Source organism: Macaca fascicularis, chromosome 18 (assembly GCF_037993035.2).
Source record: "Macaca fascicularis isolate 582-1 chromosome 18, T2T-MFA8v1.1".
In the NCBI taxonomy this organism is placed as follows: domain Eukaryota; kingdom Metazoa; phylum Chordata; class Mammalia; order Primates; family Cercopithecidae; genus Macaca; species Macaca fascicularis.
Window position 1 is genome coordinate 49,943,735 of NC_088392.1, and position 144,179 is coordinate 50,087,913.

Genomic DNA, 144,179 nt, shown 5'->3' on the forward strand with positions numbered 1-144,179 from the left:
CAGTTCTCTGAATCTTATGAAGGCCTTCTTACAAGCTGTAAGGTATATGATATTTTATCCTATTTGCAAGCTAAAAGTATTAGCCTATAACAGTTTTGTGAATGCTGAATGAATAAAGACAAAAAACTGCTCTATCAGAGATGAAGAATTGTTTTACTCACAACACAACCTGCAGCATGAGCATCATGATGCATCAGTTCTCCTTGACCAGCAAGCCTGATTAGAGTGATGGAGAAGGACTCAGGTACATGCTGTACACATAATGGGTTTGCATTACAGCCAGTCAACCCTGAGCTTAAGAAACCCAAATCTTGAGGAGGTTCCAAGATGGTCAAATAGGAACAGCTCCAGTCTACAGCTCCCAGCGTGAACCACGCAGAAGACGAGTGATTTCAAAAAAATATTTTTGAAATTAATACCTCAGATGGAAATGCAGAAATCACTCATTCATCTCACTAGGGCTTGTCAGACAGTGGGTGCAAGACCGTGTGACCCGAAGCAGGGCGAGGCATCGCCTCACCGGGGAAGTGCAAGGGGTCAGGGAATTCCCTTTCCTAGCCAAGGGAAGCTGTGAGAGACAGCACCTGGAAAATCAGGTCACTCCCACCCTAATACTGTGCTTTTCCAACAGTCTTAGCAAATGGCACACCAGGAGATTATATCCTGCACCTGGCTCAGAGGATCCCACGCCCACGGAGGCTTGCTCATTACTAGCACAGCAGTCTGAGATCCAACTGCAAGATGGCAGCGAGACTGGGGGAGGGGCGCTTGCCATTGCCGAGACTTGAGTAGGTAAACAAAGCAGCTGGGAAGCTCGAAATGGGTGGCACCCACTGCAGCTCAAGAAGGCCTGCCTGCCTCTGTAGACTCCACCTCTGGGGGCAGGGCATAGCTGAACAAAAGGTAGCAGAAACTTCTGTAGACTTAAATGTCCCTGTGTGACAGCTTTGAAGAGAGTAGTGGTTCTCCCAGTACAGAGTTTGAGATCTGAGAACAGACAGACTGCCTCCTCAAGTGGGTCCCTGGCCCCCAAGTAGCCTAACTTGGAGGCACCTCCCAGTAGGGGCCGACTGACACCTGTCACAGCCGAGTGCCCTCTGAGACAAAGCTTCCAGAGGAACGATCAGGCAGCAACATTGGCTGTTCTGCAATATTCTCTGTTCTGCAGCCTCTGTTGGTGATACCGAGGCAAACAGGGTCTGGAGTGGACCTCCAGCAAACTCCAACAGACCTGCAGCTGAGGGTCCTGACTGTTAGAAGGAAAACTAACAAACAGAAAGGACACCCACACCAAAACCCCATCTGTATGTCACCATCATCGGAGACCAAAGGTAGATAAAACCACAAAGATGGGGAGAAACCAGAGCAGAAAAGCTGAAAATTATAAAAATCAGAGCACCTCTTCTCCTCCAAAGAATGCAGCTCCTCGCCAGAAAGGGAACAAAGCTGGATGGAGAATGGCTTTGATGAGTTGAGAGAAGAAGGCTTCAGATGATCAAACTTCTCCAAGCTAAAGGAGGATGTTCGAACCCATTGCAAAGAATCTAAAAACCTTGAAAAAAGATTAGACGAATGACTAACTAGAATAACCAGTGTGGAGAAATCCTTAAATGAACTGATAGAGCTAATAACCATGGTACAAGAACTACATGATGCATGCACAAGCTTCAGTAGCCTATTCGATCTACTGAAAGAAAGGATATCAGTGATGGAAAAACAAATGAACAAAATGAAATGAGAAGCTTAGGGAAAAAAGAGTGAAAGGAAATGAACAAAGTCTCTAAGAAATGTGGGACTATGTGAAAAGATCAAATTTACGTCACTTGGTGTATCTGAAAGTGATGAGGAGAATGGAACCAAGTTGGAAAACACTCTTAAGGATATTATCCAGGAGAACTTCCCCAACATAGCAAGGCAGGCCAACATTCAAATTCAGGAAATACAGAGAATGCCACAAAGATGCTCCTCAAGGAGAGCAACTCCAAGGCACATAATTGTCAAATTCACCAAAGTTGAAATGAAGGAAAAAATGTTAAGGGCAGCCAGAGAGAAAGGTCAGGTTAAGGGAAGCCCATAAGACTAACAGCAGATCTCTTGGCAGAAACTCTACAAGCCAGAAAAGAGTGAGGGCCAATATTCAACATTCTTAAATAAAAGAATTTTCAACCCAGAATTTCATATCCAGCCAAACTAAGCTTTATAAGTGAAGGAGAAATAAAATCCTTTACAGACCAGCAAATGCTGAGAGATTTTTGTCACCACCAGGCCTGTATTACAAGAGCTCCTGAAGGACGCACTAAACATGGAAAGGAACAACCGGTACCAGCCTACCAGCCACTGCAAAAACATGACAAATTGTAAAGACCTTTGATACTAGGAAGAAACTGCATTAACTAACGAGCCAAATAACCAGCTAACATTACAATGACAGGATCAAATTCACACATAATAATATTAACCTTAAATGTAAATGGGTTAATGCTCCAATTAAAAGACATAGACTAGCAAATTGGATAAAGAGTCAGCACCCAACAATGTGTTGTATTCAGGAGACCCATCTCACATGCAGAGACACATAGGTTCAAAACAAAGGGTTGGAGGAAGATCTACCAAGCAAATGGAAAACAAACAAACAAACAAACAAAAAAAGCAGGGATTGCAAAACTAGTCTCTGATAAAACAGACTTTAAACCAACAAAGATCAAAAGAGACAAAGAAGGCCATTACATAATGGTAAAGGGATCAATCCAACAAGAAGAGTTAACTATCCTAAATATATATGCAACCAATAAAGGAGCACCCAGATTCATAAAGCAAGTCCTTAGAGACCTACAAAGAGACTTAGACTCCCACAAAATAAAAATGGGAGACTTTAACACCCCACTGTCAACATTAGACAGATCGAGACAGAAAGTTAACAAGGATATCCAGAAATTGAACTCAGCTCTGCACCAAGCAGACCTAATAGACATCTATAGAACTCTCCACCCCAAATCAACAGAATATACATTCTTCTCAGTACTGCATCACACTTATTCCAAAATTGACCATATATTTGGAAGTAAAGCACTCCTCAGCAAATATAAAAGAACAAAAATTAAAACAAACTCTCTCTCAGACCACAGTGCAATCAAACTAGAATTCAGGATTAAGAAACTCACTCAAAACCACTCAACTACTAGGCAACTGAACAACCTGCTGCTGGATGACTACCGGGCACGTAACAAAATGAAGGCAAAAATAAAGATGTTCTTTGAAACCAATGAGAACAAAGACACAACATACCAGAATCTCTGGGACACATTTAAAGCAGTGTGTAGAGGGAAATTTATAGCACTAAATGCCCATAAGATAAAGCAGGAAAGATCTAAAACTAAACCCCTAACATCACAATTAAAAGAACTAGATAATCAAGAGCAACACATTCAAAAACTAGCAGATGGCAAGAAATGACTAAGATCAGAGCTGAACTGAAAGAGATAGAGACACAAAAAACCCTCAAACAATCAATGAATCCAAGAGCTGTTTTTTTGAAAAGATCGACAAAATTGATAGACCACTAGCAAGACTAGTAAAGAAGAAAAGAGAGAAGAATCAAATAGATGCAAGAAAAAATGATAAGGGGGATATCACCACCAAGCCCACAGAAATATAAAGTACCATCAGAGAATACTATACACATCTCTACACAAATAAACTAGAAAATCTAGAAGAAATGGATAAATTCCTGGACACACACACCCTTCCAAGACAAAACCAGGAAGAAGTTGAATCCCTGAATAGACCAATAGCAGGCTCTGAAATTGAGGCAATAATTAATAGCCTACCAACCAAAAAAAGTCCAGGACTGGACAGATTCACAGCTGAATTCTACCAGAGGTACAATGAGGAGCTTGTATCATTCCTTCTGAAACTATTCCAATGAATAGAAAAAGAGGGAATCCTCCCTAACTCATTTTATGAGGCCAGCATCATCCTGATACCAAAGCCTGGCAGAGACACAACAAAAAAAGAGAATTTTTGACCAATATCCCTGATGAATATCGATGCAAAAGTCCTCAATAAAACACTGGCGAACCGAATCTAGCAGCACATCAAAAAGCTTATCCACCATGATCAAGTGGGCTTCATTCCTGGGATGCAAGGCTGGTTCAACATATGCAAATCAATAAACATAATCCAGCATATAAACAGAACCACAGACAAAAACCACATGATTATCTCAATAGATGCAGAAAAGGCCTTTGACAAAATTCAACAGCCCTTCATGCTAAAAACTCTCAAAAAATTCGGTATTGATGGAATATATCTCAAAATAATAAGAGCTATTTATGACAAACCCACAGTCAATATCATACTGAATGGACAAAAACTGGAGGCATTCCCTTTGAAAACTGGCACAAGACAAGGATGCCCTCTCTCATCACTCCTATTCAACATAGTGTTGGACGTTCTGTCCAGGTCAATCAGGCAAGAGAAAGAAATAAAGGGTATTCAATTAGGAAAAGAGGAAGTCAAATTGTCCCTGTTTGCAGATGACATGATTGTATATTTAGAGAAACCCATCATCTCAATCCAAAATCCCCTTAAGCTGATAAGCAACTTCAGCAAAGTCTCAGGACACAAAATCAATGTGCGAAAATCACGAGCATTCCTATACACCAATAACAGACAAACAGAGAGCCAAATCATGAGTGAACTCCCATTCACAATTGCTTCAAAGAGAATAAAATACCTAGGAATCCAACTTACAAGGGTTGTGAAGGGACTCTTCAAGGAGAACTACAAACCACTCCTTAACGAAATAAAAGAGGACACAAACAAATGAAAGAACATTCCACGCTCATGGATAGGACGAATCAATATTGTGAAAATGGCCATACTGCCCAAGGAAATTCATAGATTCAATTCCATCCCCATCAAGCTACCAATGACTTTCTTCACAGAATTGGAAAAAAACTACTTTAAAGTTCACATGGAACCAAAAAAGAGCCCACATTGCCAAGATAATCCTAAGCCAAAAGAACAAAGCTGGAGGCATCACGCTACCTGACTTCAAACTATACTACAAGGCTACAGTAACCAAAACAGCATGGTACTGGTACCTAAACAGAGACATAGATCAATGGATCAGAACAGAGCCCTCAGAAATAATACCACACTTCTACAACCATCTGATCTTTGACAAACCTGGCAAAAACAAGAAATCGGGAAATGATTTATTTAATAAATCATTTATTATTAATAAATTATTTATTTATTTATTTAATAAATAGTGCTGGAAAAACTGGCTAGCCATATGCAGAAAGCTGAAACTGGATTCATTCCTTACACCTTATACAAAAATTAATTTAAGATGAATTAAAGACTTAAATGTTAGACTTAAAACCATAAAAACACTAGAGGAAAACCTAGGCAATACCATTCAGGACATAGGCATGGGCAAGGACTTCATGTCCAAAACACCAAAAGCAATGGCAGCAAAAGCCAAAACTGGCAAACAGAATCTAATTAAACTAAAGAGCTTCTGCACAGCAAAAGAAACTACCATCAGAGTGAACAAGGCAACCTACAGAATGGGAGAAATTTTTTTGCAATCTACCCGTCTGACAAAGGGCTAATATCCAGAATTTACAAAGAACTTAAACAAATTTACAAGAAAAAATCAAACAACCACAACAAAAAATGGGCGAAGGATATGAACAGACACTTCTCAAAAGAAGACATTTATGCAGCCAACAGACACATGAAAAAATGCTCATTATCACTGGCCATCAGAAAAATGCAAATCAAAACCACAATAAGATACCATCTCACACCACTTAGAATGGCGATCATTAAAAAGTCAGGAAATAACAGGTGCTGGAGAGGATGTGCAGAAATAGGAACACTTTTACACTGTTGGTGGGACTGTAAACTAGTTCAACCATTGTGGAAGACAGTGTGGCAATTCCTCAAGGACCTAGAACCAGAAATACCATTTGATCCAGCCATCCCATTACTGAGTATATACTCAAAGGATTATAAATCATGCTGCTATAAAGACACATGCACACGTATGTTTATTGTGGCACTATTCACAATAGCAAAGACTTGGAACCAACCCAAATGTCCATCACTGATAGATTGGATTACGAAAATGTGGCACATGCACACCATGGAATACTATGCAGCCATAAAAACAAATGAGTTCATGTCTTTGTAGAGACATGGATGAAGCTGGAAAGCATCATTCTCAGCAAACTATTGCAAGGACAGAAAACCAAACATGTCATATTCTCACTCATGGGTGAGAATTGAACAATGAGAACAGTTGGACACAGGAAGGGGAACATCACACACCAGGGCCTATCGTGGGATCAGGGGAGGGTGCAGGATAGCATTGGGAGAAGAGTTGGTGGGTGCAGCACACCAACATGGCACATTGATACCTATGTGACAAACCTGCATGTTCTGCACACGTACCCTAGAACTTAAAAGTATAAAAAAGAAAGTTATCATAAGACTCTACACAAAGAAGCCAGAAAGAAAAGAATTAAAAAGGAATTTTTAACTTAAAAAAAAAAAAAAGAAACTTGAATCTTCAAAAATGGGTAGTAAATCTGCCTGATATATATCCCAAGGGAAGACCTGGGCATTATCAACATGGACAGAAACAAAAAAAACCTACCATCTGCTCTGGAGAGAGACACTAACTATATGTTTAAATACTCTTTGCTATACATTTTAGAAAAGATAGTCCAGAATAAATGCAGCCAGTGCCTGTGCTTCCAAGGCTGTGGAAACACTGGAGACCCATAGAGAATTGTCTCCCAAAAGGCGTTCAACATACTTGCCACTTCTACTTCATTTGGTCCTATGTCTTTGGGGAAAGACTGAAGGCATCATTACCATATATATTGCCCAGGCTGTTGTAGGGTTATTCCCCACAGAGATCCAGTATCTCCTTCAGTTAATGGAATGCTGTAGAAAAAAAATGGATGTTGTCTGGAGTCTTGGTAAGGGAATTATGACTTTTACTGAGACAGTAGGTGTTGCCTTCTTGATTCCCGTACTTGTATTTTTATTTCTGTATACTTCAAGCAATATTCTCAGGAGCCTATCTATCTAGCCCTTAGGATGGCTTGCAGTATGAACCATCTCTATAGCTCTCAACAATTATGAACAACTGGCTGTCACTGTGACTTTGCTGCATATAATGACAACTGTACCCACGCATTTTCTGAATGTTGAATGCTGACACCTGACATTTACCGAATGGGGCTACTATCAATTCCATTGTTTTTAGTGAGTTCAGTTATATAACAGTATCTCCTACAGTTAGCCCTGTTTCTCAGAGGACCACCCGCACTTAGCTTCTTAGTGATGCTTGTGTCACTGTCATAAGTGAATTCATTGTTTTGATAAGCCAAGTGTTCCTCTCTGTGTCCTCCAACAAAGCATGGACACTTTCAGGTCTTTCTAGCTTTAGGTAGCATATTCAGTTTCTGAGCCTCTTGATCCCCTTTTTACCCATCTCCCACAGTAGCTTTGCCATTCCTAGGTCATTTGAAATGGGCATTTCTGTTTCCATCTTTCTGAAATTTATCCTACCAATATGTTAGCACTATAACCCAGGGTCCTTTCTAGAGCGTTAAATTCTTTTTTTTTTTTTCTTGGAGACAGAGTCTCGTTCTGTCTCCCAGGCTGGAGTGTAGTGGCGCGATCTTGGCTCACTGCAAGCTCTGCCTCCAGGGTTCACGCCATTCTCCTGCCTCAGCCTCCCGAGTAGATGGGACTACAGGCGCGTGCCACCACGCCTGGCTAATTTTTTGTATTTTTTAGTAGAGACGGAGTTTCACCTTGTTAGTCAGGATGGTCTCTATCTCCTGACCTTGTGATCCACCTGCCTCAGCCTCCCAAAAGTGCTGGGATTACAGGCATGAGCCACCACGACCAGCCTCTTTTTTTGTTGTTTGTTTGTTTGTTTGTTTGTTTTTGAGGTAGAGTCTCACTCTGTCATCAGGTTGGAGGGCTGGAGTGCAGTGGTGTGATTTCAGCTCACTGCAACCTCCACCTCCTGGGTTCAAGCAATTCTCCTGCCTCAGCATTCCAAATATCTGGGACTACAGGCACCCGCCACCATACCCGGCTAATTTTTGTACTTTCAGTAGAGACAGGGTTTCTCCATGTTGGCCAGGCTGGTCTAGAACTCCTGACCTCAGGCAATCTGTCCCCCTTCACCTCCCAAAGTGCTGGGATTACAGGTGTGTGAGCCACCATGCCCAGGCTGGAGTGTTAAATCTTGTATTATCAAATAGTGCTACTATTTCAATAAAGTCTCATTTATCCAACTTTATGTTCTATCCCCTGTAATCAACACTATCACCATCTGTCTTGTACATACTCTCCTGGCTCCTGCCTCTATGAAGGCTAGGGTTTTTAGCTCTGTCAAGGTAAAGTCCCTTTCCTCTCCTGATAGTCCCAACAGTTCCCTTAATGTTGTGACTTAATTATTTCTGCCTATTGGTCAGAAAAAGAAATTAAGTAAGATCATGTTGTCTTTCAAGGCAGAAGCTCCTGCATTATCTTCAGGCATGGAAAGTGTTAACCTTTAGCACAGAGTGGACTAGATCTGCAGGCAAAAAGATTCAGAAGAATGAGAGGATTCACATTTGAGTGCCTCAACTCAGATGTCTCCATCCTCTTCTTATTGGCACACTACTTCCATTTATCTCTACTAAAATTGAGAATGTAACTTTGCTATGCTTATAATTCAGTAAGACACCTGATCCTCAGCCTTTCCTGCTGTTGTGACAAGAGTGCTGTCTGGAAATTAAACTTAGCCTTTGATTGGTGTTGAGTCACTTTCAGCCTTTTGTTGTTTTTCTCAAGATATAAATTGCCCTAAGCACCAACCATCAAATTTCATAGCCCTTATAATGATCATTTCCCCCATATTGTTAGGGCACTGTTTGCTCACTCCTTTCTGTCAGTTTCAGTTCATCTCAGTTCAACACCTATGAAAGTTTTAATAGTTGCCCTAATGACCATACCAGAAGTCACCAGTTTTTCTACTACCACAGGTGGTGGCCTTATTGTCAGATGACCCAGTGCTTCAGAATCTCAATTTTACAATGACCTTTTGTTAAAGTCATTCCTGGTATCAACTGTCATAGGTTGGCTTTTAAGCAAACAGACTCCGAGATGGAGAACACCCTTGAGACCAATACTTATGAGTAAGTGAAAGAAGCAGGATTTGGCAAAATTTGGCCTGCAATGAAATTATTAAAAGGCATTCAATTGACCTTTGTAGAATTCTGGAGGTGGGTTTGCTGTGTATGGTTATCCAGATTTGAGGCAAATCAAGTAGTCTTTTGACCAATCATTGGATGTAGGCTGCCAACAAAAAGGGGCAAGACCTTGAGTTTGGGTGGTCTCTTTGGACCAAGACAACCTCTAAAGTGTCTCAGCTGAAAACTGCCAGTCATTGCCTGTGTCAATCCCATCTCTGGGAGTGAGTGCTTCTCTTGTTAAGGAGAAGATCTAGGTAACACAATACAGCATATATGATAGCAATAAAATAATCGAATCATATTATATGGCATAAAAGTATACCAAGTATTACAGAATCAAACTAATTAATAAATTTCCAAGTTCCTATAAGACTCTATCCCTTCACTTTATGTTCTAGATTCTACACCCTGTTGTCAAAAGAACGTTGTGCCTGTAATTATTCTTCCCAGCCCAGCATCACCACTGTCACTATTTTATCCCTAATGACTGTGTGAGTTCAGTGAGCATGCAAACATACTCTGGTATCTTCTATCAATTAGGGAAGAAAGAAGAACAAAGCAAAGCAAAAGTTGTGGGGGAAAAGAGAGAAAAAATTAAAATTTAAAAATCTTCTGAATATACATATACTTCTTCCAGCATTTTTGTCTTTCTCTGCTTCCTTATATAGCAACATTCTTGAGACAGTTATCTAAAATCTGTCTCCTCTTCCTCCGCCTCTCTCTTACTACCTTCTTCCTTCAGCCTATTCTAAAGAACTGATGCCACTCCATGACAGTAAAACTGTTCTTATGAAACTCCCTAACAACTAACCTATTGTCTATATTAATAATTGTTTCTCTTTATTTATTTTGGGGGTTACTCTTGACACTTTTCTACCTGATATTTACATTCATTCTTTAGGAAATATCATCCAATCATCTGGCTTTAAACACCTTCTACATATTCTAAACACCCAAAGCTCTATATCTAGGTCTGACCTCTCCTGTAAGTTATAGAACTCTTTGTTCTTTCATCCGCATGGTATCTCCATTTAGATGTCTACTGAATACCACAAAGTTAACGTGACTAAAATAGAACTATTGCTATCCTCATACAAATGTTCCTTTTTTTTTTTTTTTTTTGAGACGGAGTTTTGCCCTTGTCACCCAGACTGGAGAGCAATGGCACAATCTCAGCTCACTACAACTTCCGCCTCCCAGATTCAAGAAAGTCTCCCGCCTCAGCCTCCCGAGTAGCTGGGATTACAGGCACGCACCACCACACCGGGCTGATTTTTGTATTTTCAGTAGAGACGGAGTTTTATTATGTTAGCCAGGCTGGTCTCGAACTCCTGACCTCAGATGATCCACCATCTTTGGCCTCCCAGATTGTTGGGATTACAGGTGTGAGCCACCGCAACTGGTCAACTAATTCCTGCCAACTGTTTCTTTTTTTCTTTTTTTCTTTTTTTAAAAGCAATGGCATCACCATTAAACAAGTTGCTTAAGCAAAAAATCCATGTGTCATCCTTTATTCTAGTTTTTCCTTTTTTCCCATACCAAGTCCAGTTGACATTCTCCTCCAAATCACAATGCAGTATCTTCCAAGTTTTATGTCTTCTTTGTGACCATCTTAGTTCAAGCCATCCTCATATCTTAGAATATTTTAATAACCTTACTGTCAGACCATGTTCCTCAGCTTTTGCTCCCTCCTATAAATTACTCCATGCACAAGATGATTCAAGATTATTTTGGAATTTTAAATCAGATCATAGACTTTCCTGACTTAAAATATCATACCTTGGAACACACGGATCCAGATAATCAGGTGATACCTATCTTAGCTATGCCTCACTTCTTGCTGGCTTCTCTCCAGTTGGAACCATACAGGCCTGCAGTCAGTTCTTAGATGACCCGATACATGTTCTTTCCCAGAGTCACTGCACTAGCTGTGCCATCTGCTTTAGATTACTTCTCAGTTTGGGCCACTGCAAGTTCTATCTTATTATTAAATGTTTTTCAGTCTCTTGCTAAAAAAGCGCTCTCATGATCACCAATACAATCAAGTTATCTCACTACACTCTATCATATTACACTGTTTATTTTCTGCATTTCACTCATTAATATCTGATTTTATTTTATGTATTCTGTTTCTCTCTAATACAACATAAGCTCAGTTAATTGATACCGTCCCTGAAATATTTACTGTCTCATCTTCACTGCTTTAGAATGTGCCATACACATAATAAATACCCAATATTCCTTGTGGGAAAGAATGGAGACAGGAAGGCAGAGAGGCTTACAAGAAAAAAAAAAAAAAAAAAAGAAGAATACAGATTATTCACCAAGTTTTATTTGCTGAAGTTAGTTGAAGTAAAAGGCTAAAGTAAGGTACACATCATTGCGGATCTTGAAATACGCTTTATTTTACCGCCTTAAAATTTTCCTGTAGAATTACATTAAAGATTTTCAAAAAGGGACTATTTCTGGCAATTATCACATTACTATATTGTGCATGTAAATGTTGCTATGTTCATTGAAAATAATGGATATAGCATTGCATTTAAAGTACTTATCAAGTTAAAGCACCTATGTTTTGAATGTGATTTCTTAAGTGTTGGGTTTCTGCGATCAGGGATGACATTACATTTTTTTCTTCTGTTCAACTAACTGACAAGTAAGCATGTTCAAGAAATATTTGCTTAAAACTAAAGGATTATAAATGTAAACAACTTTTCCAAAGTTTTCTTTTTGAGAAATATCCTATACAGTTTGGATTATTTTTCTGCAAAATTGAACTTTTTCTTCTTGTAGGGTAGAATGAATTCTTGCTAGACTGACAGTCATGCAGGTAACAACTATAAAGTCTGAACATGTACAATCATACACACACAATTCCTGAGATGAAGCAGTTTTGGGAAGAGATTTGACATTTAGAAGGAACCATCACAAGGTATTAGAAAGACAACTTAAGGTACAGGGTAATTAGAATAACTGAAACTCCTTTAAAAACCTTCGTATTTTGTGTTGGTAAGAACCACAGGACAGGAGCCAGTGCAAGCACAGCACCCCACTATCCACCCACTCCAAAAATGAAGAGGAAATCCTGGGAAGAAGGCAGTTAAAAGTGTGTATATGAACTCTGGCCAAGTCTCTGTCTGAACCTTCAACCATATTTGTTGGGGGGAAAGGAGAACAGAAACAAATTGTCTCAGAGCTGAAGCTAAAATAACAACATTTGAGCAGTTACCTACTGCAAACAAGGCAGAGCTTGCAGTTTGATATTAATCAGGTTAATTGCCTTCTAAAACAAGAAATGAAAGCATCCACATTCATCAGAGGAATGTAACTGAATCTACGGTCTCAATAGCATAATATTTACAATGCATCTGTGTCAATGTGTCACATTCATTTGGCTATTAATATTTCTCCATATTGTACATCAAACACACAAAATAACTAGCCAATAAAGCTGTTTTTCTTATGATCATTGACTTGCTGAGGACATATTGTTCTATTTTTTTTCACATAGTGTAGTTCTCATTTAAGGGATATATTTTATCCAGTTTAACTGTCCATTTTCTTTTCCTTGAGGTTTTCTCTACACACAGTACTATGGGGCTGAAGAGTTATTGGGGACTTATTGGCCAAGCAGACATATATTCCAGCGTCTTTCAAAGACTAGAACATAAAAACAACCAAATAGTTCAGAACAGACTGACATTAATCATCTACATTTGCTCTCTTTCTCCCTAAGTCTTCCCTTTTATTTAAAAGTCCCTCTTTGCTGTGTGGAAACCATAACAGAGGAACAACTACAAAACATGTTAGCCAAGAGGACAGCAATTTTTTTTTATGAGAAGGCAACAGGGAAGTTAGTGAAGTGTGTTCATAATCTTAATTTGAGCATTTGCTACAAAGAACATTGTAACATGACTGATGAGGAAAGCTTTAAGCCCGGTGGCAACCAGCTTTTCTACCAATTTCAGAATTCCACTAAGCAAGACATTAATAGGTATGTTGAAAATGTGCAGGGTTAACTGTGCCTATTTTCTTTTAAATTAGCTCCATAGCTCCATAGATAACAGCTAGCTGCTTATGTCTGATCAAGACACATTAAATACGTTCATCATACTTAATGAGTTGATGTTTCCTCTGTGATAAAGGCGTCAGCCAATTACTCAAGTAGTTTTTTTTTTTTAACTGAAGATAGATGATGATAGATAGATAGATGATAGGTTGATAGATAGATAGATAGATAGATAGATAGATAGATAGATAGATAGATATTTTAACAAAAAGACAAGTAATTAACACATATAATGATAGGCTTGATCTATTCTCAATTCCATATCACAACAGCTTTTTCCAAGCATTTACCCAGTGGGATATTAAAGAGCATCTCCTGGGTTTGATTGCTTAAGGTATATGTAATTATGTGATTGTCTGTATAATTAAGGCGGTGAACAAGTAGGTTAAAATATACCCTGATTTTGATTGCATACTTTTCAAAGAGGGGCTTTTAAGCAATATCCAAAGAGAGGCCTAATATAAAAGCTCAAAAGAAGGTGTTCTGCATGATGTCTATGGGAGACATGACGCAAACTCAGACAGCAAGCCTCATACTTGTGTGGTCTCTCATGTTGCTGTGCTACAATGTACCAACGATCATTTGCTCCCTTAAAAATCACCCTAAAACTTAGCAACTTCGAACAACAGTCATTTTATTTTATCACAGTTCTGTGGGCCAGCAATTTGGTCTGGGTTCAGCAGGGTGTTTCTTCTGTTGTTCTATTCTGAGATCATTTATGTGACTGCACTCCACTGTGAGTTAACTTGGAGATGACAGACTTAAAAAATATACTCTTACAAAGCTTTATTCTCTAGAAGACTAATTCAAGCCTCTTCACATTATAGCACCAGGTTTTAAGAGGAAGAAATAGAGGCCTGAAGGTTTTTGAGGCCTAAACTTAGAAATTGTAACCAATTACATTCACCTAATTTTATTTGTCTAAGCAAGTCACAAAGCCATTCCAGAGGGAGTGAGAAAACACACCTCATATCAAAACCACATTGCAGAGGCCATGTGTACAGGAATAGGAGAAATGTTAAAAGTCATACTTAAAGTTTACAACAAACAGAAATTCTAATTTTCTGCCACCTTGTCCTTCCCATAATCTTCAAGACAAATTCCTCTTAAGTTCTCACAGAACCCAATAGGAGAGAAAAATTCTACAGGAGAAACAGAAACAAATAAGGGTTCAAAATAAAAACAATAAAGTCAAAGTATTTCTTCATATATCCTCTGAACTATTCAAATTTAGCACTTATAAGACCTGTTTTTAAATTAATTTCTATTTATTTGAATAAACATACTCCAAAGTGTTGTAGGTTTAAGTTCCCTTCCTCAACCAAAGAATTCACATGTCCCGGAGTCAAACTCTGGACCTGTAGTATATTTGTTCTATAAGAAAACATATTCCCAACAAAGATTTTCCAAGTTGATTTAAACACTTTTCTTCTTGGTTCTGCCTGGATGTTCTCCTTTCACTGAATCATTTTCTCTTGTCCGTTGGGTTCCTTCCAAACCCCACATCTACCTCTACCTCCTAATAATTAACGAGACAACTTGTTTAAAGGCTGATATATTTATTTCAATAAATTCTCAAGTACTCCATCAGCATGTTTTTGAATTTCATTCTTTAAAGCACAGATAATCCACTGATCATGTTTATATAGCACAACTATGTATTTTTATTACCTGGTAGTGGATATTGTCAGTGCTCTATTTGGATCTCCTTGAATCCTTTTTAACGTTTGCTTTATTTTGCTTGTAATGGCCTCTTTTCAGAGGAATATCCTTGAAAAAAGGGGGTGATTTCCTGTCCTCGGAGAGAATGGGAAGTACCTAGGAGTTTGGATTCCTGGGGCAGCCCTTGGCAAATAATGCAATGGTATGAAAGTTCAGCTCCCTTGCCTGTAGAAGTGGCCAATCTGAGGTGTACTTCATACACTCTAATCCCCCTATAAATCAGGCTGAAGTCACCTTCTGCAGTTCTTTGCCTAAAACTGTACTGTTGCTTGGAGTCCTTCCCTTTTCCACTTAGCATCCCTCAAGCTCATCTATTTCTCCCAGGAACACATTCCCTAATAGATCACACTGCACACAAATGCTTCTCTCAGGTTTCTGAGTAATCTTACCTCAGAGAATGAGCCAAAAATCTGCATACTATTCTGAACTTTAAAAAGTTATCTGTTCTCAACCCTGTTTCTGTCATTTTATTAGCTGTATTAGACTGATTATACCTGATGCTCCATCTTTTGTCTATGACTGTTTAGAGTTGAATTTTATGATCTGTGCAAGCTTGCACCCTAATACATATGCTTTCTTTTTAAATATGATGTTAGATAACCTCTGCTTAATACTCATAAATAATCTAGAGTTACTCCCAATGTAGCAGAGAAATTTTGCTGTATCATGTTAAATAACCACTAAATCATGTGTTACATCAATACATGAAAAGTAACTGATTGAGCTAAACATTAAGATTATTTCAGATACATGAAATAATCCTCCAGCCTAAAATATTTAATTCAAACTCAGAATTTCTGTAAATCTATCCTTCCTAGGGTCTTCACAGAAATATTCAACAAAGGTTCATGAGATTTCTTTTTTTGCAAATTCATTCCATAAATATTGGTGCTTATTGTTTGCAAGGCATAGATACAAGTTGGCTATAATGGGCTTTATCGGTGCTTACGCAGTTCAGTAATAGCAACCTAGAGTATTTCTAAACCAGTGCTATGGGCTGTCAAACATGATCAGACCAGTCAGTAATAGATGTTCCTAGTTCACTATTAATCTCATCAGTTTGTTGGTCAATCAGTAATGTAAAAGCATAAATTGAGTGCCTAGTCAGTGCTAATTATTAAGGCATTGCAAGCTTCTAGGAAAAAAGTAATCACAGTATTTGTGCTAAAATAAGAATTTTACTTAACTTTGAAATAAATATCAAACAATAATAATCTAAATAATGATTATGTGAAGTCTTTAAATTCTTTTATATTGATGATAAGTGTTGGAGTTTAGAAGAAAAGTAATGAGGACAGAATTATGGACATCTTCACTGAGAAGTAGACAAAAATAGTGTGTTGGGGGTTCCCAAGACCACCCACAGGCTTGACAATTTTCTGAAAGGACTCCTAGAACTCAAAAACACTCTTATATTTGTCTACTGTGGTTTATTGCAGTGAAAGACTACAGATGAAAATCAATTAAGGGGAAGGCCCATGGGCAAAGTCCAGGGAACACCAAGTACATGTTTCCACATGTCTTCTGGAGGTGTGCTTAGTCACCCAGAGACAATGTGTGACCATATTTGTGCAGCCTTGCCAACCAGGGAAGCTACCCATGCCTTAGTGTCAAGGGATTTTATCGGGGTTCAGTCTCATGGCCATGTAGCTCCTACATGTCTGACATTTAGTCTGCTTAGACTCTGGCCTACTTTTCCCTCCAGAAAAAAACACAAGCATTTACCAAAAACTACATTATCAGAATGAACTTACATGGTCAGATTGGTCTGCTTGACTGAAGACCTCAGGCATACCAAATCAATCTCATCAGGTAGAATATTTTCCAGGCTCACAGATTATCTCCCAGGAGCTGGTCACTGAGGATTGCCCTCCCTTTGGAAAGTCCAAGATTTGAGTAACCCAGGCTTGCTGAGTGAATGCTTTCCTGCCCAAATAGCTTGGCAAGGAAAGCTTGTAAAAAAAGTGATCAAAGTGCAATTTCAGCTTGAAACATTTAGTTTGACACGTCAATTACTACATATTCCACCATCAAGAGCATATCCACTGGTATTCTCCATTTCTGGAAAAATAAAAGTATGTATTAATGTTGCAGAAATAAGTTATAGGACTAGGTGGATCTGTGAATGGAGTGGGTAGGAAACTTGAGAACCCAGTTGTGTTTCTCTTATTTGAATGTAATAAACCTTCATGAATTTCAGTTGTTTCATTATATCACTTCTATCTTATTTATCTATTTCATCAAATCTAGTTTTTAATATTTTGTTCTTTTTAGAGGATGGAACATTTGTGTCTAGCAAGTTGACATCTTGTAACTGATGAAAATCCAAAGTGTGGGGTACATGAAACAAGCTCTTTTGGCTTCAAAATGTGCCACTCTCAGCTAAATCCTAAGCTTTGTCTTTATTTCCTGGTCTTCAAAAATATACTAGAAATGCTATTTGACAAAGGAAAGATAGTCTAATTCTGTAGGAAGAAATAAAATAAGAGGATCCTAGTGCCATTAGGGGCTTTACATATTTAATATGTACATATCTTATAACTTTTCAAATAAGAAGTAGATTCTGAATTAATAAGACTTTAAGAAAAAAATTAAATTCAGCAATTTTAATGGTCATATTTAGGTTAGCATAACTAAGTAATCCAATAACAAACAATACAAATGAAAATATCTTGAGCATTTAGTCTGTACATTTTATATTTGATAATTAAAAAACAAATGTCAATGTAAGTTGGCAGCATAGTTTTGTTTGTTTTTTGTATTTTAGAGATGGGATCTTCCTTTGTTGCCCAGATTGGTCTCAAACTTCTGGCCTCAAACATTCCTCTGACCTCAACCTCCAAATAGCTGTAACTACATGTGCATTTCACTATGCCTGGATAGGAGCTTTTTTTTTTTTTTTTTTTTGAGATGGAGTCTTGCTCTGTCTCCTGGGCTGGAGTACAGTGGCGAACTCTCGGCTCACTGCAACCTTCGCCTCCTGGGTTCAAGCAACTCTCCTACTTCAGCCTCCTGAGTAGCTGAGATTACAGGTGCACACCACCACACTCCACTAATTTTTGTAATCTTTAGTAGAGATGGGATTTTGCCATGTTGGCCAGGCTGGTCTTGAACTTTTTTTTTTTTTTTTTTTTTTTTGAGATGGAGTCTCGCTCTGTCGCCCGGGTTGGAGTGCAGTGGCCGGATCTCAGCTCACTGCAAGCTCCGCCTCCCGGGTTTACGCCATTCTCCTGCCTCAGCCTCCCGAGTAGCTGGGACTACAGGCGCCCGCCACCTCGCCCGGCTAGTTTTTTGTATTTTTTTTAGTAGAGACTGGGTTTCACCGTATTAGCCAGGATGGTCTTGATCTCCTGACCTCGTGATCCGCCCGTCTCGGCCTCCCAGAGTGCTGGGATTACAGGTTTGAGCCACCGCGCCCGGCCAGTCTTGAACTTTTGACCTCAGGTAATCTGCCTGATTCTGCCTAACAAAGTGCTGGGATTATAGGCATGACCCATTGCACCCAGCCCTGACAGCACTTTAATTAAAATAATGTACAGATACTTCCCAAGGCCTAAGGAAAGAAGGGAAGGGATGGAAAGGGGAAGGGGAAGGGAAAGGGGGAGGGGAAGGGGAAGGGGAAGGGGAAGGGAAAAGTGAGGGAGGAGAGGGGAGAGAAGAAGGAAAGGGAAAAGGGAAAAGGAAAGAAGAGGAGGGGAGGCCAGGTACGGTGGCTCGTGCCTGTGATTCCAACACTTTCGGAGGCCTAGGTGGGCAGATCACAAGGTCAGGGGTTAGAGATCAGCCTTGCCAATGTGGTGAAACTCGTCTCTACTAAAAATACAAAAATAAGGTTGGGCATGGTGGCTCATGCCTGTAATCCTAACACTTTGGGAGGCTGAGGCGTGTAGACCACCTGAAGTCAGGAGTTTGGGACCAGCCTGGCCAACATGGTGAAACCCTATCTCTACTAAAAAATACAAAAATTAGCCAGATGTGGTGGTGTGCCTGTAATCTCAGCTACTAGGGAGGCTGAGGTGGGAGAATTGCTTGGACCTGGGAGGTGGAGGTTGCAGTGAGCTGAGATCACACCACTGCACTCCAGCTTAGGCAAAGAAGGGAAGGGGTAGGGAAGGGGAAGGGAAGGGAAAGGGAAAGAGAAGGGAAGGGGAAGGGGAAGGGGAAGGGGAAGGGGAAGGGGAAAGGAAGGGGAAGGGAAGGAGAAGGGAAGGGGAAAGGAAGGGGAAAGGGAAGGGGAAGGGAAGGGAAAGGAAAGGGGAGGGGAGAGGAGGGGAGAAAAGAAGGGAAAAGGGAAAGGAGAGGAGAGGGGAGGGGAGGGGAGGGGAAGGGAGGGGAGGGGAAGGGAGGGGAGGGGAGGGGAGGGGAGGGGAGGGGAGGAGACAGGTAGGCATCTCCCAGTATAAGATAATAATCACATCTGTTGATTGAAAAAATATAGAATGGCCTATTACAATATTTATTAAATTTATTTTTATTGTGGTAGTCATATTTATAAGCATTTGGGGTTTTTTTTTTTGTAGAAACAGGGTTTCACCATGTTGCTCAGACTGCTCTCAAACTCCTCAGTTCAAGTGATTCACCAGCTTCAGCCTCCCAAAGTGTTGGGATTACAGGTGCGAGCCACCATGCCTGGCCTATTTATACATATTTAAAGGAAACATATTGAAAGTATATTCATTGTTTAGTAGATACATGTTTCAGTGTGTATATAGAGCTACATGCAACTTTATTTCCACAGCCTTCCTAGCATCTGAAAACCAAAGAATGGAACCACTACCCTTGATTAATCTACCTAACATAACACTTTTTATCACTTAACTCAATAAAGTTTAATAAATCATTATTCCCTATGGCATGATGTCTGTAACTGAATTAAATTCTTCACTGTCTCACAAACATGCGATACTGGGTACTGACTTCATGGCTTATTTTGTGCTTTACTTCCATGTGGTATTTATTCTCTCTACAAATTCAAATATTATGCAAGTTAAGACCTATCACCATTTGTGATACCCTACTAGATTGTTCCAGTTTTTATTGACTGTTTAAAAGGTAAATTATCATAAAGTTTAGATTTTATGATATATGCTTTAGCAATTAGACATATGATAGCAATTAGACATTTGATAACAGATATCATGTTAAAATAATTATTCACTATAGTTTTACATGGTAGTCTTCTCTAAAAATGTAGAATAGGAGCCCCCAACCCCTGGGCCACAGACCAGTACCAGTTCATGGCCTGTCAGTGACCAAGCTACACAGCAGGAGGTGAGCAGCGGGTTAGTGAGCAGTGTCATCTGTATTTCCAGCCACATTACCACCTAAGCTCCGCCTCCTGTCAGACCAGTAGTGGCATTAGATTCCCACAGGAGCGCAAAACCTACTGTGAACCACACATGCGATGGATCTAGATTGCAAGGATCTAAATTCCTTGCTTCTTATGAGCATCTAATGCTTGATGCTCATCTGTCAGTTTCCCATCATCCCCATATGGGACCATCTAGTTGCAGGAAAACAAGCTCAGGGCTCCCAGTGATTCTATTTTATAGTAAGTTGTATAATTATTTCATTATATATTACGACGTAATAATAATAGAAAGAAAGTGCACAATAAATGGAATGTGCTTGAATCTCCTACCTCGGTCCATGGAAAAACTGTCTTCCACAAAACCGGTCCCTAGTGCCAAAAAGGGTGGAGACCACTGATCTGGAACATGAGTTTCAAGGTCTGTAATTATAACTTCTACTTGTTAGGTCTTCCTTCCTTTAATACCTAATTTCATTCCTGATGCAGAGCACTATTGCTTTTCATATTGCTACCTATGAGGAGATCCTCAGAGGATGTTTGTTTTTTCTAACAAGAGTTGAGGGTTTAAAATATACTACTTCTTCCACATAGCTTCTTGTTTAGAATTCTCTTCTTTTTGAGTCTACTAGTCATAGAAAAACTGCACCTGGTCTACCCTCTCCAATGGTAATCTTGTTCTCAGGTATTGATGTCTCATCATATTTCTTGTCTGTATTTTCCATTTGGAATTAGATTTTATTACATTCCATAATTCTTCATCTTTTTACACATATTCTGTTTCTCTAACTGGATTAAGTTAAAGCACAGAGTCACAGACTATGTTTTATGCTTTTAAATATTATCTGTAGCAACTAGTACAGTTATGTAAGAGGAAAGTATACTCTTGAAGTCAGTCAATGGTGATGCTAATGAATAGACACAATGAATATAGAAGATTATACATCATAGTATATGACATGGAATTTCACAATTTAATGAATAATAACATTTATCTATTATAGTCTATTAAATGAAGCTACACACAAGAAAATATCTAATTTCTTGGTAGGCACAGGTGCATTATATAGTGGTGAAAATAATCAGTAAGTTGTTTGTTTTAAAGAATGATTCATTTTCAATATTTTCTTAGGATTACTAACATAAGGAGAAAGAAGCAATTAATTCTCATAGATAACAATATTTTCTTTCTATATAATAACATAAGAGCCTCTCAGACATGGAAGTTGGTCTGTAATCTTACAAATAATGACTTCTCCAGCCAAGAGACTCTGCCTTAGGCCCAACTGTGACCTGAAGTCTCTGGTGAAGAGGAACTACGCTTGCTGGTAGTGTCACATTGCTTGGATTTTTCCGTATCTTTTTCACACACCAAGATGGTTTGTCAGTGCATTGTGATTGTGTGTCAGGAGACACCTCATTACTGGTCTGCATGGAGACAAGAAGGAAGTGAAGGAGGCTGACATGGTCTGCATTAATTACATAGCTATCTGTTGTTCTTGCAGCCATCCAAGCATATAATCACTTAAGTAGAGTTTCACTCAGTTAGAAGTTGCAGACTCTTGTTATGTTTTAGCAAGCTGATTCTCTATCATAGCACAGTCAGTACTTTTATGTAAAGCCTGACAAAGAGCAACAGTGGCCACAGACCTTTGTTTTCTCCCGGCACTCAGTGCCACTAGGATATTTTCAGTGTGCAAATACAAGAGAGGAGGTCATGGATTGTGCCTTTAGAGCCAGAGTTAACTCTTCTAATCGTACGAGTCAATTCTGTTTCCAACCAGAAATTTGATCCAACCGGAAATTTTATCCAACTAGAAATACGTTACACTAGATATAAAAAAGAGGCTCATCTATTGTTACATTATTTTTTATTAATTAAAGACATTAGAGGTAATTAAAGCTTCTTTCAAGAATATATAGTTGCTCAAAAATCACTGGTGGAAATATGAGATACAGTGGCACCCCGTGAAGAATGGCAGTCTTTTTCATTCACAAAGTGGTCTTGGCATTCACAGACTTTAGCAACAATGAAAGCCAAAAGGGTTTCTTTCACAGAAGAAATAGTGTATTAGTCAAAACGAAAACAAATCATGAAAACACATCTCTTAACATTTTGGAAATTCACATTTACTTTTTTCAGTTGAGTATACCCTAAGTTATTATTGGGAGCCAGTTACACCTGGAAGAAGCAAAAGTCAGCTTGAGAATAAAACTGTTAAATGGGGAGGCCTAAGGAAGTGGGGCCCCAGAGCTATTCTACCTAAACATAGTAACAACAATGTATGACATTTGTATAGTCTCATTGAATCAGAGCTTAAAGTGCTTACCAAAGGAGAGTTAACACTCATCAATTAACCCATCTGGCTGCCCCTGTCTATGGCTCTAAAAATTAAGCAGCAGTTTCTTCATTACAGACATTTCTATTTGCATTTATTACACTAATTAAGCATCCCTTGTGCTTTAATTAAGTGCACAAATGTTGGGGCATAGGACCCATCTCCCCAAGAATGGGAGACGATCACCTCCAAACTGAAAGGATAAACTTCAGATACTTAATAGCACTTTAAATAACAAAGATTTGATAAAGTTTGAAAGGGAGAAAGAAGAATTCGATCTGAGAACCCTGATATTTCAGACACACACAAGTAATAAAAATGTTCAAGTGTATGTATCAATCAAGAAATATTTACTAAGGTTTATTATATGCAAAGCACTGTGATGAAGAAAGTAAGGATGACAGATAAGCATAACCCATTCTGAAGCTCAACTTTTGGAGGAGGAAATGCTAATTTCATTATTGTATTTATGTCCCCAAACACACTCCAAAAATATATGAGGCAGCTTAGAAGCTAATGTGATCAAATAAAACAAATGAAGAAATGAAGACCTCTGGGGGAAGAATGAGCTAATTTAAAAATATTTAAACCCTCTAGAGCCAGAAGGGAGAATATATGAAAAGTGTGAAAGAGTTGGAATCAACAGTACCAAATCTCGATGTTTTATGAGTATTTAATTCAATTATCCTCTTATGGTTATGTTGGGGCACATTTATCAAGATTTCAGCAATTACTGATTTTTGTGACATTAGCCAGTTATAATGTGCAAAAAGTAACTGCTTCTGGTCCTGCACTCTGCAGCAAACCAGAGAAGCAGAGCACATAATTCAATCAAGATGTTGTAGTTAGAGTCAAAGGCATTGCTTGAATATGGGAAGACGTGCCACAGTAACCATCCTGGACTCTCTATCTCCTAACTACTTCATGGACCAGAGGCTTAGAAACTTCCAGGTAGCTTGTTAGAAATGCAAAATCTAAGATCCCAGCCAAGACCTATTGTATCAGTCTCTTCACTTTAACAAGATACCTATGTGATTGACACACTTGTGGTTATGCTCCATGACCATTGCTTACTCTTCTCTATGAGAGGTGAAAGGGTTGTCTGCTTTGAGAATGTAGGAGAAGAACCTGAGCGTGTTTGGTCCAATACCTCTAGATTGTTCTTTGGCTCCCCTATGTGTAGAGAGGGTACCTTTTGCTCTGTGTTTCATCATGATATCAACTTCTTGAGACAGATTCCTGTTGAAGAGTTCTATGGTAAATCTGCTTTGTCCGGGATAGGCAGTGTCAGTAAAGTACTAAAGTGCTAGAATAGCAAATTAGGAAACCAATACAGAAACAATTTTAGGTCAAGTGTTCCAGTCAGCTTTACTAAATAAATTGATTGTTTTATTCTCTATGTCTGATCCCTATGAATGATTTTTAGACTATAACGGTTAATGGATGATCCCAATACTTTTTGTTTAAAAAACTACCATATTTTTGGCCAGGCACAGTGAATCACATCTGTAGTTTCAGTACTTTGGGAGGCTGAGACAGGAGGATCACTTAAGGCCAGCAGTTCGAGAGCAGCCTGGTCAACAAAGGGAAACTTCATCTCTACAAAACATTTTAAAAATTAGACAGGAGGCCTGCACCTGCGGTCCCTGCTACTTGAGAGGCTGAGGCTGGAGAATTGCTTGAGTCCAGGAGTTTGAGGATGCAAAAATATACTACATGTATTTTTTGGCAGCTCTTAACTATTGCATTTTTTTCCTACTACTGAGTTATTTGTGACTTCCACTCTTTTGTCTAACTGGCTATGTCCTCCAAGAGATGTCTATTTCCTATTTCATTTGATAGGACTCAGATTTTTTAAAGATGACCATCTTTTCACCAGATCACCAGGAATTATAAAGCTTTCAAATCTCTTTAACCATTCCTTGTATAACTTATTTTTTATTTGTGCAACCACAATTTAAGTAATTTCCATAAATATTTCTAAGTATTTATTCCATATCTACCCAAAAGTGATAAGGTACACTAGAGATAGACGTGAGAACATGTATTCACTCAGCTATCTTATATAAGAATGTTTCCATTTTCCTCTTACCTACTGATGTTACTTCAGTAATAGGAGAATGTAAATATAGCTCCCTTTTTTGGGAATAGTATTAGTAAATTCAAATTAGTATAATTTAGTAACAACAAGGGAACATCTTGATTGGGTTTAGTCAGTTCTGAGTGTTGGATCTTTAGCTGTGAGTTCATAATATTTAAATATAAAGGAAGACTCAGCTTTGCCTAACCCTATGCAAGACAGTATACCCATCAGGCTTTGCAGGTCCGCCTCATAGTCAGTGTGGACTTTCTACAATCAGAACAATTCCTTTGGCTAACTTAGCAAGAGCAGCACAATTTCCTCCACAACAAAATGGTCACATTTCAAAGAGGGGGTCAGAGTATCTGGAGATATCCTCTTACATATTCTATTCACAGGGTAGCACCAACTCCAATACCTGCTAATAACTAACTAAAGAAATTGTAAAAACGCAAAAGGATTCAATGCGTTTTGTTTGAGGGTACATTGCAGAGAACACATCATAACGCTGGTCAGTTTGGGTGGGACCGAATATGCAGTGTGAATCCACGTTACAAGAGCAGATGCCCAGTGGAAAAAATGCTTAGGAGCTAAAAGATCCTGAACTATAAAATATTCAGTAATGGACTCCAGAGGTGTGTGAAGAATCATACATTAATAAGGATTAAAGTCACTTTGAGGTGATTGCATAGAGGGTGCCTGTTTTTATATGGATGTAAGTTTTCAAGTAAGTTGAGAAAATACCTAAGAGAACAATTGCAGGAATGTATGCTAAGACTAGGTTTAGCTTTGTAAGAAATTGCCAAACTGGACAGGGTGTGGTGGCTTATGTCTGTAATCCCAGCACTTTGGGAGGCCGAGGCAGGTGGTTTGCTTGAGCCCGGGAGTTTGAGACCAACCAGAGCAAAATGGCAAAACCTTGTCTCTAGAAAAAAAAAAAAAAAAATACAAAACATTAGCCAGGTGTGGTCGTCATGCACCTGTAGTCCCACCTACTCCGGAGGCTGAGGTGGGAAGACAGATTGAGCCTGGGAGGTTGAGGCTGCAGTTAAGTTGAGAAGGAGCCACTGCACTCCAGTCTGGGCAACAGAGTGACACTCCTCCTCAAACAAAACAAAACAAAGAAAACAAGCAAAAAGAAATTGCCAAACTCTTTACCATTGTAGCTGTACTATTAGTGTTGTCAACAACCATAAATGAAAGTTCCTGTTCCTCCTAATTTTCTCTAGCATTTGGTATTGTTAGTATTTTAGATGTGACATTGTAAAAAGTATGTATTCATATCTTTTTTTAAAATTTTCAATTCCCTAATGACATATGATAGTAAGCATCATTTTATAGGCTTATTTGCAATCTTATATGTTTATTATTAAACTGTCTGATCCTACCTTTTGCCCACTCTTAAATGATTGTTTGTATTTTTATTCAGTTTTCAGAGTTCTTTGAAAAACATAGTGACAATAGTTAATAACAATATCGCTTGAAAATTGCTGAGTAGACTTTAAGCGTTTATACCACATATAAGTATAGAAAGTAATACATGTTAATTAACTTGATTTAGCCATTCACCAATGTATACATATTTCAAAGCATCATGTTGTACACTACATATGTGCACAATTTTTGTCAATTAAATAATACTTTTTAAAAAAAAGAATTATTTGCATGTGTTGGACACAATTCCTTTATCAGATATGTGTCTGGTAAATATTTTGTTTGAGTCTATGGCTTGTCTTGTCATTCTTTTAACAATGACTCTCACAGAAAGGAAGATTTTGATTTCAATAAAGTCCAACTTATCAATATTTTCTTTCATGGATCATGCTTGTGATGTTATATATAAAAAGTCATAACCAAACCCAAAGTCACTTATATTTTCTCCTGTATTCTAGAAATTTTTTTGTCATGTGTTTTACATTTTGGTCTCTGATCCATTTTGAGTTAATGTTTGTGAAAGATGTAAAGTCTGTGTTTAAATTATCTTATTTATTTTTTGCACATGGATATCCAATTAATTCAGCACCATTTATTGAAAAGATATCCTTTCCCCATTGAATTGCCTTTGCTCCTTTGTCAAAGATCAGTTGACTATACCTCTATGGAGCCATTTCCAAGCTCTCTATTCTGTTCTATTGATCTATGTGTCTATTCTTTCACCAATATAATGTTGTCTTGATTACTGAAGCTTTTTGATAAGCCTCGAGGTTAGTCAGTGAATGTCTACAACATGAAATAATGGGCTAATCAACTCTCCTTGGTATATTCCTATGAGGATGTTCATAAGTATCAGGGTTTGGAGGTCTTTTGTGGACACTGTAAGAATAAATAATTGTCTAAAAATAAATACTCAAGATAGTACATCTTAGGAAATAAACTCCTCTTTCAACCCATGTAAGCGAGTTTGTAGAAACACTACATTTTGCTAGCCTCCTTTTGAAAATTCCAAAATGGAGGAAATGTAGTGTTCATATTTATGACAAGGAACTCAGAACTGAGTCTTCAAGATAATTCGATAAAATATATGAAACACAAATAAGACTTGGCAGCTGAAACCTTTTTCTGCTTTTTTCTGGGTTAAAGTCTCCCTCCTGATGTAGTAGATACCAATTGTCCTGCAAAGCCCACTTGAACACTTAAGAGATGAAGGTGATTAAATTAAACTTACCCCAATGGAGGGTTTGGCGTCAGAGAACAATAGCAAGTTCTGGTACAGCTGGTTGTGGAGCATCGCTTTTTTTCTCTGAAATGTCTCTTATCTCGTCCCATCCTCCATAATTCCATTCTGACTACCTTGGCCCTCAGATCCTCACGTTATGGGGTATGTCAGTCACTCCCTAACCAGTTTCTGTCTTGTCCAATTTTTCATTATAAATAACAACACATTTTCCTTCTATAATAGAAAACTTTGATTTCGCTTACCTTTTCTTCTTCTTCCTTTTGGCACTTTGGTTTTAATTACCTTTTTTATGGTAGAAGCCTTTATTTTAAGATGGATTTCAAGTCCTTTAAGTTATTTGATCCGGCTTATCTTTCTCATCTCTTCTCCCATCACGGTGCTAAAGGTGTTTTATTCTCTAGTTACATAGGACTTTCTTATGTCCACTCAAAACAGTAGGAATAACACTCAAATCCTCAAGCATTTGCTCTTTTTCTAACAATCTACACCCCCATTCTTCACTATTAAGATTTATCTCAAAACTCACATCAAGCTCCCTGGTTGGACCTGTGTTTCTTTAGTGCATTTAGATTAAACGCAATGTGATGTAAAAAAACACATATGATGGTGCTTGCTCTTTAACATTTGGGAAAGTTTAATTTTCTTGTTTTATCATATGTGTACTTGTCTGTCTTCCTAGGATGAGACCTATAATGAAGAGCATTTTTTTTTCAATTTTTTATTACAAAGATCTAGCATATGAATGCATGAGGAATGAATGAATGAATTTATCAATGAACAAATGCAGTAGTATTGGTAGATCTATTTTTTTCTCTTTAATTGAAGGAACGCACCATTAGTGTTTCTCTGCTTAGGCAAATACAAAAAAAATAAACCCGTATTTCGCAAGTTGATCATCTGTGCATTGTTTAGGCCACAGACAACTGCAGGGTTTCAAGTCTGCCTCTTCCTACGAATAGCAGAAGCAGGAGGAGTTCACATTTCTGCGGTTCGCCTTCATTGAGCAGATGCTTCAAATGAGAGAATATTTAAAACTTGTTAGTTATAATTTACATTGTATTAGTCCAAATAAAAACATGCATTATCAAAAGAAAAATTAAATGATCATTAAGTTAAATAGCTACTTTGTCATCATTGTGTTGTTTCAATTTTATCAGTGCAAACTAGCAAAAAAATTAATTTGTACAGAAATCGACATATTCATTTTGACCATTATATGTGCATATCTTCATATTGAAATCATTTAAATAAAAACAACACTATGGGGTTAAGGTTTGCTTTAGATTTAAAAACCACAGAGGACTACAACCTTCTTTTACAGGATGCAGTGACTGAAGTTCAAATAATAGCTTGTTCAAGGTCATTCTTGAGCTCTGACCTGCCTGGCTTCAAGAGGGTAAGGCTTTGTGATTCATTCATATATACATGGGCAAGTAGGAAAAGATGTTTATGTGATACTCATCAATGAACACCAGAAACATGTAAGTGAGGAATTATGTGAAGAGAGAGAAATGTGTATGTTTTTGGATAAAATACTAATGAATGGGATTAGACAACTGGGTTTTGGGCTCTGGAATTTTGGCTTAACCCCTGACCAATTATTTAATTTATGGAGGCATTATTTTACTCATCCCTTTTCATTTTTCTCCCATTTGTTCTTCTCTTCCTTCTTATTGCCCCTATCTTTTACTATCAAATGCATAGTTCAGGCTCCATCTCCTTTTAGCTCTTTCTTGCCCTTTACCCTTGTTAAATTTCTTCTCCCCTCTAATTTTATAGTACATAGAATCTAGAAAACACAAACAACTCTTATTTAATTTATTTTATTTATTATCAATCACTTTGAGCAAGGGTGTTTTAGAGGGGTTATAGAAACCAGTATTCTGTACTGTGAAACAGTATTTTCTAATTGATTCATGTGCTACCTTGGTCTTCTAACTTCCCTTAAGGAAGCATGTATTTTCTGTTGCTACAACACTTAACAGAAGGATAAGTTCAGTTGGAAATCTGATTGATTGCTTCTGTCTTCCTTGTCTAAAGCCTTTTAAATACTGGAGGTACTTCCATGCATCTCACCATGGAGGCCAATTAAATGTCAGTGATAAATTACACTCTTCTTGATTTTTTGCCCCAAAATAACCTGTCCCCTAATCTCTTGGCCCCTGTTCCCTACTCTGGATTTCATTGTCCCTGAGACTTGACTTCATACCGAGCTTTTGACATCTGCTTCTTTTTTTTCTGTTTGATTTTTAAAAAGGGTTCTTCCATTTCTGGCTTTATTGACTACATTTTCTCCCCTTGGGTTCTTTATGCTTCCCAGGCCTTCTTACAGATTTATTTCTAAATATTCCATTGTGAGGTCCAATCTATAGAATTCCCATTTGGTTAGTTAACCCCTACTGGAAATAGGATTCCACCAATGTCTGCACTTACAACAAAAGCAGAGAAATCCAGGTATAATAACGGAGAAAGACCGAGGAATAGAAGTATATGTAAATTCATACTTATTTTTTTTTAATCTGGATTTGTCAAGGGGTGATATGATCATCAGAAAGAACCAGAAAAAGATTTATGGGGGGATTCTAGGAAAAGCAGTCTAAGTAGACAGTGTATTTGTATAAAGGATTTAGTAGTTAATGTTGAAAATGTGGACCGGAACAAAATTACGAAAGCTTGGTCATTCTTTTCACAGCCTCTAAAAGTATGGGAAATTTTTTGTTCCTTAAGGGCCATTTCCATTCCTGTGAGTTCACCAATTATCTTAACATTTCAAGCTGGCCCTTTGGACCTTGAATAAGAAATTCTAAAGTTTGTGAATAATTTGGAATGTGGTTTGCTGACCTTTTTTTTTTCTTTTTTATCTTGTAGGAGGGTGAATGTACTTCTTGCCGTGATTCACTGTCTTATACTCCTTCCTTGTTTCCAGAACAGTAGTTAATAGCTACAACGCAATCAATATTACTTTACCCTCTATAGCATCTCCCATACAGGCAATATTGCAAACTGCTTTTTTCTTTAAATAATACAGTAACCAAGTTAAATAATAAATAATAGCCCAGAGAGAGGGGGAAAAATGAATGTTGTGTACAAAGGAGGAAAAATCGGCCTTCCTATAGGATTTGAAAGGAAGTTAGGAGTTTATGAGGTAGAGGCCCAGGAAGATCATATATCATGGGAATAACTGTTCTCTGTTTCAAGCTTTCTGGAATCTTCCTAATTTTATGAAGGCAGTTTTGAAATGTCACCTCAAAATGATGAGCTTTTCAAGGAATATGAGAATTTGCCACTAAAGTAACGTAGTATTACATCATGGAAAAGAAATGGGCCTCAATTTTAACTCTGGATTTTGAGTATAGAATATAGTTTTGTAAGAGATATCAACTAGTATTTAATGTCTCCTAAATTGTGTGGAAGGCTCTTGTTTGACAAAATGCAATTAACACCAAACAATGGATCTGATGAATATACTAAAGAATGGTACAGAGAATCAATATTAATATTCTTCCAAACAATGCATAATGATAGAAAGCCATGGCCCAGGCTCTTACCTGCTCAGGTTGTTCTGCCAGCTTGTTATATCTATGCAATTTTTGTAGTGCAAAACTCTGTTCATCCTTTGGAGTTCAGTTCAAGTGAAGTCTCCTCTGGAATGAAACTCCCAGAGGAATTGCCCTCTCACCCCTAGTTCCCTATCCCCATTCATATTACTTCCATTGAGGACTCTCTCAATAGAGTCTGGTATGATTGCTGTTATTTTTTGCTACTTCCCCTATTAAAGGCTCACCACTAAATTTCCCAGTTATTTATGCATAATGATTGCTCAATGACCCTTCACCCTAATGAAAAATCAGCTGAAGACAATAGAGTTTAAGTCCAATAAGTGATGAAGAGATATAGCTCTGAGAATGTGAGCAGAAATTTTGACTGCAGGATCTTGCATTTTAAAAGGTAGTATGTTTGTCAAAGGCCATTGAGTGGCTATTGAATACACTTACAAAGGACACATTTCCACCTGTGCCATCGCTGATTAGGAAAAAGTCTATTGTATATTTCTAAGTTCTGACTCCTGGATTTATCAAAGGAATTAGTTAAAGAGCTGAGCTATTCAAAATTATTTCATATCATCTGTGAAACACCTTGGATAAAAGTGGAAAGAATGGTTTTTTCTCTTCTTACCCAAGGCGGACCGTCTAGGGTCTTTCATCACCCTCATATTGTCTTTTCCATTCAGGTTAAAATCTAAAAGAAAAAAGAAGTACAACATTCAGAATCCCCAAGATGCATATGTAAATCCTAGTAGAAAATGCTCAGTCTAAGGTAAATATAATTTAGCCATTAATATCGGATTCTCAATTTGAGGGTATTTTTAGGAGGGATTTATACTATATTTGGCTTAGTCAGAGAGAGTATGCGTTTACTCGTGATGCGATGTAGGTAAATAAATGAAACAATTTATTTTTCTCATGCATATTGGCACTTGTTTGTTTTCATTTCAAAGAAAAAATGAAAGTTTCCACAATCAATTTTAAGCTAATAGAGGTAAAGAATATGCCATATTTAACTTGTATTTTCAGGGTCTAGGACAGAGAATATCACATAGTAGGTAGGGACTATGTTAAGAAAATAATGAATAAATGGAGTACATAACTCTAGACCTCAATTGACTATGTTACCTACCTCAAAGATTTCTGGAAGGAAAAAAAAAAAAAAAGAAGAAGAGTGCCCACAATACCTAACTCATTCTTTCCTATTGGTCCCAATTCTCTTCTCATTGTGCACATTGTCCCATCTTTGAGTAAGCACAGGAGAAGGACAAGCACCAACAAAGCTGCATGCAAAATGTGAAGGCTCAGTCTATTTTACTTTTATTTATTTATTTACTTATTTTAGAGATGGAGTCTCACTCTGTTGCCCAGGCTGGAGTGCAGAGGCACGATCTTGGCTCACTGCAACCTCTGCCTCCTGGGTTCAAACAACTCTCCTGCTTCAGCCTCCCAAGTAGCTGGGACTACAGGTGCATGCCACCATGCCTGGCTAATTTTTGTATTTTTAGTAGAGATGGTGTTTCACCGTGTTGGCCTGGCTGGTCTCGAACGCCTGACCTCATGATCCATCCTCCTCAGCCTCCCAAAGTGGTGGGTCACCAGTGAGTTAGCTGCACACCAGAAGCAATCAGGAAGTTAGTACCTCTTAATGATCACACGAGATGTGAGAGACTCCATGAGCTCCAAGCATTCAGAAAATGGAAATCTGCAGGCTGTAGGGGCAGGTAAAGCATTTAAGCTGGGATCTACTCCACTGTCACTCCTTTTTTAGCTCTGTAACCTTGTTTGCTAATCGAGACACTCCAAGTCTCCTTTTTCTCATCCATGAAAGCAACAGCACAATACTTGCCGGGCTAAATGTCTAAGGTTGTGTGGAGATCACTGAGTTAGCTTATCTAAAAGTAATTTGAAAATCATAAGCACTAGTAAGGATGTAAATGATTATTACCAGTTGAGGAGGTTTCAAGGGGAATCTGTAGGGTTTGAATATGAAGGGAAAAAAGGGTGGGCCTGCATTGAAAGCACAGAAGAAACATCTGAGCAAACCTCTGGGATACAAATAAATCTCCGCATGTGCAGAATTTAAGAGTAAGGTGTTCTAGTAGGTGCTGGGGCAGAAGATGTGGGGAGCGTGAAATTTATGGGGGATCTTGATTTTGCTTTGGTTTTTTTTTTTTTTTTTTTTTTTAACTCATCTGCTCTCCCAACCCCTCCATTGTAAATCTGTCAATGAAAGGCAACTGTGTCAGAGATACAGAGGGCCAGTTTCTGTCCCATTGATTAGAACATGGGTTCACTATTACTTAGTAAAGCTATTGCTCTGAATCCTTTATCTGGCCTGTTATTCAATCTAGCTGTATTCAGAAAAAGAAATGCAGAAGAGAAATAGTGGGTTTTTCATCCTTGAATGGGTGTTTTGTCAAAGGCGCAAACCTATAGCTGAACTGTTATAATGATTTTCCAAATCCACTCTAGGATTTTCCATTAGTATTCGTTTTCTCTTCATACAAATGGCTACCATCTCAAATAGAAAGAGTTGAAAAAGTTCCCTTCAGATGAAAAATTCTGCCTGAAGCCTGAACACACAAACTTTCATAATTTATTTTAGAAAAGAGGGAGGAAAGCTACAAAGTTTATATAAAAACATGTATGATTATATACATATATATACATATATTAACTTGCATGAAAGAGAGATTTCTCTCTGGACAATGACAGCTAGCATATTCTAAAGAACTTTAGTTTGCCATTGATGAGAGACTAGGAAGAAGAATATGTGTGTTTATGAGTGTCCATGCATGTCTCTAAATATGTATGAGTTTTGGGGGCAGGGAGGCAAATAATGAAACAAAAGAAGTAGTATCAGTTTCTGAATTCTAGTGATTTTTAGAAAGTAGAGTAAATGCCTTTAACAAAAAAAATTATACATTTGTGATTTGCTGCAAACCCCATGACCAGCACATAAACAGATAGTCATTTTAAAAATATACAAGGCAGCCTACGCTAGCAGAATAAGTGCCGTGAGAATGCTAGGAGGATATCTAGTTTAAATCTTAGGTTAATCATTAAGTCTCTCTGATCTTCAGTTTCCTTATCTATGAAATCACTGGAGTAGTTTCTACTCTTGTTGCCTGTCTTAAAAGGTTATTTTGAAGCTCAAGTGAGATATCACATAAAAGCATTTGTAAATTGATAACAGATATTCAACTTTTAAGTGAAATCTTATTTTGGGGTATATCTTCATTCACTGAAATTCTGCTCACAACAGTCACAAAATCCTGGTCCTTGAAAGTTAAGGTGTTAGAGAGGGTAGTTTCATAAAGGATTTGGCTGCCATTAGGCAGTTGTGGCAGCCAGCCTCTGAGATGGCCCCAAGTGATGCCTGCTTCTTACCCTATGTACAGGGTCATCCCACATTGGACTTAGGTTGGTCCATGTGCCAATAGGTTATGATGGAAGCAATGGTATGTCACTTTCTACATTAGGTTAGGAAAGGCATTGAGCCATTGAATGTCATATATAAGGTTTCATTATGAAGCCTCAGGGCTTAGGAGGAAGATGTAAAAATTCTTTAGAAAACATAATAACAGTCAGCATTTGCTGAGGGCTTACTATGTGCCTGGTCCCCTACGAGGTGTATTACAGAAATTGCCTCATTAGATCCTCACATCAACTTGTACAAAAAACATGAAAGTGACATTAAGTTTCCTTGTGCTTCTCTGTGCCCTTTCTATTAGATCTTAGCATTGGGTCTGTTTTAGGACAGGAGCCTCTATTCAGAATTACGGCCCCCTTTTTTGTAGTTGCCAAAGAATTAGTTCCAGGATATAGTATATTGTCTCTTTCTTTTCTACAGACAATTTTTCTTTTAATGTTGTATTGAAAGCAAAAGTGAAAATTACAATCATATAACATGAATGCAATAACTGTATTGCTTTTAGTGAAAGGGCTATTTGTTCCAGTGGGGATATTTGTGTCAGAGAAAGGTTTGAGATGCAGTTTGAGCTTCCCAGAGAATGCCTTTGTTAGGATAATTCCAAAACGGAAAAATAAAACAACAACGTTGTGCATTTTGGAATAGATGCACAGAAACGCACACATACACACACACATACACACACACACACACAAACTTTCTTTCCTCCTTCTTTGGGATAGGAAGGATGTGTATAAGTTTGTGAGAGCAGAGGAAGATTTATCATATAGACAGTGGATGGGTCATATTTCAAAGTGGAGTGTTCCAGGAGGTGCCTCTTCAAACTTCATTTCTCAATTAAATGGGGATAGGAGAATTACGGGCATTAATCCTCTTTGAGCTGAGACAGGGATTAAAACAAAAACATGTTTCACCTAGTCAGTAACCCTAGGAATCCATGAGACCTGAGCTGCTCAGATCAAATTTATTTTGAGAGTTCATTGAAGTATTTAAGCTCCCCTTGATTAGATGTTATAATGATCAGACAGAGAAGTACAATGATCTAAACTTTGCTAAGAGCTTGACAGCATTACCAACCTAGTTTATTCTCAGACATGTGACAATTTCAATAATTTATTCATTTTAATTTGGAAAATTATTTGCTCTAGAAAAAAGACTTACATGAGGACTGATGTTCAATTTGTTTTTCATGTTCTTTAAATGCTAATGATATGTATTAGTTTAAAGGGCCTGCCCTCTCACTGAATCCCCATCCTGTGATATATGATATAATTACAGTGGCAATTGATCTTTGACCGAAATGTTGGTAAAATGGAATGGAAGTCGCTTTTCATGTGCCAAGGTTACAGTTAAGGACAAAGGAGCTTACTCAGGCTTAGAGATTGGCTTACAGAGCTCTGCCTAACTCCAGATATTAATTGCTTGCCTTTTATAGTCATCATGTTCACCTACCTGAACATCAAGAAGGGAATGAGAGAGAGCAAAAATGACTCGTCATGAGAAGATGGTTAGGCACTATCTGAAAGAAGTCAGAGGCAAGAGCAAAGCTTGTCAACATGGTTTGGTTTTGGAAGTTTATGGAGAAACTGGTACAAGCCTCACAATAGATAAGAATGACTGAAAGTTTTCTGCATCCAGAATGTGGAACCCACAAATCAGAAGACTGCACTCTGCTCTGCTGCTAAACCTTTCTGAGCCTCTGCTTCCTTTATTCTAAAATGGTGTTAATAATAAATGAGCTGCACTCCTTATGAGATTCGTAAAGAATCCATGATTGCTGGAGAGAGAAAAACCTAAGAGGTCATAGAGGAAACTTCTTACTTTGTAGGTCAGCTCAAAGGAAACTTGAATTACATACATCATTATGGCTTCAGTAGTTCAGCAGAAACCTTCAAGCATAGCCAACTGAAAAGTCTTTCAGTTTTAGCAAGGTTGAGACTTGCCAATCATTTATACCTAAGGGTTGATGCTTTATGTCAATTCTTTTTCTTACACCTGCTTCAGCTAGAGAAGCCTTTGGAAATACTCAGCACCTAACGGGAAGGGGACTCAGGATATAGGCGGGGGTGAGGATAGCTATATCCTACTAGTACGAGTCCAATTAGTGGCTCAGTGCGTATGATGCCTCAATCTTCCATTGTCCTTACATGAACTTCATTGAGCCATTTTATCAGGGTAATCTATACATTTCACTGAATATTGATATGTCTAACTAGATCACCCATCATGAAAAGGAGCAACCCAGTGTTGAGTAAATGCAGGGTTAGACCTATGTCTAGAATAGTTAATAAAACACACCTCATAACCGTAACAAAATATGAAGGGAGAAGTTAAGAAAAGTAATGGAAGTAGAATTTTTAATTGTATAATTTTTCACACTATTGGTTATTCAAAAGACTACCACTGTGCCAATAAGATAAGTGCACAAAAACTGGTCCAAATGAAGTCTATGAAGAATTTGAGACTGTCTAAGTAAAAAATAGTTTACTAGAACAGCTGAGGAGCCAAGGCCAGTGTTTGCCTCTGAACTATAAGAAAAAGGCTGTTTTTGGAGCCACACTAAAAATACAAAGAATGTCACTTCTGAATACAGAACATAATTTTTCCCCTACACACACTTACACACATAGCTGAGTGGCCTCCAATCTTCTACCTGCCACAAATATCTGTAGAAAAACTACCTCTTTCCAATATTTTGCTGATTTCGCCTCTCTTTTCTGTTGAGGAAGAGCTGGAGAACTAGCTGAAGGTCACTTCAGATTTTCCGAATCAATGATTCATTTAGCAATGTAGTCATGGCTTAGAAAGGCAGTTGCATACCCGAAAATGAAAGGAAATAGGAGATTTCTGCGGCCCCAATGGGATCAGAGTGAGCAGCCCATATTAGTCAAGAGCCTGAGCCAGGATTTGAAAAGACATGCTACCGAACATTGAGTAAGCCAGTTTCGTTTGATTAGACAATGAATGCTTACTTAAGAATATTTGCGCTAATGCTCTCTCTGATTTAAGTAGGTTAGACCTGAGTTCCCAACTCCCACTCATCTGTTTCCTAACAAAAAGCATCACATAAAAGAAATTAGCCATGATTTATTTTTAAAAGTAAAGACTATAGTTTGCAGGAAAACATTTATAAAACTTGGTGAAATTTTGCAATTAAACAGGCAGTAGGAGAAAAGAAAAATAATAATAATAAATAAAAATAAATAAAACTTGCTGAAATATATAAGACCTTCTCCAATGGTTCTATTGTTATAATAAATATTTTAATAATTTCCAAAACAGTGTCTGACCCTTTAGAAAGCATATGTTTATCACCATCTCTGCAGAAGTCATATTAAAAAGTATTCCTGGGGAAGAGAGTAAAAATTAAATTTTTAAATTAGCATGCTAGAAGCAGGTAAATAAATCAGAAGTGCATCTTTCTTTAAATACTAAATACATAGCCGTAGATAACTCACAAAAACAGACATGGAATACTTTATAGAAGACAATATTTTATAAAGTAGCTGGTATCAGCTTAGTATTCAAAGATTTCCTAGGAAAATGATACTGAAATGATTGTAATCAGCAATAACACTGACTCTAATACTAATAGCAAAATTAATAACTTCTATATTTCTCTCTGCCAGAGAAATGTATTCGCTAAAAGTAATAAGTAGAAATGTCTATAAGTGATTCTGAGAAAAACAAAGTATTCTGACTGATGAAGAAAAGTCTTAATGAAATATTGTTTTGCATCCATTTCTACAACATTTTAACAAAAAGTGTGCATACATTTTAACAACTATATTAATCACATATGTATATATTGAGGTAGTATTTTATAAAATATTATAACATAATATTTTGTTTACAAAATTTTGGTCCGAATAATTCTACATTAAATAAATATATTGGTCAAAATTTCTGAAAAATCTATCTGGATTGCAAATAAGTATTTAAAAAATCTGATGGTGGTATTTTATGAGGAGTGTTAGTCTACCTTATCTTTACTAGTAATTTCCCTTGAGGTTCTGGAGTATCATATCCTTTGGCTAACCACATCACTCAGTTTCTTCCTGCTGTCAGTCTCTTCCCTGCAGCCATGTAAAACCCCTGCACTCTCTCCCTCTTTTTGTATACATATAGATGGTTCAGTGAAAAGATAAATATATAATTGAAAGAGTTAGAACCTTCTTCAACGTGAATGATTGGTTCTATCGATCTGAATAAACTGACCTATCTGTAAGTTCAAAAACTAGATGCAGAAAATAAACTCACTTAAGCCATTTTTTATTTGAAATAAAACACATACTTATTGTAATTTATGCAAAACAGTCAACTGAATTTAAAGAATTATTATTCAAATGGCTACTACATAGGTAGGATCACACTAGCACCATCATGGCATTCTGAATCATGCAACCGAAACAGGATGCGGTTCTGGTCAAATATTTGTACTTGGTTTAGAAACAGGGAATGCATCTGTGTAATAAAGAGCAATATAAGGCAATGCACAATTAAGTACCAATATGTCTGGGTTAGAGAAATAAAAACAATGAGATATCAAAAGAGAGAACTATTTTTAGACAAAGAAATCAGAAATGTGTCTCACAGGGACTTTGTGGTAACATGTATATCCTTTCCTCCTAAAATTATCCCTTTGCTGTATCCATCTATGTAGCTTCACCAGAAGTTGCCATGTGCTTATGTAACTCAGCTTTCTGGAAACAGTATACTTGACTGTTGGATGACCTGTTATCAGCGCTGGACCAATACATCCCATTACCTGCCAAAAATATTTGAACTTTAGCTCAAGAAAGTTTCTGGAAGTTAGTAAAAAGAGGTAAAGGCTCCACTTTATACTTTGGGAATTGTTGGTGGATTTATTTCTCTTCCTTAGATTAAAGAAATGTAAGTGATCATGCTGCAGAAAAGACTGAGGAAGGATTGAGAATCTATTTGGAATCTGAGTCCCTTTGGTTAGCTATTCTTAATGCTAAGTCAAATTCTTATCCTTGAGTTCTATGTGACTTCCCATATCTTTATGAAATGTCCCTTTCTTTTGAATTTAGATTGAGTCAAGAGTCTTTAATTTGCCACAAAAGCCTTAATACAGAAATGAATTGGATTTTGTTTTTCAGTTCTAGTGCTTTATTCTTATTAGGAGTATCATGATCTATGAAAACTGTTTGGCTGACATGCATTATTATAGTTAAGTGACATATCCCAGGCCATTTTGGAGTCTCCTCTGTACAACAGACACATGATATATTTTAGCAATTCTGACAACACCAAAAATTCTCTAAGAATGTTGAGAATGAAGATGCATAGCCTGGCATCATCTTGGTACTGATGTTTGAGTGATAACTTCCTATATTTGTTTCATTACTGAAAAGTAGAAAGTTATACCATATTCAAGAAAGTCACAAAAAAGAGCGATAAAATGCCAGTGATTGATTTTTTTTTTTTAATCACCCAGGAAGACATATTTGTTTATTTTGGTTTTCTATAGGTCTATAAGATAACATGTCTTAAAATTACTAATAAAATGTTTTTAAATTATTACAGTGTATAATTTTTAGTAAAGGGGAGAAAGTCTAAGAATGACTTATCCAATGAGGGCACATTATTTATCAATCTATTCATCTACATTTAATAAAAATCTCAATTTAGCTTTACAATAACCCCATTTGATAAATGGAAATATGTACACACATAGAATAAAAGTGTGCTCCAAGCTTATAAACAAAGTGGCAGATGTATCACTAGAATTTAGATTTATTGATAAAATTCATCATTTCCACCAAGCCATATTCAATTCTTCTTTAAAGTCTTAGAAAATTTTTAAATAATAATAAAATAAGAGTAAGTATGAAGTTTGTAATCTACTAATATGTAGTCTTAGAAACAAATCCTATTTCTTATAGTTGATAACTAATACTTGATTTTGGGTTTCTAGAATGAAAGAATGGTCCAGTTAGGAAGAGCTTCAAGGGGATAAACTACATCTGTTCTTTTAGAAATGAGAAGCTGGAGTCTAGAGCTCCTCCTCTGTTTGTTACTTTGCTAAAATAATCAGTGACTGGATAATCATGTGGATAAGTTCAGCATTTCCCAGAGCAGCACAGCCAAGCTTTTATCTCCCTCTCGGCTTTAAACCTCAAAGGGGTTTTCTTCCTCAGGTTTGTGACAGTGAATCAGTCTCATACACATAGTATATGTTAACTATGTAATTCATGGATTGCCGTTCTAAGGGTGGAAAATAAAATGATTTAAGGTTAAATGTCTTATGTCAAAAATCACAGATTTAATAGATTCCTAAGAGAGTATTAAAGCAGTAGGAATGCAATTACCTTTATTTTTTATTTATTTATTTTTTTTGAGACGGAGTCTCGCTCTGTCGCCCAGGCTGGAGTGCAGTGGCCGGATCTCAGCTCACTGCAAGCTCCACCTCCCGGGTTTACGCCATTCTCCTGCCTCAGCCTCCCGAGTAGAAAAAAAATGCCTGCCAAACAATAAAATCTGTGCATTTTCAACCTGTACACCTTGTCAAAGTTGATTCATCTGAAACATGTATGTGTGTGTACGTGTGTTTTGTGTGGGGACATTGCTCATATTTTGTGTAGGGCAGCATATAAGAGCTCCCGGCAAAGAGGGACCCAAACTATCAAAGGTGTAAAAGCAAAATAATGTAAGAAGTATTTAAATAGTGGGAAAGAACCAACTATTTTTAGAAAATAAGTTTTATGTAGAGGAAAAAGAAAAAGTCACATAGGAAATGGAAATGGCACCAGGTTTTTTGCCCTTTGAGTATTGGACAAAATTTTGTACTTAATTTGGTAGCAATAGTAAGTAATCTGTGGCTTATAAACAGAGAAATGATAAAGATAAATCTGGAATGAATACATTATTAGATAGATTGATGAGGAGGTTGACTACAGTGGGAAGGTCAGTTCACAGACTACTACAGTTATCTAGGTAATAGCAATGGGAACAGAAAATAGAAGAATACATAGGACTTCTAGTTAAAGGACTTCATAGGATTCGCCAAGTTCCTTCTTCCCAGAATCTTAGACATTTTGCATAACATTCTGAAGGGAAAACAAAATGAGGCATCCTTATCACCATCAACAACAAAATCCATTGATTCCCTTAAGTTGCTTATGTAAGTCTACACTACTACTTAGAGGCACACAGGCCTAGAACTCAAGATTCTAAATTGTTTTTCCCACAAACTTTTTCGTACTGCTTCTCCAAGACAGCCTTAAGTTTGCTAAGGTAGTTTTTCATTGTTAACCTATCAAACTTTTTGATATCCAGACATTTAATTTAAAAAAAAAAAAAAAAAACACACATAATTGAACACTTTCCTGAGAGGACTGAGTATATTTTTTCAGAGCAGCTCTCTGAGAAAGTGAGGCAAGCTATTCCCCCCTTGAATGTTAGCAAATAGAAAGCTACCTTTAATTCATCCTTGTGTCCTTTGAATAACTGTTTTGTTATTTCAATAAAGGTCAGAAGGCTTAATGCACAGAGAAAGGTTTGCTCAGGATTTTTTTTCTTTTCTTAAATGAACACAAATGCAAACTTTGCTCATTGGTGGCTTTGAAAAACATGATTTCCTCAACCAAGAAACAGTTGTGATCTTTAATCAGAGAATGAAATCCAGAATATTCTCGAGAAGAGACATAGCCTTATTTTAGTGCTGCCTTTTGAGGACTTGAGCCATCCCTGGGATGATAGATGAAGAAAAAAAAAAACGATGTTGTTCCTGCAGAAAAAAAAATGTGTTATTTAATATCTAATTTTGGGTTGAATTACAAGTACCATTTTATCACTATGGTTATGTGGCTTAATTTTGTGTGATTTTATTGTTTGTTTTATTTTTTTAAATGAGGTCATTAGTCTGAATTTTAGGCTAGATAATATGATTTTCTCTCTACATAAGGATACAACTTTCTCTCTACATAAGGATACAACATTCTATCTCAGGGAGGATATGCTCTCTCTATTCATGTTGATCTTTATAAATTAAAGCAAATGTCCTTTTGCTCCCTTTCTATATCTTGCTAGACATTTTTTCATGCATGTATCCAACTTACTTTTTTTTTTTTTTTTTTGACTTGGCATGTATCTCCCTCTTCCAGATAGCTATTATCTCTACTAGTTGGTATCTATTGTTTCAGGACTAGTTGAGAGCTTACATTCTTCCAGTTATTTTAAAAGTAGAAACTTAACTACTGGGAGACATTGCTGTGTAAAATCAACGATAATAAATATAAATAATTGTAGCAATACATGTTTGTTGATCATTTATGAAACACTAGACTGTATTAAAAATGCTTGGCAAATATTGTTTCATTTAGTCATTAAAAAACACACTAAAGCATGCACTGTTTTTACCTCTATTTTGCAATGAAGTCAATGTAGAGAAAGACAGGTGAGTTTAGGCAATCCCCTCAAGGCCATGTAGCTTGCAGATGTATTGCTGTATGTATTTTCACCCCTAGTCTCCTGTCAGCATATTTGGAATCCACTCTAAGAGCCTGCTGAGATGCTAGAAGCAGCCCTACATACCTGCACGTTTTGAAGCAAGGCAGAGTTTATCGATGAACACAAACCCATCAAGGAAATATCTTCCTGAATGATGAAAAACTCTTTTTATTTTATGAGCAGTTTCTGGAGTTTACGTATGTGGAAATATTACACAGTCAAATTTAATTTCTCAATTTAAATGGAAAATCAGTAAAAGAAAAAGACACTTTAACAGTCTTTAACTTAGGTGTACATTTGAGGGTTTTTTTCAAACTTCACTTCTTTCCTCTTTTCATCAATTACAAAGAGAGCTAATGTCAATGAATTAGTTTTTGTTTTTATGCAACTGATTTAATGTTGTAATTTTGGAGACTCAAGTAGCTTAATGTAAACCCTGTCATGATATGAAGGAAACTGATTTCTGATCTTAAAAGAGCTGAATTGAATGAAAGGGAAGATAAAGTGCAGCTTTGAATTAAGATTTTGGTCACAAACCTTCGGACTACGGAATTCCAGTTCCATTTTTGGTTTTGGTTGTCTAGTGTTCCAAGCAGGATCAAAGACCTCTTCCCAATTTCATTTTTAATGAGCTATTTCTTAAAAAGTAAAGCCTGCTGCACTCCTGGGTCTTCCATGTTGGGACTCCCCTATGAGCTGACTCCAACTTCTCCAACACCACAAAGAGATCTGTGTGTGATCTGTGTGTAGGCCAGCTCACAACCAACATTACCCCAAGTACCATGGACACACGTCCAGAGTGGCCTCCATCTGCATTTAAATTCCAATGTTCAGAACTTGGAAATCCACCAGAATAGACACCAGTCTGCCCTGGCATTGAATTTGGAGTTCTTAGGTGATTTCCATCCAAGATCCTCTCTGGCAAAGCACCACACGCCCTCTCTCCTGCCAAAGGGAAAGGGGAAAAAAATTTTCACCATGAACAAAGAGAGGCAAAACATTGTCAAAATAAACCAAAACCCTGGGACAATAGGGTTCTATTAAAAATGTATTCATATGTGAGCATTCATTAATCCTTGGTAATTTGTGGCTATTTGAAACTTGTCACGTTATTTAGTTGTGCACTCATACATAAGACTAACTGTAGAAACTCATGAGTAGATTAGGATGCTTTTTTTTAAACCCACACTTATGCTTTTCAGTCCATTTTATGTTTTTCCATTTTTCTTTGAAATAACATTTTAAAATATTGTTAATTGGATCACAGCACTCTATAAAATGAATAATTAGATAATCCCAACATGATTTGAATTGTGACCAAAAGGAAATCTCATTTTGCTGGATTCATTTTTTCATATGGTAAAATTGGAGAATGACAAAGAATGAATTGTGAAGAACAAAAATAGATGAGTGTGTGTGTGTGTGTGTGTGTGTGTGTGTGTGTGTGTGTGTGGGAGGATAGGAAAGGTTGGTTTCATTCTTCCAAAATTTGGTAACAGATGCCAAAATCTGAGGCAACAGGAAGAAGAAAATAATGAAAGCATGACAACATTCTACATAGAGGGTTCTCTTAGATTCACAAATCCTGTTACTGTTCCAGCTCAAAGTGGCTTGCAATTCAGCAAACAAGAGAAACCATTTTAAGGACTAGATTACAATTCATATCTACAAACCATTAACTGAGCACTGTACACCAAGAACTATGATCAACCTACCTGTCTCTGAATTGCAACAAACCCTTGCTGTCAGACTTTTTCAAATGCTATTTCTTTTCTTTCTGATTAGAACTCACTTCCTTAAGCTTGCCCTCTTTTTTCCCAGCTGCTGCCTGCACTCTTCATTTAGGTAACTTCCTCTCAGATGCCAGTATTCAGCTTAGTGACCACATTTTCTGAAGACATTTCCTTGATCCCTTCCCACTCGCCAAATATCTTTCCTCTGTGCTTCCAATGTATCCTATAGTTTCCTATTTGTGTCATTTATGACATTGTATTATGACTACCTATTATCGTATTTGTCTTCACCAACAAAACAAAAATTCTGTAAGTCAGAAGCTATAGGCTATCTTGTTTACAACTAGTACCTCAGTGCCTAGCCTAATATTTGATATATTGTGAGGTAGGCCAATATTTTTAGTCTAAGTGGAAAAAATTTTAAAAAGAATGCATCACCCAGTTTATCTTGGAGCTGATGATCTACTCAAGCCATATAACATGACCCTATATTCACAGGGAAACTGAGCACAGACTACACGCACTAGAACTGCTCTACTTATATTTATTCTATCCACCACAGGTCAACAAAAGCCAGAACTTCTTCATTTTTCTCAGGCTTCACCAAGGGAAAGTTGGCTTTAAATCATTGCTCCCAAGGCCCTTACGTGATTCCTGATTCTTGTGTATACTGCTGGTCCATCTGCCAGTGGGTTTGCCCAGCCATGTGGATGAGTCATACTGTTTGAATCTTTACTTCAGTGCCTCCTTAGAGCATTTCTCCTTCCTTTCCATTGTGCAGTCTTCCCACTTTCTGTTACCTCTCTGAAAAGCTGCTGCGGGAGCTGCCTCTGCTCTCATTTGAGGGCATTCCAAGTCTGGCCCCATAGTACTGGTATGCAGAAACACAGTTTCCTTCATGCCAATATTGCCCAAGATGCTTTTGAAACATTTTTGGGGACCACTTCAGTGCTTCTTAGGGAGGCTATCTTTTTATTTCAGAAAGATTTCAATAACATCCAATTCTTCCCTTACAGAAGTTCCATTGAGGTGAAGCAATGATGCAAGGCTTTTGGCAACCATTCCCCAGCTCCCAGCCACACATCACTCCACTTACTTTGAGTGACAGCCTCCAAATAAAAGGTAGGATTGGCTGATCCCCCAAAAGGAAAGCTGGCAAATGCCATCCTGGGGCCTGATTTTTTTTTAAAGTAGCTCCAATGACATTTTAAAAACAATTATGAAGAGAAACAACCAAAATATATTCCCTATAGATTTATTTCCAAGTGAGTGAATGCCAATAATTCTCTTTTGTTTCATGTAAAAGTTTTAGAAAAGTAAAGTTGGCATTTCCTGCACATAGAAAATTTACAAGTACATGTATGTGATATATGTGCACGCGCACACACACACACACACACCCCCCTCATGAAATGTAAACATCTTAGAAAGAAAAATATACTTTCACACATTAATCCTCAAGGAAGGTACTCCTACTTGATGGAAATACAGCCTAATAAAAGACTTCACTCAGATACTACTATAGTTTAGAGATTATGAGACCACATTAATGGAAAGGTTAGAGAAATTAGAAATAAGTGGTTATTTTACCTCTTAATGTCATGTTTCTTAAGGTAGCTCTTTAAATAGTTCCATGAGCTTTTCCTTAAATGAACAAAGATCACTGATATAGAGACATTTATGCTGGGAAATGTTGACAAAGGAAGCAAAATAACGCAAATAGGTTCCTCAAGAACCTCCTTTGTGTACTATGAAGAATGAAGCCTCTTATAGAGTTCTTGTTTCCTCCCTAACCTTGTTTATCGCTCTCTTAGCTTTTTGATCTGTGTTTTAGCTCTACTGTTTCAAATGCCTCCCAAACTACTTCTTGAAGAACCTTCCTCACCCTGTCATCCCAGGTCAGGTGAAACCATTTTGATCTATACCCTTAAATAACACTGTATTTCTCCACAGCACTCAACACAATTGTGAGTTAAATAATCATTTGTTTGCTGTTTTCTATGTGCTAGACAATAAAGCTTAATGAGAACTGGGGTGGCAGATATCTGGCTTGCCACTATAATTCCCAACATAGTTATATGTAGGTTTTCAGCAAATACGTCGAATGAATGAGTGACAAGCCAATATCCAGGTGTGTTTTGATCTCCGCATACTCCCTCTAACATGTTCATGGTTCCATCAAGGCAACAATAGGCTTTCCCATGTCTCCTGCCTTCAGAATTATTAAGATTCATCTTTAGTCTCAATGATTGTATGAGTTTCATATGGTTCTTTCTCCAGAATGATTTTGCTCTTCTCAAGTTGTTTGCATTGGATATTTTGCACTGTTACTTAATTGTGCACTCACTATTCATTTTTTTCTCCCATTAGTCTGTCATGGTATATGTTAGTCCATTCTCATGCGTGTAATAAAGACTTACCTGAGACTGGGTAATTTATAAAGAAAAGAGATTTAGGGGACTTACAGTTCCACATGGCTGGGGAGGCCTCCCAATCATGGTGGAAAGTGAAGGAAGAGTAAAGGCACATCTTACATGACGGCAGGCAAGAGAGAGCATGTGCAGGAGAACTCCCCTTTATCAAAACATCAGATCTCATGAGACTTATTCACTATCACGAGAGCAGCACAGGAAAAACCCACTCCCATAATTCAATTACCTTCCACCAGGTCCCTCCTGTGACATATGGGGATTATTACAATTCAAGGTGAGATTTGGGGGGGACAGAGCCAAAGCGTATCATAGTACTTCTTTTTTTCTATCTTTTTTTGGTGGTTCTAAGACAAAGAATATATGATGTAGGAGAAATACAAAGACACATACACACACACGTACATGCACATACACAAACAGAAACCTGATAGACAGATAAGTGTTATCTTGGTGATTTTGTCTCATACTGATGCCCTGAAGTTCCCACTGGCCATTTATTAAACTTAAAGATGGTTTTAACATCCCGGGAACACCTCACTTTCTCCTCAGAATGGCATTTTGGCCAATTTAGCTATGCTAAATGACCTTGACTATATTCAATAAGTACTCCTATCATCCAATTATTTTCCTTCTTTCAAAAAAAGAATCACTTTCACAATAAAAGATAAAACAGGGATGTGTTCAATCAATTTATATTGAACAAATGAATTATGGCCTATATATCTCCAGCTGTCATTTAAATACATATTAGATATAAAACAAATAGAGGGAAGTACTCGGTTTTAAGTGCTATAATCCTATTGACAAGGTGGCCTATGATACCAAGGTTTTTGAGAATATATCAGCCAGCTTGGACTTGCTTATGTAAAGGTAAAAAGCAACTCCCAAATCTCAGAAACAAACAAACAAACAAAAAACCAGTAATGCTTATTCCTTACTCATGTTATTTGTCAACCATGAGTTAGGTGGCTGTTTTTAACATACTCAATCAAGAGATTGTCTGAACAAGGCTTCTATGCTGTGCTTCTGATTCCAGAAGTGGGAGAGACGAGCCAGGCAAATGCACACCTTGGCCAAAGAAAAGTCAAGACAAACCTCAGAAGGGATGGGAAAATGTTATCTTGTGATGTGCCTGGAGGAAAGAAAACAGGCATCGTTTAGAGCATAGCACTAATGTCTAGCACAGAAGGAAATTGCTGAATTTTGCAATGTAAATCGTAGATTTTAAAAGAATAAAAGAACTAAGGGAAAGAAGGAAGATAGACTTTACAAAACAAAAAAGACATAGATCTTTGTTGTCAAGAGAGAATACATTGTAGGGCTTATTTTTAAAGGATTAAACTAGTAATGAAATGTAAATTATCTAATTCTCAAAAATTTAAGGAGGAATAAACAGTTGCAACTTGAGAGACTTCAGTCCTGAGGGGTCCTGAGATTTCAGTACTTTAAACCAGTGAGGAAGGTACATGATTTCAGGATTTAATGCCTGGAAAACAGACTGGAAAGGCAGTCAGAGAATCGTTGCTAACACTGTCTGAGAAGAGTGGTGTCAAATCATGGGATGCAGGCACGGAATCTGGAATTTAACTGAGAGGCACTAACTGAAGTCAAGCACAGTGGAGGGCGCTGGCAAGCATGGTGCTTCTGCTAACTCTATTTAGAGTATCTGCTCACTTTGGTGGACTGGTAAATGAGATGGACCTTCCAGGAGGAGCGCTTGCTGGCCAGAGTGAGGGGATGTGTTCCACCCCAGGCTGACTGATAGGATTCCCAAATTGGAGGGCAATTTGAGATGCTTACCAGAAAACTCAGGCAGAAGACAAGCTGGGTGGAGAAGAAAAACCTGGTGGTGTGTGTGTGTGCATGCACGTGTGCGTGTGTGTGTGTGTGTGTGTTTACATTAAAGACATTTGCAAAGTTTTTATAGGAACTAGTTGTGTGCTAGGTTGATATTTACAAATCAGGGGTTCATGGTAAAGAAAATATTTCTGTAATTCATAAACCACACATGGAGTACAAGGAGGATAATTAGGTAAAGATATTTAAGAATGTGTTTGCCTAGGGAAACCAAGCATGCTGAATTAAGTGCAGGATAGTAGAGAGAAGAAAAGATGAAGACAAATCAGATGTCTTTAAAGCAGAGGATGAAGCTGATAAACTCTGAAATTTCCCAACAATACCGGTTGGGACAAGCATTATCTATACCCAGGGTGTCCAATCTTTTGGCTTCCCTGGACCACACTGGAAGAAGAAGAACTGTCTTGGGCCACACGTAAAATACACTAATACTAACGATAGCTGATGAAAGAAAAAAATTGCAAAAAATGTTTTAATGTTTTAAGAAAGTTTACAAATCTCTTTTGGGCCACATTCAAAGCCATCCTGAGCCATATGTGGGGCACAGACTGCAGGCTGGACAAGCTTGATCAACACCAAAGACAGAAAGCAAAGTGCTCACATAGAATCTTCTGCAAGACCAAGAGGACTCTGGCCTCTAACTCTGCTTTCTCCAGTTATTTTCCTCATGGTTTACATGAAGCCGTACCACTCTTGTTGAGTACCAGATATTACTCTGTGCACATTTTTCCTTCAAAGGTTGCTATGGAGTCTGACTTAAGTTTCCCATTGAGTTACCCTGGTAATTTTCCCAAGGTCAGGTAGATGTCAGATATAGTCTTTGAGAAAGTTACACACCATGATTATAACCCTTTTTGTGCTTTACTTGCCATTGTATCTCTGCCTAGATGATGCCAACACCCTCAAATTTGCCTTCCCATGTGTGTAGTATGAGGTTTCCAGAAGCATCCTTCCTTATTTCTATTTAGAATTGAACTCTTAGTTGCTCAGTCATCCCAAATTCCAATGTCATCAAGTTAGTTTGAATGCCTCAGATGGTGAGGGGAAATTTTTGACTTCATTTTTTTACATATATCATTTATAAACCTCTACCAAACTTTTAACATTTGCATAAAATATTCTGGCACAAATGTGGCGGTTATTTGTTTAATAATCAGTGATTGAGGAATGACTATGTTCCTTGATTTGTGCTTATTGGTTGAATAGATGTGAGGAATCCCATCTTTCCTGTTGAAGGGTTCACAGGCCAGCGTGGAAATCAAATAAATGGACAAATTGCTGCAGTTCAGCAAGTTCTGTGAAAGAAGATGGTGATGATGAAAATGGTAAAATCTCCTGTAGCCCACAGCTACAAGACCCCAACAACGGTGCTCTCTGGGGTTCCACAGTGTAACTGAGTGGACATACTAGTGATCTGATACTTTTTACATTACTCAGGCTACTGTGAAGAAAGACTCATTTTGTTGTTGTTGTTGTTTTTTTTTAGAGATAGGGTCTAGCCATGTTGTACAGGCTGGTCTTGAACCCCTTGGCTTCTACAGTCTTCCTGCCTCAGCTTCCCAAGTATCTAGGACTACACACAGGTGTGAAGAATGACTGGTTTCTAACTTCCCTCTGAACTCTGCTCCCTGTGATTAATTTTAAATCTCACCGGGCCTCAGTTGCCATTTGCATTCACACAAGGGCATTGTTCTTCCTCCAAGTTCTGTTGGAAGGAATAATTAGGGGAGGCATTGAGCTTCATAAGAGAGCCTCTACATCTGGATGCCATACATTCTTCTGGGGTCAGCCTTGCCTCTGCAGTGAGCCAGGGCCCTACATGGTTTCCTGCTTTGCTATTCAATGGGTTAAGATGAAACAAAACAAAATAAAACAGAAGAACAATAACAACAAAGAAACCCACAGGCATCTGTGTAGACAGAACGACAGTGAGATTCTTGACTGCAGAGGTTTCTGAAAACCAAGAGGCCAGGAAAAGTGTGACTTATACACCATTGGTTACATAGTTTGGCACAAGATGGGAGATGAAAGAACACAATCAACAGTCTGTGTAATTATTGATTACCAGTGCTGCTCATGGCAATTATATTCCTGAGATGGTCAGGAAAATTGTATTTCTCTAGAGAAAGCTGCTTGGGAGTTATTTCATCTAGTACCCATATTGATACTATAAAATAAGAACTATGGGATACAAAAATTAGAAAATCATTGTTTAATCTCAGGGGTTTGTTATTTCTTCTCTTTCTTTTTTTTTTTTTAATTTAGCATCAATGTAAAGGATGAAAAGATTATGACTGACAGAGTTGTCTGCACTCTTATTTGCCAATATATTGGGAAGCAACAGTAAGGAATTCATCTTCTATTAACTAGACATAAAGACTGTTGGCATCTAAAGTGTTATGCCCAGGAAAGTAACACTGATGAAAAGGTTTGTGAGAGTGGCTTTCATTAGAACTTATCCAGAGGGTGCTGACATAATAAAGGCTAGAGCCTCAAGTTTCTCTGTTGGATTCCAAATCTGGAAAGAAATCAATCCTCTCTTCCTTTTTTTTTTTTTTTTTTTTTTTGTTCTCTCTCTCTCTTCTCTCCCCTCTCTCTTCCTCTCTCTTTGTCTGTTTTGTCCTGCAGAAACCGTGGTCTGTATGCATCACATCTTACCCAGTGACTGGAGAGATCTGAGCCCTAGAAATTCTGCTGAGTAACCATGGTGATTTTCTTTTCTGACATCCTCCCCCTCGACTTTCACTGACCACACCACTAGTTGCTGATAGGTAGAGCCACTCCTCCTGATGAACTTCATAAACCCTGACTTCCAACATCTCCCACTACTAATACCAGGATTTGCATAGTGCATGTTTCAGGGCAGGGCCATCATGCAGGATCTCCCAGTGGAATCACTAGGCTTTCCATCTAAGTTACCTAAATTTCAGAACATTTTAATTTGACGAACATTCATTAGATGCTTACCATAAGCTGAATATTGCATTTAAATGTATATTAACAGTCATTTACATATTTTATATTAACATGTAGGATAATGTGTAATACAGTGTAATTAATATATAATATTGATAAGATAGATTACACTAGAGATTGCAAATCCAATGCTTAAGAATAATAGTCTTAGCAACTGTTTGATTATTATATGGCTGCTGTTGTATAAAGCACTCTATATATTAGTGCATTTCGTCTCCACAACATACCAATGGGACAGTTCATATTACTATGTTCTTGTTTCTCATGAGGAAATTGAGGTTTAAAGGGATTATATTTGCAGTCATATAGGTAATTAATTGTAAAGAAGACTCAGATCCAGAGCTACTGCAAAGACCGTACTGTCGACCACAGTACTCTCTATCTTTGCTTCAACATGGGTAACATGCCTCTTCTCTGTTTAGTTATTATGTGCTCCAACTTCCTGATGTGATTATGTCATTATTCTGTGAGTGGGGCCACAGATGCTGCTGCATTCATGTACTTCCAAATTATTGTAGAGATTCTTAGGTACAATCCCATAGCTGGGCTCACCTGAGGCAGAGGCTGAGGCAGGAGGCTGAGGCAGGAGAATGGCGTGAACCTGGGAGGTGGAGCTTGCAGTGGGCCTGAGATCGGGCCACTGCACTCCAGCCTTGGCGACAGAGCAAGACTGCATCTCAAAAAAAAATTTGCTTGCAAAGCGTCACTGTCCTGTTCCTAGCTCTGAGCCATTCTAGGGCATGGTGACAGTAGTTGTCGCTTCAGGAGTCTGCATGCCATCTCTGTTCTTTACATGCTCATAAAGATGGCACAAATCCCCTATCCAGTTCAACTAGCTTCTGCTTTTGAGAAGTCGTCAGCTGCCAAAGCCTCCTGTTCCAGCTTAGTCAAAACCCAAGGACCAAAGAAGTCATCTGAACCCCAGATTACTACTCCCTTGGGATCTTTGTTCTTTATATTCCAACCTTAATCTGGTGGCCAGGCCAAGAATTAAAACAAAATTCTAAGACACTACTATGCTTCACTGATGTCTACATTATCTTGCTCTCCACAGCAGAACTTTGCTAAAGTATTTAATTTATATTCAAAGTAAAAACCACTCTGTATAGCAAATACGGAAACCTATTTAGTAAACCTACATACAAATTGAAACCTGCTCCATCCTAGAAGTTTCCACTGTACATATCTGTCACTCAAACCCTAAATAGCCTCCAGATCATGCCTTATGGTTGAAGTCCTTAAGAGGTACCGTCTGTGACAAGGCCAGGGTAGGCTCCTCCTAGAAAAACAGGCTGTATAGTAGCCCCGGGGCATCTCTGCTGTTCTGTCATCACTAAATCCTGCCTTCTTGCCTATGGCTCTGATTTTCCTTTTTCATGCAGGGTTTGCCTATAGGGTCATAATGTCTAAGAATATCCCCTATGTTCACCTTCTTCACTCACAATAGCTGACAGTGAACTTGTATATAACCAATAACTGATGCTATGATTTTAGTATGTGGTCTCTAGCAAACAGATATATTTGGGCCCATTATGATAATTTTACTGCACAGGTTCTCAATTTTCTGTCTTCCCCAGCATAATAGGGACAGGACTGGGTTTTGTGGGATCCTGAGAACTAGCCAACTGAATATCTCTTTAAGGAAATCAATACAATACTATGAACAAAAAAATCACAAACAATATTTTTTAATTAGTGTTTATTTAGTATGATGAAATAAATAAAAATAAACTATAATTTTTAAAAGTGAAAAATTCCACAGATATTACTATATGATGGTATAAATAATACTGATTTCCTGAAACAAGTACATAATATTTTAATTTTGAAAATATTTTTGCAATCTTCAAATGAATGTATTATGTGATTAATTTTGGTGTACAGCTTATATAACATTTGTAGATACATGTAACTACTAACAAAATTGAGATTCAGAACAGTTAATAATACCCCAAAATTTCCTCATATTATTTCTTTATAGTTAAAACCATCTCTCAACCCTAGTCCCTAAACAAAAAAAATGGTTTGTTCTCCTTCCATATAATTTACCTTTGCATAATGTAATTCAAAGAAAATCATATACTATTAAAAACTTGTCAGATTGACTTTTACCACTTAAAAATAAATCTTTCTGGCTGGGCACGGTGGTTCACGCCTGTAATCCCACCCAGCACTTTGGGAGGCCGAGACGGGCGGATCACGAGGTCAGGAAATCGAGACCATCCTGGCTAACACGGTGAAACTTCGTCTCTACTAAAAATATAAAAAATTAGCCAGGTGTGGTGGCCGACTCCTGTAGTCCCAGCTACTTTGGAGGCTGAGGCAGGAGAATGGCGTGAACCTGGGAGGTGGAGCTTGCAGTGGGCCTGAGATCGGGCCACTGCACTCCAGCCTTGGCGACAGAGCAAGACTGCATCTCAAAAAAAAAAAAGAAAGAAATCTGATTCATCCAAGCTGTTGTACCTATTTACTGTTCAGTTGTTTTTACTGTTGAGTAGTATTCCATTGCAGGGATGTACCCATAGTTTATCTCTTCATGTTTTCTCCACACTTGTGCTTGTACACTATGCATAAGATTTTATAATATTCTCTCTAAGATAACAGAACATCAGACTTCCTTCTAACAAGACTGAACTTTGATTTTTATTGCTGTAGTTTTGAAAAATGTATTTCAGGGCCGGGTGCGGTGGCTCACACCTGTAATCCCAGCACTTTGGGAGGTCGAGGCGGGTGGATCACCTAAGGTCAGGAGTCCTAGACCAATCTGGCCAACATGGTGAAACCCCATCTCCACTAAAAATACAAAAACTTGCTGGGTATGGTGGTGTGTGTCTGTAATCCCAGCTACACAGGAGGCTGAGGCAGGGGAATTGCTTGAACTCGGGAGGCAGAGGTTGCAGTGAGCCGAGATCGGGCCACTGCACTCCAGCCTGGACAACAAGAGCAAAACTCTGTCTTAAAAAAAAAAAAAAGTAAAAAAGAAAAAAAGTCTTTCAGTTTTATCACGTTGTTTCTGGTGAATTTGAAAAATATTTTCAGATTGCTATCAAAGTTGGGGAAATCTCCATCAACTTTCCTTCATACTTGAGCAGTACAGTTTGGAAGAATTTTCTGCTGATTAGCTCTCGCTGCACACATTTCACTCGTTGATTTTCCTTCAGTTGCCCAATCCTTTGGGTGGCAGGAACTGAACGGCACATTCATAGGACAGTCAGCCCCTGACCCTATGCTTTCATCTTCACAAGTCCCTCGAGTCAGCACAGTGGGAAACTGGAATAGTCCTGGATAGCCATGCATCCTCTGAGCTGGTAAGAACTTAATCATCCATAAAAGGATTGCAAATCACTAACCGTGTCCCGCTATATCAATCCAAATGTATCCTCAACTCAACTTTCCCTTAGCTCAATGCAGATTTGCCTGCAGCCATTTTAATGCCATCTTGAGAAAGAGCAAGTGTGATAGGGAGAAAAACTCAAAGTAGAAATAGATAATGGTCTTAATGGAAGTTCAAATATCTTACTCTGCAAATTTGTGAAGCTCAGAGGCTTTATTCTTAACCATTCTACTATAGCTGCCCTCCATAGAGACTGGGCCACAACATTAAATTCTGAGATCTGGTTGGTTTTGGAAAACTCATTCTAATCCCGCATCTCTCTCAGAGTTCCTGTTCTGAGGATGGGAAATGTCAGGAACTGCGGAGAATAGTATACTTCTAATTTCTCTCTTGGGTTTTAGAGAGTGGTTCTCAAGATAAAATTCTTATATGCATTCTCTGTTTTCCCAAGTCTCCCTTAGGGTTTCAGCTGGTTCCAATCCTATAATGCTTGCTCCCCACTCAGTCCATTTCACAGGAGAATATCTCATTTTTTTCTCCCCTGAGAGTATTAGGAATATTCTCCCATGTGCTCCTGAATGAATTATATTGGTTTCCCAAGTTAATCCACAAAATATTCATTGTTGATTATCTCTGTCAGGTATGTAGCATGCCAATGTTCTCAGTGGACACCACACAACACTCTTCTAGAAAACCAGCACCTCCAGGGGACTTCTGTGGGCTGCAGCCACCTCTCCTAGCTCTAGAAATGTTTCTAAAGGGGTCTACAGTGAAGCTATCTAAAACTTAGTGGTGCTGCTATACTGACGTAAAATAGAGAAATGTCTTGTTTCTTGTCGATGGACAATGTGATTAATTGTTTTGAAAAATCAAACCATCAAACAACTGCACAAACATGCTAAGGTGCTAACAACCTGACGGACCCTTGTAAGTATAATATTTCCGTTTCCAGCTGAGAGGGGTAGTTTTTAGAGGCAATTATCTGATCCTTATTTCCCCAAGAGGGATCCTCTAATTCTAGGAAGCAGCTTCTATACATTATTAAGATGGATGGAATGTGGTCTGAAAGACAGTAAGCCTTCTGCGCGGTGATGAAGCACCATGCAATCTGTGGGTGCATGACTGTTCATTGGAAGGGAACCTTATAATTATGAACTTTAGGACACAATTTGGTCTTATACTTGGTCTTATTATGTACAACATGGAGATAAATAATCAAATGCATTACATTCGTGAAAAAAAGAAAGTTGAAAATAATAATATACTCTATGATAGAATTAATAATACAAATTATTAATAAATTTTGGAACCAATAATTTCACCTCCAGCACTGATTCTAGGAAAAATAATCAGTGATGTGTATGTACCAGGATGTACAAATGCTATTTATTAAATAAACATTGTGAGTAGTAGTTGCTGTATTAATTTGCTGGGACTGCCATACCAAAGTAACACAGACTGATGACTTAAACTGAAGGCATCTATTTTCTCACAGGGCTAGAAGTCCTAAATAAAGGTGTCAGCAAGATTGGTTTCTTTTGAGCCCTCTCGCATTGCCTTATATTTGGCCGTCTTCTCTTTGTGTCTTTATATGATCTTTCCTCTATTTGTTTCTGTGTCCTGATCTCTTCTTATGAGGACACCAGTCATATTAAATTAAAGCCCACCGTAATGTCCTCTTTTTTAAGGTAATTTCCCCCTTAAAGACCTATTTCCAAGTACAGTCATATTCTGATATATTGAGGTTAGGATTTCAACATATAAACTGCAGTAGGGGACATATTGAACACATAACAGTCATATAATGGGAGACTCATTAAATTCATTTTGGTACATTGTACTTGATACTCTGTAGCCACTAACAATTATGATGTTTTGTGCATAGCTATGGGCATAAGACAATGTTCATGGTAAAGAGTTAGTTTTAAAAATGTGTTATAAGTCAGGCGTGGTGATTGTGTGCCTGTGGTCTTACCTACTCAGGAGGCTGGAGTGAGAGGATCACTTGAGGCCAGGAGTTTGAGGCCAGGCCACAGTGTGCTGTGATTATGCCTGTGAATAACCACTGCACGTCAGACTGGATGACATAGTGAGACCCTATCTTGAAAATACATACACACACACAAAGTTGTTAAAAAGTTGAGAGTATAATATCAATATTATCAAATTAAAATAATTGTTGCCTTATCTGCTCATGAAAACCTAATTCCTTAAAAAAACCTCACGGTCAAAACTTTCTGCAGGTTGCTTCAGAGTGATCCACAGATGCTCAGTTAAAAGTCAACATTCAACGTGTTCTCCATGCCTGGCCAAACAGGGTCTGGGCCTGCCCTACTGGCCATGTAGTCTCTCCTGCTGTTCTTTCAGGCAGAACTACTTCCTTTTAGAAGCCACCACTCTTCTTGGCACAATGGTGATGCTGCCGTTCTACTCTAGGCCTTGCAGTGCACCCTGCCCTGCTTCTTCTCTCTGTATCATGTCAAGCCCCCAGGAACCGCTTGGCCCTAGTGTTTTCCTGATACCCTCCCGAGACCCTGCGGCATCAGGCAGCTCTTGGAGGGCCAAGGCTGAGCACCATCCTATGGTGAAGTGGGAAAGGGTGTCCTGTTCCCATTGTGTTGCCAGTTAAGTTGCTTGGGTCCTAATAAGATGCAAGTTTGTAGGTGAAATAGCACTTGCTGTGCTGGGCGCAGTGGCTCATGCCTGTAAATCTAGCACTTTGGGAGGCCGAGGTGGGTGGTTCACCTGAGGTCAGGAGTTCAAGACCAGTCTGGCCAATATGATTAAACCCCATCTCTATGAAAAATACAAAAAAATTAACCAGGCATGGTGGCGGGCCCCTGTAATCCCAGCTACTTGGGAGGCTGAAGAAGGAGAATCACTTAAACCCTGGAGGTGGAGGTTGCAGTGAGCCAAGGTTGCACTAGTGCACTCCAGCCTGGGCAACAAGGGTGAAACTGTCTCAAAATACAAAATAATAATAATAATAAAAGAAATAGCACTTGCTGTTTCTAATTACAGATTTTCTGTTTCCTACAGCTTCTAAACATGAGTCAAATGGAGATCAGGTTGGGAGACAACTCTAAAGACAGGAAGTTTTTGCCATTGAAAGTAATGGCAAAAATCGCAATTACTTTTGCACCAACCTAAAAGTTCGCACTAAAGTGCCTGGATCCGTCATCGTTCCAAGAGGTTGCAGACATCTCCTAAAGCTTTATCAGATATGTCAAATCCCTACTTAAAACTAAGTTGGGATACCTGATGTGTATGTGTGTGTGTTTGCATCAACATTTGTTGTAAATAATACAAATTATAATATGGTCATATATTCAGGGCACGTGTATGTACAGATACAGATATTTATGCAGAGAGAAGGAGAGAAGGAGAAAGACAATAACTAATTTCTATTTCTTATGGGTTGTATAATTATGAGTGTTTCTTTCTCTCTTGCTTGCCTTCTTAATTTATATACTTTTTTAAGATGAAATTATTATTTACTCAATTTTTTTTAGCCCTCTAAAATACAGGGGAAATAATGTCAATAAAGAAGGAATAACAGAGGAAAAGTTCAACAGGTCAGAACTAATGTCGATTTTAATAGATTTAATTTTAAAGTTCTAAGTTCTATTAAAAATTATTTGCATTCATATACACAGGAAACTCTGATCTATTTCCAGATGATATGTAATGGTTCTGAGGTTTTTCATTGTTCCTAGAAGAGAAAGAGTCCACATCCAAAGGACAGTCAGTAGGGGATGCCTGAGTTTGTGTGCAGTGTCCTCTGTTGTGGATGCAAGAACTCCAGCCATCATTAACTTAAAGAAGAGAGGACTTACACATCTTAGTAGCTTTCAATATCTGACAGGCTGCCTCATGAAATAAAGATAAGATGGATTTATTGGATTAGATAGGTTTATCTAGAAAACAAAACTAAGGCCAATATTTTCTTCATTTTAATACAAATATATTGACCACCTACTCAATGCCAAGCATCGAAGATAAGAAGAATAAAAACAAAAAGAAGGCTATAGAAGCAGGTATCTCTCAATACATTTTAAAATGACGTCATGAAAACTTTTAGTCACAGAACAGGTTGATTTTTTTTTCAAGTGGCTTTTAATATAGTGAGTCTCCCATCCTTAAAATGTTCTGAGTGAGGCATCTCCCAAGGATGCAATATCAGGAATTTCTGAATTCAAATAGCCTAGAGCTATGATTCTCAAACTTTAGTGTTGAGCAGAATCATCTTGAGGACTTATTAAAACTCAGATCCCTGGGTGCTCCCCATAGATAATTTGCATTCTAATAAGGTCCCAGGAGACACTGATGCTGTTGATCCATGGACCACACCTGGAGGAGCAATGGCCTAGATGTGAAAGACAGAGCGTATCAGGTTCTTCCTTGCAAGATCAGTCATTCTAAGACTACAGTTAGAAAAGAATGTCACTCTTCTCAAATTTATTTACCTCAGCTCACTGCAAAAGAAAAGATGGTTGAAGAAAAGAAACAATCTGCTCAAAAGCAAAAACTACCCAAAGTGATAGACCTGTTTCTGGGGCAGTGAGATGTTAAGAAGAAAAAGTTTCAAGCAAGCCTCCCCTGATGATTCTTGTAAAATGGTTTCAAATATAATTTTTTTTCAAAGATCCCCAATTACACTTTACACAGCTCTTAGATTGCACTGACAAAGCTTTAAAATATGATGCATTTACTCCATGCAGGCAGCAGTCTCTGGAGCCGAAGCCTCAGCGTTAGTGATGTGTCGCAGCTGGTTTCAGGGCTGCGTTGAAAGCTTCAAGCTTTGGCACGACTGAGCATTAACTCAGCATTAAGCAGAAGCTTTGACACTGGAGACTACAAACTTGGATGGATTAAATACACATTTTGGATATCTTACAAAATACTAGCATTAAGGGAGAGAAGGAGATTGTTAAAAAGAGAGAAGAAGGAGGATATAAAAAGCATGCAATGTAAATGAGAAGAGACACTGGTCTGGTAAAGCTATCTTAACCTTTAACACAGCTCCCTTTTCTTTTGGACTTTAGAACACTTACATCCATCTTTTCAACAGGAGTGGCTTTTTGAGATATTCGACTGTGTGTGCACTTACCATCAAAAGACAATGCAAAAATTATTGATAATATGACAAACTCTGAACTAGCAGATTTTATTAAGAGATTCAGGCCAGTTGGAGCCCAGCTTCTGGCACCAGAACAGCAAAAAGTCACCATAAAGTAAGCATTCAATATATTTGGATAGGTTACTAAAATATAAGTAATAAATAATGTCTTCTAGTTCTAACATGCATGTAACTTTTTTCACAGTTTCACAGATATTGACTCACCATAATCCATGTGTTAGATCAGCATTGTCTCACCCATTGCCTTCCCCAAAACATTCCCTTTTAAAATACATATATATATAGTATCCCAGAGATTTAGTTACTGGCCCAAGGTTATATAGAGGATTAAAGGAAGTACCAGGGCAAAATGCCAGTTTTACTAAAACCAAGTTCTCAGACTTTCTCCCGCGCTATGCATACATCAGTTCTAATTCCCAGTTCTACCACTGTAAATAAATTCTACTCATATATTTAAACTCCACATTCGATGAGAGCCCTTTAAAGATTCTGGAGAATCTCTTTGTAGAAATATAACATAATAGCGATAAGCAGCAATAACCTACTATTCTCAGCATCCAATGTTTTAAAAGTAGGAATTTAAAAGTTTTCCTTTGGAATTGTTTGCCGGAATTCCACTTCAACTCCAGAGTAGATGTATCTGTTAAATATGACGTTTCTTTCTTTTCCTTCCTTCTTTTTTTCCTTCCTTCCTTCTTTCCTTCCTCCCTTTCTTCTTTCCTCCTTCCCTCTTTCTCTTTCTATCTTTCATTTTAGTGGTAGTGTTGAGGACAGGAAGTTCTAGATTAGGTTAAGAAACTCAAGTGGACTAAGGAAACAAGTCATGCTGTCAAATTTTCCCTGTGAGACTGTAAGCATGTCTTAAGTAAACAGCTTCACCAGCTAAAAGAATGTTTTGGGATGCACATGCATATTCTGTCAACTTAGACTATGTAAAAATTCTAACACAATTGTTTGCAGGTATTAATTAATCCAGTCATCTGATTGCTTTTTTGCTGGCCCAAAACAATGACAAATTAGATTTTTATTACTAAATTGCTTGGAAAATATCTAGATATTATGCTAATACAGTCCCAAATCCATTTTCTTTTTTATATTTCTTCAACCTCCAACAATTATTTATTAAACATCTACCCTTAAGTTCCTGAACTATAAAGTTGATAGATATGGTCCTTATTTTAAGTTTGGAGAGTGGGAGGAGACACACGTATGTCCGATTATGTGCAACAAATTGTTACCAGTATCTAACAGAAGTTGGTATGATCTAAAAGATTTTGTCCCCTGCAAAATGTATATATTTAAACCTAATCCCCAATGCAATAGTTTTAAGATGTGGGGCTTCTGGGAGGGCTTTACATCCTGAGAGCAGAGCCCATATGAATGGGATTAGTGCCTTTATAAAAGAGGCCTAAAGTAGCTTGTTCGGTGACTTCACCAAGTGAAAAAATAGCAAGAAGTCACCATCTGTGAAGCAGAGAGGGAGCCCTCATCAGACATCAAATCTGCTGATGCCTTAATCTTGGATTTCCCAGTCCCTATAGCTGTGACAAATAAATTTCTGTTGTTTATAAATTACTCAGTCTAATGTATTTTGCTACAGCAGCTTGAATGGACCAAGACAGAAGTTTATATCGGAAGAAGTGCTGCACAACGAAGAAGTCATTGTTATCGGGGCATGCTAAGAAAACTTGTATAACAGATGCAATATTTTAATGAAAATCTGTAAGAAAGAGTCCAGTAGGGCACAGCATATTGCATACAGGTATGGGTTGATAGAAATCTAAAAGGGTAAGACACAGATTTTGTCTATTCAATCTCACCAATGAAGATAATGCCACTAGGAGAACTTTGACACAGCTAGGTGGCTGTTGTTGCGGAGACTCTCTATCTTTGCATTCTAATGAGTTTAGAGGGTTGTAATGTTCTTCTCCACCTACCCTTCATTTAGGGTTGATCGACACATCTGATATCACCACAATATTACAATATTATTGAAAATGAAAAAAGGTTTAGGGGCCTGGTTTATGCAGGTGGGTTATCTTAGAATGAATTTAATTCACAATTCTGCTTCTTCACTCTGCTTATCTAACCAAAAAGTTATTTGTAGGTATATTTAAAAGTTAAACCTGTAGTAAATCAAATATTTCCTGGTAGATAAGCCTATCATGGCTAGGCTGGTCCACAGGAAATAGATTCATTGGTACATCATAGGAGAGGATACACCCCTAGGCCCATACCTGGAAAATAAGGTGACAGATAGTAGACAGAAAGACCAAAGCAACTGGGCAGGAAAGCAACTGGCTTCAGGAACAACTGGCAAGTGAGTGTAGCAGAGCAGCAGGGGGCACAGGAAACACACACAGTGAGCATGAAGAAGCCTGGCAACAGATAGTTCTATCCCCAGGCCATTCTGCAGACCTCAGGAATACTGGCAACAAGCAGCCAGGTTTCCACTCCAGAAAATTGAACTTGTTAAGATCACCTAATCCGGGACAAGACCTAGGGAATGCGAGAAGAGGGTAAAGCATTCGTATGAGTTTGTTCTATTCATGTGGCCCCTCATGTAGTCTGAGTAGTGAATTCAGGAGGCAGATATGATGCCTGAAAGGAGAAAACTGAGTCTCAGGAAATCCAGACAGAGAACGGTTACTGGGCCAGGAGCAAAGCTAAGGATGCTAGGTCATTAAACTCCAGCCCAACACTTCCAAAATACCTTGTGACAAAAACTGACTGTCAGAACCCCATAGGGCTGTATCTCTCTCTGTGGGGATGTGTGTGTTTTTGTACCTGTTTCAGAGGGGTATAAAAAGTGGGAGGGGTGACTGAAGATGGCCCAGTTATTACATTACCCTTTAAGGTTTTAAAATCCCGTGGCATTTATGACAATCATATTGTGATCCATCTACTAAAACATAAAAACATGGAGGCCTAATCTCTGTAGGTTTAGGATGCAATTCTGTCTCTGGAATATCAAGTAACGCAGTACCGAATGTAAAGACTGTCTTTGACTGAGGACACTCTGGGAAACAATTTTCCGCTGCATGTTAGCCTATCTGTAATCAAAGTGTGTGTGTATCTCTCATTTTTTTAATCCCTTCACTTCTTTCTCTCTCTTTTCCCTCATTGTGTCCTTACTTCCCCCGCCTCCCTCCCCCGCAAAACACTTTTCTCTTGCCTATGGAGATGGGAACCAAAGGGAAATTGATGCAGTGGCGGGTTTAATATGACATTTGAAAAGTGACTTTTTGATTTTCAATTAACCTTGCACAAAGAGGAAATATTGAAATTCGCCCCTTTGTTCTTGGCTGGATCTGCAGGCAGGCTGGTTGGTACCAAGAGCTGAACCGGGTTTTGGGTGGGGCGATAGGGAAGGAAGAGGCAGGTTGAGGAAAGTAAGAGAAAATCTGGCACCTACCAAAGTGCTCTGCTTCTATTTGCACAAAATGAGACAAGACTAGCCTGTACTAATTACTCTCAGACGGGGGAAACAGGTAGGAGAGAAAATGCTCTTGTCATTTGTTTGACTTAATTGTATGCTTTTATGAGCCTTCTGGCTGGAAGGATTAAAGTTACTTTTAATAACACTTCCTTTCAGAAAGAATGTGGTTTGAAGTTTCCCAGCAGGGCCTCCCAGTCAACAGCAGGATCCTTTCCCCAATCCCTGACCCCTCCCCTTTCCCCCTCCCGCCCCACCCCCGCCAGTCAACCCTCTCCCCCTTCCCTTGTTTGAAAGGCCCATTGTTGTTTGTAGAAGAAAGAGATGCTTACACCATAACATAAAACAATAAAGTTAACTCCGTGAGTCTCCTCTTTCCGGATTTTCTATGCAATCTTTACGAAAGGCAGTAGTATCTCCCCCCGCCTACCCCGCCTCTCCGCACCCCCACCCACCCACTTCCTCCACCACCCTATTTCCTGCACTTACCCCCCCAACCCGCGCCCGCTCCTTTTTGCAAAAGGAAACCTTGAAAATCATATATGGAAAAGAAAGTAGCTTGACGCTTTGGACCTCATTAAGCTGCGTGTGGACACCAGCGCGGTGACAGCGACAAGGTTCCATAAACACACGCATCGCAGGTGATTAGGGCAGCCCGCTTCCGCTGATGGACCTTCCCCTTTTCGTCTCTGTTCTTGCAGGGTTTCTGCTCCTTGCTCCCTGGCTGTTTTCTCTCGCTCTCTTTTTACCTTCTCACTGTTTTTGTCTGTGTTTCCTTTTGCTCCGCGGTTTCCACCGCGCCAGTCTCGACCCCGAAAGGCATCGGCAGGGTCCCCCGCGGCAGACCAGGGGTGTTGCGGGCTGCTGGGCAGGGTGGGGGGGGGGGGGGACCGCGCGCTGCACGTGCAGAGCCGCCCGGACGGCTGCGAAAGGACAGCGGCGCACCCCGCCCGAGGCCCCAGCGATCCATCAGGGCGGCTGCATGCTGGAAGACGCTTCATCTCATCCCTAGATGGCAGCAGGATTCTGAAGCTGGCGCAGCCCTGGGCAGCCCTTTCTTGTCTATTTTCCTGAACAGATTGCCAGGGGATACGGCGGCTAAACAGCCCGACGCTTCCCCCGAGTGCAGCTCAGACCGAAGTGCAAGCCGGACTGACGCCGCTGGCGAGGCTTCTGGGGTCAGATCCTGAAGCTTGGACACCACGTTCTCTCTTTTTGCACACAGATGTGCTACTGTGTAAAAATAAACAAACAAAAACATGGGAGTTCAGCTTCTTGGAGAATGTGTCATGGTCAAGACTAGTGATTCTGGGCGGTGACAAAAGTCCTGGAGGCCTGAGTGCACAGAGGACACACGCACAGATGCACATGAACTCATGGGGAAACACTAGTTTTCTCTGCCAGGGACCAGGCCGGCCATGTAGGAAGGCAGCAGGATGTGAAGATTGAGACTTTAGCTCCAGCTTCACTACCATCCTGCCCTGTACTTTGAGGGAAGGTTCGTTCTGTCCCTGAGCCTCAGTTATTTCATCTGTAAAACTGGGGTTATTATAGCTTTCAGCTGTGTACATACAAAAGACTGTTAGGATTATCAAGAGGAACAAAGAAGGGGGGAAAATCACTTTGACAGGAGTAGGTTCACTGCTGCAGCTTTTGGCCCAGAGCAGGCATTTTTCTTCAGAGGAAGCTTCCAAATGGTGCTACAGTATTTATTTTGATCAGCCAGATATGACTTATTTGAAAACAAAAGGCAGAGGTTGTTTCGCACCTTAAAAGCTGAGGGCTTTTGTCTCCAAACCACTTATTTTGTCCACACCCAGTCCCTCATCATGGACTTTGTCATCCCTTGGAAATCCTTTACATCAGAAGTCTTTATCACCAGAAACTACACACAACAGCCCAATAGCTGCATCCCCGAGGGCCCAAGGATTAAATAGGAAAAGCTGAAACTACTCTGGTTGGAGTATGCTATATTGGAAGAAGTTACTGTTAACATGGCATCTAACATACTGTGTGAGTCAGAAAATTTTCTCACCAAGTCTGACTCAGAGGAAAAAAAAAAATCAAAGATTTAAAAAAAAATCCTCATATTATGTACAGTACATTTTGCTTGTTTTCTATGAGTTCTGTACTCTTCTAGCACCATGGCAACCTTTGTCACACAAGGAGCAGGAGGACAAAGGTGACGGATGTTTACCTCTTTATTTTGTCTGGGGTCTTGTTTCCTTCACTCTTACCGGATTCAAAATTTCAGCAAATGTACCAGGGCCAGAAATACTTCATCCTGACTCTGATCCCAGGAATTTTGTAATATGTGTAAAACCTTAAGTAACTTTGATTATTTATACCAAATAAAGCAGAGCTTCACAGTCTACAACTTTGCTTACTGGGGGTTTTATGGGACTCAAAGTTGTTTCAAAATGATAAGGAGGTGGGACAAGGGGGAAAACAAGAAGAAAATATACAAAAGTCTAGCTATTGTTATCCTTCCTTAAAAACATTATGCCAGAACATGGGGCAGAAAACAGAGTCGAAAATTTTCTATCATTTGACTACTTCCCCTGTTCTGTTTGAATATTAGGCCTAATTTGAACTATTATTAGCTCTAGCCTCCTGTAGCATCAACCCCAGAATTATTGTCACATCAGTAATTCCAACAGTCTCATACTATACTGTTGACTCCCACATCACCTCATCTTATAGCTTTCTAATAGTCTCTCTCATTCCGCCAATTCTTCAGCCTCATAAAGTCCTCTGCTTTAATGATCCTCACACTATCCTGAAAATCAGCTTCTCATTGTTCCCCACCTAGCTCTTGCCATAAGCCTTGCCAGCCTGACCCCCAAGCTGAACCATTCTTACTAAGAGCTCCCCCCACACCTTCTCTTGTGGAAAAAACATAACCCTAACTGGAAACTTCTAGAGAGGATAGAAAAAGATCAAAACTGCAATCTGCATCCTTTCCTCCTAGAGCCAGAGAACAAGACAATGTTGGTGAAAATCATCCAGCCTTGCTTATTTGTTGTCAACAAATTCATTGCAAACAGTCTTAGATGGACCTTTTATGCTGCCTAATATTTTACTTATTCTTGATTATTTATTTTTCACTGGTTATTTTGTTTTTTTACCCATAGTGATTTTTCTTTCCTGTGATCTTTAGTGAATATGCCAAAACATTGGCCTTCTCTTCAAGGTTTTTACCACCCAATACACTCTCGTAGCAGGCAAGCCCCTCAACTACCTCACAGAAGAATGAAAGCCACTGGGGAGAATGGGCCTCATCACTCTGCTCCCCATTAAAATGTTTATCTACCTATACTGCTTTCTTTACTTTCTTTCCTCCGGTCTCAAGGGAGAGAAGCCCTTTATAGTAAGTAGCACTCCATCCAAGAATTCTCTCCATTTCATTTTTTCTCATTTCCTCTAGGAGAGAGATTCATCAGTTCTCCCCTATTCTATGTCTTTAACCACCCGCTCTGACCCTCAGTTTTTTCTTTCTATTCCCATTCCCTTCTCATTCATGTATTAATCATCTGTCATACTCTCTAGACAACCAGAAGTGCTGAACCACAGTCATGTGTCACTTAACCAGAAGTGCTGAACCACAGTCATGTGTCACTTAACTACAGGGACACATTGTGAAAATTGCACTACTGGGCAATTTCATTGTTATACAAACATCATCATTTTCCTACACAAACCTAGATGGTTTAGCCTACTACTCACCTAGGCTAGAGAGTATGATCCATTTGCTCCTAGGCTGCAAACCTTTAACGCATAATACTGTACTGAGTAATGTAAGCAATTATAAAATATCAGTAAGTATTTGCACATCTAAACATACATAAGCATAGAAAAGGTATAGTGAAAATACTCTGTTATTATCTTATGAAACCACTACCCTAGCTATGGCCTATTGGTGACCAAAATGTTGTTATGCAGCATATGGTGGTAGTTGTAGGACCACACACACACACACCACACACTCACACTCCAGTCCTCTGCTACACTTCTCTACCTTTGTTCTTCATCCATGTCTCTGTGATGTAGAATGACCTTCTGACACTTTTTTTTTCCAGATTCTTGCTCATCCTTTAAGACTCAGGCTCAAGGATCATACTCTAAAGAGTAAATGTTTCTTAACATCCAACATAAGCTAAGATCCTTTTATTTTGCCCTTGCAGAGAGCACATACCTTTTGATAGCAGTTACACACTCATTTTATCTCAATGTAATTTATATTTAACACACTAGACTATGAGCTCCTCAAAGGCAAAAACTATGCCTTATTCAGCTTTATTTTCTTGGTGCCAAATGCCGGCCCAGGCACATAGTCTTAAACTTTGTTTTATATGAATCAGTCATATTGCCTTCTATACCTGTTGCCTTGTAAGAAAAACGTTTGCTTACATCAGCAGAATAGAGTTCCCTAAACTGTGTCATCAGGCCCCTCTGCTCATTTTGGCTATTTGGACTGTGCAGTGTACTAGCTTAAAGACCAGCCAACCTAACTGGTCAATGTTCTATAAGATGGACTGATAGAGATAGCTCTTCTGAAACAGTCATGATATAATCAAGGGGTCTTTCAAATTTGAAATGGATGCTGTAAAGGAGGAAGATGGCAGCAGAAGCAACAACTTAAAGGTCAGGAGACAACTAGAAGCTAGGAAACAAGAAGAGTTATAATGATCCTTCAGTTAGCTGAATTTCAAGAGCAGAAGTAATAAACGTGTATTTAGATTCAAAATAATAATCCATCTCAAGTTCTCATAGAAAGTGTCAGAATGGGGACTGGAACCCAGGTCTCTTTCTATTAAGACCAGTGCTGTTTCTAGTTCAACTTACCTGTTTTGTTCATTATTTTATATAATTTAATGGGCAGTTTTAAAGTTAGGTATAAAATATTCAGGCCTTACCTAGTAAGAAAGAAAGGAAGACAGATATAAAGTAAGGAAGAAAATTTTAAAAATAACCATTGAAATAGAAAGGAAGAGTGTGAGTTTGGCAACTATGTTATTAGTTAATGCACTATAAATTACTGAAGGTGGATTTTTTTAAGTTAAAGAGTTCTGAATAGGGAATATAAACTAATGATCACAATTGATTGGTGTTTACTACAACCAGGCAGTCAGAATATCTCATCATCATCATCATCATCATCATCACCGCATATACTTAATGGTCACTACTCAAAGAACTAACATGTGTAAGATCTTCACAATAATCCCTTGAGTGGTTACTATAATAATGCAAACATTAAAAATCAGAAAATTGAGGCACAGGAGTTGAGTACATTGATTAAATTACACAGTCAAAAAGTTGAAGGCCAATAAATATACATTTATTCACATGAATTATAAAATTTAATCATTGTAGCAATTTTTAAAAGGAGTAATATAATCATATTTTATAGTTATATAGCTATCATTTTATAAAGGAGAAATCTGAAAGATCGGTTGCATAACATTTTGTGCTCTTTGCTAGTATGAGCCTATTCTATCTGATATAAAAACACATGTCTTGTCCAGGTGTGGTGGCGCATGCCTGTAATCCCAGCACTTGGGGATGCCAAGGCAGGAGGATCAGTTGAGCTCAGGAGTTTGAGATCAGCTTAGTCAACATAGTGAGAACTTGTCTCTACAAAAAATCAAAAAATTAGCCATGTATGGTGACATGTACCTGTTGTCTCAGCTACTTGGGAGGCTGAGGTGGGAGAATTGCTTGAGCCCAGGAGATCAAGGCTGCAGTGAGCTGTGATCATACCACTGTACTCCAGCCTGGGCAACAGAGCAAGACCCTGTCTCTAAAATAAGAAAAAGAAAAAAATCCACATCTTCTCTAAAGCATATTATGCTTCTGTCTTGCATTTTGAATAGTGAGGAATAAGTAGGATGTTACTGTGAGCTAGTAAATTATCTTCATATATGATTGGTTTTATTCACATGTAAATAATGTTTTAAAATCTTCCTTAGGAAAAATAATTTTTAAAATAACTCAGAAAATAAACTTGTAGCTCCCAGTCTGCTGTGGATCTTCAATATCACATCAGAGAGGAAATTTGCCTTTAGACTTCTCCTGTTACTCCTTTAGTTGTAGTTTCTCATCTCTCCCAACCTCCCAAAGTCATCTGTTCAGATTTTTTCCTTAGACAATAAAGCTATTATTTCCTTAGAAATATTTTTGCATCAGGGTGCCTCCTAAGCCTTGAATTAAAAGAGGACTCCTTGAGAAGACAGTAGAACCCTGACCCTCTCTCCTATATGTACGGATGAGTATCATGGGGTAACCTGAAACAGACCAACAGTGATCAGAAAAAAACCCTCTGCAATGTATTTTCTCAGTACCACATATATGAGGCAGTAGTCACTGACTGTTCTTAGAAAATGCTAGTGAGTAACAGTTTCTATTTGTTGAGAAGCTTAGTAAACTTGCCTTTCTGTTGGCTGAGGGGGAAAAAAAGATTACTTTGGATAGCGAGGCATCAGTTTCTGGATATAAAGACCAAACTGATCTTTTTCTCCACCCACTGACAGGGAAAGTATCAAACTGTTCCCTAAAGTAAAATGTCCGGAAGGAAAGAGAATCTAGACTGGTATCCCAGCCCCAGTTTATGAGGCTCTAAGATTCTCAGGAATGTCTGATTTTTCTGTAAGGATTCCTTGGTTGTGCATGAAATGGTATGGTGAAAAGAATGGAAAGAAGGAAGGAGAGAGGGAGGGAGAAAAGAATGAGTCTAATTCAAGATACTTCTGCAGACTGGGCAAGATCTGGGCTGCAGGAGCATCCCGTGAACAAAGAGAAATATTTCACTGAGTTAGAAGGCCCTGTCTTACAGAGTGATGCCTCGAGGCCAAAAATAAACAAACATAAGCAGAACTAATTCATTTCTCCTTGGCCACTTGGAAGAGAATTGAAACACTTCAATGGATAAATTCCTGTGTCCTTAAGAAATTACAGAAGGGAAGTAGGTGCCAAAAAATATTTGCCCTTAAGCGGGATTGGGTGGGCAGTTGGATTAACTAAACACAATCAAAAATTGAAGTGTATACCAGTTCTGAATTTGTGGAACAAGTCATACTGATCATGGGTTGAAACCATAGGGATCCCCTCTTGATAACCTAAATAGCCCCTGCATCCAAATGGATGTGTCTCTAGTGTAGGAAAAGGAGTTTTAGGAAGGAGCTCTAAAATCACAACACAAAGGAGACCAATCCACCGCTGGCTTCCAAAGCCCTACTGCCTATATCAAGTACTGCCTTGAGCCATGATACTTGTCACCAGCAGCTCCATAAATATCTTTCAGTATTTATTTTTATGGTCATTTTAAAAATACTTGTTTGATAGGTTGGAAAAATTAAGCCTTCTAAAGGCTGAGGAAAAATGTCTTTAGTTTCAGCACAATTCAGCCACAATTCAGCCTATGAATTGTGTTGGGCATATCTGACTGAGAAACCTCTGTTGGACCCACCACCAACCTTTACGTCCTACAGCATATGGGTCCTAAAACATTCTTCCTCCGTGAAAATTACCCTAGGTTTAATATTTCATCATCTTTGGATTGTTTTCCTCCCTGAATTTCTGTAATACTTGTTAGCAGTGTAAGGGCCAAGGGAAACTCCCCTTTCACCCTCTGAAAGTTCGCTGAAAATCAATGACAAGAAGCTGACTAATAGGAGAAACAGCACACACATTTATTAACATGTATGTGAGAGTCTTCAGAATGAAGACACAAAGATACAAGGGAAATTGTCTATTTTTGTGCTTAGGTTCAACAACATATGGACAGCCATGTAGAAATATGATTGGACAAAAAGGATATGATCTAATGCTACTAGATCTAATGGGGAAACCAGCCAGGCTTATCCATCTAGATTCTTCTCGGCCTCTCTGAGCATGCATTCTTCCTTTCTCGGTATGGGGCAGGACCCTCTCTCAAATTGGGTTCTCATGTCCTACAGCCAAACAAGGTAGATCAGATAATTTTTATGGCCAGTTTTTGCAAAGAAAGGCAGAGGGAAAGTTAGAGTCATATTTTTAGGGTTTTTGGCTGGCTTTGGAAAATAGGGTTCAGGTTTCTATGACCCACCTAAAGGAAAGGGGATTCTAGTTTCTATGGCTAACCCTGGGGAAGAATAGGACTGAGAGATAGGAGGGCAGCAGAAGGTGACAGGAAAACTTTTGCTACCGAGGCTTTCATTTTGGGGTATTGTTTTCTGAGTTCCAACAGCTGCAATATTCATCTTGTCACATTTTTATATGCCACTCTACCCTGTTGTTTGATAGTAAGTATGGGGAATCTTACAATCTTAGGACAATGTAAAGTTCTTAGCAAATATACCTAATGCAATGTTTGTCACATTTTTTTTCACAAAGATCGCTGGAATCCCTCAGAGAACTATAGGTATTCTATGGGGGAAAAGGGTGATGATGTGTGCTCTTTTAAAGATTTTGACAAGCTGTCTATTAAAAAGCAGCTTACTTTCATTTGACTTACACATTCATAATTTTACCCCTTTCTTTTTTCCATAGAAACACAATTTTTAATAGTCACAAACCAAAAGGAAAAACAATCTTTTTAATGTTTTGTTCAACAATATAAATAAAAAATTCTTCCCAATGTTTTCAAACATAGAAGATGGATTAATCGGAACTTGAGTGAAAATGGTTGAACAACCATATACGTATTTGAAATTGTTATTGTCTACCTGGAAAGATGTCATTTTGTCGAGACATAGAATTTTACTCCTGGTCATCTCTGTTCAATATTCTTATCAGTGTTAATGTACCAAGAATTACTTTAAAACTGTAGATAGTACGATGTCATACCATACCTTCCACACCACACCAAGATATTGGATTTCGTTTCTTCCTTCAAATGTCCCTAGCACTTTTTTGCCTCAGGGAGTTTGGACCTGGTGTTTTCTTTACGCAAAATACTCATTCTGCTCATTCAGTTCCTCCACTGCCTACCACATGTGACAGGCAGCAGAGGTGCTGGATGTATAGAATTCATGTTTTGTTGCCATTCCCACCAAAACACATAAAATGCTCACATAAATGCTTCAGATATATCCTAGCTGTCTTCCAGAGATTAGGGAACATATTTGTATATAAATGAATATTAAAATGGTGATGTCTACTTGTCAATTGAGTGAAGATGATGCTTGTATCAAAATGGTGACATCTGGGCTGAAATTTGAAATTGGGATTGCATATGATTTTTGTAGGCTAAAGATTGAGGACACTTATTTGGCCCACTATACTTTGGACTAGCCCATGACTCAAATATTTTATAAAGTTCTGACTGCCCATTTTAAAAAATGGGCATGGATAAATGGGAGTACACAGAGAAAAAAATCAATTAATAGTAAAGTACAGGATATATCACATAGGGCATTGCTGAAGGAATTGAATGTTGAACCTGAAGAAGAGAAGGAGACATGTCATGATGGTTTTTCACCATGATATCATGATACCCATAGAGAAGAGAGATTAACATTATTTCTTGAAGCCCCAGAGAGAATTTAACAGAAGGCCATTTGGTAGAAGTTACTGGAAGAGAGAACTGGCCTCAGTATATTAAGATCCTTCTGTGGACTACAGTGAGTAAAATACAAAATAATTACATACTGGAATCCCTGAGTCTGGAAGGAGTCACATGAGGACTATGTGACTTTCTGCCTAAAACTAATAGAGGGCAGCACTGAACTGGGTGCAGGACACAAATAGATAATCTAACCTCTTGTCAAAGTCTCAGTGGTTTAGAGTGGCAGAGATTATGTTTATGCCTTGCTTTGTTTTCTCACTTGTAAAACTTGAGTGAGGATGATAATTATAATAACACTAATAAAAATAATAATAGCTACTTTATAGACTCCTAATAGAATTATATATTGTATGTGATACAGAGAAATAAAAATAGTAATAATTAACATTTATCAAGCACTTATTAGAGCTAGGCACTGCACTAATCATATTTTGTTCCATAAATATTTATTTGTTGAATTGAATGCATTAAATATGGTTGTTGATGTTAATGTTTTATACTAAAATAAATAGATGACCTTAATTGAATGATTATTATATCCTATAGATCATGATGGATTCATTCTGACTTTCTCTTTTTCCAAGTGTCATTGCTCATTCTGTAGAGAGACTGTCCCATCAGCAAGAGCAGTGTGCCTGGGTCTTTGCAACAATGGCGAGAAAAGGCTGTAAACCCACCATAGCTATTCACACTTACACGAGCAATAACTGCATATTTCACATATAGAAATTGGCCCACAGTATAGGAATTAAAAACATTAAATAGGAATTGGTAGGCTAGGTTCTAGTCACCAATTTGTCATCAACTTGTTATGCCACCTAACCTCATAGGTTATGTGTGCACATGGGAAATGAAAGTTATTTATTTTTGCCTATTTTATTTCTATTATCTATTTTAGAGTCAATATTCTCTTTTCTCCTTAAAAAGTGACTCTGTGATAAAGTTGAAATTTTTAAACTTTATAGTTGTTTTAAATGGGAATCCAAAGAGCCAGCAAATGAATCCTAGGACTGGAGGATTGGTATGGAAACAAATTTATGCAAATGCAATACATAGAGTAGATTGGAGAGAGTCCAGTGCCTTAAGAAGAAAAATTATAAGACAAGGGAAGCAATCAATTTTGCAAAAACTCGTTTCGTCATTGGGTAAAAGACAATAGGATTTCTTACAGATAAGGAGTTCTGTGGTTACGTGTAATTTTTATCTATTCTCTTGTCCTTGTAGAAACTAAATATAAGCACAGGAGTCCTCTCTTCCCTTTACTTCTAAGCTAGTTTTAAATTTTCTTGCTAGGAAATACAGTCTGTGGTGGCGATGCAGTGGTGCAGAGGAGGGAAAGTTCTGGTACTGGCAGATTTCTGAGGAGCTTTAACAAAGTGCCAAAAGGGTTTATTGTGCAACTCTTGTCACTGTGATAGTTCCTCTCCAGCCTGATTACAGAACCACCGTCAGAACACAAAGTCATCGGCTGCAATTAAAAACAGAAATAAAGCCTTGATATTTGAAGAGAAGTGTACACAACGAACAAGTAGAAAGAAAAAAAAGAATATAATTCATGATAATTGAATTTCTATTTTCTGTGAGGAATTTAGGGACTTTATAACAATTCTATGATTTAAGTGTTACTATATCATTTTTAACCAGAGGAAACTGAAGTTCAGAAAGGCAAAAATGTTTCCTGAAGTCACACCACTAGTGAGGAAAAAAGGTAGAATTTAAGCAAAGACCAGCTCGTGACTACTCTTCTTCCCACATACTGTTGAAATATAGTATTGTTCTCAAACTTTTTAGCAGCCATTCTTATTTTAATGTTCAATTGAAGAAGCCAACTATTCTTTAATTCTGAATTAAGTGGAAACTTTTTAAAATTAGTAGTTGGGACTATAAAATAGTAACTAAGGCATTGCCTATAGTATGGTAGCAAAATTATCTAATTACCAATTAAAGTACAAATAGAAAAAAATTGAGTAAATTGATATCTTGGGTTTATTTTCACTTTTCTCACTCCCATTTTTTGAGTTATTTGTATCAGAAGCTGGTTATGATATTATTATAGACTACAAAGTGTTACAGCTCTAAATCTAGAAGCTCTGTAACTAAATGATCAGATTGTTGTCCCAACCTATCAATAAAGAAGCTAATTGCTTCAAATATGGTGACACTGGTAGTTACAGAATTAGCACATTAATTCTGAAGATCAATTATTCACCAAATACTTATTGAAAACTAACACTTTTCTAGGCACTGAATATACAGTGGTGAATTGTAAAGGCAATGATACCGTTCAACTAGAAATTATTTACTGATATATACTTTGCAGAGAATTAAAATGGAAAAGTCCTAAATTATAAGAAGGAACCAGCAGTGTAAAAATTAGGGAGGAAAGCATTCCTGACACATAAGGCATCAGGAATAATGAGCCTTAAGATGAGAACAAGATTGGCATGTTTCAAGAACAGAAAGAATGCTCTATGGCTTAAGAGCATTGGCTCAGGGGAGAGGGCTATTAGATGAGAGCAAAGGTAGACTCAGGTTAGATTATATGGGTCTTCATAGACCAGGGTCAGAAATGTAGATTTTATTCTAAATACATTGAGAAATTGTTAAGATTTTAAGCAGGAGAGACGTGATCCACATTTCAATATTTGCAGACTTCTTGGTCTGCTGCATGAGAGGATAGACCAAGAAGGAGCAGAAAGATCAGTCAGGAGATAGGGGGATACCGCGTCTATAGATGAGACTGGCAGAGACAGAGATGGAGTGAAGTCGACAGATGAGATATAATTTGGTGACAGAGTCAGCAGGTCCTACTTGTGAATTTTATGTCAAGGGAGAGGGAAAGAGAAGAATCAAAGGTGCCTTTTTGTTTGGCGTGAGCAATAGGATTGGTTGACTGGTGAAGTAGGTAGCTGGGGAAATGAGACAAATTGAGGAAAAAGGAGATTGAGAGTGAGAGATGGGGAAGGTAGTGAAGAGTCCTGTTTTGAACATGATAAATTTGAGATGCATATTAGGCATACCTTAGAGATACTCGCCTGGAGATGGGGAAGAGGTCAAGGCTAGAGATACAGTTTAGGAGTCATTATCATATAGATGAATTTGAGGCCATGGGAATAGATGAGATTACCTATGGAGAGGAGATAAAGGATCCCAGGAATGAGCCCTAGGGCACTTGAAAATTTTGAAAGCAGTATTTTTCCTTAAATAAATATCTTCCTAGTTAACTAGTAGATTTAATTTTAGCAGTTTTCTATAAAAGGGTAATAATCCAAAGCAAAGCAATTATTATTTTTTCTTTGAAATTTTCTCTAATCCCTATGCCCTAAAGGCTATATATAAAGTTATAAGTAGTTTAATGAGAGAAATATGAAAATATAGAAATAACACAATTGGTTTAAGCAGGTCTTCTTGATGATTGCTTTGCACTTGATAGCATTTCTATCTTTGGACATTAACTGTCATTCAGCCTTTCCCAATAATAGATTGTGATTGTGCATATTATACCACTCCAAACTCAGAAGAAAGTGTTACGTTCTGTACCCTATGAACTATACCCTCATGAGTTTAAACCCTGTCAAAAGTACAGCTAGGGAGTACCTTTGTCACTGAGCAATTGCAGCTGAGTATTACTAAAATCTTCTTTAAGCTGCTCATTGAAGAGGACCATGGTGCCATTTCCATACTAAGGAAGTCCCAGTTCCGAAGCGCATTGTTATTATGCTGTATCAATTCCATGACCTGCCAGCTGCAGGTTTGAAATAGCTGCACTCTGTGAAACCCAGCTTTTAAATCCCAGAAAAGGGAGTTCAACCTTTTATTGTCCTAAAATGGACCAATGTGATATGACAGAGTAAGGGGTCTTTCTGATGGTGCCTTCAAAATTACCATCCTCAATGTTCTACGTGGGAAATAAAAGTCCAGAAGAACTTTTCAAAGGCAGGCTTTTGGCCTGCATCTCTTGAACAAAATCTTTTCAGTTTCTTCCTGGCCGTATACATCATGATCCATGATTGCTTATCAACCTGTGTTGGGAGAAGGAACTATTTATTTTATGAAGGTGCATATCTATTTTATGTGCAGGGCTATATCAAGTGGTTGAATTGCAGATGTAGTTTATGATTGATGTTAATAACATTGGTTGCTAATTTTTAAATATCTAAAAGTGTTGCATAAAATATAATACTTCCATGATTGCACAGGAGAGAGTGTAGAAAACTCAGCTGAATCTATTTCTAATTTCAAGTCAGATTTGTGTCCTTCAGTATACTCCTCAACACCCCACCCCACACTGTCACTCCCTTTTGGGACTGTTTTTATACACACACACATATGCACACACACAGAGACACACAAACACAGTTCTCTTAACTTTTCCTTTCCAACTATTTATACCTAACACCTTATTCTGACTCTAAAAGTAATGACTAAAATCATCTTCCTGGATTCTCCTGTCTCCAGGTGAAGGGTGTAAACGTTCCTGCTCCTGTAACCTGCCTTCCAGATCTGCTTCCGGGTCTGGGTTCTAATACTATCATGATCTTATCTGTGCTGCCTTTATTTGCAGACTTCTCTCAGGTTTGATGAGGATGTTCTTACCATAGCCTAGCTCCTCTGGTCTTAAAATTCCCTGTGATCCCCTTCCTCTGTGATATATATCTACTTCCTTCATCTTTGTGTTCCTCACTATCTCATTAAATTTTCTCATTTAACACAATTTCCTCATTAAATTTTCTCATTTAACACAATTTTATGATTCACCTGTCTTTGGATAGTAAACACACTTTTATGTCTGGCTCTAGAAAGTCAAAGTCCCATAGAGAGGAGAATTCTCTTCACTTCCTTTAGGACACTCACTTGAATTCACTGCAAATGAAAATGAGAAGGTCTATGACAATATTTTCCTAAAGCATATACATTAATAATGTGTCTGATTTTCTATTACATTTAGTAAAATAATTATCCATCTGAATGTTTCTTTTTTTATTCTTATTATTCATATGCTTTTTAATATGATTTTAGGTTTCCCTTTGAGGATTAAATGGCTCGAAACAAGAAAAGTCTTGAGCATCTTTTTTTTTTTTCTTTGTACATCCTTTGTAAATCCTTATCTCATTGATCTTTCCAAAGTAGAGGTGATGACCAGTAGTATTTCTTCCATACTGACTTTCCACTTCATATGCCAGTTTTCAACTCTTTACAAGTAAAGAAGTTGATAAAGGAACAAGAGGAAACTTTGATGCTGCCAACTCTTAAGCAATTTAAGCTGTGACTTTACTAACCCTAAAGTAAATGAAGCCAGATCCAGTAGCTACATGATCAAATGCTGTTACAGGATAATTTAGCCCAATTGAATATTACAGTAATGGGGGGAAAATATATTCTGTGCACACTGAAGTTTCTACTTCTTCAGGAGAATTAAATTGCTGAATGACCGTGTACCTCACTGAAAGTATCTCAAATACATACGTTCAGAAGACTAATATAACCAGCAAATACAAGGAAAGATATGAGAGATATAGAGGAGTTGAATACATTTCAAAGATAGAGAATAATATCTAATATAAAATCATATTTTATTAGTCTGTGTAGGATCACATCGTTATTTTCCATATTTTCAAAGAAGAGAGAAGAGAGATTACAGATACTTTTCCTATATTGGCATCTTAAATAATTGTGTGACCCAGCATATGTAATTCTCCCAAACATATATGTTTCTAAATTAAGCAACTACTTATGAACTGCATCCTATATTTGAACATCAAACCATTTCCATGGTAGATGGGATGAATCAGTAGTGGGTGTTCAGAGGACATCCTGGCAGATGCTGATCAAGATCTGTCAAGGGTCAGCATCCAGATAGCAATTCCCCCTGGAAGGTTCATAACATGTTAACTTAATTCAAGCAGTTATGGGATTTCTCTGTGTGTCTCTAGAACTTCATACATTAGGATACTAACTTATACTGCTTCCCAAATTCTAAGGTTCATCCCTAATTTTATATTGACTATTGCATAGGAAAAGTCCCTGCCGTTCATCCATGTACCCATCCATCCATTCATCCATTTATCCATCCATCCATTTATCGATCCATCGTCTATACTAAAAGATTATTTATTGAGCAGCCACTCTTTGTCAAATACATTGCTAGGTACATATAAACATATAAAAAATGTTTGAAATGGCCCTTTGCCTCATATAATTTACCAACATTTTGCAAAGCTTACCTGAAATTCATTCTCATTTTCATTATTTCTCCTTCTATTTTTTACCACATGAATATGATTATTTTTTATGGACATAATTTTCTTGCTCTAAGAGTTCCTTTGTTTTTATTTCATCCACTTGCCACTTTGCTTACTCTAAATTGTAACTAAGGATTGCCTAGCCTTTCATATTGTCCAGGAGCACCACTTCTCACACACCATTTTAGCAATGAAAATCTCTCCTTATGCCCTTCATTTCCTGCCCTTTTTTCAGTCTCTCTTCACTCGCTACAAAAAAACATATATCCCAATTTTATTTATAGTTAGATGTTTACAATTAAAATGCCACACTTCTTGTTAAGTTTCTTTAGTAATATCATTCTCTGCCAAAACCGTGGTAGTTGTAAATGAGGTTTGAAACTCATTTTTTTTTTTTCACAGACCAAACAGAACCTAAATTTATGTGCACAATTGGTAGCCAGTTTTCTTACTTCTGTAAACAAGATACAATCAAGTGTTCAGGGACACGTTTCACCTTGATCCCTGTCTACCCAGTGGCGATTTGCTACCCTTCTTATTCTTTTTGTCCTCTGCGATGTTCTGTTGGCCCCCGGTTTCCTCGTCATAATCATCATCATGTCTATGAGTCTCAGGTATTCCAAGTTTAACTATCAAACTCAGTATTTCTAGACACAAAAGCCACAGTCCCTGTGACTATGTCACTTTCTGTATTAGCAGGAAAGAAAATAAGTAAGAGAATATGAGTGAGTTGAAAAGAAACACTTAATAGAGTGCTTATTTAAACATATTCTAAAATATGTTTGTCTACTTGACCTAACTACTGACTTAAATGCAATAAGAAGGCATTTTAACACCATTAGTATCTGGATTTCTGCCAGAGAAAGCTCCTTGCTTTATATCCCCTTAGGCTGTACTGATGAAACTACCTAAAAATGGGGTTTAATAGCACTTAATTCATTTTAAATGCTAAAGCAACCAGTAAAGTGTATCAGATGATAAAAAAAGAAAAAAGACTCTAGAGGTTACAGAAAGTATTCCAGACTGGACTTTCTTGCTTATATATCAAGTATATCGTGTTTTCTCCTGGAGTCATGGTGAAGACTTGTCTTTCACTAGGCAGTGATTCATGATGGACATTGTTTTGCTCCAAAAACAGTGACATTGCAGCTTTCACTCACATGTGTTTCCAGACATCACCGTCCAGTTCTGGTGCAGATATGGCTTATGTTGGCGGCCTTGGTGGTGGTTGGGGTAGCAGCATACTAAAATTCTTTCCACTCAATAAAATTAAGCAGTCCAAATTTCAGATGCAAACTGCTCAGGGACAAGATGCTAAGTGTTTCTAAGTGTTTTGTTGAGAGCCAGTGTTTAAGTAAACATTACAAATTATGGTTGTCTAGTAAATAACGTAGACTGAAGCCCTTGAGAAATTTATTATTCATAATATACATCATTTTGTCAGCTGGATCATGTAGCTTTTTTCTCAAAGAAATTGATGGAGGTTTCGGTTTGATCGCTGGTACGGAACAGTAAGTGCTTTTCAAAGACCCAGGCAAGGGCAGGGCGTAAAAGTCTTCCAAGCTAAATCTCCATCAGAAAAGGCAGTCCAGAGAGGCAACCAGGTAGCCCGTTCTCCCTGCGCATGCTTTGACAGGGTGGTTTGGTGTTTGGTGGGCTCAGCCACAGCATCCTCATAAGAATACATGGTTAGTCCAGGTCTTCTTTTATTGTATTTGCCCTAAGGAGCTGCATAGAAATTATTCCACAGAGCCTATGGATTAGTCACTTGGTAGAATTTTTAGTTGAAAGTGTTTCTTTCCTTTCAAGCTCTGTCATTTTAATATGTGTGTGCACATGCACAAATTTATGCATGTAGTAAAGTGAAATAAAGTTTAATAATACACTAATTTCTAATACTATCAGGATGAATTAATGATTGAATCCATTTTTTTCTGCTACTGTCTTGTACAATGCCCTCTCTGCTCATATTTTTGTTTTAGCATGTATGAATATTGGATTCTACTCATGAAATTGTTCACATATGCAGTGAATATTCCTCGAGCTCCAGCTGCGAACCAGCCCTGTGCTGGGACCTGGAGAACAGGTGAGCAGAGAAGTCAGTCCACAATTCCAATGCAATAATATACATACTGTGGTGCCAATAAAAATAGCGCTTATCAGAAGCATAATGAAAAGACACTTATCTCAGCCTTTCAGGTCAGGGAGATCTTCCTGAAAGAGGTAACCTTTGAGCTGAGTCTTAAAATAGGAAATCTACAGTGAAAAGGAAGACATTCTCCCAACAGAAGGAAGAGTGTATTAAAAGTCCTGGAGAAGAAAGGAGAGGCCATGCAAGAGATTTGCACTTCACTGGGCCTGCCTGGAACTCTGCATTTGCTTGCACATGAGGCAGAAAATGAAATATTAGAGAATGTGAAAGATGCTGGCTTTGGTGCTTGTGGAAGAAGAAAAGAGTTCCATGTGGCAGAGAAACTAAAAAGAACTTTCTTAGTAGCCTTTGTGGGTCTGGGAAATCAGTTTTCGGTTTTCTCATGTGTAAAATGAGATATGTGGACTCTACAATCACCAAGGCCCTTTCCAGCTTCAAGATTCTGTGATTCTGTGAATTTTTGTTACCTTGCAGGAAAACATGAAAGTATTCATGAACATGCACGTCAACATTCTCTTTTCCAGGAGACAACAGTTTCATTATTTGAGATTTATATTTGGAAAATTGCTATTGTGCTAACCATGTTTCACAAGCAATCATATCATTAAATTATTGAATGGTGTCTACTATTGGTATAAGGGAAAAAATAATTACAAATACACTGTATTTTTAAGAATAGTTCGGCCGGGCGCGGTAGCTCAAGCCTGTAATCCCAGCACTTTGGGAGGCCGAGACGGGTGGATCACGAGGTCAGGAAATCGAGACCATCCTGGCTAACACGGTGAAACCCCATCTCTACTAAGAAATACAAAAAACTAGCCGGGCGAGGTGGCGGGCACCTGTAGTCCCAGCTACTCAGGAGGCTGAGGCCGGAGAATGGTGTGAACAGGGAGGCGGAGCTTGCAGTGAGCTGAGATCCGGCCACTGCACTCCAGCCTGGGCTACAGTGCGAGACTCCGTCTCAAAAAAAAAAAAAAAAAAAAAAAAAAAAGAATAGTTCAAGTCTTTAGGAATGTTCTTTAAGAATAGTTGTTCAATTCTTAAAGAAAATATGAGCCCTCTCGACTTATGCTTAAAATTTCTTAGCAAATTGAAGTGTTAATTGAAGCTAGTTTCCTGAAATGAAGGGCAAAATATTTTAGGTAAAATACAGTGGTAAAAATTCAAGTAAATATTAGTCATCATTATTTTTATCAGAGTAGAAACTGGGCCAATAACTTTTAACTTTGAGAGTATTTATGAGAAAAGAAAAAATATAACTTATAAATTTGTTTACTTTGTTTGCTGTGGAATAGAACTTCATGTGTGCTATATTTTCAGCCTCACCCTTATGAGTAATTGCTACCTTTTTATTAACCGAAATTCGAATCAACTTAAACATAATTATATGTAGATATAGACATGTATATCCAGACATATACTTTTTTCCAGAAATATGTGATAACCATAAATCTCTAACATGACTACATATTTAATTAATGAGCTTTCCTTAAATCCTTTAAGAAGAATTGAGTAGTTTAATTATTTGAATACGTAAATGGAAAAAAATTTTAAAAAACACAGGGGCCCTGAGTTTCCTATTGAGAATCACATTGCAATAACTATAAGGAGATGGAAATACATTTTGGTGGCTTAGGGCCATCTAATTAAACTTACCAGCCATACTGAACCCATTAATATCCTGTTTTTCAAGTATCCCATATTGTATCAGATAGTCTGGAAATTTTCAGAAAACCAGTCTCCCTCAATTACAATCAAATTTTATTCACAAATATTTGTGATGTGACAAAAGTTTGCCGACATGGAGTTCAATGTTGAAGTTACAAGAGCAAAGGTAAGCCAATCCTTGTTTCCAAGAAATTTATAGTTCCATGGGGATGGCACCCTGTAAATTAGCAGTGATAAGATTTGAAATACGTGCAAATAGGAAATAGGCTTGAGGTTCTTTGAAAAGTTACATTGGAAAGAATACAACCCTATTTTTGAAGGCCTGGGAAGATCCCCTATGGGAATGATTTCCAAGTTGAGATACATTGAAGAAGGGGAAGTAAGAGAAAGAGAGAGGAGTTTGGACCTGAGAAATATTAGTGTTGACAGGCTGTGTGGAGGAAGGGAAGAGCAAAGAAGCCAGAGCAAAAGCAGCCAGAAGAGTGATGGGAGGTGCATGCAGCTGGAGTTTACAGAAGCCTAGGACATGAGAAATTTCTGGCACAGAATGATTGTCAAATTTGAAGCCTATGGAGATAATAGGGAGAAAATGATCAGAAAGCAAATGATGGATTCAGCAATGACAATGCCATTAGTATCATTGACAGGGGTTATTCCATAAAATGATAGGAATAGAGCCCAAGGACAATAAGTTGAAGAGTAACTTTGAGATGAAGAAAGGTGACAACTCATTTTTATAGTTATAAAGAGAAAAGATGTAGTTGAGTGGAAGGAGGAAACGGTCCTGTTAGTGTTTTTTTGTTTTAAATGATATGAGAGTCTGAGTATCTTTCAATACCAATGGAAAGGAATCTGGAGCAACTGTCAAGTAGAAAGAAATTCAAGAGAAGGCATACTTGACCAAAAGATTGCTAATACTATAGGGGCGAACGCATACAGTTAGGGATGAGCATTAGATGGGAAAGGGGAGCTCTTTCAAACACAAAGAATGATCTACTGAAAAGCTATCTTATGGGGAGGTGTTGCAAGTTGATGGTGTTTTAATCTAACAGCTTCTGTTTTCTCAATGATGTTGCATATGGAGCCAGCACTGGAGTAGAAGGAATTAAATGTTTGAGAAAAGATATTTTAAAACAATACCAGAAATGGTACATTTATCTAGTAGCACAAAGGGCCTAGTTATGACTGGAAACCCTGAATGTTAATATAATATTGACTAATTTTTTTCAATAGTGTTCAGAAATCAGCTATAGGAAAAGAAGGACTCTTGAAAGGATAACAGTGTTGCTATGTTGAACAACAGAAGCCTGATCACATGATAAGAGGCAGGAGTCAGGATTTATATGATAGATAGGAAAAAAAAACCTAGATAGGTGATCATACTAGAGTATCAAGGAGATTGAAGTTTAGATATATTGGCGATAATAACCAAGCAAGAGAGCTAAAGGGCATCAGATTGGAGCGTATTAGAATTTAATATTTTATAAATAGAACAGGTCAGCTTTTTGGTCTCATTTGGTTTGGCTTGATTTTAGTTTTATTGACAAAGCCTAAATTTTGGTCATAGGAGTGGATGGCTAAAATGTAAGCAATTATTTTCTGAGATGAAAATGTTAAGGAACTAAAAAATGAATATGTTGGATGACTGGCCTTGATGTCATTTGGGACAATGGCAGAACTATCTCCTTCTCCAAGTTCTAACAATGAGCTTAGAAAACTGGCAAAACCCCAGAGTGTGAAGGCTTGTAGCTACTCACTGTAGCACACATCACTGGTCTCTCACTGTCAGCCAACATTGTTCCATCGTTTCCTTTCACTGCTTGCTGTGGGACAGGGCATCTGCAACTTGCAGAGGAAAGGTGGCAGAAACAGGCATGCAGATAAGATGCTAGGAAAGTTACAACTCATCTGGACAAATATACTCAGTTTGAAACAAAACTCCAGGAGTGGACAGATGACTGATTAGCCAAAATGAAGTCTTTGAAGTGTCCCAATGGATGAACAGAGAGCCAAGGGCAGAAGGCAGATTGGGACCCGGTTCTCTCTAGAAAGACTGTCTTGAGGTGGATTCTGAGATAATTCTATTCTGATAGGAAAGGACATTTGAAACATTTTAGTTCCCAAAACACTGACCATGGGTAAATTCTGTGTTTCCCTTACTTTCATGTCATGTTTTCCTCTCACCCCTTCTTCTGTCTTTCTCACCCTGCCCTCCCTTTTCTCTCTCTGTCTACCCTCTGTCTCTCACTCTCTCTCTGCCCTTCTCCATACTCTTTTCTTTCTATTTCCTATCTCTTCCCCTATCATAAAAAAATAAGCTTCATTAAAGTTCAGGAACAGCCTACTGTGGCAAAGAAATCTCTGCAGAAACGTTTGTTGCTGGGCTGTGGGCACTGCCTAGAAGTGTCCATGGTGCTCTCTGTCTGATTCAAGATGAACCAGCAGTTCCAGTTCAGCCCAAGGCCAGCTGGCTCTGCTTCCAGAAGTACCCTTTACCCACAGTGTTCCTTTCATTCTGCCTGCCCATGACCTTTCAACAAAATATAATTCTGCAGAGCTGACTCTGGTAATTTTTTGCCTAACCTGTAAGTATCATGTAGACAGAGGAATGTACGCTCCAATGCAGCTGAGGCTGCCTGCCCTCCTCCTGTTTCCGCTGCTTGGCCTTTGCTCCTTGACTGCTTGTATGCCCCATTAGAATGGTACTTATCCATTTCCTTCACAATAAAATAAACTCACTCCGTATATGATTGTCAAATTCTGAAGGCCTTGGCCAGCTAGAGGTTGCCATCAATTGTTGAGCAGCTCATTGTAGGACATCACCGCTTCCTTATTTCAGATGAAGTGGCAACAGGAAGGAATTGGCAGGAGTGCTTTTCTTTCCTCTTTGTGGGAAAGATGAAAAAAAAAAAAGAAAGAAAGAGAGAGTGATACCTTCATGAATCATGCAAGTTGTCTTCTACTATGCCAAGGAAATTATCTTCTCTACACTACCCATCAATAGCATTGACCTTTGTCATAAAAAGCAGTTCACTTATATCTATATCCCATTAAAAAGCATCATCTTACAATCACTTCTTCAGTACTATTAAAGTCGTGTCAAAAAGAATCATTGACTTATTGTCAAACACATCCAACCTTCCACATTAATGTACCTAGAGACACCTCACTAATCAGCAGGCAAACAATGCTAGATATCCAGGAAGCCAGGGGAGCCAGGGGGAAATTTCTCAGATCTCACTCTCTCTGGCTGACCTGTGCATTTGCTTTCTATCCTACACATTGGCAGAGTTGATAATATTTAGTTCAGTCACTTCAGCACTTATAAATTTAGAATAAATACTACTTTTTCACTTTAGCAGTTCAAATTGTGTCGATGACAGAAATTCTGTTGTGTTCTAGAGGGTGCAAATAAGTTTTCATGTCCGCTCTGGTCCTAATATAGCAGTGGGCATTAAATGGGTGCCAAATGACTTGTGTGTTGAATGTATCTTTTGGTGAAATTAACTGGAAGCATAGGACTGTTAGCTTGCCATGTGGCAGAGATTTGTATGTTATATGAATTCCAGGAAATAAAACAATTTTTGGCTTGGTTTGGTCAAGTAAGCTTCCTGCTTTAAAAGGGACATAAAAGTGGGGCTTTAATATACATCAAATTGAAATATTTAGATAGGAATAGGAAGGGATTTCCAGATAGGAAACTATATTAAGGAAAATCTAAATCTAGAAGTGGGAATACACAAGGAGGTGGGAAAAATTATGGAAAGAGAGACTTGTCTAAGGTTGGATGCATGTTGGTGATAAGAAGATATATTTTCAAATGGGGAGAATATTTAAAAATATCTGACTTCCAGACAAATATCTTTTGATTTTCTTCAAAATGCAGAGAGTAATTTTCAGAGGTTTTTGAGCACAGGAGACAAATAATAAAAGGAAAGAGAGTGATTTGGGGTTATTCTTCATGTAAGCTGGATCCATGAGACATAAATGAGACTGCTGCAAAAACTGCCAGAGTAAGGAGATGAGCACATGGGTTTTACTTGGAGAGGGATGGAATTGAGAAGATTTAGAAATAGTTAGCTCATTGAACATGTAGAGTTAAGACACTATGTGCCACTTAAACCCAGAATTCTATTCAAGTTTTCCTTCCTTCCTTCCTTCCTTCCTTCCTTCCTTCCTTCCTTCCTTCCTTCCTTCCTTCCTTCCCTCCTTCCTTCCTCCTTTTCTTCCTTCCTTTCCCTTCCTTTCTTCCCCTCACCCCTCCCATCTCCTTCCCCCTCCCCTCTTTGCTTTCCTTCCTCTCCCTTCCATTCTCTCAAAGGCTATGTTTTGATGTAGCCAATGTATGTTGGCTGAAATTGACTCTCCTATCCAAAATGAAAGGTGCTGCTATGATCAGAAATCAGATGGCAGACTGAAAAAGGCAGACATTCTGAAGTTAGAAAGACCTTGTCAGAAGTCCTGCCTCCCTACAGGATACTCAATAGTTCTGTGATGTGGCATTTCTCATATTTTTGTACTCATTATGTCTAATCACTGTGACCTTACAAAGTGTGTGATGTGTGTGTGTGTAGGCACAATCATCAGCAATCTACCTTCATTTTTCCAAGTCCCTTGGTCACCCAGAACTATTCAACTCCATGACTGTTTCCCTTTTTGAAATGTATTTTTACTTAGTTTCTGCATCACACACTCATGGCTTTTATCTTAACTCAATGACCATACAATGCATGCAATCTCAACCCAATTGTCTGGGTCACCTATCCTGGTTTCAAACATTAAATGGTAGAGGGAATGAAGGCTAGGGCCTGAGTTCTCCTTTGTTGCTTATAATTTCTCCCAAAGTATTAACCAATTCCATTTACATATGGATGATTTTCAAATGTATATCTCTCCCTCTCATCTTTACTTAGAGCTTAAGATCCCCAGGACAACTGTTTTTATCATAGCTTAAGTGGAACTTTTGATATACCCTCCAAAATCTGCTTCTCAACAAGTCCCCTGGGGAAATCAGTAAATGGGTCTACCATTGAGCAACTCTAGCTAAGAAACTGAGAGAAATATTTACTCTTACTTCTTATAGCCAATCCATCAACAACTGAAAATGAAAACCAAAACATTTCCCTAATCATCTTGATCTTACCTATCTCTTTTTTTTTTTAACTTAGACAGCTGCAGTAGCCTTTAACTAGATTTTTTGCTTCTACTTCATAACCCATTTTCTGTGTCATATCCCAAAATGAGCCTAGAAAATGGAAAGTAGATCATTGTTTCAATTCTCCCATGATCTCACTTAACAATGAGAATAAAATGCAATTCTTACCCCAGATTTTATGACAGGATCTTGACTCTGTCTCTTGCTCTCCTTGGATCACTATGCTTAAGTCACAAGGGCCTTCTTTCCATTCCTTTGAAATGTCTATCTCTCCCTGCTCCTAAGGCCTTTTCTAATAACCCCTTCCTTTGCCTGGAATGCTCTCCCTACATACCTTCAATGTCTGGGTTCTCCACTTAACCATAGCCTAATCAGAAAAGCTGACCCATATCTACACAACCTAAAATCAATGCTAGTAAGTAGCTGAAGACTTGCTATTAAAAGTGTGGTCCAAGGACCACAAGGCATCACCTGCAAGCTTATTAGAAATACAATATCTCAAACCTCAGCCCCAAGGACTACTGAATTGAATCTGCATTGTAACGAGATCCCCGAGTGATCTGTGTGCACATTAAAGTTTGAGATTCACTAACCTAGCACACCACTCTTTGTTTTTCTTTTACCACTTACGTTTCCAGAGTTTCTCTTGTCTGTCAGTATTTATTTGTATGAGCTATACTTCTTCACTAAATATATACTCCAGTAGAGCCTGGGTCTTGTCTACTTTGCTTACCTCTAACGTGCTCAAGAACAAGAGTAATCCCTGACACTCTCATGATGTGTTGAATTAATAAAGAAGTATCTACATTTGACTGAAGCTTCCCCAAAGCCATACTCTTTAAGGAGGGGAAGAGTTGAGACCCAAACTCTTCCACTCACTTCACAACTCCTCAGTTTATGAAATAAATTATGCCTCCTTTTGGTAGGCTGAAAGAGTTCCACAATCCAAAAGGTGATTTGCCTTCAAACTGAATTGGGATTGAATGGAATGGCAGGGCTCTTTTAGCTTTTTGTTCAAGAATGGCTGTAATAGGAGGGTTTCTGAGTGCTGTCCTCAGAGTTCTTATGAGTGACGCTGACCTATCAGTGGTGAAAGCTGAAGCTGAAGTTGTGTTTACCCCTTTGGCAAAAAAAGTGAGTTTATATCACTGAGATATTACCATGTAAAGAATGCACTATAGCAGGATAGAAAACAAACTGGCATGGGACGGAGAGTGGAGTGCCGGTTGTGAGGAAATTAGGAAAGAGGAGAAGAAAAGATAAAGGAGAATATCTCATAAGTGGGTGACAGAAAAAGTTAATTCCCTAAAGCTATATGTAATTTCATAAGAGAGAAAGGATGGGAGTGGTGGCTTATGCCTGTAATCCCAGCTCTTTGGGAGGCCAAGGTGGGCAGATCACCTGAGGTCAGGAGTTCAAGACCAGCCTGACCAGCATGGAGAAATCCCATCTCTACAAAAAATTAAAAAGTTAGCCGGGAGTGGTGGTGCATGCCTGTAAGCCCAGCTACTCAGGAGGCTGAGGCAGGATAGTTGCTTGAACCTGGGAGGCGGAGGTTGCTGTGAGCCGAGATCTTGCCATTGTACTCCACTCTGGGCAACAAGAGTGAAACTCCGTCTCAAGAAAAAAAAGAGAGAGAGAGAGAGAGAGGGAAAGAAGGCACAAACCTTTCCTTCCCCAGCATTATTTTGTCTCTCTGTCATCATAGCACATTTTAATTTATCACTCCACACCCAAAAAACAAGATTATTGGAAGAGTGAACCACTGAACATACAACGAGCTTTTGTTTACCCAAGCAATGACTTGAACTCTGCAAACAGTGCTAAAATACACATATTTTCCTTTTCTGCCTTCCTCATGTTCTCTTGTACCAGTACCTCCTCTGGTTTTTCACACAGAACTCTTCATTGCTGGACAGCTTACATCTCTGCAACAGAGAAGAACTAATTAGCAGTACCCATAGTCTTAAATTCAGAATTTTTATAAAATAACTTAGATGCATTGGGGGCCCTTCTCTTCTATAAAAGCATGCAGAAGGCAAATTTGATGTATGAAAAGGAGGGCTGAGGCAGAGATGGCCAACTAGAAGGAGCTACGGTGTGTGGGTCTCACAGAGAGGAATGAAAGAGGCCAGTAAATACAACACCTTCAATTGAAACAGATCAGGAAAACAGCTTTACCCAGGGAAAATGCAGAAAAGCAAAGCAGGGCGATGACCCACTCGGGAGCCACATGAAGCCAAGGTAACCTCTCTTGCCCAGGGAAGTGGAGAATGAATCTGCGATCCCAGGAAGTCATGCTTCTTCCATAGATCTTTGCAACCCTCAGGTCAAGAGATCCTCCTCATGAGCCACTTCACCAGGACCTTCAGTCTGACATACAGAGTTGCATGGAATTTTGGCAGAGCAGCTGCTCAGGCATATGTGGAAACTAAGGAGCTTTGCATACTCTGGTTCTGGGCATCCCAACAAAAGTGACTGCAACTCTGGCAAGGCAGAAGGTTGGACCTCTGTACACACCCCTAGGAAGAGGAATGAGTTCAGGAGGCTAAGCAGCAATGGTCTGCAGGCCCTACTTCAGTGGTACCCCACAGAATAAGACCCACTGGTTTGGAATTCCAGCCAGCCACCAGCAACAGTATTGTGCCTACATGGGACAGAGTTCCTGAGGGGAGGGCTGGATCACCATCTTCACTGTTTGGGCTACTCAGCTATTCCAGCCTGTGGGCTTTGTGGAATTCAAACCAACCTGGCGGTGAAAGGGATGCCCCAGTACAGCACAACTGTTCTACCAAGATGTGTCCAGACTGCTTCTTTAAGCAGTTCCCTGATCTGTTCTCCCTCACTGGACAGGACCTCCCAACCTGGGCCTCCAACCACCCTCACCAGTGTTCTTCAGCCAACAGAGGTTTGAAAACTTCCTGGAACAGAGCCTTTAGAAGGAGGGGTGGCCCACCATCTTTGCTGTTTAGGTGACTTAGCTGTTCCAGCTTCCAGGTTTTGGACAGCCCAAGCTGACCAGGGGCCTGAAGCGGTACCCCAGCACAGTGCAGTTGCTCTACAAAAACATGGCCAAAATGCTGCTTTAAGTGTATCTCTGATCCTGTTCCTCCTGACTGGGTGAGACCTCCCAGCAAGGGTCTCTGTGTTGACACCTACAGCTGCATTCAGGTCAGCAACGGCTTCATACCTAACTGGGACAGAGCTCCCAGAAAAAGAGATTGGTTGCCATTTTTGCTGTCTAGCAGCCTTCACTGGTGATACCTCCAGGTACTATAGAATCTGAAGTGACTGGAGACTGCAGCAGACCACCAGAAACCCGCAGTAGCCCTACAGAAGAGTGGCCAGACTGTTAAATGAAAAAAATTAAAAGGTCAGCAACCTCAGAGATTGAAGGTAGATAAGTCTACAAAAAATAAGAATCAGCATAAGAAAGCTGAAAACTCAAAAAGCTAGAGTGCCCTCTTTCCTCCAAATGATCACATCACCTCTCCAGCAAGGGTTTGGAACTGAGCTGAGGCTGAGATGGCCAAAATAACAGAAGTAGAATTCAGAATATGGATAAAAATGAACTTCACTGAATTTAAGGAGCATGTTGTAACCCAATGCAAGGAAGCTAAAAATTACAGTAAAACCTTTTAGGAGCTGACAAACAAAATAGCCACTATAGAGAAGAATGTTACCAACCAGATAGAGCTGAAAAACACAAAATGAGAATTCATAATGCAATCACAAGTATTAATAGCATAATAGACCAAGTGGAGAAAAAGGTTCTTAGAGCTCGAAGACTGTCTATCTGAAATAAGACAAGAATTGAGAAAAAAAGTGAAAAGAATGTAGAAAACCTCTGAGAAACATGAGAAATATGAGACTATGTAAAGAGACCAAATCTACAGCTGATTTGTATAACTGAAAGTGATGGGGAGAGTGGAAACAATCTAGAAGACATGTTTCAGGATATCATCCATGAGAACTTCCCCAATCTAGGTAGACATGCCAAAATTCAAATTCAGGAAATATGAATTATCTGATTGATAAAATTCAATACCCCTTCATATTAAAAAAAAATCTCAATAACCACGGCATTGAAGGAACAGACTTCAAAATAATAACAGTCGGCCGGGCGCGGTGGCTCAAGCCTGTAATCCCAGCACTTTGGGAGGCCGAGACGGGCGGATCACGAGGTCAGGAGATCGAAACCATCCTGGCTAACACGGTGAAACCCCGTCTCTATTAAGAAATACAAAAAACTAGCCGGGCGAGGTGGCGGGCGCCTGTAGTCCCAGCTACTCGGGAGGCTGAGGCCGGAGAATGGCGTGAACCCGGGAGGCGGAGCTTGCAGTGAGCTGAGATCCGGCCACTGCACTCCAGCCTGGGTGACAGAGCGAGACTCCGTCTCAAAAAAAAAAATAAAATAAAAAAAAAATAATAACAGTCGTATATAACAAATCCACAGCCAACATCATACTGAATGGGCAAAAGCTAGAAGCATTCCCTTTGAAAACTGGCACAACACAAGGATGCCTTCTCTCACTACTCCTATAAAACATAGTATTAGAAGTTCTGGCTAGAACAATTAGTCAAGAGAAATAAATAAAGCACATTCAAATAGGAAGAGAGGAATTCAAACTATCCCTCTTTGAAGATGACATGATCATCTGTCTGAGAAACTCCATCACCTCAGCCCAAAAGCGTCTTAGGTTGACAAGCAACTTCAACAAAATCTCGGAATACAAAATCAATGTGCAAAAATTGCTAGCATTTATATACACTAACAAGAGTCAAGCTGAGAGCCAAATCACAAATGGACTCCCATTCACAATTGCCACAAAAAAATAATAAAATACCTAGGGATACAGCTAACTAGGGAGGTAAAATACCTCTACAAGGAGAACTACAAACCACTGCTCAAAGAAAGCAAAGATGGCACAAGCACATGGAAAAATAATCCATAATCTTGAATAGGAATAATCAATACTATTAAAATGACCATATTGCCCAGAGTGATTTATAGATTCATTGCTATTCCCATTTAACTACCATTGACATTATTCACAGAACAAGAAAAAAACTATTTTAAAATTCATATGGAACCAAATACCAGCCCAAATAACCAAGACAATCCTAATCAAAAGAACAAAGCTGGAGGCATCATGCTACCTGACTTCAAACTATACTACTGGGCTACAGTAATCAAAACAGCATGGCACTGATACAAGAACAGACCCACAGACCAATAGAACAGAATAGAGAACCCAGAAATAAGACCACAAGCCTATAACTATCTAATCTTCAACAAACCTGACAAAAACAAGCAATGGGGAAAGGATTCCCTGTTCAAGAAATTGTGCTGGAATAACTGGTTAGCCATATGCAGAAGATTGAAACTGGATCCCTTTCTTACAACATATACAAAAATTAACTCAAGATGGATTCAAAACTTGAATGTAAAACCCAACACTATAAAGAACCTGGAAGATAATCTAGGCATTACCATTCAGGACACAGGAATGGGCAAAGATTTCTTGGCAAAGATGCCAAAAGCAACTGCAACAAAAGCAAAAACTGACAAATGGGATCTAATTAAACTAAAGAAATTCTGCACAGCCAAAGAAGATATCAACAGAGTAAATAGACAACCTACAAAATAGAAAATTTTTGCACACTATGCATCTGACGAAGGTCTAATGTGCAGCATGTGCATGTGTAAGGAACTTAAACAAATTTCCAAGAACAAAACAAGCAATCCCATTAAATGTGGCCAAAGGACATGAACAGATACTTCTCAAAAAAAGACATACATGCGGCCAACAATCGTATAAAAAAAAAGCTCAACATCACTGATCATTAGAGAAATGCAAATCAAAACCACAATAAGATACCATCTCATATCAGTCAGAATGGCTATTACTAAAAAGTCAAAAAATAACAGATGCTAGCCAAGTTGTGGAGAAAAAGGGATGCGTATACACTGTTGGTGAGAGTGTAAACTATTTCAACCATTATGGAGGACAATGGGTAGCAATTCCTCAAAGACCTAAAGACAGAAATATCATTTGACCCAGCAATTCCCATTACTGGGCACATACCCAAAGGAATATAAATTGTTCTATTATAAAGACACATGCACACATATGTTCATTGCAACACTATTCACAATAGCAAAGACATGGAATCAACCTAAATGCACATCATTAATAGACTGGATAAAGGAAATGTTGTGCATATACGCCACTGTATATATGCAGCCATAAAAAAGGACAAGATCTTGTCTTTTGCAGGGACATGGATGGAACTGGAGTCCATTACTCTTAGCAAACTAACGCAGGAACAGAAAACCAAATGCTGCATGTTCTCACTTATAATTGGGAGCTAAATGATGAGAACACATGGATGCATAGAGGTTAACAACACACACTGGGACCCTACTTGAGTGGGGAGGAGGAGAGGAAGGAAAGGATCTGGAAAAACAACTAATGGGTACTAGGCATAATACCTGGGTAATAAAATAATCTGAACAACAAACTCTCATGGCACAGGTTTACCTATGTAACAAACCTGCACATGTACCCTTGAACTTAAAATAAAAGTATTAAAAATAACAACACCAAAAAAAGTATAAATAAATGCAGAACTGCAAATGTAAAAGATTAGCTCTGGAGTGAAAATGATCAAAGAGAATGCCATAATCTGAGAGAAAAGAAAGGAAGAAAAACCATGACAACCAAAGAAGAAAGCGATGCTTGTCTTTTGAGCCCATGGTTCTGACTGGTCTACAGAAATTCTGCCATTCTATCCTAGCCATTGGGCTCTATCCTCAGGTAAAATCACTGGGAGATTAATCAAAGATATCCAGAGTGAAGACTCATATTCTTTTGCTTGAAAAGAGAATTTGAATATCTCTATATCTGCATAATTTGTTTAATGTCTTTATATTAGTGAAATATAATGTCTTTTCTAATGATTATAAGACAATTATAAGGAAATTAAGAAAGTAAAATAAAATATAATATGGATTTTAAAACGACAGCCTATTTCTTCAAAGAGATAGGCCACATGATCTTTCCTGTGCACCCCCCACAACAGGTTTAATTAACTTCACACCTGCACTGATGTCTTTCCAGATGTTTTAACTCCTATGTTCATATTGAATAATCGTATCAATTACTTTTGGACTAGTCTGTGATATCTATTTGAAAAATGAATGCAGCCATCTGCACAAGTTGTATTTACACATACGCGCAGGCATACACATACAGGCATCATGTACACATGCTATAGGAAACACAGGAGAGCAATATTAAATTCAACTGAATGCTTTTGAAAACTATTTGTTATGATCCTGAAACACATTTCACTTTGTCGAGACACTGGAAAGGCAAAGATAGTGGTGGAAACAAATAATAATAATAATGATAATAATAATAAACAACAAATAGCAAATCTGGTGTTTTCCAACTCAAGAAGCCAGAGTTGATTTTAGAAGTGGCAGAATATATAAGCTGCTCCCAATTTTATTCAAGCAAAATCTCCCATCCTTGCCTTTGTATATGACTGGCCTCACACTTTGCAGTTACACACCAAAGCCTTGGGGAACTAGGGTTTTAGATCGGTGTCAGAGCATTTATATTAAAAAAAAAATACCTTGAAAATGCCAGCTCTACCCCAGCTAGGATTGCTTCTCCTGTGTCCTGCAGTTAGAGTTGTCAACATCAGTAATATACATGACGTTTGAACTTCTTCCAAGTGACTTGCCCACAAGCTCAGTCTCCTGAAAAATTTCAGTGTCTGCCCACCTGCTGTTCAAGTGTAGAGAAGAGATGAAAGATATTTTCTCCCGAAATTAAAAAGAACATAAAAACAAACAATTCCGATTGAATACCTCGATTTTTGTCAAGTCCTCCTCTGTCCTTTCTTGTCGATTTATCTTCTGTAAGTAGTTAATTTCTTGCAACACTCTCTTTAACACAAGTAGATGCATAGGAAGACTGCTAGGATACAATTATGATGATATGATACCTAAAATATATTTTTGCACCCAAGGCTTTTTTTGATGGTGATAAAAATAATTGTAACTATGTTCATAGAAAGAATCAAGGAAGCCAATCTCACTCAAAGGAACTGATGCACAAATGCTAGTGTTTTGCTCATTAAAAAAACAAGAAATTTTCCTGTGCATTCCCTATGAACAATTTTATAAAAGCCTTTGAACTACCCTAAATTTACTGATTTATCCATCCATTCATTCATTTATTTATTTGATTTTTGTTTATTTATATATGTTTTTTTCTGTACTACTACTTTGGGGAATGATATGGTTTGGCTGTATCCCCACCCAAATCTCATCTTGAATTGTATTTCCTATAATCTCCATGTGTTGTGGGAGGGACCCGGTGGGAAGAGACTGAATCATGGTGTGGTTTCCCCCTTGCTGCTCTCGTGATAGTCAGTGACGTCTCAGGAGAGTTGATGATTTTATAAGCATCTGGCATTTTCCCATTTGCACTTCTCTCTCCCGCGGCATGTGAAGAAGGATGTGTTTGCTTCCCCTCCTTCTGAGTGTAAGTGTCCTGAGGCCTCCTGAGCCCTGCAGAACTGAGTCAATTAAACCTCTTTTTTTTTTTTTTAAAATAAATTACCCAGTCTCGGGTATTCATAGCAGCATGAGAATGGACTAATACAGGGGATATCATATGATCATGATAAAAGGAATTCAAAAAATGCATCTGCCTACCCCACTTTCTGCTCTCAAATAACATATTTCATTTTTTTGCAGGGAAGATTAGATATATACACAGAACAAGTAAAATAGCAATGCACTGGTTAAAAATGCAATAATGTAGGCATAAGAGGTGGAGTATTATGTGTAAAAATGATGGCTGAGGAATGACTGAGGAATGATCCAGAGATATTGTATAGGCAGAGTAATCAGGTGGTTGGGAAGCTTTCACTGGGCATTTTATAAATAGCTAGGTGTTACAAAGTTAGAGAGAAGTTGGAAAGACATTTTCCGTGTGGAAGGACAACATGAGCAAGTGGAGGGAGGTAGCAATGTCACACATGGGAGGTGGGAAAAATTAATGTCATGATGAAATTCCTATATTAGCTTAATTAATTCATTTGCTTTTTTTTTTTTTTTTTTTTTTTGAGACTGAGTCTGGCTCTGTCGCCCAGGCTGGAGTGCAGTGGCCGGATCTCAGCTCACTGCAAGCTCCGCCTCCCGGGTTTACGCCATTCTCCTGCCTCAGCCTCCCGAGTAGCTGGGACCACAGGCGCCCGCCACTTCGCCCGGCTAGTTTTTTGTATTTTTTAGTAGAGATGGGGTTTCACCGTGTTAGCCAGGATGGTCTTGATCTCCTGACCTCGTGATCCGCCCGTCTCGGCCTCCCAAAGTGCTGGGATTACAGGCTTGAGCCACCGCGCCCGGCCAATTCATTTGCTATTAATACACAGGTCTTCCTCTCTCTCCCCAAATGTTTCTAGGACATTTTATTTAGACTGAAAATGTTGGTTTGTTACAATAAAGACATTTTTATAGTTCAAGAAGTGAGGAATGCGAGAGAGAGGAGGAGACCTAAACTACTCCCCTGTGAGGAACAATTAGGGCTGGGATTCTTTTAGATGGAGAAATTCTGGTCACACAGCACCTCTAGGAATCACAATGACAATAATTTGTGGCGGATCTTCTTTTTAGTTTTCTCTTTGTTTATTCCCTCAATCTTTGCTTCTCTGTACGTCTGGTCTTCTCCATTTATTCTTTGTTTCTTTACCTTGTCCTCTTATTTTTCATTCTCTATTTTGCTGTGTCTCCTTACTTATGTTTTCTATAAAATCTTCTTTGTCTCTGTCTGTCTCTTGATATTGGTTCATTCACAACCGCTTACTCCCTGCTGTAACTCATCAACCAGATAGAGTGTAAGCTCCTTCTCACCACTAATTTCTCTCCCTATATTTCTACATTCTAATTCCTGAGAGCAAGAATCCAATTGTCCCAGCTCACTCACCTAAAGCTTATATTTCATATTAGGCTATTCATGTGTTGCTGCCCAGTCTAAGGACTGGCTGCTTTTGAGTCTGGAGCAATTCCCATCCAATAAGGCATATCTAGGAAGTAGTGCTTGCTTACTTTATGTAGGAAGTACATGCTTGACATCATTAAGTGTTTGCTTGCTTGGAACCTAGAGTTGGGGCTCCTCCCTCAAAAGCAGCTGTGAGCAAAACAGCTTTCTTACAGGATACTGTGGAAATGAAGTAAGTCACAATGACTGACATATCAAATAGAAAATTTAAAGAAAATGTTGAATTTATACTCTGTTTCAACAGAGATGGATTATTGGTATAGTAAGGAATTTATTGGAATATATGCTATGCCACGGATAGCATCAATAAAAGTACCTACACTCTATGTTATTAATCCTTTATTTTATTTAATATCTAAAACAATTTTGCAAAGTAGTTAATGTTCCCATTTTAGAGATGGGGAAACTGAACCTCAAATGCCTTAAGCACTTTTCACAAATGAAGTAACTAGTAATTGATGAAACTTGGATTTTATTAGACTTGAAAGAATTGGTCCGTCTTCTGCTAGCATTCCCCACCTTCCTATTAAAAAACTTTAGAGAAAATTTAATTCAGTAAGTTGGTGACGTTATACTGATATAATCAAACATTTGATTAACCAAATAATTGATTTTTCTCTCTCACTTACTTTAACCTTGGACAACATTGGGTAATACTAGTTTATATTTGTCAAATGTGAAACTAAAAACAAACACTTGTTGCTACTAACTTTAATTTTAAAGTGTCCTTTTAAAGTTTCTATTGATTTTATTTTCTCCATGTATGTCACTAATGATACTGCTTAATTCATATATTTATTTACGGTGAAATTTTTAAAAATGACTTTTTACACGTAAGGGCACCATTATCCTAAGCAAAACATTTAGTAGTTAGTAGTAATAACTTTTCTGTTTAAGGGACATGACGTATTTATAAAACTGGATCTGGTATTACACCATCCATTCATTGTACAAATAAACTAAAACTTATTTGTTAATGATTTCAGTTTGAAACAGAAATGCATTGAGTACTTACTTGGGTACAGCTCCTTCCTAGGCACTGTAGAATGTCAAAAGTGGTATTCATAACGTCTGGCCTCAAAGTATTTTAAGCTGATTTCATGTGTGAATATACTCAAAATTGACAGGGAATACAAATAAGGCATAATGTAAGCAACAAAATAAACAGCACAGAAAAGGTGCACAGTCAGAGTTCAGAAAAATGTGTCAGTGTGGTCTGCAAAAAAAGCAAGGAGAATGTGATGGAGTTGGTGATGGGAAGCTCAAGATACAGAATTAAAGGAAGATAAATACATAATAATACATCAAAACTCATTTAATGTATACGCTGCTAAATCCTAAGCATATTTTATAGTGAAAGGTGCTGAGTCAAATTAGTTAGGATATAGACTTTATTCTATTTTTAGTCCCCAAAATATATATTATGAAATCGCTTTATTTTTAAAAATCACATTCCAATTAATTATTATATTCCTGTCTTCCTCCTCATTTCTACAACAAAGAAAAATTATTTGGTCATTAATAGCTTCTCTATAACAGGTGTCTAATTACCTTAAGAACACGAAGATTTGCTGGAGTAATGAATATATCACTCATATCTAGATTTGATTTTGAAGAGTACTTTAGCCTCTGTGATAAGTGAAATAACTCTCTGGCTTCCATCATTAAGTGCTTGCTTGCATGGTACCCAGAGAATGTGTGTACCAAGCTTTGTTCTTTTCTTATTTTAATTGTACATGATGATGAATGATTAGGGATCAAAGTCTATACTAGTCTTACCTCATCAATTCTGTAAAACTGCTTAGGACAACAACCTGTCAGTTCCATTCTGGCCAGCAAAGCAAAGTAGAAAGAAGAGAACAAACAGGCCATTGACAATAGAAAAGATGCTTTTTCCAAGGGTGGGAGGAAATCTGTTTAAAAAGGACTTTTTTCTTCTTTTAATATATTCTAAGTATTTCATGGACCTTTAATTTTGTTATGTAGCTTTTGGCTTTCTGGACTCTGAAAATGTAAGCTCTTTTCATTTTCTGAAACCTATTACAGATTTTACTTTTTGTTAACTTCTTTTAGCATTGGAAGAAGTTAAATTCAAAGGATTTATTTGAGGTAAAAAAGCTGGAGATTTTAGAACTTTTAGTGTTTGTGTATGTCATTACAGTTAACTGAATGTAAAGATGTTGGTATAAACCCCAGAAGGCATTTAAATGTTTATATTGCTTGGGATTTGGTGGGGGGGGGGGCTTCCTTTATCTAAGGATTTTTGTCTTTCAGCAAATTTGGTATACTTTCTTACAGTTTCTTTCTCATTCTATTGTGAGAATAGAATGTTCTGAATTCTCCATAGAACTCTGATTACACTTATATTAGACTTTTCTCATTCTATCCTCCATGACTCTTGACTCTCTTATCTTTATTATCTCTCATTTTCTGAGCTGTTTTACAGAAACAGAAAACAAATTAGTTTGTTTCTTTAGATTAATTTTCCATGTTTCCAATTTTCCCTTTAGTAGTGTCTAATCTTCTTCTTAATGCATCTATTGAAATTTGTTTTGAAATATTTCATTTATTTCTCTAAGTTTCATTTACTTTAAATCTAGCTAACAATATATATATAATCATATATAAACTTTAGATTCTTATTCTTATTTTCAAACATCTTTTTATTTAAATATATTAAACACAATTATTTTCTATTTTTGTCTGATAATTATAATAACTGAAATATTTGATTCCATTGGTCATTTATTTTTAACCTATAGTGCTTTGATGTATATGTATACGTGTAAATATATATATGTATTTTTTGTACTATAAACTGCTTATTTTCCTTGAAACATTATAAGTGGAAAATCGTGGGCATTTAATAACATAGCATTATGTTATTGATGAATTATATCAATAGAGGTAGCATTATGTCATATATGTCTTTACAATTCTTATAGTCATTAGAGAGGGGGTGTGTTGTGCAGGTAGTATTAGCTAAAAAAGATTTAAAATTAAATACTCTACCTGAGGTTTTACAGACCACAGAAGAAAAATAAAATAAAACCAAAAAAGTAACATCTATAATAGCTGGATTTTGATTATTCTCCAAAAAATAAAACACACACACATGTATTTGCGTGTATATATAATATATGACATATATAATAAATGACACATCTATACATATGTCATATATGTCATATGACACATATCCTATATATCACACGTACATCGCATGTTACATATATGTCACATATGATGCACATATGACACAAACATGCCACACAACAATGAAGCATATGACATTTGTCACATGTCATAAACGACACATCCATGCCGTATGTATGTAAAATATGTGCCATATAATGTCATATACAAAACACATGACAGGCATACACACGATAGACATACATGTCATACACACATGTCACACATGACACATATGACACATATATAACGATTGTCACCTGAAACGTGATGCATTCATGTCACATGCAAAAAACATGACACATACATGATATATACGTGCCACAAAAAAACACATGTGTCAATACATGCCACATGTGCCATACATGTGACAAATAAGGCACATACATGTCATGTATAACATACATGACGTTTATAGGGTGCCCGTGACTCATATCACATACATGTCAAGTATGAAAACATGTATGTGAGGCATGACATGCATGTCACAGGACACACGACACATATATGACACACACCCGTGACGCATGGCACACATGACGCAAGTGGCACACGAATGACATACATGTCACGTATATGTCACACGACTCATGAATGTTGTATGATACATACAGGACACATACACATCACTTGCTTGTCATACATGACACATGTGACACATGTGGAACACACGTGACATTGTATATGGCACATGCATGTCACGTGTTACACTTACATGGCACATATATAGCACATACACTTCACATATGTCATAAATGACATTAATAGGGGACCCTCGGAACATATCACATATGTCACAAATGATACACATGACACGTGTGTCATATTAGACACATGACTATTACATAACACAAACGAAACGTACATGTCAGTCATGTGACATGACGTCACATATCACATATAACATGTCACATGTGACAACACATCGTATATGACACATGTTGCATACGACAAACGTGACTCATGCATGTCACATATATGATGCGTGTTAGGTGAGGCATATATGGTACTTATATGACACGTTTCACATGTCACATGTTATATAACATATGCATGTCACACAGTCGTCTGATGACATAAAATGCGCGTGCATGTCATGCAAAACACATTACTCAGTTATGACAAATACACGTCACATAAGACACATGACAAACACATGCCTTAAAATTCTCACACACGAGACATACAGGCCACGCACGACATGCATGACACATGTCATGTGTGACACATAAGTGTCACATACATGTCATACATGGCACATATATGTCACATGTATGACACAAAATGTCACATGACACATATGGCCAAACAGAACAAATATATGCCTATATTACACATGAATCATGTCACAGATGTGTAACACACGCAACACATACACGTCACCTGCATGACACGTGAAACATTCATATCTGTGTCACAGAGGACACAAGAAACACGTATCACAAAAGACACATGTGACACACTTGTCACATACATGTCACACATGACCAATTCATGTCACATATAACACATGTCATATATGAATGCTTGACATGTAAGACATGATGCATGTTACCTATAACACATGGAACAAACGCCCATATTCCTGTTACATATGACATGACACACCACATACAACATAAATGAAACACGTCATATATAACATATTGGTTTGACGTACATGTCACATAACACGTTGCATATGCATGTCACACATGACGTGTGACACATGGATGACACATGATACATAGATGTCACATATGACATATGAAAAGTCACACATGCCCGTCACATGCATGACAAATATTGCACATGATCACGTAGGACACAAGTGACACACACATGTCCCTTGCACGTTTCGTATTACACATGCATGACACATGCATGTCACGTCACACATGACATGCATGCCCATGAAACACGTCACACATGACAAACACCACAGATGTATGGTACATATATGTGATATATAACACCTATGACATACATAACACCTCCATGTAACACGTCACATATGACAACTGTGGCTTACAGAACACCTACATGTAACACGTCATATATGACACACGTATGGCACATGTATGGCGGATACATGTACGACATGCATATTTTATACTTGTCACAGATGGCACATGGATGCCGTGTACATGTTACATGTGACACATACATTACAAGACACATGACATCACATGTGACACAATTCATATGACGTACATGTTACATAAGACTCATGTAACATGTACATGCTTCGTGTGTGTCACATGTGACACAGATGACAAGGATATATGAAACATGTGTAACACACATGCCTCATTTGACACGTTACATGACACATGTGACACTTCACATACACGTCACACATGGCACATACATTTTTACATAAACAGACACCTTATGACATACCATATTCAACATGCGTCATATGACACATACATGTCACTTGTATGATACATGACATGTGTGTCACATATGACTCGTTCTATATGACACACATTTTGTCTGTAACACATATGACACATTTGTCATGTATGACCCATATGACACTTGTATGACACACATCACATGCATGCCACACGTCATATTTCACACCTATGTTACATATGTCACATGACTCCTGTCTTATATATGTCACATAAGATTCATATTTGAATTTTCGTATTTCACATATGAAAAATGACATACTTGTCACATCTTGTATGACTAATGCATGTCACACATGACATATAACAAATATGTCACATGACACATACATCTATATGTCATTGTGGCTTATTTGTATCATATGTGACATATATGTGTCACGTGTGACATATGTCATTTTTGTCTTGTCATACAGTATTTCACACATGACCCTTATGTCTTATATGACACATGCCACATATGGGCACATATGTAAACCATCTCTATATATTTCCTTCTAACCAATGCCAAGTTCAAGTCAGGCACGTTTTCTCAGAATCTTCTTTTGTTAATTAGTGGACCTCTTTGGGTTCCTACTTTTATGGAGTGGTTCACTTTTAGTGGTCAAGTTGACACTCCACCTTGAATCAGCCTTTTTTCGTTTCTTGCTCTTATGCCTTAGGCATATATTAGACAAAGCTGAAATATTCAGAGTTACAGTCAGGTTTGAAACTCAATTACTTTCGTGGTGTCTAATTTTCACTTCATTTGGAGGAAAACAAAGTTTTAAAGTTTTTATGTAATACTTTAGGTCTTTTCTTTTTTTAATTCAGGAGGATCACCATGTTATTATATAGGAAAATGAGATTACATTTGACAATAGATCAAATAATCTACTTTTCTTCTTAATGTAGACATCTGGGCTATATGCAAAGTTGCTGTCTTAATTTGTGAATTAGAAAGAGATCCCTTTGAGACAGCCAAATGACAGAAGGTCCCTGGGGAAATTCTAACCAGCCTCTGTACTGAGGTGAAGCCTCGGGAAGTTCACCATGTTTGCAGCACTGAGGAGCCTGGCCCCTCCCCTTCCTGTGTGGAGCTTGGGATTCCAACCGCAGGCGGGAAGCGCTCTAGCTGGCGGCTCTGGCCTTGTGAGGGATACCTATGTCCCCCCGCCCTCTTTTATTTCCCTTTCACCCAATAAACCCTACTTTACTTACGCTTTAAATCATCTGCGAGCCTAAATTTTCATGGCTGTGGGACAGACAAGAACCTTGTCTTTAGCTGAACTAAGAAAAAGTCCTGCAACATCTTTTGGCGCGCAGTGTCGGGGCACCAGAAGCGGTGAGTGAAATGGAGACTCAGAACCTCTCACTGTTGCTTGAGCTTTTCCTTCCTTTTTTGGGACCGTCCACCCGCCACCCTCTGCCGGGATGGGGAGCATGGCTCAAGGCTCCCGGGGCAGCTGGCTGTCATTTTCCGCCATGAACAAACAGCTGGAGCTTCTCCTTCCCCGCCAAGAGATTCATCTCTATCCACCAGTAATCAAACTTTTCTCCCTGGTGGAGAAACCACTTGCGTAAGAGTAAGAGTTTCTTCCCCAGGCATTTTTAAACTGTTTCTTTTCTTTCCCTTTCTCAACCCCATCAGCAAATGAACTTTAAAATTTTTTTTTTTTAATTGTGTAAGATGTTTTGCTAGGCCAGCCCCTGCCCCTAAACACCCAACTATCACTGTTGATATTTTCTGCCAAGATTTGGTTGTGAAATCAAGCCTCCATTTTGCTTTATATCCTGGGGGCCTTGGCCGGTAACCACTTGGCAAAGCTTTTGGCAACCCTGCCATAGGGGATGAGCCCTCTCTGGTTTGATATCTGCATGTTTTCCTAGACATGTCTTTTAAAGGGCCCCACCGAGCAACTGGGTGTTCTTCTGCCTGTGTGTGTACTGTGTGTGATGTCTGTAAGAAGAGCTCTGATTAAGTTGAACTAAAGAAAGACAAGTGCTTTGATCAGTATTTTGTAAGGGAAGTTAAAAGCTGTGGTACCTTTCAGGTCACGTGACTTTAATCTTTTAGAAATAAAAACAGCCCTAAAGACTGTTAGTAAAATGCAGGTCAGATGCAAGGTTTGCTAAGTGTTTTGAGGTTACAAACTGCTTTTTGGGTTTTGAGAACTATTTGGCTTGCTGGCTTCACAATTGGTAAGGCCTGGGAACATATGGAATTAACCACACCCTTAACTAAGAAGGCAAATCTTGGCTGTAGTTAGCACACAATTAAAGCAATTTACCAAGTTTTACCTTAAAGCTAAAAATTGCTAGGCTACTAGAAATGGATTTACATACAAGGTGTGTAAAAACAGGAAAATGTGTTTTTTAGTAAAAGATTATAAGAAGACATGGAAATGTAAACTTTTGCCTAGGGTTAAAGAATTGTTTTACATTAAATTAGGAAAGCTGAAGGTTCAAAGAAGTGGTGGAAGAATTGTGGAAATTAATCTTTTAGAAGAGGTTCTCTGTGTGAACATATTGACTAAATTCAAAAACAGGGTATTATATGGTTTTCTGTAAATTGAGCATTGAAATAAAAGCATAACAAGGTTTCCCTAAGGCATTAATCTGTTATTTGGCAATATTTGCAAAGGTTTATAAGAGGTTTTTTCTTCCTTAAAATTTCTGCATCATCATTTTGGCAACATAGTAACTTACGGTACTCTTGAATTCTATTTTGTAATATCAAGTGTTTGAAACCTCGAACATTTAACAGCCTTCCCAGAATCAAACTTCAGTTTCAAAATTGTCTTCCCTGGTACTTGGCTTTTTGAATACTTCAGAGCATCCCTGAAGTGTCCAGAAAAGAGAGGTAAATAGGATTATTTGACATGTTTAGCTACAAGGGATTGCCAAAATGATGCTCAATTTTTCTTAGGTTATGACTTGGTGAATAATGCTAATATATGTTTCAAAATTGTATGGGATTTCTAAACTTTGAATGTCTGCGTATATGCTTAATTAAGGTTGTGATTAATTATGATTAATTAAGGTTTTTATGTTAAGTTATTATAAACCTCAGAGATAATCAAACTTTTTGTGAATTGTGTTTCTAAGTGGAACTACCCTGGACATGTTATTCACAACAATTGTTGTCTTGTTTTAATTCTTTTCAAAAGATGGTTTATAATAAGCTATAGGACTGTAACAGGTGCTCTCAAATACAAGCTTCTGATAACTTTGGAAATTGTAACATTGGAATAAAGGAAAATGTACAGGACTCACGAAGAGCTGAAATGTTGATGAATATCAAGCAGAACAACAGTTAGCTAAATGGACTGAACTCAGAAAGCTAAAGAAAACTTTTTGACGTTTGATTAGAATATTGCTGATCCATGTTTTATTTTTCATAGTCAAGGGAACTTATTTGAACTATTTATGGCCTTTAATAATTAAGCAAGGTGTGCCCCTATGATCAAGATTGGGAGTGTGTTTGTTTCTCTCTGCCTGGGTCCTCTAGAATTTGGAAACTATCTGTGAATACGCTTAACTGACGGCAATATAGTTGTTTGCATCAGTGCAATAAGAATCCATTTCCTTTTGCAACAGAATGCAAATGGAAGAATTGGTTATTTTACTAAGGCTTTGATGGGAAGGCATGCTTCCCTTTAAGGAGTCAATATCAGCTTACTAAGGAGTCAATATCAGCTTACAGAACTGATAGAAGCCCAGTGGGGAAACTGGCCTGCTACCCTTGTCTGTGCAGTCCCTGTACAGGGTTCCTGACCTGTGGTCAGTAAGGAATGTCACTTTCTAACAGGTCTAGGAGTTCCCAGTTTATCTTGGGACCTTAAGAAGAGAAGATCCTCCAACTCACAGGTATTTGAGTATACAAACTCATGGTGGGGCTTGGCTTTAAAAAGTCTTATCTGAGATTCCTTGTGGAAGAGAATTAAGAGAATTCCATCAAAGCCAATCCAAAAGCCCTATGTAGAAATAATTATTCTTGCTGTACTTTATGCAAATAATGAGGCCAAGTATAAAACTAAAGTCTATTTAAACAACTCAGTCCTATGATGATTTATTTTTTTTAAAAACATGAGGAATGGAGAGAGAGAAATCATATTTCAAAACTTGTCATTAATTTCTAAGCTCATTACTTGTTTTTCAGTTTTTGCCTACATTTTTAGACTAACCCTGCTTGTTCGTGTGAACCAACCAGCAATCTCTGGTTGCAGCTCAAAAAGAACAAGAGGGGGCCGGGCGCGGTGGCTCACGCCTGTAATCCCAGCACTTTGGGAGGCCGAGGCGGGCGGATCACAAGGTCAGGAGATCGAGACCACGGTGAAACCCCGTTTCTACTAAAAATACAAAAAATTAGCCGGGCGCGGTGGCGGGCGCCTGTAGTCCCAGCTACTCAGGAGGCTGAGGCAGGAGAATGGCGTGAACCCGGGAGGCGGAGCTTGCAGTGAGCTGAGATTGCGCCACTGCACTCCAGCCTGGGCGACAGAGCGAGACTCTGTCTCAAAAAAAAAAAAAAAAACAAAACAAAACAAGAACAAGAGGGATGGTTAATGTAGAAATCCAGATTAATATTTTAGTTCTGAGCAGTTATCCTGCAAATCCTGCCAGGTGATGGAATAAATAGGGTCCCCAATACCCAGAGGTTTCCATTTGGGAAAGTAAAACCAAGGGAGGTAACCAAAGCCAAGCACCATGCACCCAAATCCTAGCAAGCAGAACCATAGCTAGCAGTTAGCTGGGTGTGTCACATTACATCATTTTCTCTCCTTTGTTGGTGGAGGACTCAGTTCCAATTTCACCTTAGCGTTTGGCTTATGATAAGCAGTCCATGCAACCCCTCGAGATACATTTTTTGTTCCAGACTCAATTCCAAGCTTTGGGTCGAAGTCCTAGGAAAATATACTGGATTTGAGGGATCCACAGGCAAATGACAACAGAGGTTAAAAGGCACAGCACAGGTGAATGTGGCTGATTCCTGCTCATTAAGCCAACCCCAAGCTTTGTGTTTCATGGATAAAGGCCACGTTAGTATCCACAGCATAAATGAGGTCTAAGGAATCCAAGGCTACTGACAGCAGGGGAGATAGGGAGTATGTAGGAAGGTGCATATGATTCCCACCCTCTTCACCCCCTTGCTTCTTGGGTGCCAGCTGCTTTGACATTCATGGCAGCACCTGCCAAGATCACTGGAACTCAGGGATGCGAGGATGAAAGAGGGAAAGAGGATGCTCTTCTCTCTCTCCCTCACTTACCTCTGGATATCTGTTATAAAGAGAAGGGAACCAGGGGTGACTGCTCCCCTCTTTCTAGACATGTAGCCATTCATTTTCAGTCTGTACCCCTTTAGAATGCATCATGAAACTCTGGGGCTTCTTTGAAAAAATGCCTTCTTTTTATTCCTTTCTCCTCGGTCCCCTCTTCCCTGATAGGTAATTGTGTCTCTGTACTATGCTGTTTTCAGATACATCTTCCAAACTGAAAAGAGTTAGTTTCCCAAACCTTAAACTTGTTGGCTTAAGATGGGGCCCAGGGGAAGGGAACCCAAAAGCCCAAGCCGGCAAAAGGATAAAAGTTTTTTTTTTTTTTTTTTTTTTTAAACCAGTCAGGCTTTTGGCCTCCCTCTCCCTGTGCAAACTGGTAAAAGGCCTCGGGATCTTTGAGCTGTCCTTACCCTTCCCCGTGTTTCATTTTAATACTTCTTTTCTAATAACCTGGTTTGTCTCTTCTTGCCTTCAGGCCATCAAACTCCAAACAGTCATGCAATGGAGCCTTTGACGATGGCCCCTTCTTCTGGGAACCGTTAGATAGGCCTCTAAGGGAACTCTGACTGCCGTTTCCCCAAAACAGTGCCCCCTGTCAGCAGGAAGCAGTTAAAATTAGTGTTCATCCTTATCCTTAATCTAATGGCAGTTAGATGAACTTCTTTTTTTTTTTTTTTTTTTTTTTTTTTGAGACGGAGTCTCGCTCTGTCACCCAGGCTGGAGTGCAGTGGCCGGATCTCAGCTCACTGCAAGCTCCGCCTCCCGGGTTCACGCCATTCTCCTGCCTCAGCCTCCCGAGTAGCTGGGACTACAGGCGCCCGCCACCTCGCCCGGCTAGTTTTTTGTATTTTTTAGTAGAGACGGGGTTTCACCGTGTTAACCAGGATGGTCTCGATCTCCCGACCTCGTGATCCGCCCGTCTCGGCCTCCCAAAGTGCTGGGATTACAGGCTTGAGCCACCGCGCCCGGCCAGATGAACTTCTTTAGAGGGGGAATGACAGAGTCCCTGGAGAAACTCCAACCAGCCTGCCCACTGAGGTGGAGCCTCAGGAAGTTCACTACATTTGCAGCAGGGAGGAGCCTGGCCCCTTCTCTTCCTGTGTGGAACCTGGGATTCAAATGGTGGGCGGGAAGTGCTGTAGCGGGGGACTCTGGCCTTGCGAGGGATCCCTGTTTCTCCTTTTCACACAATAAAACCCTGCTTTACTCACCCTTTACACAGTCTGGGAGCCTAAATTTTTGTGGCTGTGGGACGAACAAGAACCCCATTTTTAGCTAAACTAAGGAAAAGTCCTGCAACACCTGGGTGCTAACTTCAGAGGCCATCAATTGGTTAACCAGAGTAATCCTAAAGATCTGGAACTTGTGTTCATAAAACCTGCCCCGATCACCAGCCTCATTACACCAGCATGAAGGGAAATTGTTCTCTCCTTCTTCCTATATAATTTTTAAATCATCTTGGCTGAGATTTCTTCCTGCATGACTTCACTTGATGTAAAAATTAACTTAATTTTCACCTTTTAAAGAAAGTGAAAAGATCAGGGATATTTAGGCCATGACTTTGCCAGTGAAAATTCCATTTCTTCCTAAGTATGACTTTGGTAGAGATACAACCTGAGAAACACCCTTCTTGGAATGAGAAGCAAAATACTGAAATATATTCATTCAGTGGTTTCTTGTCATCAAGGATATAATCTAAACTTTTACTTTCTCTGCTATTCAGTATCCTCAAACTATATAATGTTATTCCTACCTTTCTTTCCCTTGCCCTTTTATTCTTGTGTGCCTACCTTTTAAATAGTGATAGATTGATATTTCTCTGAATATGCTAAGATATTTCTTGACTCTTTCTCTCTGAACATACTTTACCCTCCTCTTCAATATATCAAACTCTTATGCTCCAACGCCTATCTTAGATGCTTATTTGGTTATGGATCCTTCCTGAATTTTCTTTCCATCTTCTACTAATTTCTCCAAAATTCCCAGTAGAAGTTAGGTCAGATATAGCTATTTCCATTTTGTGAACCATGGCATTTTGTTCAGGAAAAGTCACAATGGCCAACATTAGTCTTTACATTCAGTTAGTATTTATTGCTCAGATTGACTTCCTAGCTGGACAGCCAGAACTAGCCTTTCAGTAGTCAGAATTACAGACTGAAAACAGACTCACCATAGACAGCTGACTTCATATATCCACAGCCGAATATGTAGCCCAGTGATAGGTTTTTGAAGGATTTTTTGGTTGGTTGTTTTTTGATCTCCCCATAAAATCACTACATTTCCAAATGAGGCTTCTAACCAGACATCTGAGTCTGTTTTGTGTTCTTGACATTGTGCTTGTGTTATAGTGCTTGCTTCTTAGTTGTTATTTTTTACTTTGTTTTCGTTTTCTATTTGTTTTGCTTTCTCTGGTATTTTGGTTTAAAAACAAATGACTTGCTCTTATGTGTTTATGGGGTAAAACAAACAACAAAAACTACCTTGAAGAAGGCTGCCCATATTTACAATCATCTTTAGGCCCACATTCTAAATAGAAATGAAAATTGAACAAATGTCTGGTAGATACTTGTCAATGGTGGGAGTGAGGATGTGCTTGCAAAGGAAAGACTCAATTGCTCATTGGGCTGCTGGGCAGCAGCAGGGCCTGTAGGGTTTGGAAAGCTTGGTTGCTGAAAGCTGGTATGGGGAGCAAATAGACATTTTTGTTTGAGTTGTCTGGGTGCTGGGAGACATCTGAATGAATATGAGGTGATGTTCAACCCCATTGTGTTTATATGAATACACATTACCATTTCCCACAAGGAAGCTGATAACAGCACCATGATGCTTTGCTATAAAATCAGTTGAACATTTTCCTGCACATTTTACTCCCTTTAAAATGGTTCAGAAACAGACATAGGAAATGTCATTGCCCCTCTGTAACATTCTCTTTCCCCAAATGAGAACCCATTGGAACACACTGTAGGGGTGTTTCACTGCAGAAAGCTTGGCATAGACAACTGGAGCAAATGAGGGATTTTCCTTTAAAACCAGCAGGTTTGTGGGTTGTGTGTGGTGAGGGTGGGGTGTCATTCATTTTTTTTCTCCCTGTATCTCTATGTTAAAGCTTACAGAAGCAGATAAAGAGCACGGGAATTTAATTATGCATAAATAGAAGACAATGATGAGTACTTACGAGTGTAATTAGTTGTGGATGTAGATATATGCATCCTTGTAGATACATTTTATTTGCATAAGAATATAAATGTTCAGAAACACACGTGTGCAGGACATGTGTAAGACCTTTGGCAACAGAGGCACATTTAGAGGTTAGCATGGTATTTTGCAGATACCTTGAGTTAGCACTGAATTTGCTTTAAAAAAATGAATGAAAACATGTTCCAGTTAATTACAACAACAGTAATATTGAACTTCTTCTGTAGCAGACTAACAACATTTAAATATATCCCTAAAATATTTTTAAAAGTAAAAAACAAAAAAGAAAGAAGAAGAAAATTAAAGTCTTAGAGCTATGACTAGAGTTCTATTCATAATTTAATTTCCTCTGGTTCTAAGCAGTCCAGGGGTTGAATCTAGGGATATATTGATGTAATTGGAAAGTAAGATCATGTGACTGGATGGTTAAGGTTCTGGATAACAAATATATTCCTCTCTTGTACATATTTTATTAAAGAAATATCAGTATACATTGTGCTTGCTTAAGAGGATGAATTCCTGTAGCCTGGACATTTCTGCATTTTTCATAACCATCCTTAATAACCTGTCCTAGTATTTAATAATAACCCCTTTCCTGTCAACAGTTATTGCTCAACCTAGATCACTTACATCTCTCCCATTTTCCTCCTTGTTCATTTCCTCCTGATCTGTCTTTTGTAAAATTTTGAAAATAGTTAAGCTTTCAATTTTCATGTATAACTGATCATATTTTATCATTGTTTTTCTCATCTCGGGACAGATCCCATGAAAAAGAAGTCCAGCCAGTATTTTTCCAGGGTTGAAGAAGTTCTTTCACCATAGAAACAGACAAGCAAGGCTCAGTGACATTGGTCATTAAAGGACATTTAGCTGACAGACTTTCAAGTTGCTTAAGTAGTAAAAATTGTTCCTTGGTGACAAGAAAAGTTATTAGGGACATTAAAGAAGATATCAGTGAATCAGAACTAAGAATGAGTTGGATGATATAGGCAGGAATACAGGGAAGAATTAGATCAGGAACATCTTACTTGTATAGACAGGTCATAATGAGAAAAGCTGGTGGAGAACTGGGGTTGGCAACCAAGGAAACAAAGATTAAAAGGCTACATTTGGAGCTGGAGGAGCTGATAAAATTTTGTGGCTGAAGTTTGCTTGAAGATGGAAGCAAACTACAATTTCAAACTTTACCTGAACCTGTGCTCCCTATTCTTTTGGGTTCAACTAACTACAAAGAACAATTCTCTTCTCATGTATTTTGAGATATGGCCCATCTCCCTTCTTCCACATAACTCCAGTAAGACTCATGAACCACTTCTTCACCTATCTGCCTCTATAACAACGCAGGCCCTCTTTCTCTTCCTTGAACTGTTTTTCATTAATGACCATTCTCCATATTCAAAAACCTGATTGTCCAGTGCATTTTGTCTTTCACACAACAAGACACATATCTTTGAAAAGTTATCAGTTAAATGTACGTAGATTTATTTGCTCAGTGTTACTCTCATCCAGGAAATAATAATTATGCCCTAGTCCTAAAAAAGGAGGAAGAGTAATTCAGGATTATTAAAATCTTCACCTTTTATGAAAGAAGTTTCTTCTACGTCTAACTAAAGAGACAGAACAGTGTCCCAAAGCCAGGTGGATTGCTTAGTTTGGATCCTGATTCACCCCCAATTTCTGCAGCATAGATAGATATGAGTAAGTAATATGGGATGAGAGTTGGTTCTCAACAAGGATAATTGTACGTTCTAATTTGAATGTCCTTTCTCCTATAATAAGGATATAAACTACTGTGCCAGATAAAGCTACAGAGTTGATGGCCAGACTTTAGATTACGAAGCCCCAAAGAGTCTGAGGGTGGAGGTGAGAGAATTGATCAGCTGTAGGATGAAGAGCTTCAGGCAACAGAAAACTACAAATCCACCACCTTCCTCAATCTATTTTGTTCAACTTGAGAGGCTTTTGAGAGAGAAGCAGCATCTAGAAGGGACAAATTTGCTTAACATGTAAATAGATTGTAATTCAAGATGCTCAGATTTTATTCCTGAAGAATCTTATTTACTATAACTGTGCAGGACCCTCCTGCCCTAGGCCAGAACTAGCACCCCTACAGAGTCCAATTCAAAAGTGTCCCAACCTCCCTCAACTTGGTCACCCAGTCAGCCCTGAGCGCTGTCAGAATTTCCTGGGTGTCTTTGTGTTTTCCTTTTACAGGTCGTTCAGAGTGACCTTGAGGAGAGACTACCAGTCTAGAAAGTGAATTTGGTAGGAACTGGAAGCTCATTCATTTTCTGGAGATGGGGGTAAACTTACTTACCCTCACACCACACTCAACCACTACTCCAACTTCAATCCCCAAGTAGGCTTCTTCCTCCAGTAAGATCTCAGTGTATCGCCTTGAAGTACACCTACATTTCACTGACTTCCAGCAGTAGAGAGTCTGTTATACTCAACCAATTCTCGTCATCATGTTGTGTTTTATATTACTAATTTGCCATATTGGATTAATTTTAGAATAGGCAATATATGTGCACATAAGACCACAAAACGAAATGATAAATATGCAAAAATATATACAGTTAAAGTTTCTATTGCTTCCCTGCCTCTAATCTTTGTTTTGCTTCCCAGAGGCAAACTCAGTTTACAGTGTGTTTTAGGCATATACATGGAGTGTGTGTGTGTGTGTAAAAAGAGATGTGTGTGTGTGTGTATATATATGTGTGTGTGTAATTATTACAAGAGATATTTGCTTTTCTCTTTTAATGAATAATTACATTTTCTAATGTCTGTGGCACTTTCTCAAATAGACAATGGCTAGTAAAATAACTTTCAGAAGATGTATATGTGTGTGTGTGCACACATATATATCTCATGAATATATACCTCCTGAAAGTTATTTAGCTATAACATATATATACACACACACACACATATATACACACATATATATCTCCTGAAAGTTATTGCACTAGCTCATATTTATATGTGACATCTCTGATACATTTTATAAGGAAACACTATATATTATGCTGTCCTCTTTGTTCTATACTTTGCTTTTTGATTTATTAACCAATATATATTGAACATCTTTTTAAATCCATTCATAAAAAGCTACCCCATTATTTTGAATAGCTACAAAAATTCATCAGATGAATGTGCCATAATATAGTTTGTGTGTATATATGTATGTATTTTTGTGTATATGTATATATGTACATATTTGTATGTGCCAAATATAAAATATCTGTACATGGACTTGTTTTGCTTATGAATCATTCTTGCCTATGTGCCTATATAGCTGTAGGATAAATACCTTGAGAAGTAATTTCAAAGCCAAAGAGTAAATGTCTTTGTATATATGACATGTAATGCTAAATTGCCTTCTCTACGTGTTATACAATTTTACAATGCCCCAGGATTTTTTCCCTCATATTTAAATGACGCACTGTGGAATTAGCTTTGTGGTCTGAGTATACAAATAGTTAAAATATTTTTGTCATATGAAATTTCCATTTATCTTATAATGAATAATTACTTTTTCTAATGGTTATGACACCATCCCAAATAGACAGTGGTCATCTTGAATTTCAGAATCTTCCTTTGTATTACCTTCTCCCCCTCCATGGCATCTAGCCCATGGCTCTGTATGTGGAAGGTATTACAAATTGTGTTATTAATAAATTGATTCTACACCAAGCTTTGATTGGTTATCACCAGTATGTGAACTCATTGTGCCTGATTTTCACTCTTTTCTGAGTTCCCAAATTGGTCTCATTAGATAAAAAACAGAAAATGGTTCTCATCTACCCCTCTGTGCTATTGATATATAATAAGGAATGTTTAAGTGGAAGATAAATATAAACTCAGTTTTATGTGTCAATAGACTAGAAGAGGATGTATGCAAATGAACTTCTTGACAGGATGTAGGGCTTACAACTTCTTTGGATGGGACTTCTTCACTTGTGAAGCGTATTTTCTCTCAAGGGAGGAAAACAATATTTAATTCAATTTTTAAAAAACTAAATAAAATGGTCATATGGTTATCAAGGGGAGACATACTTCAGATTCTGAAAGGATGATGAGTTACTCTAAAACAAGTAGCTTTTGAATAAATTGTTACTGCTTCTGATGATATATGGGGGAGGGAGTGAGTTGATGTACTAGTCTAATGAGCAATATTGCTAAAAATCCATTCTAAAGATCAGGGTGTGTTCACGGCAGGTAGTTGAGTAAAATATTCAATGAGGAGAGTATTACCTCAGTAAATGCTGCTGGTGTTGGTTTATTTTTTCATCAACCCTCAATAACCCCAGGAGATCAGAAAACAGGTAGGGAAGAATAATTATTTATTGTTAATTCTTAATCTACTAAAATACCTTTTTTTCTTATTTCATAATGATCATTGGTTTTTAATTTGACCAAATTAATGAGATCTAATTCTCCTGAAATCTAGGTATTTTTCTACTCCCAACTATGTGTTGCAACTTTGCATAATATTTATAAATAATTTACAGAATGTTTAGTAAGTGACTAGTCCTGAGGTATTTACTGCAAAAGTATAAGCAAAGACAGTTTCTAGATTTAAACACAACAAAGGCACATTGCATACTCATATAAAACAAGTATGACCTCTCTAAGGCAATAAATGAAGTACTCGTATTTCTCAACCAGCTCCAAGTCCTCATTTCCTTGTTTCCATTCTTAATTTCCCCAATTACCCAGACAGGGTTCATTCAGTTCACACAGTTGTAAGTTCATATCCCACCCACTATGCTTACTGTGTAGCATCCAGCAAATTAATTCGCTTCTCTGAGCCTTGCCTTGCCTTTGGTGTGATTTGAAAATAAATAAGATATTCCTCCCAGGTCTGTAAAATATATGTACAAATACATTTTACATATGTTATTTAAGCATAACATATGTAAAGCAGTAAGCACATAGTAGGTATGCTGGAGATTTAAGACTTCAAAATTATCACTTGAAATGGCTGCTACTTCACGGTCCTCAGTTAATCATTTAGGTTTCCATTGTCTCTGTGATTTCCATGATCTTTCTTTCCTTAGAATCCCTGATGTCAGCACTGTAGTTAGGCACATGTACATGGCCTGTGATTTATTCTCCTTGCTCACTCTGTTTGATACAGCAAGATTTATCTTCCTCAGGTTCTGCTTTCAGAGTGGCACTACCCTGGCTCTCGTTTCCTGCTGGAAAAAAATGAAGCCCCTAAGTATCTAATAGTTATCAAATTCAGGACCTGACAGATAGGTCTGTTTTATGCTTGCCCTTTCCCCTTCATGTTGCCTTTCCTCAGTCATGCTCAACTTCTCACCACATTGTTGTTCTGTATGCTTCTTCTATTGGATCTTCTTTTATAATAAACTCTCTTTATAGCCCACGCACCAGAATCCTATCAGCCTTCAAATCTACCTCAAATGCAACTTCTAACCATCCCACCTCACGCACATTTCAATTTCTATAACTTTTTTTACACCCTTCTTAGTTAGAATGCTTAACACATACTTCCATAGAATTATAGCTAGTTGTTGTCATTCTTTATTTCTGCATAATGTTAGATTTTACTGAAAGAAGAGAATGAATATTTTGGGGAAGTGGGGGACTAGCTTTTATTTGCCTTGAGATGCAATGTGGCACAGTGGCTGAGAGGAAATGCTAGATCAGACTGCCAGAGTTTCTATTCTCAATTTGCATTTTATTATTTGTGTTTAACAAGTTTGTTATCTTCAGCTCAGTTGCCTTAACCTAATTAATTAATTAATTCAACAAATAAATGAATACATAATGTATTCAAAAAATGTATTCAAGCAGCTACTATGTGCTTGAGTACAATGATGAACAGACTTCATAAGCCTGTGACTTAGGTGTTTACACAGGTCTCCCAAGTTTAGAAGGCCATGCACTTGGCTTAATGTTCTGCTGTCATTGTCTTGACATTTTTAGTATGTTTTCAACATAGGACCCCATAATTTCAGTTTTTGCTCGGCTCTAGAAATTATGTAGCTGGTCCTGGTAGTAAATAAGATAAATATGATCCCTGTTCTTATGAGGAGACTGAATATAAATAAGCAGATGAAAAAGTAAGAAAGGGAAATATTAGACAGTGATAAGTGTTATGAATAGCTAGGTGCAAACTTTAAATTTGGTGGTGAGCAAAAGCATCTCAAGGTTACATGTAAAGCTGAGATTTGAATGATGAAAGGTACTCTGTAAAATGCCGCAGAACATTCCAAGTAGAGAAAATAAGTGTGAAGATGCTAAGGCAGGGATGAAATTGAAGAGTTTAGGAAACATTCTTTTTGGGAAAGAAAGAGCAAGGTAGAGAATGATCAAGCCTAAAGGTTGGTCGTGGCCAGATCATTAGGGCCAGGATACGAGGGTTTGCATTTTATTCTAAATGTGATAGGAAGCCATTATAGAATTTATAGTGAAGACATTAAATTTGATTTATTTTTTAAGAGATCACTGTTTTCAATTATAGCGAGACAGAAATAGAAGCAGGCATGCCAGTAAGAAGACTACTGCACATGTCTAGACAAGCAATGGTGGTGGATTGAACCAGGACAATACACAAGCAGCTGGAGGGAAGTGCAAGTGTTTAGGATATATTTAGGAGACAGAGTTAAGAGGACTGCTGACAGATTGGATGTGGAGGATGAGAGAAAGAGAGGGATCCAAGATAATAACTGTATTTTTGGTGGTCATGTCATTTATTAAAATAAAGAAAATGGACAAAATTAATTTATGGAAAGATATGTATTCTCTTTCCACACAGAGAATGTGTTCTCTCTTAGATATCAATGTGGGTAAGTAAAAAGAGAAAATGAGTATCATCACTATCAAAAAACAGGGGTAACAACATCTACCTCATATGATTAATATGCCTATTAAATCAGATCGCGTATGTAAAGAACTCGGCCGCATGCTTACCACCTAGAAATGCTCAGTATATGTTACTTATTTGTATTTCTAAAATGCATAGCCAAGTGGAATTGTATATTACAAATCAGAGAACTTCGTAGGAGTGAAAGTAGCTCTAGAAGGTCAAAAGGAAAGCTGGAGGAAAGAATAGAAAGATTTTTAAATAAGAGTTTTAAATGGAAAGATTTTTAAATAAGAGACAGCAGGTGGAAATTGTCCCTCTCTTTAACACATACTTTTTACTCAATACCTTCATACGTCTATGGGTCTCTTGTTAGGAGTGTTTCTCATAATCCAGGAACTGAAGATACAGCTCACACAATAGTGAAAAATAAGCTGAGCGCAGTGGTGCACGCTTGTACCCCAGCTACTCAGGAAGCTGAGATGAAGGGATTGCTTGAGGCCAGGCATTCAGGGCTGTAGTATACTATGATTATGCGTGTGAATAGCCACTGCACTCTAGCCTGGGCAACATGGTGAGACTCCATTTCTTAGAAAAAGGTGAACAATAATAGAAAAGTATGCAGCAAAGAGAAAGTTCACATTCCATGATATGAGAAAGCAAGCTAAGTACAAGCACTCCTTCAACTAGTCTATAATTGGACCTGATTCAAATTCCCATTGCTATTCCCATCAGTGAGAAAAAAGGCCCATCAGTGAGATCTGACTTTATTTTGGAAGTCACAATATTCTTATTGTAAACATGAAGACTAGATTGAATAGGTAACATCTCTGTTTAAAATGTCCTGATGTTTTCCACATGTATAAAGCTATTCTAACCTATAGCAAGTCTCTAGAAAAAAAACTGTTTTAACATATTAATATCATTGGTTGGACAGTGTGGCAGGAATCAGTTACTCAGGACTGGACTTGCTGTTAAGCCAACAGAGATTTGAGTGACTTTTGATGTATCGTATTATCACTTATTTATTCATCTTAGGATGTGGAAACGGTACCTTGAAGAATTCTAAATCTTATAAATCATATATCATAGCATATGCAAGCATTTGTTGTCTAGCATAGAGATTGCTGACAGTTATTAAAATATTTAAAATTTTTATCTTTAAATACCATCTAAATATTGAGGTGATGAACCTGTTCTCAAGTGATAGCCTTGTTTTCTAGATAATATGTTAGCATAATTTGGAGTATAAAGTAGTGCAAGGGAACCCTCCTTGGACATCAGAGATGTGGCTCTAGCATTGTCTCCCATTTGTTCCTAAGGCTCTGAATCATTTAACATCTGTAGAATGGATGTAAAACTATGCTTTTCTATCACTCTTGTACCAGATGAGAATTTTTTTAAAAAATTCAAAAGAAAAGAAAAGAAAAAAAACAGTGATAGTGAGTGCAATTTGTAAAGACAGAGTTGCCCACAGTGGAAAAGATTATTATAAATCACATTTCTGCTGTCCAGAGATCTTCCCAGGGTCTCCCCAAATTCATTTTCTGCTGACTGTAGTTCTTCTCAAGTATTTTCCCTGCAACACACTCACCAGGGTCCTTTGCATTGTCTCCATTCTATTGCTCTGCATAGGAAACTAAAAATACATATCTCGCAGATTTGTGTTATGCTAAATGATCATTTAAATGCTCAGATCGGAACCCCTGGAATTTTCCATCTGCCTTTCATCTGCTGGGCTGGTTCTGAAAGGGCACTGCTGAGAGCCTCCCTGCGGGTTGGCTTTGCCGGTGGGTGTGACTGAAAATCTGTAGCTACCACTCACAGAAACAGGGTAAGGGGATAGTTAAAAAGGACAAAAATAGAGATCAAAAAGATACAAACACACATCATAGTTTGATCTCAATATCATTTTTTAAATAATACATTTGCACATTTTCAAGATCAGCCTCTCTGGGGTTTCTTACGAGGGACAGGATATTCTTGCAAGTTGCAGGAAAGCTGATCTAGTTTTAAAGAAAAGGGTAGAGGTGGCAAATTGCCAAGTAGATTGGGGGCAGGGCTGGGGTAGGAGAGTGGAGATGGATGGTCTTAATGTCCAGAAATTCATATTGATGACAGAGAGAGAGTGAAGACACACTTGAGGCCCGGGAAAAAGAAAGCATGCCAAATGTAGGAGGTGAAGCAAATCACACACATGCATTTTGTTTTCGCTTATAGAAAGAACACCCCCTCCCAAACATGGAGATCGTTATACAGAATGTCCAAGGCAAATTAAGGAAAATAATTATTGTAGCTGATGAAGCAGAAACCCTATTAGAGCTAAATGCTACTTCACAGTACTCAGTGGTGGAGGTTCTGAAGTAAGTGCATTTTTCAGCATCTTTAGTGAGTATATTAAATTAAGTTTTTAACCACTTTTCTCCTCCCCTTTATTTTGCTTTCTACCCTCCTCCCCTTTGTGTAGTTTCTCAGGCAGGTGGGACAGGGTTGGAGTTTGTAGAATGTGCTACAAGAAAGAAACAGCTGGAAAAGAAATCTATTCCCCACCTCCTTTCCCCTAAGATGAAAAATAAATAAAAACTGAGAGGCACGATTAATGGGGAAGGGCTGGGGCTTAAAGTGACAAGGAGTGACCTGTCACTGCAGGAAATTGGGCAGAGAAGAGGCTATTGAGAAGCAGAGGGAATTCTTAAGTTTGTCTGACTTGTTTTCTGTTTTTACTCAAGGGGGCTCTTGCAACCTGAAAAAGATTTCCTTTATCCCCTAGTTCCCATTTGTTCTGAAAAAAACAGGTCTGGGATGCCGCATAATTGGTGTTGATTTGGGATGTACATGTTTCCCTGCTTTCTTAGCTTATGTAGCCCTGTTTTGTTTTTTGGTTGATATTATTTGTTAGTGCATTTTTCTGTATTATACTTGCTGTTTTTTAATCCATAATTTGTATAGTTCTCTAATTAGATGACAAGTTTGTTGGGATAGGGTATTGAGTCTTATACTGCTTGTATATCCCATGATGCTCCAGCAATATTTGCCATTATTAATCATATGATAGAGGTATTAGAAAAGAAAGAAGCAGGTTATTTTTTGTTAACCACAAATATTGAATTTTTTTTTCTTTAAGGAATTTTCTTATGTAAAGGAAGCCCTGTGGATGTTCTGTGATCACTCACTCTCACATCCATAATGGGTCAAGGTCAGTAGTCTCCGGAACTGTTTCGCCTTTACTTTATCCAGCCTTCTGTTAACCCAAATGCATAATTTTTCTGCCCACTTCACCCAGGAAAAGATAAGGCTTCCACGCAGGTCCTTCCTATCCCAGATGGATGTTCATACTCACCAGCACATATTATCAATGCCATGTGTTCATATACTGAACCGTTGGTAGGTATATGGAGAGGAACTCTGTTGTAAGACGTCAGTTTCTCATTTCAGAGTCATTATCAAAACTTTACACATAGCAGCTACTCAATGTCTTTTTTTTGGCTGGGGAGGGGTCTCACTCTGTTGTCCAGGCAGGAGGACAGTGGCATGATCACCACTCACTGCAGTCTCAATTTCTTGGGCTCCAGCAAACCTCCCACCTCAGCTTCCCATCTACCAGGGGTAACAAATGTGCACTAGGAAACCCAGCTAATTTAAAAAAAATTTTTATAGCAACAGAATCTCCCTATATTGCTCAGACTGGTCTTAAACTCCTGGGTTCAAGTAATTCTCCCCACTCAGCCTCTCAGAGCTCTGGGATTACAGGCATGAGTCATCGCACCCAGGCTCAATAAGTCTTTGATACTAATTTTGATGATTGAAAAAGGGTTTCAGATTAGATAATTCCACAAAAATTGAAATACATGTTTGCTAGTAAGCTTCAACTCCTCCCAACCCCCACAAAAAAATCTGTTAAAGTGTTTCCATCAGCTGCAGTGAGTGCTTGCTTCCCTTTGGATACTTCAGAGGGATACAGATAATTTGAATTCTGTAGAGGGGAATGCCTGTTCCCTTTTTGACACTTTACTATGAGATCATGGAAAACTGTAAGTTCAGCTTCAACCATCATTTAGATCAGATCGGAGTAACCATAGTTCTCCTGAATTTGAATGACTTCTAACATTGAGGCTTACTTGGTACCATTCCTCACCCTTAAGTGTGTTTTACATGTTTTCTTGTATTTATTTCTTACAACAACCCTATATGGCAGCTACTATTGTTATCCCCATTTTGCAGGTGGAATAATGAAGCACGGAATGTTAAATAACTTGACCAAGATCACAGAGCTGGTAAACAGCTGAGCAGAAATCCAGTCAGTCAGTTTGGCTCTGTCACTCAGGTCTTTAATCTACACACAACACATCCTCTGGTTGATGATTTGTTGCAAGGATCAAAACCAGTATTATATAAATTGCTATAGTATATTAGATTTCCAAAGATGGTATGAGGAATATTGAGGGTGCTTTAAAACAATGAAGGTGCTTACCAACCTGGGCCATACGAAGCTCCCATTCCATCTGACTTTACTTGGTCGCTAGCTGAAAATCCGAGATTTTCTCCTCACCATTAGCAGAGAGAGACTGTGGCAACCACACATGCCTTGTTCAGCCCATTGCCTTCTGAGGACTGTTGTGGCTATTTGCAGGAGTAACATGTTTCTCCCTGCTCTCTGTAGTGAGCCAAGAGAACTGACTCTGAGAAGGCGTTCCAAGCTCTTTGTGCAGTGGTGTTTAAAATGCAAGATCCCTGTCTGAGAGAGAAATGACTTGAAGAGTGTTAATGCAAACCCCCGTTCTGCTCTTCAAGCAGCTGTGAGCCTGGCAGACCCCGTAGGCAGAGAAGGGACTTGCATGGGCCATGATGATACATATTCAGCAGTGAAGAAGACTCGATTCTGCACCTTGCCGGTTACAGCTGCCAGATTGTGAGCGATCGATAGAGAACTTTGTTAATGATGTGGAATTCACTTCTGGCATGCTCTGCAAAATACATATGCAATATATTATTAGTGCCCTCAACAACAGGCCTGTCCAGATGTGATTTAATTCAAAGCCTGATTACCTTTTTCTCTTTTTACTCTTATAATTGGAATGTTGTTGATCAGATTCTGCTTCTAATAAAAATGGCAAAGCATGCAGGATTTTTCTGAAACCATGTATTTGGCAGCAAACATCAGAACATCAGAGAGTGGAGGTAATGGAATGACATTACCAGTGGAGGAGATGTTACTGTAGCTCTGGGGAGAGCAACTTAGAGAGTCCTGGAGTCCACATTTTTAAGAAACATGGCAGGGGATGAGGAGGAGGAGAGGATTATCTTTGGACATTATTAGAGAAGATATATTTATATAGATTCCTTTCCAAAAGATGAATCCAATCATCATCGCATAGACAAATGTGGAGTCTTAATGGCAAATGTTGATTTAATATTTGAGTCTGAGTCCTGCAGTAAAAAGACTGAATTGCATTAGAAGAGCTGGACTAGAACTGGGTAGACACGGAAACCTAATACCACAGCAAATAAATCTGGCAGTGCAATTTAAAGCTGAAAAGAAATAGAAAGATAAATGATGTCATAAAAGATTCACAGGGGCGTTTTTAACTGAACTGCTAAATATTTAAAAACAGAATAGCCAAGGCCATTTTGTATTAGAAACCCAAATGAGTGGCTCTATCAATTTATTACATTTAGTCCACTTAGTGTTTATCAAGCCTGTTCTATCTGAAAGGTACTGTACTAGGCACTGGGATGTTACTCAAGGAGATTACTGATTAGTAGGGGACATGAGGCAAGTAATAAGTTTGGAAAAATACTTTGCTGATGAGGCATCTTTGATTGTCATTCCTGCAAGCCTGTTTTAAGAAAGAAGTCTACACTCTACAGTATAGACTTCTTCTATTGTATAGAAGTGTATTGTAATAGTTGCCTCCAACCAAGTTCCTGTACCTTTTGTTAAATGACCCAATGGCCCTTGGTGTAACCAGGGACAGCCAAAGACATTTATGTATCAGCCATCATTAAGAGGTCAATGACTTACCGTTGAGTGACCGTTCCATATTGGATAAGAGCGAAGCCACCCCATCAGCTCAGGTTTTTTAGTTGGAATGCGAGTTCAAGAAAGAGGGTATGGAAGCAGGACAGTGGTAAAAGCACAATGCAAAAGGGGAGGGATTATTTCTAAGAAACTTACTCCTTGTGACAAACCAGAGTTCATATCTGGTGGCCCCAGAATGCTACCTTATGATCCACCACTCTTATATTCATAGAAAACAGATTTTCCCATGGAAATTCATACTGCATTTGGACCTTGATGAGGAAATATGAGAAGTGCATGAAGTGGTACTAAGCAGAGACATTTTTAGCTGTTAAGGAGACTGCAGTGGGAAAATCATTTGCCTAAGGTCCCCCACAGAATTTGCTGACTGAGGAGTAGGTTGATATGCTCAAGGCTGCTGTTATTAAAAAGGAGTAAGAACACATGCGAAAGGATCCTAGAATCACAGCAGTTTCTTTTTTTTTTTCCTGAACATTTGCAAACTTTTAAAAACTGGAAGACTGTTTTAATAAAACTAGATCAAACTTTTAAAAGGTTTGAGCTACTTGTCTAGACTTGACCTGAGCGGAATAAATCATCAATGACTATGTCAAAGCAAACACCCTTTACTTAACTCCAGCCACCACCTCTGGTGACTTCATGTGTCACCCTGTTTTATTGTTCAGGGTGTATCAACATCGAAAGACTTGGAGTGTAGTTGAAAGAACTGGCCACTTAAGTAGTAGGATCTGCTTTGAGGGACAAGAGGGAGACTCCATCTGTCCTCAAAATAGCACAGTTTCATCCTATATTAGAGAGATGATCTCTTGCATTAAGAAAAATAGAAATATCTCTGGGAAGAGATATTTTATTTCTCTCTCTTTTTTTTTCTTATCCATTGGAAATATTTTATCAGATTTAGTCTATCAGCAAACTAGGCCTATAAGTACATGGGAGGGGGCCATATGCAGGGCCTGTGATGTGTATGGGCAGACCAGGCTGGTAGGGAAGAAAGGCAGAGGTATCAAGTGGGAGACGTGTGTTTGCCCTGGGGCTCTGTTGGCCTGGAATTTTGTTGTAGGAGGAAGGCACAAAAAGTAGAAGAATGTTAGACTGGGCACGGTGGCTCACGCCTGTAATCCCAGCACTTTGGGAGGCTGAGGTGGGAGGATCACAAGATCAGGAGATTGAGACCATCCTGGCCAACATGGTGAAACCCTGTCTCTACTAAATAGAAAAAATTTTGCTGGGTGTGGTGGTGCGCACCTGTAGTCACAGCTCTTTGGGAGGCTGAGGCAGGAGAATCGTTTGAACCCAGGAGGCAGAGGTTGCGGTGAGCCAAGATTGTGCCATTGGACTCCGGCCTGGTTACAGAGTGAGACTCCATCTCAAAAAGAAAAAAAAGAGTAGAAGAATGTTGAATACAAGTTTTACTTATTTTTAAATGATGCTTAGGGCTGCTCATGGTATGAGTTTTCACAGATGAATATTTAAAATAAGTATCTTTCTCATTTTTATACCTCACTCCTTTATCCAGCCTTGTTCAGACTGAAAACATGCATCTTCATATTTGCTTCCCAACCTTTAAAAATCTGTTGTCGGAAAGAATCTTAGGGCATTCGTTAATATTTGAATGCGAACTACTTGTGGCTTACCCTATATTTCTTTCCGGGCACATTTGTAACTAAATGGCCCAATTTTTAAGATAAAGGAATATGTTTCTAGTCATGCAAAATCATCAGAATAGGGCCTTTGAAAGTGACGTTGTCTTCCTGGTTGCCTCAATTTACCCAACAATGACAGGTTACTCTCACCATGCTTCAGGCAGGTTCATGCTGGGCTGACATGGTAAACCCTTCTATCTCCTTCTCCCCAGGCTCTTCCTCCCTTATTATGGGAGGCATACAGGCCAGAACTACAGACCTTGGCCTATACATGAAATTATTCTGTACTTAAATTCATTCATTAAATTCATATTCCAGAAGGTAAAACTCTAGTTCATTAAAGTGTGTTTTATAACAAAACCTCTATCTGAAACATTTTAATAAAACCTTTAAATGACTAGATTTATGTTTATTTTAGATTTATGTTTATATGAATAAAAAAAAGAAAATGATAAAGACAAGAGAGAGGAGGAGACAGAGTAAAGCGTGGTGATTACTGAACTTAGACATAAGAAGAAAAATAATCGCTAAGCTGTGTCTCAGGATAAAGCCTCATTTGACTACCTTTTACATCTTCTTCTGATCTTATAATGTCTGAATCAGAGTGATGCATAGAGGCCCTGCAAGGTCTTATATTGGAAAAAAAAAAAAGGAAAACAGAAAAAGAAAAAAAAATGAAAGATATTTATAAGACTCTCCATGCTGAAACATGGAAGTAGACTGGCACATCAAAGTAATGTTTTCAATATCAAATTATGCAATTGAAAAATGTTATCCTCAATGACCTAGAGAATTTAATTCATCAAATTTCTCATAATCTTATTAAGAAGTGTAGGCAGTGACCCTTTGATTCTCTGGGTTGTATTGAAAATAGAAAGGCTCAGTGTCCTGAGAAAAATTATAGTTAGCAAAATAATCACTCTGATATCTACAGAGGTTCCTTGAAAGCCACTAATACCTTTGATCCATATTTTCCATGTCACATTCTTTAAAGCATATATATGTATCTTGAAAAGCAATACTGTGATTGCAATCATTTGCAGTTACCTAGTAAAGAGTTACACTTTTAAAAGCTGTTTATGTCTAAGAAATCTTGGTTACTTCTTATTTATTCCATATTGCTACTTTTCTAAATCTTAACAGTGGTTATAAAAAATCACAAGAATATAAGAGAATAGAGAATACTTGAAACTACCTTTTTATTTCATTATTCTACCACATCAAATTATTCCATTATAAAACTACCAACTAGTTGGGTATATTTATACTTGTTTGTTTTCCACACACAATACTAAGAAAATTATGCATAAACTTGCTTCTGCGCTGTTACAGAAAGCATGAGTGATTTTCCCCTCACCGACTTGGACATTTTTAATGCTGTGAGATAAAGGTCTAAAAAGTGTTTCTCTTCCCTAAACCATAAAATTGAAGACACTGAACGGTTCTGCAATCATGTTCTATCTAGGTGACTGACTCTGGAAATGCTCCACCGGCTTTACTGGAGGTGCTTAGTCAAGCAGTGGTCAGAGACAGCTGTACCGTGTTCTCAGCATTCCTTCCCTTGAAACCAAGAAACCTAAGGAACAGGCAGCATACAACATTCAAATAGGGCTTTTAAGTCTGACTAGGTCAGTGGTTAGTGGTTTAAGTAATGTGAAGCTTCTGTCAGTAGTGACCTCTTTCTCTCAGCCAGAACTTGGCAGACACGCAGGACCTCCACACCAGTGTTCATGTACCCTGGCCCTAAGATGGATTGGGTCTGCGCATGCAGCATCTCTGCAAAACAAAATGTAGTTTGAGGAAGCTGAGCCTGCGACATTCACCAAATCTCTTCTGCTCAGTGGAGTTTATTTCACTTAAGAGTGTCCACCTAAGACACCCGGAGGACCCAGAAGCGCAACCCAGAGGTAGGGAGGTATCTTTACTCCTGAGTAGTTCAAGGTACTGGCCCCAAAGCAGAAACCAACGTACAGGAAGAGACCTCAGGTAATGCAGTGGTTTTGCACCCTTACTGCCACTGTTTTACCAAGCAATTCTTAAAACTGTGATCGTGATGCCTACAGTAATGTACTGATCCATATTTTAAAATAATCAATTGTACCACATTGTAAAACACCAGGGAACATCATTCCCACTGTGACCAGAGCGACTAATGCTGCCTAAGGTTACACAATCCACAAGCCAATGTTGGGGCCCTGTTGGCTCTTTCCCCTACATATTTTAGGAATTCTGGGTTCTCGGTTGTACACCACCAAAAGCTATCACATCTTTAAAAATCAAGTTTACTATCATAAATGTCACAATATTAGGGAACAAAACAGGGTTCTTTAGAATAGCAAATACGTAATTTTAAGAAAGACAAGGATAATGGGGGGGGGAAGTAATCATTTAAAATCCATAAGTGAAAAGCAGATATTGAATGACTGACTTGATCAAAGTTGTCAAGAAATTAGGGAGTAAATAAGTAGCTAGAGGAAAATTATTTATGACCTGAACACAAGGACAATGTCTTTCTCTCCTTCTCCTCCTCTGTGAGATATCCTTACCTTATTCCTTTTATCAAGAAGACATTACATTCTGTTATATTTCCACCTCCCACATAGTCCTGTTTACAGTTTTATTTTTTTTCTCCAAATTCACCTGTGACTCCCATGGAGTCAAGTCAGAGGTTTGCAGAAAAAAAAAAAAAAAAAAAAAAAAAAACTTCAGCAGACTTCCAAGAATTTATAACTTTTTACTAAAATATTTTCCAGTTGGTGATGTCCATATTTGACTTGATATCCTCCTCCATAACTCCAGGCTTCTGGTGGTATTTGCCAGGAATCACTGCTTTCACAAACAAAATCTGTATATAGGGGAGCATAAGACAAGGGTTTAATCTCAAAAGGGCCTTATCTTTTTCTCACATTTTCTCTAATACAGAGCTTGGTGGTATTTGCAACCTTTAGATCATAAGGGAAACACATTTTTTGCCACGTAGTATACTAGAAATACCCATGGACTTGGAGTCAAGTGGGAAAAGATATATATTAAACTTGGCATTATGACTCTGGAATGCCTTATTCAAACACATGCACGTCTGTGACAACAAAAGATTTGTTTCTGCACAACCCCACTCTGCATTCTTCTTTTCAAAATGAAAATGCCACACACAATGCTTCTGAGAACACAAACTTCACTTTATTCATCAAATGATAAGATACAACTTTGAAAATAACAGAAAGAGAGGGAAAGAGACAAAAAGCTGGGGGTGGCGGCGGGGGAGGGCATACTAGATGAATCCAAAGACATTTATTCAGTTTTGCCTGCAAATATGCTGATGGGAATGTTCCTAGGGGTCTGTTTTTCTATGAGTTTATATTTCTTTGAAAAAGGACACTCTAAACGATGCGTTTGCTTTTTGAGGGCAGTAGACATTGCGATAGGAAAGCCTGCATTTGTTCTGCTTTTCCCATTTTCCATGGTGTGACATTATGCACAATGATAGGTTTCAGGGACTTAGTAAAATGTGCGGTTGTCCTCAGCAACTTGGCCTTCCCTGCCTCATAGTTTAGAGCAGCATGGAGTTCAGTATACACTGTCCTGTATCACACCACCTGCCTGCACAATAAAATCTCCCCACACCCAGGCAGAGCTGAGGGAGGAGGGATTGTTCTTTTCTTTCTCTATCTGTTCACACAGTTTTTGTTGTGTATTTATTCCTGGGGTCTTCAAGGCAAGGTTCTGGTGCTCTGTAAATCACTAAGGCACATCCATTCTTATGGAAATCTGGTGATTCTGCTGCATACCTGGTCACTTCTCCCAGCTGTCACTTCCTGTTTTGACAGAGGCTGAAACCTCATCAGACAGGGCCCTCATTCAAATTTGGATGGAATTAAATTACTTTAGTCCAGACAATGTATTTTCATGCTGTGAGTGGATGCAATTCCTCCAACTAGCTTGGTGGCATACAGACTGAGATGGTAAAATTCTACAGATAGTTTTGTTGTTTTTTTTTTTTTACTTTATCCTTTTATTTTCTCATCCTGTTGGGGAGCATGGCGGAGTACAAGGAGGAGTCAAAGAGAGAGGTGAAGATTTTTGTTTGTTTTTATGTATGTTGCAGGTAATTACCTAGCCTGCCACTTACGATTGTCACCCAAAGGCCACCTCTAGCTTGGTACAGAGAATACACCACTTAACAAATTTTCTTTGACCTGCAGGCCCATGGCCTTTTATGACTAGGTCGATGGTATTTCCTGAGACAGCTGTTACTTTCAAAGGTGACAATCTTTTCTCTCTCTGCAAGATAAGTTTAGATATGTAGATATGTTGTGGTTTATTCTCCCAAAATTCCAAGTCCTGCAGTATCAACTTGTGCCAAGCAGTCATGTAGAAACATTTCAGACCTTCTCTCTGGGAAATGTCCCTATGCCAGGTCAGGGTGGCAGAGAACAGTGCTGAGGATGATGGAAATCGGATGTGTCTTTTGAATTAGAGTCAGACCTCTCCTCCAAGCAGAAGAGGAAGTAGCTGCTATGGGTGGTGTGTTAGTCCATTCTTGTATTGCTATGAAGAAATACCTGAGACTGGATAATTTATAAAGAAAAGAGGATTAATTAGTTCATGGTTCTGAAGGCTGTGCAAGAAGCATAGCATTGACATTACTTAGCTTCTGGGGAGGTCTCAGGGAGTTTTTACTCATGGTGGAAGGTGAAGCTGGAGCTCGCATGTCATGTGGTCAAAGCAGGAGCAAGAGAGAGAGAGACAGTGCATGGGTGGAGGTGCCACACGCTTTTAATTGATCAGATCTTGCCAGAACTCACTATCAGCATCAAGACAGCAGCAAGCCATGAGGGATCTGATACTGTAATCCACACACCTCCCACTAGGCCCCATCCCCCAGTATTGGGGATTACAGTTCAACATGGTATTTGAGTGGGGACATATATCCAAACTATATCAGGTAGCCACTGCCTGAGAACAGAGAAAAGGTGGTGACATGTCAGGGACATCTGAAATATCCCCTATTTTATATAGACCTCTCCCACACACTGGCTGATGACCCACTGTCCATATTTAATGAGTCTTTGCTTAATTTTAAGAAATAATACAAAAGCCATATCATTGTGAAGGCGGGGAAAAGGCAGGAAAATACCATAGCATCTTTTTCTTTGGCGTTTATCTGTCTGGGAACGAGGTGCCTGCAGTTTGAGAACGGGCCCAACTACAATAGGAATGGAGACTGTGACAGTCATTGTTCCCCTCCAATGACTATAGCAATGACCTTCATGGTAGATTTCCTAGATGGTAACAATGGTCACACAAAGACAGGAATGTTCCCAAATATCACATTATTTTCAAATAACTTACACTTTATTATTGTTTAGATACTATCATGTTGACTGGGAGAAACTTTAATCATAGTTTCTTGGGATCCACCTCCTATGACCCTCACTTCCCTAGGGTTGTGCCAGTTTTTGGCAGGTCTTGTGACTGAAGAATACTTTTTGGTTGACGGCGCCTTAGATTCTTGGATGTTAACCCACAAAGGTCACTATTGAAATGTCCCTTGTTCCTGCCTGCATGGCCTCTCTAATTTCCAGATTTCATCTTAGGGTACAGTAGTCTTTGCTATTACTTTACCAACAAGGGCATGGTCTGCTTGGAAGACTATAAATGTCCTTTTTGATCCAGTCACAGTCATTCTTTCTGTGATATTTCCTTGTTCTTCCAGAGATCTTCTCACTGTGACTCAATCACACCCTTGCTCGGCCCTCTTCCCCCTTCCTCGGCCCTCTTCCCCCTTCCTCAATCTATTGTATCTTTTATTCTTTATGACTCTTTGAAGCAGAAAGATCCTATCCCAAGTCGTTAGGTTGGAATGTTCTGGAGTGGGATTTCATCTTCCTTATTTCAGCAGTTCTTTCTGCTCTCTTCTCTGAACACAGAGGCCTTTGAATGGGAAAGAAAGGGGAAGGGAAAATATAAAGAGGCATAAAGAAAATATGAACGTCGAAATACAATTTCTCTACTCAGGCCTCCCTATATGTGTCTGCAGGATCCTGGTAACTATACACTGGCCCATGGCCAAGGGGAATGAGTGTGAACAAAAATCTAGCCAGGCCTTAGCTTGCCAAGCCATGCTGCATCCACCAAGAAGGGGCATCTCTTACCAGTTCATATGAGGTGACCTATGACCTATCACTGGCCTCGTTCAGTCTACATCCACATCATCAGGAATTCCTGAAAGCCAAGAGGAACTTTCTATTCCTGGTGCCTTTGTCAGCACACATCAGCCTTCTTTGGTCTTAGATCCAGTCTCTCCTCTAACTGAGCATAGATATCACGTATAAAAGAATGTGAGTTTATATTTGCCTAGTTCTGGCCTTGATTTTAGGAGAGCTCTGTTTGTGGAAAAGTGTATTGGTGTTTCAGGAAAAGAGAAGGTCATGACTGAAGGTGCGGACCACATTTTCTGTTAAGAAATGCCTTTTTATCCAGTGAAACAACAAACTATAACCTGGGCTTGGAAAAGGAATGTTCTCAAAAAATGACAATGACAGCTCCAACTTTAATTCACTTCTCTGACTCTGACAATAAAGTGACAAATGAAATCAGTGACTGTCTTGGAAATAGCTATTGCTTTGGTGGTTAAAAATGCAGCCCTACACACCGATAGAAACATGTGTCATCAGAGAAAATGGTTGCTCTTTACCAATTTTTCATTTATGTATTGAACTTTGTATTTACATATGAAACACTTGTTTTAAGGACTCTAGCAAATGCAAGTATTTCTAAAAAGCAGACAGGTTACTGCCATGAAGTAGTAACATACTTTATGGTGGCCACATTTATACAGTGGAGAGTGGTAGGGACAGAGAAACCTGGAGAGGCATGCTAGGTCTAGAAACATTCAAACCACAATGTTAAACACACTTTTGGCCAATATGAAGGGTATATTTGGGTCATGTTACTGCAATTCCTGCTCGAGAGGATATTAAGTTAGGAGAAGGAAATGAACATGACTATGCACATTCACTGTTATCAGGCACCTTAACAATCTACAGTGTCTTCTCATTTTGTAAATGGATAAGTTAAGGCTCTGAGAGATTTTGTGACTTTTCTCAGTTGACCCTCTTCTAATGGGGCAGAGCAAGGGGTTGATCACAAAATAAATTTGCTTTTAATAAAAATATCATCTTACACTGTCATGCTGCCTGCTGTAGAGACCTTATCGTCTTATTGAAGAGTGGAGGGGTATATATATGAAAAGATGGGCCACTTGGGTGAGTTGCAGTGAGAAGACCAGAGGTAGACAAGCTGCTTAAACTTAGGGTGGGTAAGAAAGGTTTTACTTTTTTCGGAGGTTGGAAGGTGGGTCAAGAGCACATATATAATTGCATGAACAAATACTGAAGTGACCACAAATGTAGGTACTAGTGCTGAAAGCTTGTATTTGGAGAGGAAGGAAGAGAGATGGTTAAGCAAGGTGTATTGGGTAAAAGGAAGAAAGAACTATGTGTGATCTTTATTGGAAAATATACTTTAAAAATCATTGTTATTTCCAATCCGTGAATAAAACCATAATTTGCTTCATCACTTCCAGCTTTAAAACTATGACTCTGTGATTTTATCCAATAACATTTCAATAGGTAAACTTTGCATAACTGTGTAAAACAAAGGAGTTGTTTTCTGCTCAATATGACTACTTGATTCTAGTTTATGTCAATGGGAAGAGAAGTGGAAATAGAAGAAAATGCGAAAGTGCAAGGGATTCTGATTTTGAAAAGCATTTGCCAGTGTTTCATGGAATCTTATGGAAGAAATTAATTCAAATTGGCTTGGATATGAGCCTTGTCATATGCGTCAAAGACTCTCAGAAGAGTCCAAACCAATAATGATAAACAAGACTGTGTCTTGCTGGGAGGAGGTGGTTATTACCGTGCCAAAGGCTACATTTTCAAAACAGCAGTAATCAGTTAATTACTCTAGTGTGTACCACACCGTGGGGAACCCTTTCAGGGTTAGTTAGACTGCACAGAATTTTACATCTTGAAGGTTTAAAAGACAGGAAGAGAAGAGTTTTGTTGTTGTTGTTTCTATTTTATTTTATTTTTTTAAGATTCAATAACACTTACCTAGCTTTGAAAATAGCCACAAACCTACTAGAGATACCAACGGGGTAACCCTGATCATCATTACCTGAGATCATGGAATATAGAGCTCTTACAATTAGATGAGTTTAGATTTAATGTACTAGCCTTAGGCAAAATAAAGTAGTAAGTTGTTGGGAATTTTCTCCAGTGTTTCCATACCTCTTCCTTCTCACTAAAATAGTTTCTATTTGTTGAGAGCTAACAGAACTAATAGAACACACTACACATTTTCTACTAATTTAATCCTGAATATCCCTATAAAGTAGGTACTATTATCATTGCCATTTTACACATAAGAAAACTAAGGGTAAATGTCTTCCCAATTCCATAGCTCTTACATGGTGGAGACAAGAAGCAAACCCAGAAAGAAAAAATCTAGAACTCAGGTACCTAATTTCTGTAAGACACTAATTGCCAAAACAACCTGCTTGACTTTTCCTATATATGTAATGGCTTTATTCTCTCCCACAATAAAAAATTTAAAAAATAAATTCTGAAAGGGACAGATATGACTTAATGTGCATGCCACTATAGTAACTTAGTATGAATATGACCTCTCTCAAAATTGGCATTTCATATAAAGATTAGAGTCTTACATTAAATAAGTGAAGTTACTTTTACTAGTGAAACTTGAAGTATCACAAGCAATTTGTGTATGAGGGGCGTGGATGAAGGAATAGTGCTTTGAGATGGCAAGGTATTCATAATATGGGCCACTCCAAGGGGCAACATTCATTGGCATTACACCGGAATGGCACCCATGAAGATGGGCATTATGGCTGCCACGGAAGTGGGCAATATGGCGGCACTGTTCACAATGCCTTTAAAATCGTGATACCTAAGCTTTGACCTAGCCCTGAGGCTATGATTCTAAGACAATTGTTTCCTGCTCTCCTACTACCATTTACCATATAGGACATGAACAAAACAATATTGAAAATACTTCAGATGTACCTGGAGTATGAGTAAAACCATAGGAGAAAATTAAAAATAATGTTTTTTTCCACCCCTGTAGAATCTGATATTTTCAAGAATTTTATTTTTTAAACTAAATATAGTGAAATTGGCTTTTTTGTGGTGTACTGTTCTGAGTTTTAACACACATAGGTTTAGGTTGCCACCACCACAATTGGAATACATAACAGTTTTAGCAACCTCAAAAATCTCCCTTGCACTGATATGTTGTCTATTACTCGTGTTTTGCCTTCAGGTAAATGGATTAAGACATTTATATGACCTCTGGAGACTGGCTTCTTTGATTCAGCATAATTCCTTTGAGATATATTGATGCTATTGCATGTATAATTAGTTTGTTCCTTTTCATTAGTATTAGTATTATTAGTATTTAAGTGTAGAGGCATACCACAGTTTATTAATTCATTTGCTGAAAACTATTTGGATTATTTCCAGTTTGGAGCTATTATGTACAGGTCTACCATAAATATTCATCTACAGGTTTTTGTATGAACATATGTTTTCACCCAGGGTAAATGCCTAGAGTTGAAATTGCAATGGCATATGATAAGTGTATATTCAACTTCATGAGGAACTGCCAAACAGTTTTCCAGAATGGTTGTACCATTTGAATCCTATCAGGAATATATGAGAGTTCTAAGTGTTTCACATCCTAGGCCAGCAATTGGTACTATCAGTTTTTTGCTTATAATCATCCTAATAGATTTATAATAGTATCTTATCCGTGGTTTTAATTTTCATTTCTCTAATGACTAATGATATTGAACATCTCTCATGTCATATTCATCTTCTGTATATCCTCCTTGGAAACATCTTTTCAAGTACTTTGCCCATTTTTATTGAGTTGTTTTCTTAATATTGAGATTTGATAATTGTGGTGATATTAATAATTTTATACTTTTTTTCTCCAGTACACAAAGTTAGGAGTATATGTGAATAATTTTTTACATAGTCTGGAAATGTGTTGTGTTTCAGATACGTGCTTTCTCTCTATCTGGAATTTGTCTTATTCTTCTAACAATGTCTTTCGCAGAGAATAATTATTTTTTTTTGATAAGGTATAACTTATTTTTTCTTGTATAGACTGTGTTTGTTGTCATATCTGAGAACTCACTGCCTAACCCAAGGCCACAAAGACTTTCTTCTGTTTTTTTCTAGAAATTTTATAGTTTTATGTTTTCTATTTAGATTTATGAATCATAGGCAGGTGTGGAGTTTAGATTGAAGCAGGCTTGCTGTTTGTTTGCTTATTCATTTACTTGTGAAGGTCCAGTTTTCTCAAAACTGTTTTCAGAAGATGATCCTTTATTCATTGAATTGACTTTCATCTTTGTCAAAACCAATTTGCTGTACTGTTGATTTATTCCTGGACTGTATTCTGTTTCATTGATTTATGTGACTTTACCTTCATCAATATCACACTCTTTTGATTTTGTAGCTTCATAGTGGTTGTTAAAATCAAGTTGTATGAGTCCATCATCTTTGTTCTTTTTTTCAAATTTGTTCTGGCAGTTAAAGGTCTTTTTCCTTTCCATATACGTTATAGAATCAATTTGTATTTTTTAAAGTTATATTTTTCTGAGATTTATGTGGAATTGCATTAGATCTAGGGATCAATTTGAAGAGAATTAACTTCTGAACTATATCAAGTCTTCTAATCCATTAACATGATATGTATCTACATTTACTTAGGTCTCCTTTGATGTCTTTAATTAGTGTTTATAATTGTCAGGATACAAATCCTATACTTGGATGTGTATTAGATTTATACCTAAACATTTTATTCCTTTAAAGCTATTGTAAATGGTATTAATTCTAAGTTGGGTTTTCAATTTGCTTTTTAGTAGATCCAGTAAAATTTCCCATAAAGACAATAGTATAATTTGTGAGTAGTTAATATTTTTTCTTTGCTCTCTGTACATCTTATAGATTTGTTTTTCGTGCCTTATTGCGCTGACTAGATCATTCAGTATGATGTATAGGAGTTGTAGAGCAAACGTTTTTGTCTGATTCCAGATCTTCGGGAGAAAGCATTCAGTTTTTTATCATTTAAAATGTCAGCTGTAGTTTTTCTGTGAATGTTCTTTATCATGGTGATGACATTCCCTTCAATTACTAATTTGCTAAGCGTTTTTTCTATCATTTATGTGAGTTGTTTTCTCAGATGAGTTTTCTACACCGATTCATATGTGCATGTGGTTTTTTTCTTCTCTATTCTGTAACTATAGTAGATTACATTGATTGATTTTCAAGGATTGAACTAGCCTCACATTTTCAGGATTAATCCCACTTGATGATGGTGTATTATTCTTTCAAATATTGCTGCGTTGATTTATTAGTATTTTGTGTCTATGTTTATGAAAAAAAGTTAGTCTTTAGTTTTTTTTGTTGTTTGGTTTTTGGTGAGTTCTTTCAGGAGGATGTATGGTTTGTGTTTGGTCTTGGTGTCAGGATAATACAGTGTCATAAAATCATTTGGGAAGTGTTTCTTCCTATTTCCTGGAGGAAATTGTGTAGACTTGTTATTAATTCCTCTTTAAATATTTGGTAGCAATCACTAGTGAAACTACCTAGTTCTGGAGACTTTTTAAAATAATAAATTATATGTAATTTTTATTGATTTTTTTTTTTTTTTTAGATACAAGGTCTCACTCTGTTGACCTGATTGGTCTTACACTCCTGGGTTCAAAAGACCCTCTCATGTCAGCCTTTCAAAATGCTGGGATTACAGCATGAGCCATTGCACCTGGCTGAATTTATTTTTTAATAAGCATAAGATTATACATATTATCTGTATCTTCTTGTGTGAATTTTGGTAATATGACTATCATAAAATTGGTGTACTTCATCTAGGTTGTCATATTTATTTAGCATAGAGCTATTTGCAGTTTTCTCTTATTTTAATGTTTGTGCAGTTGGTAGTGATATCTCCTCTTTTTTTCTTGATTCTTATGATTTACGTATTTATTTCTCCTTAAAAATGTTGAACATGGCTAAATGCTTATCAATTTTATTGATCTTCTTTTAAAAATTGACCTTTGTTTATTTTTCAATTTCATTGATTTGTGCCCATTGTTATTTCCTTTCTTGTACTTGCTTAGGTTTATTTGCTCTTTTTAAAAAACTGTTTCCTTGGATAGAAGATTAAATTTTTTATTTGAAACATTTCTTCTACTCTGATATAATAAGTTAATGTTATAAATTTTCTTCAAAAATTGTTTGGCTCAATCCCACAAATTTTGATATGTCGTATTATCATTTTCAATCGGTTCAAAATATTTTTTAAATTTTCCCCCGAGACTTCTTTTATGAAAAACACAGATTATAGGCTGGGCGCGGTGGCTCAAGCCTGTAATCCCAGCACTTTGGGAGGCCGAGACGGGCGGATCACGAGGTCAGGAGATCGAGACCATCCTGGCTGACACGGTGAAACCCTGTCTCTACTAAAAAATACAAAAAACTAGCCGGGCGAGGTGGCGGGCGCCTGTAGTCCCAGCTCCTCGGGAGGCTGAGGCAGGAGAATGGCGTGAACCCGGGAGGCGGAGCTTGCAGTGAGCTGAGATCCGGCCACTGCACTCCAGCCTGGGTGGCAGAGCGAGACTCCGTCTCAAAAAAAAAAAAAAAAAAAAAAAAAAAAAGAAAAACACAGATTATTTAGAATTGTTTTGTTTTGTTTCCAAGTGTTTGGAGGTTTTTAATTTTTCTTTAAATTATCAATGTCTACTTTAATTTCATTTTAATCAGAGAACACATGGTGTGATTTCAGTTATTTTAATTTTATTCAAGTTTGTTTTATGAAGCCAGAAATATTTTGTATTTTGATGAATGATCTATGAGCACTTAACAAGGATATGTATCATGTTGCATTGGGTAGAGAGTTCTATAAATGTCAATTGCATCTCATTTATTGATAGTGTTAGTTAGTTCTTCTACATCTTTCCTGAATTTTTGTCTAGTAGTTTTGACAGTCTTTGAGAAAGGGATATTAAAATCTCAAAATATAATTGGGAATTACTCTAATTCTGCTTTCAGTTCTAGCAATTTTTTCTACTTGCATTTTGAAACTCATTGTTTGGTGCATACATATTTTGGATTGCTGAATTTGGGGTGGATTAATCCTTTTATCTTTATGTAACATTGTTCTTTATTTCTCGTAATTTCCTTTGCCCTGAAGTCTACTCTGTCTTATATTAATATTCTTTTGATTACTCAATTCTATTTATTAGAGTTTGCATGGTGTGAGAGTGTGTAGTAAGAAATATGTGTTTGGCTTTTGATCCTGGTTCCTGACATAGAGCTCATAAATTCCTTGGAATTTCCTGGGTGATAGGAACATCTTTTATTCTAATAAGGTGGCTCTTAAGGAGTTCCTAGATAGCCTGAGGATTGGGACTGGTTGCCAGGGGAACTAACCATATGATTAGAATATTAAAACTTTCAGCCCCATCCCTCAGCCTTTGGGAAGGAGAGAGGTACTAAAGGTTGATTTGGTCACTAATGGCCTATGAGGTAATCAGTCACAACTGTGTAATGAAGCCTCCCTAAAATCTCCAAAGGACAGAGTTCAGAGAATTTAAGGATTACTGAACACATCGAGGGGCCTAGATATTTTTGGCACTGGGAGATGGCATGGAAGATTTACCCTCCTTTCCACATGCCTTACCCTGTGCATCTCTATCATCTGGCTGTTCATCAGGATCTTTTGTAATATCCTTTATAATCAATCAGTTCATGTGTTTCTCTGATTACTGTGAGCTGTCTTAGCAAATTAATCAACCCAAGGAGGGAGTCATGGAAACCCTGATTTACAGCCACTCAGTCATAAGTGTAGGTGACAACTTACTGCTTGTGATTGGCATTTGAAGTAGGGGACAATCTTGTGGGATAGAGCTCTCAACCTGTGGGATCTTATGTTATCTCCAGGAAAATAGTATCAGAATTGAATTGAATTATAGGACACCATTGTCTTCTGGAGTGATAGTTGTTAGTGGAGTGAAATCTCCATACATTTAGGTGGCCAGAGGTGACCTAAATTCTGTATTGAGAGTAGGAGTAGGAGCAAAACAGTTTTTTTTATTCCTATTGCAAACACATATTTTAATTTCTAACTTTTTATTTCTAACTTACTTATATCATTTTATTTGAAGTCAGTTTAACATAGGCAGCATATACTTGAGTCTTACAAAAAATATATTGTAGTAATGTCTGTTTTTTAAGTTAAATAATAAGTTATTTGCATTCATATTATTGATTTGTTTGGATTTAGGTCTACCGTGTTATTATTTGTTTCCTGTTCATTCTCCTTTTTATAATTGTTTTCTTTCTTTTATGACATTTTGAATAATTTGAATACTTTCAGTGTTCCTTTTAAATGAGTTTATTGAGTTTGTTAACATTGGTTTGTACATATTAGTGGTTTCTCAGTATTACAATATGTATATTTAACATTTTAGAGTCTATTTAGAATTAATATTTTAACACTTCAAATTAAATGTAGTAAATTTACCACTTAAAATTAAATGTAGTAAACTTACCACTGTCTACATTCTTTTTCCCTTCCTCCTTCATGTTGTAGTTGTCATTTATATTGCATCCACATACATTGAAACTTCTTTACATAGGCCTGATATAGTGGCTCTCATTTGTAATCTCAGAGCTTTAAAAGGCCAAGGCAGGAGGATTGCTTGGACCTAGAAGTTTGAGACCAGCCTAGGAAACATAGTGAGACCTCATTTCTAAAAAAAAATACAAAAAATTAGCCAGGCCTGGTGGCATGCACCGGTAGTTCCAGCTACTCGGGAGGCTGAGGTGAGAGGATCCCTTGAGCCCAGAAGGTCGAGGCTGCAGTGAGCCATGATCGCGCCACTGCGCTCCGGCCTGGGTGACAAAGCAAGACTCTGACTCAACCAAATAAACGGACAAACAAAAAAGAAACTTCCTCAGGTAATATTACTTATTTTTTCTTTAATCAGTTTTTAAAATTTAAGAAGTAGAGAATACACGAGTATATTTATTCTGATGGTTATTATTTATTCTGTTCCTTATTTTCTAAAGTTCCAAGTCCCCCTCTAGATCATTACCCTACAATGTGAAAAATCTTTTTTTTTTTTGAGACGGAGTCTCTCTCTGTCACCCGGGGCCGGAGTGCAGTGGCCGGATCTCAGCTCACTGCAAGCTCCGCCTCCCGGGTTTACGCCATTCTCCTGCCTCAGCCTCCCGAGTAGTTGGGACTACAGGCGCCCGCCACCTTGCCCGGCTAGTTTTTTGTATTTTTTAGTAGAGACGGGGTTTCACCGTGTTAGCCGTGTTAGCCAGGATGGTCTCGATTTCCGGACCTCGTGATCCACCCGTCTCAGCCTCCCAAAGTGCTGGGATTACAGGCTTAAGCCACCGCGCCCGGCCGAAAAATCTTTAACATACTTTTAGAGCATATCTGCTGAAAATTAATTTTCTTTTTCTTTCATCTAAAATTATTTTTATTTCACCTTCATTTCTAAAGAAAATTTTTTTCCTGGAGATAGGAATACTGATAGCTAATTCTTTATATGAACGTTTTATAAATTTTATTCTGCTTTCCTATGGTATCTATGGTTTCTGATGAGAAATCCACAGTTATTTGAATCATTGCTTATTTATATGAAAGTGTTATTTTCCTCCTGTTGCCTTCAGGATTTCTTTTTTGTTTTTAGTTTTCAGAAATTTGATTATGATATGCCTGGGCATGGATTTCTTTGAGTTTATCTTCTTTGGGGTTTGACAAACATTTTGAATTGCATTCTTCATCACATTTGGGAAGTTGTCAGTCATTTTTTTCTTCAAATGTGCTTATTCTTCATTATCTTTCACCTTTCCTACTGGAACTTCCATGAATGCCAGACTCTTTTATATTATCTAACAGGTCAGTGAGGTTCTGTCACTTTTTAGAATTTTTCTCTGTTGTTTAGATTGGATAATTTTTATTCCTATATCTTCAAGTTCATTGACTCTTTTCTCTGTCATTCCCATATGTCATGGATCCCATCCAGGATTTTTGGAAATTATATTATTTAGTTCTAAAATTTCCATTTGTTTCTGCTTTATATCATCTCTATCTGTGCTGAGACTGTTGGTTCATGTAAAGAATGTCTGTCCTTACTTCCTGGAGCATGGTTATAATAGCTGCTTTAAAGTCTTCTAATTGTCCCTACATCTGTGTCATTTCTGGATTGGTATCTGTCAATTATCTTTTCTCTTGTGATTTGAGATTTTCCTCATTCCTTTTTATGCCACATAATTTTGAATTTCTTACTAAACATTTTGACACTTATGTTATAATAGCCTGGGTCTTGTTTAAATCCTAAAATCAACATTGTTGTCATTTTAATTTGATTTGGTTTGTTTTAGCACGCATTTGGCCATGTTACATTTGGGATGCAAGTTCTGATCTGCCTTTTGTGGGCTTGGTTCCATTGTCCGTTCAAGATTGTTGAGCATTGTCATTGTTATTCTGATCAGTCCCACGTGTGCACAAACCAGTGGGCAGCCTGAGACCTGGATGGAGATCTACTCTGTATCTCAGTTCTCAAAGCCTGAAATTTATTATTTATAGTCAAATTCCTGCTACACTGCTGGCTTTGAAGATGGAGAAGGGATCACAAGCCAAGGATTTAGGTGGTGTCTAGAAGCTGGCAAATGCAGGAAAATGGATTCTCTTCTAAAGGTTTTAGAAGGTAACCAGCCCTATTAACACCGTGACTGTCAGCTCAGTGAAATTGGATTTGGACTTCTGGCCTTCAGAACTGCTTTTGGAAGTGAAGCATACCGAAGTTAATTTGGGGAACAGGA

General features: G+C 38.1%; 3 long non-coding RNA genes across 3 annotated transcripts; 1 reads left to right on the top strand and 2 right to left on the bottom strand.

The window, feature by feature from the left end:
* Nucleotides 1-28,262: 28,262 nt before the first annotated feature.
* LOC135968246 (uncharacterized) lies at nucleotides 28,263-64,838 on the bottom strand. Its single transcript, XR_010582870.1, has 3 exons — nucleotides 64,584-64,838; nucleotides 31,647-31,709; nucleotides 28,263-28,480 (listed from the first exon to the last, which is right to left on the bottom strand). It is a non-coding gene; the product is annotated as an uncharacterized lncRNA (long non-coding RNA).
* LOC135968247 (uncharacterized) lies at nucleotides 64,351-66,205 on the top strand. Its single transcript, XR_010582871.1, has 2 exons — nucleotides 64,351-64,475; nucleotides 64,913-66,205. It is a non-coding gene; the product is annotated as an uncharacterized lncRNA (long non-coding RNA).
* A 24,182-nt stretch (nucleotides 66,206-90,387) lies between these two features.
* Nucleotides 90,388-96,598, bottom strand: LOC123570041 (uncharacterized). The gene is made up of 3 exons (XR_006694000.2): nucleotides 96,481-96,598; nucleotides 96,243-96,397; nucleotides 90,388-90,526 (listed from the first exon to the last, which is right to left on the bottom strand). It is a non-coding gene; the product is annotated as an uncharacterized lncRNA (long non-coding RNA).
* Nucleotides 96,599-144,179: the final 47,581 nt, after the last annotated feature.